The sequence below is a fragment of the Scardinius erythrophthalmus genome (assembly GCF_964197995.2).
Source record: "Scardinius erythrophthalmus genome assembly, chromosome: 5".
Taxonomy (NCBI): Eukaryota; Metazoa; Chordata; class Actinopteri; order Cypriniformes; family Leuciscidae; genus Scardinius; species Scardinius erythrophthalmus.
Window position 1 is genome coordinate 5004554 of NC_138225.1, and position 144179 is coordinate 5148732.

At 36.9% G+C, this 144179-nt stretch overlaps 3 protein-coding genes across 12 annotated transcripts in view; 1 reads left to right on the top strand and 2 right to left on the bottom strand.

Moving 5' to 3' along the window:
• Positions 1 to 13923: 13923 nt before the first annotated feature.
• mvb12ba (multivesicular body subunit 12Ba) lies at positions 13924 to 46901 on the bottom strand. 8 transcript variants are annotated; one of them, XM_081366644.1, is made up of 11 exons: positions 46381 to 46812; positions 45262 to 45299; positions 36489 to 36611; positions 30317 to 30424; positions 28508 to 28604; positions 25440 to 25569; positions 24045 to 24194; positions 19734 to 19825; positions 17294 to 17349; positions 17079 to 17138; positions 13924 to 16177 (listed from the first exon to the last, which is right to left on the bottom strand). In XM_081366644.1, the coding sequence occupies exons 2-11, from the start codon at positions 45280 to 45282 to the stop codon at positions 16091 to 16093; spliced, it is 924 nt and encodes a 307-aa protein (XP_081222770.1). In that variant the 5' UTR covers positions 45283 to 45299; positions 46381 to 46812; the 3' UTR covers positions 13924 to 16090. The 8 variants fall into 8 exon arrangements, with proteins under 8 accessions (XP_081222770.1, XP_081222769.1, XP_081222767.1 ...); XM_081366643.1 differs by having other exon boundaries at positions 46594 to 46733; XM_081366645.1 differs by having other exon boundaries at positions 15157 to 16177; positions 17079 to 17132.
• Positions 46902 to 79576: 32675 nt separating this feature from the next.
• Positions 79577 to 127679, bottom strand: pbx3a (pre-B-cell leukemia homeobox 3a; the record flags this gene model as incomplete). Of its 3 annotated transcripts, XM_081365681.1 has the most annotated exons (11): positions 79577 to 80016; positions 81918 to 82007; positions 83008 to 83117; positions 84097 to 84174; positions 84661 to 84826; positions 86039 to 86068; positions 90095 to 90230; positions 92375 to 92565; positions 93683 to 93924; positions 126583 to 126656; positions 127504 to 127679. In XM_081365681.1, 11 exons carry the CDS (start codon positions 127677 to 127679, stop codon positions 79924 to 79926), a joined length of 1386 nt encoding a protein of 461 aa, XP_081221807.1. In that variant the 3' UTR covers positions 79577 to 79923. The 3 variants fall into 3 exon arrangements, with proteins under 3 accessions (XP_081221807.1, XP_081221808.1, XP_081221809.1); XM_081365682.1 differs by lacking the exon at positions 86039 to 86068 and having other exon boundaries at positions 127504 to 127598; XM_081365683.1 differs by lacking the exons at positions 126583 to 126656; positions 127504 to 127679 and adding an exon at positions 94686 to 94961.
• A 6398-nt stretch (positions 127680 to 134077) lies between these two features.
• Positions 134078 to 144179, top strand: part of mapkap1 (MAPK associated protein 1) — a 34773-nt gene continuing 24671 nt past the window's right edge. The window contains exons 1-4 of the mRNA XM_081366892.1: positions 134078 to 134277; positions 135866 to 136304; positions 142498 to 142587; positions 142677 to 142825. Of these exons, the coding sequence (XP_081223018.1) occupies positions 136031 to 136304; positions 142498 to 142587; positions 142677 to 142825 (513 nt within the window). The 5' untranslated portion in view covers positions 134078 to 134277; positions 135866 to 136030. The remainder of the gene's footprint in view (positions 134278 to 135865; positions 136305 to 142497; positions 142588 to 142676; positions 142826 to 144179) is intronic.

Sequence of the window (144179 nt, forward strand, 5' to 3'; positions counted from 1 at the left end):
TTTATAGCCTCTTCGGGTTTGGGATTCAGCCATGTCAGACTTTATGGAAAACTTGCTCTTTTGAGCATTTCTAATAAAAACCAAATTGTGCAAGCAGAATATCCCAATCCCAATATCCATAAAACGTTTTACAGAAAACATGCAACAAACCCACAAAGAAATCAAACGTATAGAAATAATAATACTTTGTAATAAAGCATACTACTGTATCACCATCATGTCCTTTCAAAATCATATATATATATATATATATATATATATATATATATATATATATATATATATATATATATATATATATATGTATATATGATTATGTTATACATATTCTACATTATATTATATTTTTATGAATCAGGATATTTTAGATAGCCATGGGATAAACACACACACACACACACACACACACACACACACACACACACACACACATACATACATATACACATACACATACATTTTATATACACAAATATATATATATAGGCTATACATATAGACACACTAGTGTTGCACGGTGTACCGATACTTCAAAAGTATCGCGATACTCGGAAATTAAAAACGTCACGATACCTAAATTTATCAGTATCGATACTTAAAAAAAAAAAAAAAAAAAAAACGCCTCCCTATGGACGTCTGTGTTTTTTTCCTGATGCACGCAGCAAAGAACCTGCCGCTGTCAGTGTCATGTGACAAAACACTACAGCGAGATGACTGCATGTGCGAGCACAAGTGGTCCACGTCTCCACGACTCGTTGAAAAAGATGATGCGAGGAGTGACATATGGAAGTATGTTGCCTACCTTGCTCTGTTGCACGGTGCACTGATACTTCAAAAGTAAATCGGAAATTAAAAACGTCACGATTCCTTAATTTATTAGTATCCATACTTCTAAGAATGACCGCGTTCCAGATTTGTAAGGCCGGCGACACACTGGCTGCGTGTCGTGCCCGTTTTTATTTCGGCTCCCATGTTAACTGCCTGCGTGACGTACGTGTCTGGGCGCAGCTCGAGACGCGCGGAAAACGCGTGCATGCTATAAATAGAACCGACGCCTATTTTTCACGCGTCACGCAAGCATGTTGGAAGCGTTAATTCCCAGGCAAAATAGAATAGGAAAATATGTTTCTATGTCATTTTGACACGAATACATATTAATAAATGACATTTTGATGGTTGAAAGTTTTGACAATACAATATAAATGTAATTAAAAAAAATATGATCGATTTTCAAATATTGCACCTCTCAATACAGAACGAATTATTCTGTAGCCTATTTTGCCGTCAACACTGCCGACGTTGTCTTTGCTGCTATATTCCACAACTCTCTCCCCACATGTCAAATATATCACCAATGAGGCTTATCATATGTTACCAATATTAAACATTGTTTAATATAATCGCTGTTCATATTTTTATTCAAAGTTCAGAATCAAGATAAAGCTCTTATGTTTCTTATGATAAATGAGATAATGCTGCTAAATTTATAAAAAAAATTACCTTGAATGTCATTGCTCTAATTTATTTTTTATATTTTTATATTTCATATTTTGTTCAAATGTTTAATATATCTGCTGTTCATATGTTCATCTATTAGTGTGTTATATGATTAGAATGTTGTCCCGGTTTTAAAATAAAGCACAGCAATGATATTTGAGAGTGTTTCTCCCTTTTCAGGAAAAGTATCGAAAAAGTATCGAAATCGCAATACTTGACTTGGTATCGGTATCGAAACAATAATTTTGGTATCGTGACAACACTAAGACACACACACCAATATTTCAACATTTATATGTATGCAGTATAACAGCAACATGCCAAAAACCCACAAACAAAATCTAAAGTTAAATTTTGGGGAAAAATGGCATATTGTCTTTAAATTTACTGGATTTCAATGCTTTCCTAAAAAAGAAGCTCCTATGCTTTAAAACTATAAGTTTGAGCATGCCTTATCATGTCATGAGCCGAGTGTGAAATCAACACGAAACAGCACATTCCAGCTCACATTTGATAACACAGACATGTGAAATTCACAGAATAGCACAGATTCAAACAGAAATGGCAGTAAATAACATAACTAGAAAATGTTCCCTTTTACACCATACATGTGTAAAGTGATATTCAGAGGATACATCACTGTCTATACCCTCAAGCAAGAGGAATATATACAGTATAACACACACAAAACACTCACTTAAATGAAACACTTCACAATATGAACGTTCAACTAACAATTGACAACCACGAAGAGTCCAAATACTATTGTTTTATCACTTAAAAAACCTAACACGACAACATAAACAATGTAATGTAAGAATGCAGATTATTATTCACAGCTGACTGGATGAGACATCTCTATAAGTGAGCTTTACTGTTCGACTCATTACAAGCGTGTCTGTCAATTAGAGCGAGTTAAACATGGAGGTGTGTGAGTGTGTGTGAGTGTGTGAGTGTGTTCTGTGGCTTTGCTGGTTAATCTCTCTTAAAAGAGAGCCATAAAAAGCAGAGCCGGGTGTGAATTAAGAGCACTAAGTGCCTCATCACTGCTTTATAAATACTACTCTGAAAGAGACAAATAACATGCAATTAAAGCCACTTCACACATAGTCTGATACATAGTTTGTTGACTGGAGCGTAAGTCTAAAGTTTATGCTATACAATTCAAAGTGTGTAATTTAGCCTATATAATTATCCAATTGTGTTACAACTATGTGTAAACTTTGTCTAGAGTGAATCTATCTATCTATCTATAAAATGTATTTAACACTCAACACTAAAAAATTATTTAAAAGACACTAAACGTTATCATTATCATTCAAAAGCAATAATATATAGGCCTCAATGGTAAAAACTTTAATTATTAAACCACATTACGTAAACCCATGAAGACACAGAAATAGTTCTACTTGCTTATAAGACCTTATTAAAAAAAATAAAAAAAACTGCTCGCTGTCGAACTAAACGCGACGCGTGACGTCAGACTGGACGCGATAATGTCGCGAGGACTGAAGAAAAGGTCTTAAAAGAGCAGGCGATTACAATGACCATTCACTGCACAACTGGACGACAAGCTCTGTGATTTATGAGTGGACACATCAACGGCAATAAGAACAAGATTATTATGCATATTACTCATTTATTCGAGTTCATTTTCTTATAATTATCGTGGCCAAAATTCTCACGTTTAGTTTGATGTATTTATTTACTGTGCTTTAACGTTCAAATTAGCCTATGAATCTATACTTTATGATTTAAGTAGCCTATTTGCTTTTACAATATCCGCACAGATATAATAGGCCCTTATAATAATAATAAATAATAATAACAACAACAATTTGACAACAATAACAATCTTGTTCTTATTGCCGCTAAAACAATTAAATTGATAATATCGAAATATAAATAATTTATTATATAGCCTATGCTTAAAAACCATGTTTGATTAAAACAAAAATTCGAAATATTCCCTTTATGAACACACGCGCGCGCGCGCGCGCTCTAACTGATGTCGCGACGCTCCTTTAGAGAAAACGTCGGACACACACCACGAGATGAATGAACGAGCTCTTACTGTTGGTAGTCGTGTTTGCAGTAGAGTTTCTGGTCTCTGGAGTAGCAGCTCATGGTGAGAGGCTGCTGACACACCGAGCACTGCACACACTCCTCGTGCCACGAGCAGTCGTTCACGCGCAGGAGGAAGCGGTCAGAGATGGGTCTGTGACATCCTTCACACACACTCGGATGCGCGCAATCTGAACCTGCAACGCAAGAGCAATATACATCACACACACTCACAAATGCCACATTAGGAACTCGCTTTATGGAGTAGCCTACACTAAAAAAAAATTGTTTCCATAATAAAATCTAAATCGCGCAGTTGTTACGCAGTTAAAAATCGTAAAAAAAAAGTAGGCCTACTTTAGTTGGGGTAAACTAATGTAATCAGGTTGATTCAGACATTTCATTTAATAGCCTATACGGAATTGTAAGCTATTTTAAAAAAAATTGAACATCTTAAAATATATTAACCTATGCCAAATTGGCCGGTGTTTTAACAGCATATAAAATATGTAACAGAACCAGTTCATTTCGATGTTATCTGACAAAACACTTTTACTGTGGTAATTCTGACTGACTGTCGTTGCAACATTAACCTAAACATTTGTGTTATATTTTCTGCTCTATTACTATTTAATACAACTGTTTTGTTTTTTGTTTGTTTTTTACAAAAAAAAAAAAATAAGACATCAAAAAAAAATCCTTTATCCACAGAAGCATGATCCATGTTTCCGATTGATATGAAAGCAGTTGGTTTGCTGCAATATCAACAAGCTGATTAAAGCTTAAACATAAATATATTTGACATTAGTAGCATAGCCTACTTCTATGACGAACATGTAGCCTATTTAATTATTTTGAGAAGCTCTTTTTTTTATTACAGCTGGTTATTGTTATACCAACTATATAACTAGTTAATTATGCAAACATATCTAGTATGTCTATCGTTTTTAATTGTAGCCTATGGAAAAGCGCTGTAAAAACGCAAAAAAAAATTGCCTAATTGGTGCATGTCATATTTAATTGTATTTTGGTAACACTTTCAAATAAGGTTTAATTTCTTAACATATTAGTCAACACAATACTTCTACAGCATTTATTAATCTTACACTCTAAAATATTGTTTCAACGGTCAAATATGGACAAACCCGACCGTTGGGTTTACAAATGTAATTAAAAAAATTAAACCAAAAGTTGGGTTAAAAAAAAAGTTAATTAAAAAATTTTAACCAGCGGTTGGATTTTTTAATATTTGACATAAAACAACCCAAAAAAAATTTTAGAGTGTAGGCTAGTCAATGTTAATTTCAACATTTATTACATTTTTAAAATGCAAAGTATAGTGTTTGTTAACATTAGGTTATAATGCACTGTGAACTAACATGAACAATTAGCCTATAAAGTTAGCAAAGATGAATGTGCTAAAAATAAACTGGTCAGATAGTTAGTTCATGTTAGCTTAATGCTAATAAGACCCTAATGTAAAGTGTCACCGATATATTTACTTTAGTTTAGACGTGTCTCTGAAACGACAAGTAAAGTGTTCGTAGTGTTTTCTGTGAGAAACTCACTCACCGAGCATCAGTGCCAGAGACTCTGCTCCAGTCCTGAACTGATCTTCAATCTTGATTCCGTCCAGCATCTCGCCTCAGCTGATCTCGGACCTGTTGCGAAGTCCAGAAGAAGTGTAGGAGCAGATCCAGACTTCTGCTGCACACGGACCGTGACGAGAGAGAAACTAAAAGTAAACTGCCGTGTCTGTGTGTGCGTGTAGAGTAGGCCACAGCAGAGAAGCGACGCGCGTTTCTTCGGTTGTTCGGAGAGAAACAGAATGAAACCGTCAGATCCTCCGGTAATCCAGTGGCCGCGCGCGTGAGCTGTGACCGGCGCGAGCTCTTCTCTCACTGATCGCGTTCACGAGCCCGGCTCCTCTTGAGGAGTCCGCGCGCGTCATTCTCCTCAACTCCGTGTGATGCTATTGGTGCTGTTGGGTCACAGCGGAACCGCCTACAACACCACACACACACACACACAGAAACACACACACATCATGTGCTGCTGCTGAGGGCAATTACAAAGACATAATTAGCCTGTGCTTATAAATAAATATACAGATTAAACATCTGAATTATTCAAGTCAAAAATATAATTGAATATAGCCAACACTGTAAAAAACAAACCTATATAATCTACAAAAAAATATATAGGAACATGTTCACATGCCAATTAAAGTATTTTTAGAGGTCAAATTAGGGAAACAACGGCATATTTTCAGGTGTTACAGTTTGCGACCACAAAACATTCAGAGTGCAATGTGATGATTTCGACAAAGATGACAGCAAAAATAAAAAAGCTTTTTAATTATTTATGGTGATGGTTATTGACAATAGGCTGTTATAATGAATTATTGTTCCGTTAATAAGCTATAAACACTCTAAAAAAACATGTTGGTTGTTTCAACCCATGTTTGGGTCAAATATGGACAAACCCAACCGTTGGTTTACATTGTTAAATTAAATTTTACTGTTAAAACGGTTTTTAATTTAATTTAAAATGTAAACCAACGGTTGGGTTTGGCCATATTTGACCCAAACATGGGTTGAAACAACCCAACACTTTTTAAATGATAGCCTACGTTTTAGTATAAAAACGTAATATTTTAACAGTTTTCGTCTTCATGTTTTAAATAACTGATATAAAACAAACAGCATGTAATCGGGGCGTAAATTAAGACTCAAAACCATTAACTTTTTTATTTCTATTCTATTTTATTTCACGTTTATAATTATATATATATCAATTACGAAAATGGCTTTCTATATAAAATATGGCCTATAATAAAAAATAACTTTAATTGTTCATAGAGTAACCTACTTTAACTCGTTACATTTGATCTTCCGATTTTAACATATTGTATTTAATTGCTTTTGTCATAAACAATTTCTCACTCGACACATTCAGCGTCAAATCGAGCCTATATAGATGCCGAATCTCCGGTCATAATCATTTGATTTCTCGCGCAGCTGCTTTTATCTTCATGACATTATCTGCATGATTAATAAAGACCCAGATAAAAGCTGATTTAATCTCTCTCCGCATAATATCCATGTAAAATTCATAAGGAGAATCTTTTGTGTTTCAGATCTGCGCAAATTCATTTCACAGACAGACATCTCAGGGCAATAAACCTGCGAGGAGAGGAAAAGAAAGGGGGAGTTTGTATCTTTATTACTTTCCTCATTAGTATTCATCTCTCTTCTAATTATGACAGGCTGATTTACGCTCTCTCCGTCAAATAAATGCGACTTTCTCCTGAACATTTCCCATCTTTTTCCAGTTTTTATCTTTCCAAGTAAAAATCAGGATTTATTTTATTACTGCCTCACACCTAAATATAGCCTAAACACACCTGATGTATGTGTGTATAGGTTATTTTATTTTTATGTTGCGTTTTATAACAAATAAAGATTAGTAAAACATAAACTAACAAAATTAAAGATTTGAATATAAAATTATTTTGTATATTTTTTTCCGCGAAGGCTATTTTGTATTATAGCCTTTAATAATATTAATTTCCATTCATACGATATACAAATAACATTAGTATAATTAAAGGGCGAACAAACAAACTGCATTATTTTAATTCATTTTAATTAAGCTATCACTATTTTAACCTATTAATAATTAGCAGTAACCAAGCTTATATTTAACACTAGGCCTTTTGGTGCATGTCTGTATAGAACAGATACAGTCTAAAATTCAGACTTTTTAAAGCAGAATTTAATATAGTGGGGAAAAATATTCTGAACAAACATCAGGATGAGCTTTTCTTCTTCTTCTTCTTAGAATTCGAATTATTCAGCGACTTTCAAGCGGGAGATTTTTCCCTCTAGAATTTCTCAACGTTCTAAAAAGAATTCTGTCAGTTTTCATCTCGCGCATCCGATACTTTAGGCCTACTTGAGTATCTGTGTTCTACAAATATTGATCTTTTTTTTTTCTTTAGCTATAGCCTACTTTTAAATATGTTATACATTAGCCAACTGAAATCACCAACCCTTTTGTTTGAACTTCTATTACTGTATTTCAAGTCATGTATAAAAAAAAAAAAATCATGTCAATTCCTAATTCCTCTAATCATGTCATTTCCAATCCTTTGCCATATTATCCTTAAACATTTAGAAATAGCTATACGCTTAAAATTATTATAAACCCCCCACAATTATAAGCTACTGACATTTGCTTCTTCTACAGACAATCACACATGCTTTTAAACCAATTCAATTTAAACATTAAACTGCCAAAAATACAAAGGAAATAAAAGAATGCATAGTCATGTAATTGCATTATTAATATCCTAGACTCCTAGTTTTCAAAAGTAGGCTTTATATTATCATTAATATCGCTGAACGCTTGTGTTCATATTGGGTTCTTGCGCTCTCTAGCGTCACTCTTCCTGATCACAACCTCTCTGTCTCTATCATTCATTACTAGAGAGAGGGAAAAGATCGAATTACATTGCATTTTACAAAGAATGAAAGAAAAATCTCTTGGGATCTATTTGTGTGATTCAAGTCATTTAAACCAGGGCGGAATAACTTGAGGGAAGAAAATAGTGCCATAAAACAAATAGTGCCATTTGATATCAGCGACACTGATAAGAATGAAGTTAGTAATTATGAGCAAATCCTCTTTATAATAGCCGTTTATTAAACTCAGGCAATAGCACCATTTATCAGTCTGGCAGCACACTTGCACATTTTGGTATCACAAAAGTATAATTGTTTTAATTTTAAAGGTACACTATAAAAAACAATCCCCGTAAAAAAACGGTAATATTCCGCCAGCTGGGGTGCCAAAAAAAAAAACCACGTAAAATTACAGAAATTGATATGACATTTACATGTTTTCATGTAATTTTACACAGGAAATGTACATTTGCAGTCTATTTCTGTCATTTGACCACATTTCAAAAATACATGAAAAATCTGTAAAATAAAACAGTAAAATTCCGTACAACTACAGTTTTTTTTACAGTAAGAAACCTGTATTTTATGCAGGAAAAAAAATAACGGTACCATTCAAACTCCAAGGCCTGGTTTCACAAATAGGGCTTAGAATAAGAGGCCTTAGTTCAGTTAACATTTAAGTAGCTTTTATAAATGTTCCACTACTGGTGTTCATCTCGAGACAAAACAATGGCACTGACATATTTTAAGATATTAAAGTTAATAATAATACAAATTAATAAAGAAGTTGATTCAGTTAAGACAGCTCAAACATGCATTTAGTCTGACTAGGATTAAGACGTTGTCAGTGAAACTGGGGGTTAATCAATCAGAGCATTACTGTACATTCATTGCAATGCATGAGATTTCTGAAGGAAATGTTAGTGCTCGCCTGTGCAAAAGTCACAACTACAAACCTGGAGGTGCAAACAAATGCAGACAAACATGAAATCAAACAAGAATCTTTAAAAGAATCAAATCTTAATGAGTCAAGATTACAGCACGTGTGCAACATCTGCGGCTTGAACGCTTCTATCTGATCTGCCGACAGAGGAAACTGGTGGACACTGAATATTAAGTTGTGGATGTTTGGTATGAACGTTAATTCAGGAAAACCTCCCATGAGCTTCATTAAAATCCCTCCTGAAAGAGAAGCACGTCTCATCAAAGCCCTGATCAAATGACTTTTACAATATGAAAGCTAATTCATGTAATCTCCATTTATGTGACGCAGGTTTTCTTCCAAATGGAAAATATTGCATGTAAATAGATTTAACAAGCGGGGAAAACAAACCGAGCTCTTAAACTGTTTATTTGTGGCTGCGTTTAATAGGTTCCGTAAGGCAACAGGATCTGCGGCTAATTCAGATTAAACCTTCTTCAGCGACAACAAATTTGTGTTGGACATGTGTCAAAATGATGCAAAACAGAATGATAATTAAAAAAAAAACACACAGTAGCGGCCAAAAGTGATCCCCAGCCTCGGAAAATTGATCTTTACGCTTTATTTAAATATTAAATATGTTTGTATGCTAATCCACATGCAGATGCACTTTGACAGGACTACCAGATTTTTACACAAAATTAGATTAAACAATGATAACTGAACGGCACTTGCTGAATTAAACATGCAACATGATGCGGTTGACAACAGTGTTGAATATTACTGTTTTAGACATTTAATGCTCTTGGATAATGTTTACTGTTTCACATACTTTAGGAAATGTGTATACTGTGCAGTAAGCAGGACACTAGAACTGCATAGCCAGTGTTTTAACTTCAGTTACAATCAGAGTAAAGTTATAATATCATTGATTGTATTCTAAAATTGACATTGCATCACAGTATAGTCTTCCTTTCATCATTATTTTTAGGCAAGAAGTGCATATTGAATTAAATATTAAGGCCTGGTTTCACAGACACGGCTCAGATTAAGCCAGGATTAGGCCTTAGTTCAATAAGGACATTAAAGGGATGGTTCGGAGTAAAATCAACCTAGGGTCCTTTGCACCAGTCATGCTACCGCTAACCCAGGCGTCGACGTCACTTCCGTGATTTGGGAAAAGCCCGTAAAAGTCCCGGCAGAAAGCGATGCATAAGGATGTAGTGTAACGACGCCCAGTTCCAGGAATGCACTAATATTTTGTTGACAGTACCAGTTTGCAACAATTATTAGTTAACACTAAGTTGTCAATACTTCGGAATAAAAAAAAAAAAAAAAAAAAAAATGCTTTCTGCCAGGACTTTTCCCAAATCACGGAAGTGACCTCGACGTCCGGGTTAGCGGTAGCATTAGCCATCAGACAAGTGTTATTTAAATAAACTCCTGATGTACTTACAAACTTTCCAATGCCTCGTTTTATGAGTGCAGAACCTATGTGTACTACTGTAGAATTTTGGTACCATTCTGGGCATTATTAGTGGGGTATTTTACGAGATACAGCCTTGGATCCATTAGCGCCTGCACTAAACCATCCAGCTGATATCTCTAAATAAGCTCTAACTTTAATAATGTTCGACCAAGGGGAAAAAGGCTTCTGGGGGGTGTTTTGCTCGAGGTCATGGTGCAAAGGACCCTATGTTGATTTTACTCCGAATCACCCCTTTAAAGTACTGCTTATAAACATGCCTTAGGAAAAAAACATTACTGGTGTGAATCTTCAGACTTATATTAAGGTATATCAGTGCAAGTTGCATTCAGTTAAAACTGTTCAAACGAGCATTTTAGTCTGGGACTAGTTTAAGCCTTGTCTGTGAAACCGGGCATAAACACATCTTTCAAATCAATATAAGCTTTAAAAAAATGTATTTAATAAATGTAATTTTTGTCGCCCTGAAGTTATAAAGTCTAATAAAGTTCAGAGCACAGTTGATCAGATCTCTTTGCAGGGAGGTTTTGCTTTCATGACTTTTTTCATGGTTTGGCTTCATTATGTACTTGTTTTTATTGTCCTGTGGCAAAGGTTCCTCTGAAGCTAATGGAAAAACAACCTTCAAAAGACTCTATCAAAGTAGAAATGACACAAGCTTCAGAGGCTGATTTCGACTGGGAGGTCTTTGAGGTGCGCTGTAAACGTCTGGTAGGAAGCCCAACTTTCTTTCCATGACGGCAGAACTAGACATCAGAAGTGTTCAGAGGCAATACATTAGTTAATTCAGTCAAGAATGTTGAGATTATGACAAATGTCACAAGACAACGGTCTATTCTTTTCGCTCCTAAGCGGATAGGTCACCCAAAATAACAAAAACTCTGTCATTAATTACTCACCTTTAAGTCGTTCCAAACCCGTCAGACTTTTGTTCATCTTCGGAAATCAAAAATTAGATATTTTAGATGAAATCTGAGTTTTCTGTCCGTCCAGAGACAGTTGTGCAACTGTGAGGGACTGTCAATGGAGGGACAGAAAGCTCTCAGATTTCATCGAAAAGATGTTCATTTGTGTTCCTAAGATGAACAAAATTCTCTCCCTTTAGGCCTTGTGCATTATATTCCATAAAATATTTAAACAGACCCAAGTTTAAGTAATTTTTCACCGATAATCTTACCCCCCACTAAAGCTCTAAATTTTTATTCACACATATGTTCAGTTTTTAAAATAGTGCAGCAAAAAGCTTGATTCTCATGTGTTGCAGTTAAACACAACGCATTAGCTACAAGCTTTCCTGTAGTTCAGCGTTGGCATGTGCAATGCCAAGGTCATGGGTTCGATTCCCAGGGAAAGCAAGAACTGATAATAAAGTAAATGTGTACCTTGAAATGCAATGTAAGTTGCTTTGGATAAAAGCGTCTGCCAAATGCATAAATGTAAATTTGAATATGTTCAATGGAGAATTTGAGATTTGAGAACTGCAGCGAATGTGATGTAAAGTGTTTACTCGGCCTTGTTGTGGCTCTCAAAATAAAGGTCATTTACCTGGGTCTCACCTAAAAGTGTCTTACAAGATGGTGTTCAATTTCTGTACAAGTGATAAATTACCTTAACCAATGGTTGTTGGAGAATCTTCCAGAATCCCATGGCTCTGAATGAAGTTTCTAAAATGAATGCTGCAACAAATTTGGCATTAACTTTTCAGTAACTGACAGATCTTGATCTGGATCTGAATCCAGCTCTCACGGGTCCAGTCCTGGTCTTAGGATGTCTTGTAATTGTGCACTAGGGTTTATACTAGAATGTTAATCAGATCTTTGCAGGACACAGTACATGATATTTTCAAGTGGTAGAAACCCAAAAACGAACAAGCAGAGCCGTTTCTACGGAAGCGTATTGCATTCACTTGAGGAAAAAAATCTACTCTGTTTTTCTGAATTAATGAGTTAGCTCAGAATTATTAGATAATTTTTTCTTGAAATAAAAATATTTGCTGTTTTTCTGAATTAATGAGTTAATTATCTCAGAATTATGAGATCATTTTTCATAAAAAAATATTTTGTTCTGTTTTTCTGAATTAACGACTTAATTATCTTAGAATTATGAGATAATTTTCCTTTAAGAAAATTGCTGTTTTTCTGAATTAATGACTTAATTATCTCAGAATTATGAGATAATTAAGTCGTTAATTCAGAAAAACAGAACAAAATATTTTATTTCAAGAAAAAATTATCTCATAATTCTGAGATAATTAAGTCATTAATTCAGAAAAACAGAGTAGATTTTTTTCCTCAAGTGAATGCAATACGCTTCCGTACGTTTCTGAATTCAAAACCACAATTCATTAAAACCTGAAGAAATTAAGCTCATACTTTCGGTAAAAACTTATGCAAAAAGAGAGGCATGCATACTGAACTTACAGTAAAAGTGAAGTATTTACCAGAACCAAGATGTCACGATTAAGAGAGAAAATGAAATAACCTTTGTGTGGTTTCTTAAATGCTCAATCGCTGTCTATAAACGTGCTTTGCTGTTTCTTGTTTAGCTCTTCATTCTCTTAAAAACTCATTAAAAAGCCGCGCAAACAGCAGCACATCACCCGAAACCTTCTGCAGTGTTTTAATGCTTGTGTCTTGAAAGTTTCCCTGTGGTTTTGTGCGCATGTTGGATCTAAATAAAGTGACTTGTCAAACGGCCACAGGAAGCTCGGAGCGATTGTGAACCCAAAACAGAGGCGAAGTTCCAGTAAACAAGAATTACTCTGTGGCGAAACCATCTCATCTGCACAAATAGGGGTAAGATGTGCCACTATGCACACATATCTAAAAGTAACCATCACATACAGTCAAATCAAAATCAAACTCATTGCAGTGCTCACTAACCTAAAAGAGCTTTCAAACTTTCTTTGTTTCTGTGTTGATAAAAAATGTATGGAAGTTTGTTTCCGCCATTGAATAATAAATAAATAATAATAATTGCGACTTTTTATTTCACAATTCTGACTCTTTTTTTCTCAGAATTGCGAGATATGACGTCAGAATTCTGACTTTTTTTCTCAGAATTGCGATATGAAGCAATTCTGAGAAATAAAGTCGCAATTGCGAGATATAAAGTTGCAATTCTGAGAAATGAAGTCGCAATTGGGAGATATAAAGTCAGAATTGTGAGATATAAACTATTCTGAGGTTAAAAAAAATTTTTTTTCCCTTAGAATTGGACTTTATAGCTCACAATTCTGAGAAAAGATATAAACTCGCAATTATGTGTTATAAAGTCAGAATTGCGTGATATAAAGTCGCAATTGCGAGAAAAAAAAAGTCAGAATTCAAGCTTCCATAGAAATGCATGAAGATATGGTATTTTTTATAGAGTAATAAAGCACAAAATTCAACCAGCAGTCGATATATACAATAAAGACAATGCAAATGTCAAACACACACACCTGCTCATCTAGAGGCAAAACAATGATTTGATGATAAACATTGAATGGTTTATAAAATCGTGAACAGGAGTTTATTAACGCAGTGCAGTAACTCAACATCTTTTATTGTATTTGTTTGCATGACCAAACTTGCAAAACACACTCAACTATTCCCAAAAAAAAAAAAAAAAAAAAACATTAAAAAATACTGGGGCAACATACTAGCTACATTCCTAAACATTTAAATTAGTCTTCATATAAAATCATTAAATAATTAAATCAAAGAGAACTATGAAACAGCAAATTAAATCCTAATTTTAATGCTGAAAAAAATAGATAACGCTGCATGCATTCATATAGGGCCTTATTTTTCTGTTAAATAAACGTCTGAATTGACTGATCAACATCAGTATGTAATCCAGATGTGATGTTGTTAAACTATCATTTTGGTTCCGATTTTATTTAGATAAAAACTAAGTTTTCCAGACAGATTAGAGGCCTTGGATCTGAAAACAGGCTTGACGGACGCCTGGACGATCAGGCGTGAAGGTCTGAAGATATCGACTTCCACAGACATGAAACAATACAAAGAGGTGGTTAATTTCAGATTTGAAATCATACATAATAAAAGTCACAATAGTGGTTAGAACATGTAACAATATAGCTGCTTATTAAACATTATTACCCACAACGTGAGAAATAGAAACCCATCTGAGTGTTAGATTAAAGTCTCACAGTGAAGGTGTCAAACCATCTGAATGGACTCAGACACGTGAATGTTTCCAAGCTCAACACTTTCACCTGAGATTGCCGTTTTTAGAAATAATAACACTGTACTTTCACCCATAATCGTCACCATATCCAACAAAAGCAGCAGAGGCCGACTCGTAAACCGACTGAACGGTTTACTAAAATTAAAACGGCTAACAACTAAATTTGCTCTGAATAATCAGGTGAATCTCACAAACACGGTCAATAATTCTTCAGGTCACCCTGAAAATCGAAAAGAAAGAAATTAGAAATTGTATTTTGCATAAAGAAGCACGAGAGCTGCAAAGTCTCATTACCAATATTCAATAATAAAAAAAAAATGTATGTGAAAATAAATAGAATTTAAATTACAAAGTAAAATTGTCAGCCTACCTCGTGTACAATTTGTTTGACAGAATTTAAACTATTTAAAAATATTTTTCAGTAATGAAATTTGAGTAAAATTCGCATGAAAATGTCACACTTCAGGTCCTAAAAAAAGGTTTTATTTTCTTTATGCAAAATTTTATTTCTATTTTTTTTTTTCTTTAGATCTTGGGGTGAAATATGACTGAAGAAATATTCACTGGTTTATTAAATAAAAAAAATAAAAAAAGTCACAAAAATATCACCATAAACTTCAGACGCCACAAATGGACTGGCAGAAACAATATCCAAGTGCCTGAGCACCATCGAACACTATCACAGACTGAGAAAGAGTCGAATCTCAGTTAAAACTGGATCAGTGGAGACCGGAGTAGATCCGCTCAGGAAGGATGTTACACAGACGAAAAAGGGAAAACGAGTAACACACATTTCTAAAACAGCACATTCCTGATTCATCATCGGCTGTGTATGTACAAGGGCTCGCTCAGAGCTGGAGTGTTCCTATTCTCTAATCTCTCTTTCCACACAAACACACACATATTGAAATGCTGTAACAGTGCAGTGATCTGAGCTCCATTTCCAAACGGATCAAAAACACGAGTCATGCAGTTGCTGCGATCGAAATAAAACCGAGCAAGCGAATGAACGAAAAGAGGCGAGATACAAAAAAAATACTCTTCCGGATCCGTGCCGCACGAGCGCAGACTTTGGGGCTCAAATGTGATTCTCCACGTCCGACCCTTCATGAAGTCACAACAGTAACAGCTTCTCAGTCCAGCAGCCAGAAGAAGTCAATACGTAACGCATAATAAAAGCACGGGAGTTTCCACGGGCCTTTCCCACTCGCTTTACGACACTGTAGTGGTTTTGATCGATCGCTGTAGAGAAGGAGCATCCCAAGCTCTTTATGAAAAAGCAGCATCAACTTAAGAGACTGAACTTGACCACATGAAATGACATTTGTTAATTTTTTTTTTTTTTTTTTGTATGGAGAAAAGTGATTTTTCCCTCTGGTGGGTTTCTCAGAGAGGTGTGTGAGTCTCAGCTCAGGTCAGGTGTTCAGAAGTCCTCTCCGGCTTTCCTCCAGCGAGTGAGCTTTAGGCCTCGGAGCCCAGGGACGTTCTGGTGGGACTGGGCGGCAGACGGGCCGCGGCGCTGTGCTCCGTCCGGAAACTATATTCATACTGACACACACACAAGAGTTAATAAACACACCATCTGAGAGCTTTTCATAGCAAACACTGACCTCTAGTGGCTCACACATCGGTACTGCAACACACACCTCTCAACATTTCACAACTAATTACATGAAATTATATATTAGTGTGTTTGTCCTTCAGATATTACTCTAATTTTCTGCTCAAGAAACATTATCAATGTTGAAAACCGCTTAATATTTTTGTGGATTTCAGGATTCTTTATTCAATTTGTTGTTTTATTTGAACTAGAAATCTTATGCAACATTATAAATGAGTTTACTGTCACTTTTGAGCAATTTATTGCAACCTTAATGAATGACGAACTCAACTAGACTTATATAATAAATACTCCATTTTCAGAACATATATTTACTAAATGATTAGTCAAATCCTCCATTCATTGTAATCAATAACCACTAATCATTGTAATGCACAGCCTTTTAAATGTGTCCTGTTTAAAAAAGATATTGCTTTTATAAAAACAGTATCGACAGCAACAAGATAAAACACACCAATATTCTATAAACAAATGAACTACTTATTGATAATAACAACTACACTGAAAAAATATTATTCATTGAATTTAATAAAAAGAATTATGGTAAGTGGTTGCACACAATTGATTTTAGCTACATCTAAACAAATGCATTAAGTTGATCTAAAATTGATTAAGTTCAACTGTAAATGTAGTTAAAATCAATTGTGTGCAACCACTTACCATAAAAAATAAAAATAATTATTAAATTCAACAAATCATTTTTTTAGTGTATAAAAACTATAGTGCATTGAGGCCTTTTCATATATACATAATATTTTTTATTCATTTAATATACATTAAAGTGGAAACAAAAAAAGCACACATGGTTGAAACTCAACAGATCCTCACCTCTTTCTCAATCTCTGCCAGTGATTTGATTCTGATGCCCATTAGATCAACCTGCTGCAACTGAAACACACACACACACACACACACACACACACACACACACACACACACACACACACAATTCTCCTCAATGTCCAGATCAGCTCTTGTACTAGTTACCTATAACACACATTTAATCCTATGGAAGCTTTGAAGTATTGTGTTCTTTGACTCACGTCACTGGAGGCACACGCAAACTTCTCCGAGATCATGAAAGGCACTCCATCCATAGCTGAGAAGTCAAGAAATCAGAATTAAATAGTGCACACTAGAAAGAGTTAACTCTAATAAAGCAGTAAATCATTCTACGAAATAAAATTCGAATGGCTATGTAAAGTAGGGCCTGTCACGATCATGAATTTTGTGCTGATGATTCATTATTAAACAAATAAATTGTGATTAATGATTCAATTCTGTGTCACTTACAGTGTAAGCCTAAAATGTTATTCTGATACTTGGAATCATATGTAATATAATAATAAAAATGATAACAAAATACACCCTCATGATTTACTCTAACTGCTGTGAAAATGAATACTAATAATATAATATAGAGCTGCACGATTAGTCGTTTAAAGATCACGATCACAGCGAACACTGAGATCTGTGTTGGCACTGTCGTTGATCCAGAGAGAGCTGTTATCATGTATAAATACCACACAGTATCATTATTTCTGTTATAATAATTCAAATGATCACAAAAGTACTGGGATAAAAGATTATAGTTCGGATATAAACACTGATGTCTACGGTTGCGATCAAAATAGAGCAAATCACCGTTTGAAAGCAACTTTATGCTTCAAATAAAGATTGTAGAAATTACATCGTTACACCAGTAGGTGGCGGCAAGTGATACAAATTTATTTGTCATTAAAACACTGATTCATCCAGTAATGTAACAAATGTAAGTTTTTATGAGTCATAAAAAAAAAGTGTTTAATTCAAATTAATAAAATATTTTTAAATAGACTGCAGCAATTAACATTTTGTCAGAACCTCTAATTACATGTTATTTTGTGTAGTTGTCTATTCAGAATCGTGGGATAATATAATATAATATAATATAATATAATATAATATAATATAATATAATATAATATAATATAATATAATATAATATAATATAATATAATATAATATAATATAATATAATATAATATAATATAATATAACAAAGTCTGATTAAACCAACAAAGCTTCATTTCGTATGAAGGAAGACCTTTTGCTATCTTTATATGCTTTACAATGGTGGGGGTTTTTTTTCTTCAAAATTCTTTGGCAAAATGTGATTTATGAATGTGATGAATGAACTTTAAACTGCACAATTATCGCAGACATCTCAATTACGATTAGATTGATTAAGCACAATTAGATGATTAATCAATAATCGCGAAAGGCCTAATGACAAGTCAACCAAATTACTACAAATTGCCTAATTATTTGTAAGTTGTTTTGGATAAAAGCATCTGCTAAATGATAAATGTAAATAAAACTAAATCATTACGGAGACGTAATTTTTCTTCAGGGATGTGTGCGGTAATGAATGAGAGCTCAGAACAGAGAGAGATATTCTGACACCATCTGGTAGAGTTAAACAGATTCCACCTCGAGAAGGGTTCATTATCACATCCCTAATGACAGCAGTTATGAATCCACACGGACACTGAGAGGATTTCAGACAGAGGATTATTGCATGCAAATTTAACCGAGCCCTTTTTCACTGACCTTCATCTCAAATGTGAGATCTCAACTCAAGCAGATTCTACATTACATCTGATATATAATAATACTCTACCTTTCTTCTTACTACATAGTCCACATATATCATATAGCCGATACTTTTTTTTTAGTTAGAAAGAGTAAACTTACAGAGAAAACTCCATTACTGATATTTCTACTACTTTATAATGAATTAATTATTAATTTAAAGGGATACTTCACTGATTAGCATTAAACTTTGTATCAGTAGAAACCCGGTAGTATTCTCGAATGACCGTGCTTCCCTCCCTCGTGTCCCCCTGAGATGAGAGATTTCTGTATTGTGTGTCTGGAAAAAAAACTCTGATGACGCAAAAATCTTCATTTAGCTCATCAGAGGCTTTTTTGTCCAGAGGCGAGAGACTCCAGCCAGTAGGAGGAGCTCGTCCCGCATGTGTTCAACCCGCCCATAGGGGGATCTCACCATAAAACACCATCTTTTCAGTTTCGAGTCGACTAGTTGCCTAGTTGTATCATTTCTTCCGATACTGCCCTCTGTAACCGGTAGGCGTGGCTTGGGAGTGGCCTCGTAGGGCAGCGAAGCAAGTGCATTCTGGGAGTTGTTGTCTTTCATCCACATGAGCCAAAAATACATTTCTGGCTTTTCTCAGCCTAGAAGGCACCAACTTCTAAAATAATTTCACATTTCTACTACATAAATGACTTAATTTAAATACACATTCATCTCTCCAGCGGTGAAATATCCCTTTAATTTGTAAAAGCATGTGAATTTCTAGACTGGAGCTCTAGGAACATTTCTCTCTTTGGTGGTCACTGATGGGTTTGCACTGATGGGATATTGAAGATGTTGTGAAGGTGTTCAGTTTGGGTCAGGTGTGTTTTGTGCGGTTCTGGTACCAGAGATGGCATAGAGGTTGGAGTTCTGGTGTTCAAAGTCTGGTCTGGTTGTGCTTTTTCTGAAACATGCCGGCAGGGTCATGGATATGTGCCTATGGAGGAACAGAAATGGAAGAATTAATCACTTAAACAAGTATTCAACATATCTTCTTTCAACCTCAAAATTATCAGAGTTGTTTGAGTCTCATCAGCTGTAAAAAAAACAAAAACAAAAAAAAAACACGGCTGCTTTTTAAAATCATACTAAATGTCCATGCCAATCTTGCATCTGACTCACAACCTTGATGAAGACTGAAGGTTGCATCCGTAATACAGTCATGCAAATTATGATAATTCTGTCTCACATGAGGAGATCTACATCCTGTTTGCTGGATGATGCTAGACCCTTTCAGTACATTTTGTCTATATTTTTTTGTTTTTTTAAGGATATTTTCAGTAGTTATTTCAGTAGAATTTCTGTTTTAGTGGCAAATCTTTAAATAGCTTTAGCTGTTAGAAAACCCTCTCAGAGAAATGTCTTGTGCACATCTCGCCATGAGTGTTGTTTAAGGGCGTTTTCAGACCTGTAGATCATTTGATTTGTTCTGAAACGGGCTTTATTTGAGATACAATGTTGCATTTTCCTCATGGATTGTTTCGCTTTCACAAGGCAACACTTCAAAGCGTACTGACGTGTTTATGCAAGTCACATGTGAGTAAATCTGTCCTCTTATTGGTCAGACTTCACCTGTTTACGTTCCTCTGCGTCATTCAACAAGATTCACCTATAGCTGTTGTGACACGCAAACACTTACTTGATTCCCGCTCTGACTGATAAATTATATATATTTAATTACATTTAAAATAATGCAGTTAGTGGGAATCAAGGCTTCGTTGGGAAAGCATTCTTTCAATGCACTGAGAAAAGTAAATACACAGATAAAGAGGCGTAGATGTAGCAGATGTAGACACTGCTGCTTTTTATATAACACATTTCCCGTTATGAATTATGATAGCGCTTGGTTTGTTGGTCCGTTGGGTTGGATTGCTTTCTAACCTCAACCGAAATGGTTTGTTTCAATCTGACCGCGACCATCTCGTTCAGCCGATCTCGGCGCAATTGTGCGATTGCCGGTGTTCATATATGCCTAAACGAACCAGTTGAGGGAGAAAATGCACCGGTTTCCAAAACAAATGCGCCAGCTGTGGAAACGGCCAATGCCGTGACAAGTTAAAAATACTTCTGCTTTTTAATAAAACATTCTGTTGCGCTACATTTTGAACGCAGGAATCAGTTGTATTTTAGCAATGCATACTATTATAGTTAGTGGTTCAACAAATCACAAAACTCACGGTTCAGATCATATTATGGATTTTGAGTCATGGATTGCATAATCTTTCAGATCAGCAAGAAAACAAAACTCAGACCGAAAAAATAAACTTTAAGACCGAATGCACGGATCCAATATAATGATACACATCAGATTTCTTTCTCAACTGTTTACGTTCACTTAGACATAACTGACTATGTTAACATGAATACTTGCCAAGACGGTATTTTGACAATTTTGTGTGTATGTGTTCGTTCAAGCACAAGGAGATGTGAAAGAGGAATCAATTCAGTGTTCACACACCTTAGAAAGCCTTATAAGCCTTAGAAACCGGCATTCAGGTTGAAACATAAGCAATTGCTCCAGTAACATGATCCCTGCTGCTAGCCCACGTTCAGATAAAGCTGTGCATTCACTACAGATCCACTTAATAACAGGAGAATGCTGTAGGTCTAATTGGCAACACCCACCATTAAACACTCATGACATGACTAAACCACCGCACACATGACTTCTGCTCTGCTGATGCATTCAGCATGTAGGTGTTCTGCTGGCAGCTGTAAGGGAAACTCCACATTTAATACCAAATCATGACAAAACAAACAAATCTATCCACTTTTTTCCAAACAAGCCATCTGTGATTTAGATTATGGGAGGCACTTCCAATTTGGGGAAGTTCCACTCAAGACGACTGAAACAAAGCATAACGTTGCACTACAAATAATCCTCATCCGACGTTTCCCAACGTTTGGTATAACAAGAATATGGCAAGAGCTTTTTTCAGTCGCTGCATTATTTTCCTCCTGATTATATTCTTTCCTTCTTTTTCCTTTGTATTCTGCTGTAACAGTATGAAAAAGACAAACATATTCTCCGCATTTGTGATCTGCTCTCTTGAGTTAATTTACAATATATCCCATGAATAAATCACTGGAATGCACTAAGAATCTCTCGTTTATTCCCCAAATCCTCAAGTCTCTTTCCAGGTTTGTTTTCACATGTATGCAGTGTTTACTGCAATGTTTCTAAAACAAGTAAACACAATATTAATTATCTGTCAAATGATGGAAATCGCTTTGAAATAATATCACTCAGTGTTCCAGTTAATTAACACTTTTGATAAAGGCAACTAATGTTACATAATACAGACATATGTTACTGTAGTGATATTTAACACATCCTTTAAAGGAGTGGTATAATGCCCTTTTCAGAAGATGTAAAATAAGTCTCTGAAGTCCCCAGAGTGTGTATGTGAAGTTTTAGCTCAAAATATTTTTATATAGCATGTTAAAATTGTCAATTTTTCAGGGTGAGCAAAAACGCACCGTTTTTGTGTCTGTCCCTTTAAATGCCAATGAGCTACTGCTCCCGGCACAGGGGGCGGAGCTTCAAGAGCTTGTGTTTTTTTACCTCACACTGAAATGCACTGAAAATTTCAATGTTTTTGTTCAAACTGGAGTCAGACAATGATGGAGAGACTCAAGAAGAAGTGACAACATGTAGAAGCAAAAGGACGTTTCAGAATGGTTAGTTGATGAATTTATGTAGTTTATGTGTAGTATCTTCTAGTCATTGATTAGCATATTCTGTCTTGATAATCTATAAATTGTGTTCCTGGGGGCGGGTTTATGTAAATTCTAAGGTTGGTGATGTCACTAACCCGGGAGGAATGTCGTGTAGTCTCTACCAGCCGTTTGTTGTAGTCCTTAAAAAGCGATTTCTTTAAAAGCAAATATCTCCCTTTGCTTTGAACTTTGAGCGTTGTAACTTTGCAGATGTTGTTTATGCTCAAACAGCAACATTACACACTAACTAAAGTTAGAAAAGTCAAATCATAATCAACCACCCCTTTAATTTTGCTGCGGAAATAATCAAGCTTTTGGGGCTATTCATGGTCTGTTGTAGTAATTCTTTTATGCTTTTACACTTTTAAATGTCCTTTTAATGTTCAATAGTTGAAGGGCGAATAGAATAATGTCATCTTATTGATTGTACCCGGTTTTTGAAAATGCTAATTACTGCGTTAATAGAGCGAACCTTTCGCTGATTGTTTACAGTTTAATGAAAGTTACTCCCATAATTCATGCAAAATATTAAGGGTTGAAGGGAAAAGGTGGATATAAAAATAATTTAGTTGTGTTAAACCACTTTTACTCTCCGTTTGTAAAGTGGTAAAGATAACTGACTTGAATTAAAGTGACTGAATTTATAGCATTATAATCTTTCCCTTATAATGTCCAATTGTTATCTTACCCTATCCCATAAGTGTTCACTTATGTTAGTCAAGGGTTCATGCATCACATTTGGTTTTAGGCTACATGACCATTTCCACCTTTAAGATTTAGATATGTAAATTACATAGTTTCCCAGACATGCGTTCAGGGACCAGACAGAGATGGTCACTCCCTTATTGCGATGCATTTTTGGTTATGTGACTTCACTGCAGTTGTATCCTGTTATATATAATAGGATCACAGGCAGACTGTATCAAGAGAGCAGACAGACAGAGAGGAAATCATGAGAGGGAAACAGCTGGAACAGACACTTCCCCATTTGGGTCAGAAAAAGCTCCGGGGCGTACAAAACCCTGAGACACAAACAAGCCCGTAAACATACACGTTTTACACAAGAATAGCATGTGAAAGCACTCTTAAGCATTTCATTAGTCCAGTTATATCATGGAAAACCGCATGTTTTTTCTTAATTTGATTAATACTGTTTGATCAAAAGTGACAGTAAAGACATTTATAATGTAAAAAAGATTTCTATTTCGAATAAATGCTGATCTCTGAATATATGGGATATACTATAACTACTATGGAATTTCCTGAAAAACCACAACCTCGTTTATTCCAGAATCTAAAGAATGCTATGCTGCATCTGCTAATTAAAGTGTTTTTCCACTCCATGTTTCTCTTCCTCCTCTCAGTTTGTCTCAGTCTCTCTCTTTCTATTCTGCAGCTGTTGCTACGAACGCAGTTCACACTTCACAAACACGTACTTGGGCATGACTGGCGCTGGAGTGGAGTTGTTGGTGACGGTCTGGATGTTATTGGTAGTGTTGGTGGAGGAGTTGTTCTGTACTGGTGAAGAGTCCTGGGTCCGTGGCACCTTTCCCATACGGTACCAGATCCCCATATTGTTCAGCTCTCTAAGAGGAAACACAGAATTCACCAAACTGTAAATGATTTATTCAGGATAAATTAAATACTCAGAAACACAAAACACAGATGTATTTAATAAGAATATGCGACCACAAAACCAGTTACATGGGTAAATTTGTTTAAAAATTGAGATCACATGGAAGCTGAATAAATAAGCTTACCATTGATGTATGGTTTGTAAGGATAGGACAATATTTGGCCGAGATACAACTATTGTAAATCTGGAATCTGAGGGTGCAAAAAAATCGGAACATTGAGAAAATCTCCTTTAAAATTGTCCATTTATGTTGGCGATTGTGCTGCATTCACTCACAAAAATAAATGTTTTATATATTTACGGTAGGAAAATATCTTCATGGAACATGATCTTTACTTAATATCCTAATGACTTTTGGCATAAAAGAAAAATTTATAATTTTCACCCATACAATGTATTGTTGGCTATTGCCACAAATACACCCGTGCGACTTGTGACTGGTTTTATGATCCAGGGTCACATATATCAGAATATATGACAGTAATATAAGACAGAAAGCGCTTTGGAGATCTCAAAGTACAGCCAGAGATCTCCAGATACTCCAGGCTGAAAAATACTTAAAAACAATGGTGTCTTAATAGGTTTCAGCAATATTAAAGATGTTGAATATTGCTCTAATAATTATATATATTTTTCAGATAGTGGAATGATAACGGGACACCTGCATGTTTTAAGAAAAACATTTTTTCCACAGAGGAACCATAAATTACCAAAAAAAGTTAGGTTAGATCATAGATTTTTACTTTTCACCAGAAGATAAAAGATTTTTATTAATATAACACAATATTGTATTATATTAATTATATATTATATACATGTATTATTAAAAATTAAAATATATATGTTGAGTTCATTCATGGAAGAAAAATATTTAATCATGAAACTCATGACTCAAAGACATAAAAATACAGTTAATACATTATTATTCTAATATATTATCATTATTATTAAATAAAGTACATATAATGAATATAACAATATTTATCTACACACACTAAAACATTTCAATTCATCAAATGCCATGGTGTTTTCTGAAATCTTAAAGCTGTTATGTCACGCTTATGTTCTCTAATGCAGTTTAATTTCACATTGCCCACCCGCAGAATACTATTTGTTTTCTCACTAAATACTTCTGAACTGTCTTTTAAATATATCAGTCAGTCTAGGTCACAAGTTGCTGTGTAGAGTAACTGACCCTATGAACGTATACTGTGGCGGCGCCTGTTTGGAGCGTCCTAAGATACGGATATCACAGATGGCAGCTTCGGTGGAGTCTCTCGGGATGAACTTAATACATAACCTCCTCTTCCTGAACGCCGGCTCCTCTGGAGAGAGAGGAACAGGACATGTTAAAGAAAGTGAAAGGGAGATGGAGTTTACAACAGAAAGAGAAAATAGACAGAACGAGGTCAGCGCTGGAAATGAAAGAGGATCATTTCACACAATCGATTAATTATTTAACACGAGAAACTAAATCCACAATGGAGGTCCAGCTCTACTAGCAACTACAAACAAACATCTCTTTAACTCTGGTCTGGAGTGTCACTGCTTTATTTAAGCTATGATAACAGTTTCATATCTTGAGTGTCTGTGCAAACACGAGAGTATGAAATTATGACATTTAACCCTCCTGTTACCCTCAAATCTACCAACATCTTTTACCCACTGGGGTCAATTTGACCCCACCAATTTAAACCCCCACAATTTGATTTTTTCCCCAAAGGTTTAAGTCAGGTACTTTATGTTTCTTTGTTGACTACTTAAATAGCCCTTTAAATAAAACACCACCAACCCCCCACCCCCACCCCCACCCCTTATACATCCAGGATACCTATTGCACGACTATGGACAAATTAGCAAATCACTATAAAATGCCACTGATTTATCTAAAATTCAAAAAATATATATATTTTTGGTGTTTTAATAGCTATTTATTTATTATATTATACAATATATTTTATCAAAGATAGGTTTGGGGTCAATATGACACTCCCATTGATAGTCTCAGGATGCCTCACTGTTGGCACGACACAGGACTCATGGTAGCGTTCACCTTTTCTTCTCTGGACAGTCGATTTTCCAGATGTTCTAATCAGGTCTCACCAGGTCGTTGTCCAAAAGTCCTGGCCTCGCTGTGTGTGCAGATGCTCTCACAATTACCTGCTGCCAATATTGAGCAGTTCTGCACTGGTGGTGACACGATTCCCTAGCTGATTCCTCAGGAGGAGAAGTTCCTGTTACTTGCTGGACACTCTGGGACATCCTAAAGCCTTCTTCACTGCAGCCGAACCTCTATTCTTGAAGCTCTTGATGATCTGGTAAATGGAGGCCATTTTGATGCAAAGATGATCCTCCATCTTTCTTTGGAGGAAACCATTGCTAACAGAAGAACACAATGATTGGAAGCACTTCTTCCTTCCTTATAGCAATCATGTGCTGATGATATGATTAGTAAAATGATGTTAGCTGGTAATTTGGTGCCAAGGACAAAAACAGTGAAATTTGGGGTTTTGTGATAAAGTTTTTTGAAATTATGTAAAATGCCACTGATCACTCTGCACAATAATCTAGAAAAATGTGAATCAACATCATAACAACTGAAGCAGCACAAATTTCAAATTTGGCCACAGCTGTACCCTGTCATTCAAGTGGGAAGTGTCCGGTCAAACAAGGTGATGTTGGTGGCGCATCCGCTGTTCAGCTCCCGCAAAAGGTCCACGTACTCGTAGGAGATGCCCAGTTGTTGTAGGGCGAGCAGTACGGCATTGATCTCTATGCTGTCGAAGGCTTTCTCGTAGTCTATGAAGGCCAGTACCAAGGGCATCTTGTACTTCCGGCAGCGTTCGAGCAGTTGGTTCAGCACGTGGATGTGGTCCATTGTGCTGTAGCCAGACTGGAAGCCGGCCTGTTCGGGTGGCTGTTGTTCGTCCAACTGCCTGGCTAGTCGGTTGTACAGCACCTTGGTGAAGACCTTGTACACGGTCGGCAGGAGCCAGATTGGCCGATAATTCCTCAGCTGTTCGCGGTCACCCTTCTTGTACAACAGCACTGTCTTGGCCGTCTTCCATTGATCTGGTGTTCTTCTCTGCGCCATGTAGCGGCTGAAACGGCTGGCCAATGCTGCCCAAAGCATCGGTCCACCCTCTTTGAGCAGCTCGGCCTCGATTCCGTCCAGCCCTGGCGCCCGGTCTTTCTGGATGTTCTGGATCGCATGCCTGACCTCACTGGTCAACACTGACGGGATGGCTGGTATGGCGTCGTCCTGCATTGCGGGCGGGTCGACTGGTGTCTTGCTGGCGAACAGGTCCATATAGAACCCAAAAAAAAACCCAAAAAACTTTGCTAAGAGGTAATTTTCAATTGAGAAAGAGCATAAAGAGAGAGCTCACAAAGCACAAAGAGAAGTGGTTTATAAGGCTTCTGTGGAAGCTTTCATACATTTGCTCCTCCCCTATATTATGTTTTCCCCTCCCCCACGGAACAAAATATCAAAGTTCTTGCAAGAATTATGTTTTCCCTTCCCTGGAAATATATAATTGGCACTGGAAATATCTAATTTCTTGTGAGAATTATGATTCTCACACTCCACTATATCGTGTGAACTATCAGTGGTTCTCGCAATACTTCAAGTAGGCCTATATGGTAATGTCAGGTTAGGGCCCTAAAGCAGAGGGAAGGTTTTTGAAGATCATAAAATCTCAACTTATAATGACCTCAATATCATCCAGAATAAATGTGGGATTTGTGCCTAATCACCAATGTGTGAACAACAAAAAAAATGATATTTCTTATATGTTTTATACAGCAAAATGAGCCTGGGGTCAAATTGACCCCAAAGAACACCGATGCTACAAAAGTACGTACAGAACATTGAAAACCTATCATCATGTTAATGTTATGTTTACCCAGTTGTCCCCATTAAATTAGGAAAAGTCTTTAAATATGAAGCAAAAAAAAAAATTTAAAGTATGTATTTTGAGACGTTAAACACTGAATGGGGTCAAATTGACCCCAAAGGTAATAGGAGGGTTAAGCCTGAAATATACAAAACGCAAGTATGTGAACACAAACGCAGCTCGTTATGCAAGCGCGATTTCACATTTAGCATTCTGAAAAAGACTTCAAAAGTATTCATATTTCAACGGCAAATCCACCCTGGGATGCTGTGCATATCAATTAGAAAATATGGTTTTGAAGACGGATCAGTTGTGATGTGGCTGAAATAGCTGTTGTAAATGATCAAGAGGAGATGTGGGCTCTTACGTGTGTCCACGGTTTCCTGAATGGGAATGAATCCCACAGGCAGCGTGTCCTTGATGTCGATGAGCTTCATGTCTACGAGCACATTTCCTAAATGACTCTGTGGAGAGATACAGAAGAATGTCAATAGACCACATCTCTAGATTTATTATTATTTCTAACACATAAGCATACAATAGGGCTGCACGATATTGGAGAAAAATGCGATAATTCATTAAATAATGCGATATTCGATACGTTAATGCTTAAAGTGTGTAAAATAAACTTAAATTATCTTAAAAATATTTTATAATCTACATACGTGTTTCACATTCTTTTTGTGACAAGAAAACATCCCTACAACTTCTGAAAGTGAACATCAGTGTTCTACTGTAGCATAAGAAGTGTTATTTTAAAGGAACACGCCGACTTTTTGGGACTTTATCTTATTCACCGTATCCCCCAGAGTTAGATAAGTCCATACATACCCTTCTCATCTCCATGCGTGCCGTAACTCTGTCTGACGCACCCACCGCTAGCCTAGCTTAGCACAAAGACTGGAGGTAAATGGCTCCAGCTAGCATACTGCTCCCAATAAGTGACAAAATAACGCCAACATTTTCCTATTTACATGTTGTGATTAGTATAGTCACAGCGTGTATGAATAACAAGGTCACATGATACACAGCCATCTTCTAAACGTATACATAATGGGAACTATATTCTAAGAAGGCGAAGCACTGCTACTTGGGCGGAGTGATTAGCGCAACACCTGAGAAGCCCCGAGGTGAGGAGCAGAGAGTTCGCTCAGAGTTGGAGCAAAAGGGTTTCAGGTAGACCTACATTAGGGTTATTTAACAACAGAAACTGAATAATCAAACGTAAAAATAAAACACTGCTTAGTTCTCACTGTATGAATTAAATATATACTGATTCTTATTAAAGCTACGAAAGTTATTCAGCCAAGAGCAGTGAGTGATTTTCTCTGTCTTTTGTTCATGACCCCAGTTATAGCAAAGCCGTTGCGATATGCATATTGCGATATTTCGATAATTTCGATATATTGTGCAGCCCTAGCATACAATATTTGAAGCATCATCATCATCATCATCATCATCATCATAATAGTAATGTAATCAAGGTTTCTTGCACCAAAAACAGAAGTAATTTAAAAGCAGGGAAAAAAGTAAAACCACAAACATTATTTTAAAGCTCTTTCCGCTTTGGTTTGCCTGAGAAGAAAGAATTAGACTAAACCCCGCAGGGACAGAAGGAAGAGGAACGGCTTTGTTTTCATGAACAAAAACAAAAGGAAGAGATCCTGTGACATATTACAGAGATCATTTCAACTCTAACAAGATATAACATTATATAAACACTCCGTCATGATGAACATGTTCTGGATATTTAAAGGTTCATCCCCGTTTTTGGCCTTTAAACTGAAGTGGGTCAGTACTAAAGAACGTTTAAGCAATTGGGTTGTGCTATATTGTAAATAAGGTGTTGTTAGGCATGACGTATTTCTCTTCTCTAATAACGTGTTTACTGGCGCGAGGGCGGGACAACCTGTCACTCTCATAAGTTCGACCAATAATGATCCACAACAATCCAATTCAATTCCCCGGGACAAAATAAAGTCCCACCCAACAGTTTCTCTTGTTTGAGAAGCCGTTTCACTCAGATATACTTCACAATAGGGAAGAACAGTTGATTCCCACGTCCGTTTCATGCCGACTTTAACAAATCAGCATCTTGGACTAGAAATATTTCTATTTATAAATGTTACCATAATTAAAAGAAATGATCTGATAAAGAACTGAAGACATGACTCACGTTCTCTTTGGAGAATGCTCTGGTGAAGCACAGATAGCGGGTCACCTTGGATTTGAACAGGCCATCTTTCCACAAGTCTGCATCAATCCCATCTGTGGTTTGTGCAACCTAAAAGGAATGAAAAGAAACACTGATTTGATTATGCATTATAATAAAATTTGTTTTTCCATTTGCAGAAGGTTACTTGCTTGATTCTGTTCTTAAAAGGATAAACAAATAATTTATTCAGTACGACAGCCATGAGCCAATGTATGACAAAACATTTATTCACATTAATAATCCATCAGAAAAAAAAAAGCCTGATTTAGTTCAAACGAGTTCCTAATATATAACAGACTTTAATTAGCTTCTCAAGGGCTTCTGGGAAATTCCTACCCTCAATAATAAGCACAACAGATTAGAAAGAGTCAAAATGTTTTCTAAAAGTTGGCTAGATGTACAACAAACTAGTCGATTAGTAAGGTTGATTATGGAGTATCTAGATGTTCCTTTAGTGGTGATGATTTTAGGAGGATAGATATAAAAAGACACAACATCTCAGAATGGCTAAGTTCTTTTGAGAAGTTCTACCAATAAAAAAAAGCATTCAGCTTGTATGGACCACATGGAGATGGTTAGCGCAAACTGTACAGTCCATCTCAACAGCAGTCAACATGCATGCTTGCTCAATAAACAGCATGAGCTGCCCACACAAACAGCCACCCATCCGTCGCGGCTTCCCACAAGCCACTCGACAAACACGACTGAACAATGAGCGGGTAAAATGTCACACAAGTGTTAGGGAAAGACCACTGTTTGAAGTGATGCAGCATTTCACCACTGGAAAGATGAATGTGTATTTAATGCTTTACTTTGAAAGCACCATTAATTAGCTAAATCAATCGTTAGTGATGCAAAAGACAGGCATAAAACCCTCATAATATTCAGAACATCTGTACCAATGCACAGGTGAAACTCGAAAAATTAGAATATCGTGCAAAAGTTATAATTTTGATGATAATGGCTTACAGCTTATGAAAACCCCAAATTCAAAATCTCAGAAAATTAGAATATTACATGAAATTAAGGATTTTAAATACAGAAATGTCGACCCTCTGAAAAGTACAATCATGCATATGTATATAGTTATATATACTAAATATATTAGTTTCACCTTTTAAATTGAATTACTGAAATACACGAACTTTTGCACGATATTCTAATTTTTTGAGTTTCACCTGTATACTAAAATTGGATGAATATTGAAACCCTTTCTTTGCCCATCTTTAAAGGAAATTTGAAATTGATGAAGGCAGTTTCATATTAATAATTAAAATTAGATAGATATTGTCTGTAAACAACAGACTAATAACAATGCCTACATTCATTTGAACCAATTAAAAGACACCTCGGAAGGATATGTGACAAAGTAATGACTCAATGAAGTCATTGAAGAGCCCAGATTTTAGGGGTTGTCCAAGAGTCAAACCTCAGACTTCTGTAGTTTGATATTGAACAGACAGAAAGAGACAAGTAGCTCACTGTTAGTGTTGGAAACAACAGACTTATCTCTCACTCTCTCTCTCTAGTTCTGATGCGTTGCGTGTAGACTACAGTGATTCTGCCATTTGAGAAGACGTTTTGGGGGTGGAATGGGTGCTATCAACAGACCCTGCTTTCACACACTCTCGCAATCCACACAGGAAGCTTTGTTAAGCTCTGCGCTGGAGTGACGACAACGACCGGGACAGCTAAAGGAAACACAACAACCCCACTGCGTCTTCTGTTGCCAAAGTAGATCCAGATCATGTGCGAGTTCCTGCCCAAAAAAACACAAATGCAATGGTGCAACAAAAAAAAATAATGTACGGCACAAAACGTCAGAAACTGGGCCTGTGAGCAGAAATGTACTTTCTAAGGTGTTATGTGACGTTCATGTCAGGCTATTCATGAGGTGCAACATGTAAACATTAATCCTGACGACCTTACGCTATGTTGTGGCATTTTTCCAAAAGGTTTTGGGAAAGCAGTCTCTGGGAGATCTGACAAAATAAAATCGATGTTACAGAACGTTGACACTGTACGCAAACACATTCTTAAAGACGTCTCCTTGATAGTTCAGGTGGTGTGATTACGTAGATATCGCCTGCATAGCTGTGAGCCTTTAAACATCATTCCTTTAAACCACAGACAGATCGTATTTCTCCCAGCCTGTTGACTGTGAACACTATGACAAGGGATTTTCTGCAAATGAGATCAACATGGTTTGTGTGCATGTCTCCAGGGCTCTTTGTTGATATTAACTCTAAAGAGAAATACATCCAACATCATTCTAGTATTACATATCAACAATTACACAAGGCATGTCATATTACAGCAGTCTGTCTCACTCACATTTCTCACATTTACGTGCACTGTCCGAGTGCACACCTGAAACACGTGCACATAAATCACTGCTCATGTGTTCTTTTTGGCGACTTATTAAGCTTGAACGGTCATTAATACACACACTTATGTTTCCAAATGTCCCTCTTTGCAAGGATCCTTGTAAACAGTCATTTATGTCTTAAGCGAAACAGTTGAGAAAGAACGTGCATGTGTATCAGTATATTACTAGCCTGGAAATCCAGACCTAAATCTGAAAGATTAATGGTCTGGCATCGACTAATGAAACTCGGCCAGCTCGAGGGGCGGCACCAAGCATGCATTTGAAAATCTCACTGCACGCAATTGGATAACACTACGACCAATCACAACAAGCCCCATACGCTTAGCTACCAGTGGAGCTCACTGGTAGATTAGACTCTTGCCGTATCCGGTCGGCAAAACAGCAAAAACACCCTTCTTGCAAAGGAACGATTCGAGTGCCGTCTTCTGTTCCTCTTTTAGATAAAAAGCCAAGTCTAACTCGTTCACTGTAGCGGCCAAAGCCGTTTCAAACAACTGGTGTTCATCCATAGCCATCTTGCAATGTTTACTAATGACTTCGCCGTCACAGCGCTGTCGTCATCTCGCCTCTGGCCCGCCTATATCAGATAACCCAATATGATTGGTGCAGCTCGGATACAAGGGCATATTTAATGAGCATCATTACTCGACGCCAGAGTAAACTCGCTGAACAAATTTAACTTGTGCTCTCGCGAGAACTCTGGATTTCCAGGGTAGTGTTTTACAGTAGTCAATATTTGAAGTGGATCAAAACCTTTCATAAGTTATACATGAATTTTGAACAAGTCTTAGGACAACTTTTTTTTTACTTTTTTTATCCACTTCAAATGATAACTACTGTAGATCATTGCATTCGGTTTTAAAGTGACAGCAGCCTAATATACCTCCTGCCGTCTGTGTCATTCATGCTCATCAAACAAAAGAAAGACGAAGAAAATCACTCACTGCTCTTGACTCAATCACATCTGTAACTTTAATAAGAATAAATGTAGGCTATATTTAATTTGCACAGTGAAGACTATGCACTGGTTTTTGTACATTTAAATACTCAATTTATGTAGTTTATTTATGCAGTTCTTATTTCTAGAATATGAAGATTTTTCAGGAAGTACCATTTCATTTTTGTTTGTTTTCTATTGTAGTTTTGTCCTATTGCTTGTAATTAGTTTCTGACTGTTTACTTGTCTTCAGTAATCTTAAGAGTTATTTCTTTTCTTTTTTTTTTTACTTAAGATAGTATTAGTTTTTTGTGACATTGAAATTTTCTTTCAATTCAATTCAATTCAATTCAATTCAAATTTATTTGTATAGCGCTTTTCACAATACATATTGTTTCAAAGCAGCTTTACAGAAAGTGCATTTCAGAAATGTACATAGAAAAATACAGTTAGTTAATCAAGTATTAATTTAGGGCATAACATATCGACGGCGTCGAGTCGTCTCTTCACAGGCTCAAAAATTTTGAAACTTTATTTAAAGCAAAATTAACTACAGTTTATTCTATACCATTATCATACATCTATACCGACTTTGGTCATATCGCCCACAACTATCGGTGAGATGGTTATTTAGCTGGTATTTGACCATTATCAGATTATCGCACAATAACATAATCTGCGTGCCCAAATTAAATTAACATTTTGAATGTGAGAATGTGTGAATTTTGAGAAAATATTGTGTACAAAGAAAAATTATCCTTAATATAGTTCAAAAGTTTGGAGTAAGATGTTTTACATGTTTTTGAAAGAAGTCTCTCATGCTCAGTACAGCTGCAATTATATGATTAAAAATACAGTAAACTGTTTTCTGTTTGAATATATTGTAAAATATTATTCATTCCTATGATCAAACTTGAATTTTCAGCATCATTACTCCAGTCTTCTGTGTCACATGATCCTTCAGAAATCATTCTAATATGCAGATTTGCTGTTCAAGAAAGGCATCTTTTTATTATCATCAATGTTGATTTATATCAAATAAAATCAGCTCTTATAAAAATAAGCGTCTGCTAAATGAATTAATGTAAATGTGAAATGTAAATATTGGCATCATTGAGAAACCCGGATTAATCTAGGCCAGGGCTATTCAATTAGTTTCATTCGAGGGCCGCATTATCAAATCGAAAAGTTGACGTGGGCCGGTGGGTTGGTTTGGGGGTTTATCTTATTTATTGAAACATAACAGTTTCAATAAATAAGCTAAAGTAACCCTAAAGAAGTGTGGTATTTACTTGGAAATGTGGTACCCAACAGTATGCAAATATATAAAACCATAATAAATAAAAACTTGATAATTTACAGCTGTGTACAACTATTTTCCTTGGAACAAATAAATTATTTATACAAACTTATAGCTGTTGGTGAGAAATAATAATTATTTTATTAATAATAGTTATGCTTAAATGAAAATATTCTGACAGTGAGACTTGTTAACCACAGGCTCCCACTGTATAAAAAATGCCTAAACACAAGTTAAAAACTATACGCACCTTTACAAAGAAACTGACATAATTTCATAACAAGCATTAAATATATATTCCTCTACCCACCTAATAAAACTAATGCAATATAAATCACTATATTTACTATTAAACTATATAATATTATATATTATATATTATTATATATATAATATTATTATATATTATATGGGGATATTTAATTTAATTAATCAATCAACTATACTATTGATCAGCATTACCAAACGTAGACGTTCCACTAGAAACAAACATTGATGTATTGTTCTAATTTATTACTGTGAAGCTGCTTTGATACAACCTGTGTTGTGAAAAGCGCTATATAAATAAACTTGACTTGACTTGATTATAGTATATATTTACTATATTTATTTATTACTACATAGTATTCAATATAAATATTGCACATTTCTGCCCAACCATGGTAAATTACTACAGTAAATGTGGTAAATGTTTGTAAGGGTGATTAGGGGATTTAAAGTCTTCTACTTTCGTTCATGCCACAATGTTTCTCCTGCTTTCCTCATCAGTCTTGTTGGGAATGTTGAGGCTGTTTCATCCGATTTAATACTAATTAAATCATCGAGTGATTTGTGGTTTGTAACAGAAATGTTTCTGTCGAACTGAAACGCTTCCACTGGTTGTCGCAACGCTGTTTAATATTAGTGTGTCCGGGACCGGGAGTAGACGCAACTCCGCGCTGGGCCGTGTTGAAACAACTAGTGAAACAACTGAAAACATCGCTATTTGTTGTAACTGTACTGAACGAGAAACCGCTTCAGATGATTCAGTGACGGAGCGGTCCGAATGAATCCGAATAGTTTTAGACCGCTATGCAAGCGCGTTTAGAAAGAATAGAACCAAAAGAATGATTCTTTCACGAATGATTGGTAGCCCCACGCTGGTTCAGTCGACATAAATTCGGGACACGTATAATAACTGCTGAAATATTCACACGTAAAACGTTTCTCTGGTCAATCGGAGCGAAAAGAGGAGGAGGGAGGTTGGTGCCGTCGGGCCGCATGGAGATGATTGGCGGGCCGCATGTGGCCCGCGGGCCGCCAATTGAATAGCCCTGATCTAGGCTATGTCTCAGCAATAGTGTCTCGTGTAGAAACAGCATGCTAGGCACTACACCAAACCCCCCAAAAAACTAGAAGAACAGATGTCATTTATTGACAAATGCTTTGGAGGAACAAAGAGTTTTCCTTCCGTATGCACTTTCTACGCTATCTTCACCCTCTGCATAACTGTATAGGACACACTCACCACATCATAGCCGGTGGGAGCTCTGTTTCTCGAGGCCACGACTCCTACGCCCGTGATCGGGTCCATGGGCATCTCTGGCAGGGCGTCGGAAAGGTCCCGTACCTCAGGCATCATGGAGGAATTCTGAGAAGAAAGAACGCTGTTAAAAACATTTACACGCTAAACACAGAACCACTTGACAGAACATGTCGGATCAGCCTAAATAGTGTTTGTTTTGTCTACAAAAGCAAATTAACTTTTGTTAGACTCTACCCTTGGTTTCGGTTGCTACCTCACAACATCCCATAGGAATGAACTGGGGATTTCCGTGAACAGCATGACTTTCAGTAGGATGTGCTAATAAAATGGCATTTTTATGCTGTTGTTTTTGTTGTTGTTTTTTTAAGAAGTTAAATTATGCAGCAATGTGATTAAAAACTACAGAGACTGCAATGGAGGCAAACACATACTAAAAGGAGAAAGTTCTCGTTCAATACATAAATGTTATGAGATTAAGTTAATTTACCCTGGAACAAATGTAGTTGATTTTACTCGTATATTTATAGATGAGGGTGACAATCCACAACGTGAACTTCACAACATTTATTTATTTAAACTATCCACTCTGGGTTCTTTGAATCACTATTATATGTGACCAAACAACAACATTATAGCATATTGTTTTCCCAATGAATTGTGTTTAATACTATCCAAACACACAAATAATCTATAGACTTCTACAAAATCTTGCATGACACCTATTTTTCATGATTTAGTTAATTCCAGTTAATTTCCGTAAGGCTTCATTTAAAATTCCCTCTTAGTTCGAGTATAAACTGATGCCAAATATGGCTGATATTGTTTGTTACTGTTAGTAATAGAAAAGATCTTTGAAAGTCAACACACTTACTACAATGTTCACATGTACTCAAGCTGATACCCAAACATATCTCTGAGACAACGCAGAGCAGAATAAAAACACGACGGCACTGCCAAGACATGAAGACAAGCTGACAAATGAAACCAAGTCGCTGTGTAAAAGACATGTTTGAACAGAGAACAATATTCTGCAGAACAGAACAAGAGTCTAGATGGAAAGCACAAGAGGGAGGAGACCAAACATTGAGCCAGACGACAAGCAACACGTCCTCTTATAGCCTTTCCTTATCAACTGTTCCTCTAATCTCACACACTAACTACTTCAAGGGAAAAATATCTATATTCCAAGACTATTACAATTAGCGGGATTCTGATAATGAAGTCTGTTTATTTACTTTGAGATGAGTAAACACACTTCCAGAGCGTCTGAGAGCTTATAATGAACAAGAACTTACACGTTACTCTAAAATGTAAACAGTCTTGGGGGTAAAAGTGGAAAACTTGCATGTCTACCAGAGATCAACAGATTAAACAAAGAGTTGAGGAAAAACTGATAGGCATGAGTGTGTGCAGTGTAAAAAACACTTAATATTCAGTAATATTATTGATTTGTAGGGTACCATGACTTCGATACCGGCTCCTGAACAATACTTTTATCCGATACCAATTTTATGAACAGATCATGTTATAGCAGAGGCTGTAACATTAATGTGAAGAGGGGGGAAAAAAAAACAAGAAAGCTAAAATGTTAATGCAGCTAACCTTAAAGATAAGCACACTTTACAAGATGCCTAGTGTGAGTATGTGAGTTACGAGAGTAACTATGTACAAGACTAATATATTTCTGTCGCAGTTTCAAGTTAAACCAAACTTTTATTTTGATGGGTTAAACCACAAAATAAAACATTAAACCGCAAAGGGACTATTTAAATATGAATCCTGGATGTTCTGCGTCAATGATTGGCCGGATCCCTTTACTCCACAGCATGTGTGACGCACGTGGTGCTTGTCTGCGCCATTCATGTATCACGGTCATCGCACACTGTTGCCATCAAGCCTTGTTTTTCCTTGATGCCTCACCACAGCCAGCACTTGATTTGGGCACATCATACATGCTACATGCTTATTGTTTCACTGACGTTGACCAGATTAACCCCTCAGAAATCGAAATTTGGTGCCGAATGACGAGACATTTTTTTGATACTCGATGGTATCGAGGCAATTCGGTCAGTGCCTAAAAAGTATCGAACTCGATACCCAGCCCTATTGATTTGACTACACTGACACTGTTGGACGAAAACTTGAACTGACTTTTTACATGGATAGCACAAATAAACACAATAGAACAAAGTTAAAAATTAAATAAACAGTGCTTATTAGTTTTTTCAGGTAAATCTAACAGTAGTTAGATACATATAAGGTAGATTAGGTACAGAAATTGAACAAGCATATGTAAAATAACACTGCATATTCTTCACTGTACAAATTAAATATAGATGAATCCTACAGTACAAAAGTTATTCAGTCAAGAGCATTAAGTGAATTTTTTTTTTTTTTTTGCAGTGAGTCTTTTGTTGTGTGATTAACATTAATAACACAGACATCAGCAGGAATATTAGGCTGCTGTCACTTTAAGACATAATGCACAGATCCAGTTTACCGATACTGTTACACATGTATTTTCTTTCTCCACTGTTTCCGTTCACTTAAAGGGTTAGTTCACCCAAAAATGAAAATTCTGTCAGTAATTACTCACCCTCATGTTGTTCCAACCCTGTAAGACCTTCGTTCATCTTCGGAACACAAATTAAGATATTTTTGATGAAATCTGAGTGCTGGATCACTCCTCCTGCAGGCTTATGGACACTATAACTTGCTGGCCCAGAAAATGTATTAAAGACATCATTAATATAGTCCAAGTGACTCCAGTGGCTCAATCTTAAGTTTATAAAGTGACGAGAATACTTTTTGTGCGCAAAAACAAACAAAAATAATGACTTTATTCCACTTTTCATTTCCTTCTCTCTGGGCCTCGAGTTTTTGCACGTCACGTAGCACGTCACGTAGCACGTCTGTGCACGTCACCACGTAGGCTCACTATTGGCCGACTCTGGTCATGTGTGTGATAGACACACGTGCACAGACGCGCTACGCTTAAACACTATGTGAAAAGACTCGAGGCCCAGAGAGAAGGAAATGAAAAGTGGAATAAAGTCGTTATTTTTGTTTGTTTTTGCGCACAAAAAATATTCTCGTCGCTTTATAAACTTAAGATTGAGCCACTGGAGTCACTTGGACTATATTAACGATGTCTTTAATAACTTTTCTGGGCCATATAGTGTCTTAGAAGCCTATGGAGGAGTGAGCCAGCTCTCAGATTTAATCAAAAATATCTTAATTTGTGTTCCAAAGATGAGCAAAAGTATTACAGGGTTGGAACAACATGAGGGTGAGTAATTACTGACAGAATTTTCATTTTTGGGTGAACTAACCCTTCAACACATAATCGACTATGTTTACTAGGATATTCGCCAATATGGGCATTTGTCCGTTAGTGAAAGAGAGCTCAATTCACGATCTTTTGGGGCTTTTCAATAACTTTTTAAGTTTAAATTGGCAAGGATTAAAAACATGTGCAAAAGATCAACTTTCATGACGATGCAGCTCTGGCCCGATCATAGACAGTAATAGTTCTGTCAACTCTTGGCCATCGGGCAGTCCTTATTGTCGAGCCCTGCATTTAAATCTAGCGTGTCAATTCTCTTTACGTGGCATGTGTGAAAGTCTCTCTCTTTCTCTCACGTTGAGTGTGAAAGAAAGCAACAGAGGACGCTCTCAGCCAAGCGACAGTGCGCAAAGCTCAGCGGGCAATGAATTTATATTGCGCCAAACTTATTTTTTGCCTTTAACTCAATCACAGATGACTGAAATCCTACAATTTAATAGCATTGGCTAATTAAAGACGTTATTAGTTGCCTAACGTTCAATTCGGTCACACATGCGATTGATTTACTGGTTGTAAAGGCATTCTGGTCTCGTCTCCATCATGCACTTCACAAATCAACTGATTTTGGAGTCAGGGTTTGTTCTTCCTGCGCATCTGAAGAGTTATGTAGCTGAATACAAATGATTCACAGTCTTTGGATGAAGCTAAGCGCTTTGGAGGCAACCTTGGCAACCAGGACTGCCCTCCGCGCTCTGCAAACAAGCCACAAAGAAGCTGTGTCAAATCACTGGTGCACATGGAAGCAGCTTGCAGCCAAGCAAACAGCAGAGAGAGGAGAAGAAAGAGAGTGAGATCAAACCGAGAGCATGTGAGAACTCTATAGAGCCAAGAGAGAGTGTTAAAAAAGAAAAGGTGTGACACGATGATCTCAGGAGTCAACAGTGAGAAAAGCCAAGAGGAATAGACTGCATTCGTTAACAGGGAAGGAATGCAGTCAAGGAAGTCATTTATTGAATTTTAGTTTATTGTGAATCAAGACTGCAACATCCTAAATCATAGATAAGACTGAGATTTCATAAAATCCCTTTTCAACTCATTATATGCCCAACTTGGTCCAATTCAATTCTACCCAAGAAAAGGCTGTTCTGGGCAAGAAAACACTTAAACCTGCTGGTTTCGAACCAGAAAGCGGTAGCGTCAGTGCTTGAGTACGGGATTATATTCTCACAAAGTTTACTTTTCAAAAACTATAACACTGCAAAACACAAAACAAAACAAGAGCACTCACAATATAATCAACAATCAAAATGACAAACTGCAAAGCTGCTGTTTCAAACTATTTAATTTACAAATAGTTATGAGAAATTGTGAATATGAACTGTATTAGTCCTATATTTAAATAATTGACTGTATTATTAAAACCAGAATGTTTTGCAATGGCCTATACAATTCTGAATTAAAATATGCTCTACAAACTAGTCTGATCTTAGTTAGTTATAGTTAGAAGTTAGTAGAAACGTGTTTAAGATCTGAAAGAGGATTGCAGAACCCAGCTGAGAAAAGGGGTAAAGAGTGGAACCTCCCAATATCCTTTCATTATTATTATTGAGCCATTCATTCATTATTCATTGATATTCTGATTTATGGAGCCTCCGTGTCTGATGCATATGATTTATATAGCCAGCAATGTTCTGGATGCTGGGCTGTGCACATCGAGCCTCCAAAGTAGTTTAACCAGCAAGACCAGCACTATCACTAATTAAGATTAAACCAAGCTGAACCAGCACTAAAATACACAGCGGCTGCATATGTAATCAATTATGTGAATGTGATTGCAACATTTAGCCTAGGGTTCATATAAACAGAACTTTCAGAATCTGAAGTTGGACTGGATTAATTTCAATAGATGAACATTTGTCAGGACTCTGGAGGTATGCAAAACCAAAAACGAGCTGAAGTATGAAATATGAGCATCTTATGCATCCACGGTTGGGGAAAAACTCATGTACACTGGAGAAAACACATGTAAATTTCTTTAGAGAGAGAGAGAAGTTTTATTTTTCATTTTTTTTTTTACCAAAAATAGGATGAAGTGACCATTAGTGAGCGCTAAACACATGTCTGTTCATTCACACTGGAAGCCAGAGGACACCCTCGAGCAGAAACTCCACATTTGACTCAGAGAAGTAATATAATGATGTTTTCAGGAAATCCCTAAGGTGAAGCTGGCACTGTAGCTGAATAAAAAGAAGATAGAAACGATCTGACTGATTAAACATGAAGACAATAAACACATGACTGCGACAATATATGGTGTATTTGAGTTCTTCAAGCCTTCTCTGGTGTTTTCTTAATAATAACGTTTATTTATAATGCAATGCTAATCGACACAGCTAATCTGTGTCCAACAAAAGACATTTAATAACTTGTTTTTACTCACTTCATATTGTCAATCGAGTTCCTTTTCTGATCTATAGCCTACTTTTGTGAGAAGCACTGCCTATTTCTGTGATAAGAATCCACAAAAGGAACTCGATTGACGATATGAAGTGAGTAAAAACATGTTATTAAATGTCTTTTGTTGGACAACAGATTTTATTAATGCTTCGTATTACAAGTTTGGTAAGATGTCGCATGTTGCTTTTTCAAATGCACGTAAGCGACAAACTCGCAGTGCTTTTCAGAGATGGAGCAGCATTTACAGAGACACTCTTCACTAACACAGTACAGCACACTGTGCATGTATTTATTCAATTGAAAAGCGTAGCCTTTGCTATTTAAAGGTAGGGTAGGTAGGATTTTTGTAAAAAACGTTTTTTCAAATTTGTTTAAACTGTCTTTATATACCAATACATAATTAAAATGTAAGTGCTCTGAAAAAGAGAGAATAAAAATCGAGTGACTGTAGACCTTTTAATCTGCAATAAACACAGCTCATTATTTCCATTCAGGACGAAACAATTGATTGGTTTGGGCGACTGTCACTCACTCTCGCAACCATGGCTACCACCCCTGTTGCTAGATCTGCCCATATGTGCGCGCACCCGTTTGATTTGAGAAATGCAAGAGAGGCGCGGAACCTACGAAGAGTAAAATTATGGCAGAGAAAGAGCATTCAAAATTCAAAGCACCTGCATATGCAGTCAGCGAAGGCAAACAAGGCAAAGACTACTCTTGAACGACCTCCTCTGCTTCGCCCTCGACCCCGGACCTGTCCTCGAACCGACGATGCGGTACTTGTCACCGGAGTGTAACGTTAGTCCTCATCAGAGTCAACAATGTTTTCATCATGGAAACTCTTACATGCAAAACACCGTATATGTTATGAATCTTACACGAAATTCACCTTCATCACAGTGTAACTGATGGTAATGGAAAAACGTGTATCAATGCAACCTGTTTTTAGCTTTGCCTTATAAATATAGCTCGTTACCTATAGCCTAAATATAGCTCGTTACCGAATCAAACAAAATATATTTTAAACTTTACCAGTTTCGATATGCTAGCTTGATAGTGAGTACTAAAAGCCATCTTATTTGTTTATATTCATATTGATAAAGTTAGGTATTTTATTACATGTGATTCTGACATGATGTCACTGCATGCACTGCGCTCCTTCCTCTCCACTCGTCTCAGGTAAATAAATGCGTCTTCCAGCTGAGCCTGAGCGTTTGGCGTCACGCGTTCATGTGTTTTGGGGGCGTGGCTTTGGCAGGAGCCCAGAAGGGAGGGGGTGGAGTGAATGGAAATAATGAGCTGTGTTTACAACAGTCGTGAGAGGTCTACAGACACTCGATTTTTATACTCTCTTTTTCAGAGTACTTACATTTTAATTATGTATTGGTATATAAAGACAGTTTAAACAAAATTGGATTTTTTTTTTGAAGAAAAATCCTACCTACCCTGCCTTTAATAATCGCTCAACGTCAAATCGCAATTTCGGTTTGATTTTGATTAATCGCGCAGCGCTAATGTGAATGGGATTACTACGTTTAGGGTTCATATAAACAGAACTTTCAGAATCTTAAATTGGACTGGATTAATTTCAATAGATGAAAATTAGTGCATTTAAACATAGCTAATGAGTATTTGAAGTGGATTGGAAAGTTTAGGGTACATAATATAAACAGTACTTTTGGAATCTGCAGTCAGATTGGACTTAGAAAGATGAAAATGCATGTAAACGTGTGTGTAGCCAAGAAGGACATATTCTTGAATAAACATGGTCTTAGAATAGTCTTATTAAACAATCAAATGTTGGCAGAAGTGCACTGGCATTAGCAATAGGCTTTCCTATCCCTACCCCAAAAAGAGGAACGTTACTATCGTCAGTGATGTCATATTGGATAAATCACAATAAAGCAAAATTCATGCTGGTCTTTCAACTAGTATAGCCTATATATGATGAATCGTCATAAACAAATGCACACCAAAGCAATTATCATAAAGAACAGATGCATCCTTCCTGAAACATGAGCAGGAAAGGCTCTGCGATGCCTCTCGGACATTAGGGACAGATCTGCTTTCATATCACTCATCTGCCAGGAGGACAGAGAAGCCTCAGATGGCACAGACACTGCCAACCGCGGAGTCTGGGAGATATCTCAGGGCTCAACAATAAGGACGGCCCAGAGCCAGATTGAGAGAAGCTTCACCACTGCTGCATTTATGCTGTCAATTCAGTTCGCACATTGTTTTTTTTGAGTTATTCCTAATATAGTTGTTTAATAAACCTAGCATTGTATATTACGAATATTGTTTGCTCTTTGATGAATTGCTTTAGTTACTCTTTTGTAAAAGTGTCTGCTAAATGCATAAATAATTCGAATATGTTGATAAAGACACTTATTTCTGGGCTAGTGAAAAAGTTTACAGGACAAATCAAAATCAGATCTACTATCCCAACTACGCCAGTAGGAAAACAAATCTTTCTTTTTTTTTTTTTTAGCCCTGCATGTGTTGGTTTCATTGCTTGTTCAAGTTTACATCACCTCTCTAAGAAAGCATGCTTGTTTGAACAGGTGGATAAAGCAAACATCATCACGGGAAACTAATCAAATCCACGAGCACAGGTTCTAGCAGCCACGTCCAGTTGCATGCATGTATAGTTGGATGGTGAAAAGTATAACATGGAAGAACCCATAAACAGTATGAAAACAGCTATAAAAAAGAATATTTAAAAATTTTGAGACTTAAAATCAAAAGAGATCTGGTGCTAATCAAAATATGGAAATATGTCAACACCAGTGGCACAAATTTGTAATGAATCCAGGCCAGAGCATTGCATACAACATCAACATTTATCGTACAAATACGAAGCAGCTCTTGGTCTATAAATGAATCATACATTACGGCTCCAAATCTCACAAACAAGAGCAGCATTCAGAAGAGACTCTGGCCGTAACAACATGCTGATTAGTCTAACCCATGCTGGAGTATTTGACAACAAAATAGGTATGTCATACTTGCCTTATCAAATTCATTAGGCATCTTGGTGATAATCTGATCTGAAAATTCAATTTCAACATTTTCAAAGAGCCAATCATGAGAGCATTTATTTCTTACAGCATTACCTCTGTTTACACAGCCACTTGCTTTCTGTAAACTTAATAACAGCCGACACGACACTGTATAACAGGTCAGTCATCTGCAGGGTTTCTGTATAGCCTTTATGAAGGTACATTTAAGACCTTTTAAAGACCAAGTAATGAACATTTATGGAATAAATTGAAGAGAATACATTGCTATCTAAATTTAAATGTCTAAGGAGTATTAGCAACACTTCAAAGTTTGGAAATACAACTTACTGTATATAGACAACAGATATCTATTACTTTTTTTATTCATTTTTCAAAAAAAAGTTTAAGCATAAAACACTCACTTAATTTTGTTACGTTTTCTAGGCTTCATTTTACATTTGAATCTCAAGTAAATCCTTATTTAAATATGTTTATCCAATTATTGGAAACCAGGACAATTTTTTTAGGTCTCTTTAAGCCTTATTTTGTGTAAAGGCGAATTAAGACCCTCGGAAACCCTGATCTGAATCATGAACACAGAATTAAAAGACACTCTTAAATTTGATTTACAAAGCAAATTAAATACATTTTCCCAATAGACAAGCAATGCTCTGCATAATAAATGAATACATAGCACCTTATCCATATTTCTATTCCCTCATAACCATGAAACATCTCCGTTTTTGTTTAAATGACCAGATATATAAGATACAAAAGCAAACATGTAATAAATCATTATTCTTTACAGTAACATTACTACTAAATATGATTTACTATCCTGCTAAACAATTCACAACTCTTTAAAACATTTCATACACGTATCTAGGTGTTATTACAATATATTGAGTCCATAATATGAATAAATAATAGTCAGTTTCATCATTTGGCAGAAGCCCAATTTTAGCAGTTAGCATTAGCCGGCAGGTTGCTAGGAGACTCCTTAGAGATATTCTATACTTATCCTAGTCGAGCTAACAAGCTAACCCAATTTAATTTACCAAATATCCCTTATTCTTCTCAATATTTGTGCAAATAGCAATATACCCATTAAACTCCACATTGACTTAACTGTAAAATGCACTGCGTCCTTCCTTTTCGGACAAAAGCAGCTTTTCATGACCCGCAGCCCACAGCGGTAGCAGCGGCCGCAGGAGCCTCGGCAGCGCGTAAGAGCAGAGCGGGGCGGAGCGGCAGGGAATGCGGCGGGAACAGGGCGAAAGCTCGGGCGGGCGAAAGCAGAAGCGGAGCTAACAGTGCTAATGCTAATCGACGTCTCTCTTACCCCAATATACTTCACACAGATAGACAGACAGACGCTGCTGTTTGAAAAGATATACGCCACTGGTTCCTCTTCTGTCTGTCGTTACAGCTCACGACTGGACTGATGACATTCCCGTTAATCAGTTAATCCATTTCAAAGGATGCATTTCTCCTTAATTTTCCAGAGTCGTTTAGGGATCCTCAGAAGCTGCCATTTCTATTCTAACCAGTCACTGAAACTGAGAGAGGAGAGGAGAGGAGAGGAGAGGGTGGGAGGTAGGGGTGTGAGTGTGTGTGTGTTCTGTGTTTTGTTGCTGATGTAGTTGTTATGAAGTCTTTGCCTTTTAATATATGTTTTATATTCTGAATACCCAACAATTACACACAAAAACATCAGAAAGTACTATTGCTGTAATGCAAAACTAGATTTAATCTCGAGATTTTAAGATATAAAGGGTCTATGCATGTTGATTAATTAATAAGTTGTTTCGTTTAATAATTTAATGTTATCAGCCCTTAATTAAAGTAATGCGATATTATGGTACAGTGATGGTGTCAGATTATTAATATTATGGTAGGCTACTTTATACTTTCATACAGCAGGGCAGGGTTTTTTCAAAATTGGGGTCCAGGGGCCGCAAGAGAGTCCTATACTATACCACAATAGGAGGTCTGTGGATAAGTTTACAACAATATATATAAAAAAATGTAAAAATAGATATATAATTATTAAAAAAAGTTAAAGTAGATAATAACTAAATAATAAAATTAGATTTAAATAAATAAATAGGCCTAATAATTTAAATACATTTACATAAATAAATAAATGATACATCTAATATTTTCCAAATAATATTTTACACACAAGTCATTTCTCACAGTAAATGGATACCTTTTAAATTTTAGAATGGGGTTCCCTCACACCAGGATGATCATATTTGGGAGACCCCTGTACTCAATGATTACCATATTCATATGCTACATGTTCATCAAAAGGAACTTAAAGGAATACCATGGTACAAGTCCATAAAGCTGTGTAATTATGCTGGAACCATGTTTAAAGCTTTTTTTAACTAATGGCTGTAAATGGTAGTTTCACTGTGATTGTGCTATTGAATATGTTGATGGTTTTATATGGAAAAGGCCCAAAAGTTACATATTTTGATTAATACGGCAGTATTGCAGTAACCAAAACAGCTTTCATATCAGATCTTGAGGGTTAAAGTTTTTCAGGTTATATTTCAATGATGCTGTATATGCACAATGGTAAAATTGGTTAACCTCTGTAAATATTGCTTATGTTGCTTCATCAAACATTATCTGCAATGCACAGATTAAAACACTGTGATAAAATATCCAGGTGTGTTTGAGTGTGAAAGATAGAGATAGTGATATTTAGCAGCAACACCCCGATCATGGTTGTCAGATAAAATCTAATTGACCGAGTGTTTTGTTCACAGTATTGGACAAACGCTGAAAGCTCTTGATGCCCCAGATCAGAACGAATGAGATTGGTGATTCGGTGTAATGAAGCCCACAGTTCATTCTTAAGAAGGATTAAGGTAAACAGAGACCAACGCTTTACTAGCATGTTGTACAATAAGAGCAAACTGGGGTTTAATCGATGACATTAACATTTGAGGATTGTAGATGTATAATTTGCATGTATGCATGGCCAAAAAATGTGTGATCGTGAATGTTATGTGAAGGCTGATGAGTATATGCTACGCAACAGCTCATGTTGGATATGTGTTATCTGAATGTATATGTCCTGTCAGCAATGCTCACTGGTCTGCAACCGTTTAGAACGGTGCCATTCTGGAGTGCCATGCACACATGATAATCTCACTTTAATTACATTAGCAATGCCATCAGTTAGTGAGAATGGAGGGCTCCCCAAAATTATAAATGATTGTATTAAGTCACATGTCAGATGTGTGTCACGATGGCTGGTGTTAGATTAATGGAAATATGATTTCCAGAAATCAAAGTTATAAATTCAAATGATCAGGATCTTTCCTGTAAGTTATGCTTTCTTTAGACTGGATGTTTATGGGGCATTAAACCTGTGTGTGCGCGTGTGCATGTGTGTGCGTGTGTGTGTGTGTGCGTGCGTGCGTGTGTGTGTGTGTGTGTGTGTGGGTGAGGTAACCTACGTTATGGAGACAAAATGTCCCTACAAAGATGGCAATATCCGAAATCCTTGTTCTTGTGGGGATTATTATGTTAAATTATTATGGATATTATAGGATATTAAATTATTATGTCTATGGAAAATTCCCATTGAATATGGAAACCCAACGTGTGTGTGTGTGTGTTGCATTTTGCAACTTTCAGAACTTTGGAGTCTTCTCTGGATAACGACTAACATCCGGTGTTATTTTAGTATTAAATGCTGTATGTATTATTGTAGAATTTATTAATATTTTGAATTAGCTTTTATGTTTGTTTTCAGTTTTTAAGTTTAGTTTTAATACTTTTAAGTTTTAGTAGTTTTGTTGTGTTTTTGTCAGTTTTATTTTAATATTTCTATTTACCCACTTTCTTTATTATTTTTTATCTATCTACCTATTTTCTAATTAATTGTCAAGGCAACGTTTCTCATTTTCATTTAAGATTTTTAAGGATACGTTTTTCATCTAATAATTTATTTTATTCTATTTTATTTATTTTATTCTATTTTAATAACCAAAAACTATTTTAAATATTTTTTAGTTTAATTAACACTTCAGCGGTCGTTGTTTGAATAATGAGAAATGGTCATATCAATGTGAACTGTTATTGTATAAACAATTCTGTAAAAAAAATTATAAAAATCAACATTTCATCTTTTGTGTTCCTCATATAACTGCACATGGGTTTGGAACAACCTGAGGCTGAGTGAAACACTTGTATTTAACCTCTGCTCTACTTAGTGCTTCGGTTGCATTCGGTCATTTCTAGGTTTCAGTGCGAGCTCTAGCTACTTATGAAGATATGAAAGTAAGGACGGTTTAAACTAAACTTGACCTTAAATCTCATCTTTAGCTAAGACTCTTGTGATCTTGCTGTATGACCACAGGAGGGTGGCATTGCTACAGTGTGAGATGTGTGTTCAACATCAACTCGTGTGTCTGTGAATTCAGCTGTGTGTGTCAGAAAAGAGAAACATCCTAAATGTGTAATGACAGCCATATTGACAGTGGCTATTCACTGCTTATCTACTGTATTTTCTTCTCTTGTTTGAACAAAAGCATGATTAGTAAATAAAGTAGAGGATAAATAAAATGTGTACGTACTATGCGGTTGATACGGTGTTCTGAATGTTTTTTTAGCATAGCGTTATTCACTATAGCATTCTGGTTTCTACACATGACTTGGTTCCTTTCTTTAATTTACAGTAAATGGGTTATAAGCCAAAGTTTAATACTTAGGCTTATGAGTTTGTTCAAATCATTAACTTTAAGTTATGAGGAGTAGTGATGCTTGCATTCTGCAAACACCACTAATGATTCTATTATGCACATATTTCTACATTTGTTTAGCCTGAAATAGTGTTATTGTGATATACACTACCGTTTAAAGGTATGGAGTTGGTAAGGCTGCATTTATTTGATCAAAAATACATTAAAACGTAATATTGTGAAGTATTATTACAAATTAAAATAACTGTTGTCTATTTGAATGTAGTTTAAAATGTAATTTATGCCTGTGATGCAAAGCTGAATTTCCCATGATCCAGGAATAATTTTAATATGCTGATCTTATATCTTATTATTATTGTTGGATTTGGAATTGGGAATTAGAATTTATCTCTTAAGGACTGCAGGATAAGCAACACTCGCCCTGGATGGGCCTATCAGAACCCAGGAACTCAGTCAACCACAGTTATTTCCTTTGATGTCTTTACTGAAGCATATTGTGTGTGGTCTGTACAAAGATAAATAAAATTACAATAAGTAAATAATACAGATTTAAGATCCAATTATTTAACATTCTAATATAGTAAAATAAAATAGTACAATCTGTGTGGAGAATACAACAGCTTCTCTATTAGCCATATTAGCATCTGAATAGGCCATTTAACAATAATCTCTAACTGATTTAACTAAATCAACTCACATTTATAGGCTACTGGCAATTTACTAACGACATCTTAAACATGCAAAACAATCTCTCTCAACATAAAATATGAGAGCATTATAACAAACGATTGCATAATTTGACGGCAGATGTGAATATGACCATGCATGTAACGATCGTTATTCAGACACGATCAAAAACATCTGAATTTAGTTATAACTTCAATAATCAAGAATTATATGCAAGATCACAACATGAACTTTCTCCTAAGTCTATATTAACAAGAATTGACTCACTTTATAGGATGCACGCACACATATAACACTCCATCTCGGATCGGCTCGCATTTCTTCCTCACAGAAAACTTTGCGGCATCAATTAAAAGGGCAACACGTCTTAAAGGGGCCACACACGCAAAGCCGTTTGTACAGCCGCCCCCAAATTATGTTTAATTTGACTATTAAGATGGCTGCGTGTGAGTTACCGATGCTGCAGTGGGTATGTTGGGCTCTTCCGTGTCTTCTGGGATGGGGGGTAGAGCTATTAGTCGAGCCACAGGTCTAGTATAAACCTTCCCTTGAACTTGGACGTCCACTGATCTCACTTGTGAGTCTTGACTGGGGTGTACTTGAACAACTCTTCCAATAGGCCAATGTGCTCTGGACTGTTGGGGATCCACCATCATGACTATCGTGCCCGTAGTTATATTAGGGAAGTTGCGGTGCCATTTCTGTCTGACCTGCAGGTTCGGAAGATAATGGCGGATAAAGGAGGACCAGAAGTGGTCAGCTAGCACCTGGGAGTGTCTCCACCGGCGACGACTTAGGCCTTCTTCTTTAGGGTATATGACTGCAGGCAGGGAGTTATCTAGCCGCCCCATAAGAAGAAGGTTGGGCGTTACTGGATCAGGATCAGCCACATTAGAAGATACATACCCGAGTGGTTTTGAATTAAGGATGTTCTCTACTTCAACCAACACAGTCCTGAGTACTTCTTCTGATACTGTTTGTGCTCCAATAGTCGCAGATAGTGCCATTTTAACGGATCTTATCTCCCTTTCCCACACTCCCCCGAAGTGTGGTGCTGCGGGAGGATTAAAATGGAATGCGATCTTCTGTGGTGCGAGTCTTTGCTGAAGATCAGGTGACATACACTGGAATGCTTCCCTGAGTTCCTTTTCCCCACCTCGGAAATTTGTTCCTTGGTCTGACAGTAATTCTACAGGGGAGCCTCTACGTGCAATAAACCTCCGAAGTGACATCAGAAAAGAATCAGTGTCCAAGCTGTACAGAAGGTCTAAGTGTACAGCCCTGGTGGTAAGACACTTGTAGAGGATTCCCCACCTCTTTTCTACTCGTCGACCAATCTTCACAAGTAAGGGACCAAAACAATCCATCCCAGTTGAATGAAAGGCTGGCTTGTGGAGGCGCAAGCGTGCTAAAGGAAGGTCTGCCATTTTGGGAATGGTAGGTTTGGCTCTCAAACGTTTGCATTCTGTGCAGGCATGCTGTAAGCTCCGGATGGCTGCTCTTCCTCTTAGAACCCAGAACTGTCGTCTTATTTCTGCAAACACCCGATCAGGGCCTGGATGACAGAGTCTTTTATCGTAATCATGGAGGAGTAACTTCACAGCTGGATGCTTAGAATCTAGTACAATGGGATGTTTCAGGGCAGGATCTAAGGTTTCAGCACGTCTTAGCCTACCACCAACCCTGATTAGATTGGTAGCTGTATCATATTCTGGAGCTAGAGTGAGTAAGCGGCTATTATGTTGAAGAGCCTTGCCTGATTTCAGTTGTTGTAATTCCTCAGGAAAACTCTCATTTTGTACCTTCTGGAGTATGCATGTTTCTGCTGCTTGATACGTGTATGCAGTAGGTTCTCCTGACTGTCCAGCCGCCCCATGTAGCTCCTGTGCAGTGGCCTTTACTAATTCTGTCCATGTCCTGTACTTATTACCAGTTGGTTCATCTACAGCTACTACTCCACAGAATGCAGATTTCTTAAGCTCAGACTTGTCAATCTCAGGGCGCTCTGTAGGGTTTCTGGGCCAGCTTTCAGGTGGAAGGAGCAGGAATGAAGGCCCTTGACTCCATCTATTGGGCTCAGCAAGTTCTTTCAGAGTCTTTCCCCTTGTAAGGTCGTCTGCAGGATTTTGACCTGAATTCACATATCGCCAGGCAGTGAAGTTGGTAAGCTCGTGGATTTCAGCCACTCTTGTACCGACAAAGACTTTAAAATGGCAGGACTCTGATTGAATCCAGGACAGCACAGTGGTGGAGTCTGTCCAAAGAACTGTGTGGCGAAGTGACAAAGTTAACTCTTTCTTCAGCAGGTTTGCCAACTGAGCACCAATTACTGCAGCACAGAGCTCCGAACGGGGCATTGACAAGACTCTTTTTGGTGCTACTCTAGAACGTGCCAGTACGAATGATAGATGGATCTTACCAAGCTGATCTTCGGTGCGCAGGTAAGTGACTGCTCCATACGAACTCTCTGAGGCATCGCTGAACACATGAAGGTCTGTAACAGATCTGGTTTGATCTACTGAAGTTGGTACATATGACCTTGGGAAATTGATCTTGTGAAGAAACTGCAGTTCACCTTCCCATTCGTTCCAGCTCTGGATTAATGTTTGGGGAAGTTGGGCGTCATCCCAGCTGCGCTGCTTGCTCCAAAGTTGTTGGACCAGTACTTTAGCCCTGGTAGTGAATGGAAGGATATATCCCAAGGGGTCGTACTGGCTTGCTAAAACTTTATAAATAATCCTCATGGTGGGAGCTCCATGATTTATGGGCCGGTGACGGTACGTCAGGACATCTACAGGGCAATTCCAGCTAAGACCCAATGTGGACTCCTGGACATCTGTCTTTTCGTGGGCTAGCCAGAGTTCCAGACCATCCGATCTGGCTTCACGTGGAAGATGCTGAATGACAGATGGCACATTGCTGGCCCATTGTCTCAACTCGAAGCCTCCTTCAGCTAACAGCTTCTTCAGCTTGTCAACCAATTGCTTAGCCTCCTCTGGTGATGACAAGCTCTGCAAGCAATTGTCAACATAGAAGCACCGTTCGACTGAGAACCTCACATCTTCATTAGGTTGGCTATGTTCACTCACATGCCGTTGTAAGGCAAAGGTAGCACAGCAGGGGCTGGAGGTTGTGCCGAATGGCAGAACTTGCCATTCAAAGACATCAGGTGGACCCTTCTCCTTTGAGTCACGCCAGACAAACCGAAGAAGTGGTCTATCTTCTGGGAGAAGGCGGACCTGATGAAACATGCCCCGGATGTCTGCACTGATGGCCACTGCACGCTCACGGAATCTGAGCAAGACCCCAAGAAGTGATGAACCCAAGGTGGGGCCAGCGAGGAGTGAATCATTTAAACTGAGGCCTCTGAACTGAAAGGAGCAATCAAACACCACACGATTCTTTTCATTGTGACGCACCATATGGTGTGGAATGAACCAGGATTCACCATCTCTTTCCATATCTTCTGGAAGGAGCTTTCTGATAGCTCCGGACTGAACCAATTTCTGGATTTCTAAGGAATAAGCTTCAGCTAGTTGCGGGTCTCTTGCAAGTTTCCTCTCAGTACTTCGTAGGCGTGGCATGACAGCTTCCATAGTGGCATGAAGATAGGGCATGTCAGACTTGCGTAACAAGGGTGTTGCATAGCGACGTATTCCATCCACCTCTACACGAACCGTTTTGGTTTCAAGTAACTCAATGGCCCTTTGGTCCTGCTTGGATCTTGTGCACGCCTTTTCATTCTGAAATGGCAGAACATCCACTTGCCACAGCCTTTCCACATTCTTGAACAGTTCTGTGGTGCTGAGAGGAATAGATATGTGGAGACACTGGTTTGGCTCAAGTCTCTGCTCCAACAGGCTGGTAGGGCCCTGGAGTGTCCACCCTAATTTGGTTCTTATTGCAGCTGGACCCCCTGGTGGACCAAGTCTTACTGGCTCAATTGGTGAGATTATGTGAGTTTGATCTGCACCAACAAGGACAAGAGGTTTTGCCTTTTCAAAATACTGCAGTGGTAGTCCAACCAAGTGTTTGTATTGCTTCTGCAGCTTTGGAATTGGGTAAGAGTGATCAACGAGATCAAGCTGTGGGGCAGTAAAGGCTCTGGAAATGAGATATCGCTTCTTCGGATTGGAGTATGGAGAAATGGAGAATGAGACTGAAGCTCCATCAAGGGTTTGCACATCCTGACGGATTGTTCTCAGAGATAAGCTTTCTTGTGTCCCTCTCAAGCCAAGTTTCTGTGCTGCCTCTGGCAGGAGCATCGTACGCTCAGAGCCATCATCAAGGATTGCGAATGTGTCCAGAGTACAATTGCCATGGTGTAAAAGCACTCTGACAACTTTGAGTAAAACCTTACTGCTGACTGGTTTGTTCAGGTACAACGTTTGTGTCGCTGAGCTGACTAAGCAAGCCTCTGTTTTGGATGCCTTTATGACAGGCCTCTGATTTACCTCGTGGAGGATTCGTAGATGCTTTCTCTGACAAAGCGGACATGGTTTCTTCAGACCACAGTGGATAGCCTGATGAGCAAGGCCACAACGCCAGCATCTCCTATTGATGCGTATCCACTCTGAGAGCTGGTCTTTGGAGAGGGTTGGAATTTTGGGGCATTGACTGAATGCATGCTCAGAGTTCTGACAGTAAGAACAATATACTGAGGGCCTACTCTTAGCCTTTTCATCAACCTTGGCTGGTGAATATGTAGCGCTTGTTACCTCAGCACTGTTCCCAGACCCAGTCAGTACAGTGGCAGTGGTTCTGCGTGACCATGGAGCTGCCCGAGACTCTCGTTTGGACCGGCTTTCTCCTCTTGCTGACTGATCATCATAGCTTTGGCACCAAGATTCATACTTTAGCCAGTCGGCTAAATCCATCAATGAGTATGTCACCCCAGGCTGATATAACATGTGGCGGCGGAAATCAGCCCGTCTTTCAGGTGGCAGCTTGCTGAGGAGACGTGCAACATGCGACCCACACTGCAACTCAATGCTACCCGCCTGTCCTAATGTCTTAAGCAGACCAACTAGAGACTGCACTTGAAGGGAGAACTTCTCAAAGGCTGATGGGTCATTGCGGCTTATATCAGGAGAATCAAGAATAGTAGCAATCCTTTTTAATGCTACCTGGTGGGGCTGACCGAACCGTTCATTTAGGGCCATCATGGTGTCTCTGTAAGGTGTTGGGGAGTGCAAGAAGGAGTCTGCTATTAGACAAGCATCGTCCAATTTCAGATGGTCAACCAGGACCTGATATTTGAACATTTCAGTACTGTCAGGTGGCAAGAGGTTGTCTAAGGCCATTTTTAATCGGGCAAACTCACTCGGATCTTTGTTGCGGAAAAATGGAATGGTGGGGCATGGTCCTTTGTAATATTTCTCAGTCAGATCCATAGATGCCATGGGAGGTGCCATATTATAGGATGCCATTCTGTGATGTTCAGTATTAGGACGCTTGGATGATTCCCATGGGTGGTCATAAACATACTGAGGACTTATCGTTTGGGCAGGGTACTGACCATACCTCTGCTGCTCATCATATTGACTTGGACGGTGAAAATCCATAGTCTTCTCCACTGATGTGAGTCTGGGGGTGAAAGTTGGTGTAGCCCTTGTACTGCTGCAAAACCTTTGCTTGTCATGCCGATTCATAATTACTGGCTCATCAAATGCAATGGGTGGAGGAGGCTCTGGCCAGTCTTCGTCACTCACATGTTCTGCATGGTGGAATTTAACTGTTGGATAATTAGACTGGGTGTTAGGAGTAGATAAAGGCCTTTGCAGACTACAAGCTCTGTCTAAAAGCTGAATCAACTCGTCTTTGGCTGTCTCGATTCGTTTAAGGTCAGCTTTAATAGCCTGCTGTGTTTCACGGAGTCTGGCATTCTCCTCTGAGATCCTTTGCAACTTTATAGAGCTAGCATCAGACCGATCACTCTGGTATCCGTCACCAAGGGAAAGGGACTCTGCATTAGATTCAAACTGTAGTCGTCGATTCGAATATTGTGGTGGTGACTGGTGGGAAGAGTTGGAAATGCGATGCTGTAGAGGGTCTGTGAGGTCATGATGATCATCCCTGACAGTCAGCCTCGAAGGAGAAGAAAAAGCAGTTAAACTGTGTGCTCTTTGAGATTTTGCTGCAGATACTCTAATGTGTGTTGTAGAATAATCGTCATCAGATGACTCTACTGCTTGTTCTCTCGTGCTAACTGGTGACGCTGATTTATGAAGACTTGGGAAATCCACCTCATAATCTTGTAAATAGGCTGGACGGCGCTTTGGGCGAACCGAAGGGTTAACTGGTGTAGAACTGGCTGACATCTTAATCCAGGGAAGTGTATCCGGCTCGAAGGACCATTTGTTGGATTTGGAATTGGGAATTAGAATTTATCTCTTAAGGACTGCAGGATAAGCAACACTCGCCCTGGATGGGCCTATCAGAACCCAGGAACTCAGTCAACCACAGTTATTTCCTTTGATGTCTTTACTGAAGCATATTGTGTGTGGTCTGTACAAAGATAAATAAAATTACAATAAGTAAATAATACAGATTTAAGATCCAATTATTTAACATTCTAATATAGTAAAATAAAATAGTACAATCTGTGTGGAGAATACAACAGCTTCTCTATTAGCCATATTAGCATCTGAATAGGCCATTTAACAATAATCTCTAACTGATTTAACTAAATCAACTCACATTTATAGGCTACTGGCAATTTACTAACGACATCTTAAACATGCAAAACAATCTCTCTCAACATAAAATATGAGAGCATTATAACAAACGATTGCATAATTTGACGGCAGATGTGAATATGACCATGCATGTAACGATCGTTATTCAGACACGATCAAAAACATCTGAATTTAGTTATAACTTCAATTATCAAGAATTATATGCAAGATCACAACATGAACTTTCTCCTAAGTCTATATTAACAAGAATTGACTCACTTTATAGGATGCACGCACACATATAACACTCCATCTCGGATCGGCTCGCATTTCTTCCTCACAGAAAACTTTGCGGCATCAATTAAAAGGGCAACACGTCTTAAAGGGGCCACACACGCAAAGCCGTTTGTACAATTATCAATGTTAAAAATAGTCGTGCTGCTTAATATTTTTATGGAAACCGTGTTGATACATTATTTTCAAGATTATTTGTTCAAGAGAACAGCATTTATTTGAAATAGAAATGTTTTAAAAGTCTTTACTGTGACTTTTAATGCATCCTTGCTGAATAAAAGTTAAATAATTAAATGAAATCTTCCAGACTCAAACGTTTGAACAGTATAGTGTATATCTAATGTGTCTTTCTTCAGTTGAATATTGAAAAACAGCATTTGTACAGACGAGTCATATGAGCTTGGCACAGAAGCTGTGGTGTATATATAGTGTTTTCACTGTCCAGTTGGTGTGTAGGTTGTGTATGTGCACTTGTTGTTGTTTATCTGACACACACAGCACTGCTATAGGGCTTCAGTTCCAACAGCATATTTTTGTTTATGCTTGTTTTAAATGCTTCACTCTTTCCTAAGTTGCGTTATTATTTTTATATTTTATTTTTTGTTATGTACTATACTGTTATGTACTATATTTTCCATACATTGGATGAATCACTATTAATCATAAGATAATGAATCACTATATTGAAATTCACTCTTTTTCTTTTCAAACTTTTCAAAAAATCCACTCCTACCTCACTCTTAAAATGCATTTGTTTTCCATAAAACCAAAATTTTTGTGTAATCTGAGTGTTAGTCAGCAGCCAGTGGTGTAGCGGTTCAAGGTCAGGTCTTACTTTTGGGTGATTGTCCCTAAGCGTACTCTAAATTAAAGTGGACCTATTCCCTTTTTCAAAGTCTTGATGTTGATTTTGGGCTCTACTAGAACAGGTTTTCATCCTTGAATGTTCAAAAAAACACATTAATTTCCCCATATTTGTCATTGTTGCAGCTCCTCTCTTCCTAGTCTATCAGAAACACTCAGTTTAGTTCCTGTCTCTATGAAGCCCCTCCCTCTATAAAGCTCAATGTGCTCTGATTGGTCACCTGGACCAGTGTGTTGTGATTGGTCAGCTGCTTGCATGTTTAAGAAATGTCCCGCCTCTTACCATAACCAATAGTCTTAATAAACTACTAAAGCACAAAGTCTCTCCAAAGGGAGTTATTCTCCAGTCTATATCCTTCTAGAATCTACATAATCCCTTTATTATCAAGTGTTAAAAGTGTATTTCTTTGGTAATAGGGATCCACCCAAAAAATGACTCTTTCTTTGTAGAAGCCATTGGTTATTGCATGCTTCTAATGATCACACATGTACATTAGCTGAACGGAGAATGATTTTGGCAGAGGGGAATATTTTCAGCGAATAATGACTTGGCTATGGTATATATAACATTTAAGTTATTTGCACTGTACTTGTGTGTTGCTGTATTGTTAGTTTGCATGCATCATGATGAAGCACACTTTGTGTGAGATGTTTCTCTCTCTCTATAATGGGGTTATCAATCACACCTCCAGTGCCGGGCTCAGAGAGGTCAGAGGTCACCGCATCCCATTGCCAATGTCGACTGAACTCTGATTTGGCTTCTTTTTGTGAATGACAGTAAAGGTTTGTCTTATTGTCCACTCCCTAATGAAGCAGAGATATCAGTGGCCAATCAGGCATACAATCTGACAATATTATAAAAAAATGTATGCTACTTAAAATTACATAATGTGAAAATATATTAGGACAATGTATTTGCTAATGTATTTGTGTTTTTTTAGTGACTTTTGTTTGCTATTTTTTTCCATTAAAATATATTATTTACACACTCTCTCTCTCTCTCTCTAGATATTTATATACTGTATATATACACTGTAAATAATATTTTTTTATGAAAAATTTTAAAGAATCTGGAAAAATAAGTTACTAAAATATATTCAAAACACACACACACACACATATATATATATACATATATAAATGTAAAAATATATATATATATATTTGCTAAAAATATTTTTGAATTTATATATATAAATTCAAAAAAATAGATATATAGAGAGAGATGTTTTGAATATATTTAGTATATATATATTTAGTATATAACTATATATTTAGTATATTTCAGCAAGAAGAGACAATAAATTTAGATTTTTCTTGCTCATGTAGATTTTAAAGTCTTTACAAATTTACTATTTGGAAATGCGCAAAAAATCCCGGTATACTGTACATTCACTGTAGATACACACTCTTATTATACACAAGTGAGCATGGCTCTGTGTCCGAGGCCGATCTGTTGTTTAGCCGGAGGCTGAGAGGTATTGTACAGCTTCATTCACCCACACTTGACTTTTTCATGCAAGCATTTTTGAAAAGGTCAACAAATTACTTATGACAAGTAATGCTAGAACACTGTTGTGTAAGTACTATACATGTACAGTTATTGGTAACACTTTATTGTCCTTGTTACATATGTTACATGCACTTTACCGTAATAATAACAGTAAATTATGCATAATTACATGCAATTAACCCTCAACCAAAACCTAATCCTACCCTAACCCTATAGTAAGTACATGTAGTTGCTTAATATTACTAATATTATGTAACAATGACACCTTAAAATAAAGTGTCACCCAGTTATCTATCCGTATACAGTCTTTACAATCAAGAAAGAGAGACAGATAGTCCAGCTAGTTGTGAATATGTGATTCACCGCAGCTCATCTTTCAATGAGAATATATTCTGAATGCACAGGCATACACTTTTATGTTGCTTAATGCCATATACTGCATATAAAAAAGACAAAATATAAAGCAAACATACTGTGATATGTAAACATTTGCATGCAATGGATGTTTTATACAGAAATATTAACATTTGTCATTCCATCATGCACCACCTCTGAATGTACCACCACCATTTAAATGTGACTATTAGTCACGGAGTGATAAAATCTGACATCGCACATTCAATTGCAAGTGCTATTTCAACAACCTGCACCTGAGACTGAGCACGATGAGCCATCAACCAGACAAAATGACAGTCCAAACTGAAAATAAATGATAATCTGTGAGGAACGGGAGGGTTGGGCTGTGGCTGTCGAAGCAAATACTGTCTCACACTTCACTGGCACTAGCACAGAGCACACTAGGTACAATCCCTTTCATTCTTCCATAAAGATATTGATCTTTAGCAATCTGTCTGAATATACCTGTAGGCTGATTCTTATGAGGATTACGTGATCTCCAGGCTGAATCCTTTTTTTTCCCGAGTGCCAAGTAGTTTTCTCCAGCTGATCTGGTCTGGTGTATGGGTTCGGATGGTCTGTCTGTCTGTCAACATGCATATAAATGGTTTGAAGTGCTTGACCTTTCATCATGACCATTCTCTGTCTGTTCCAACCCGGCTCACCCCCGAGCGCAAATTCATATGCATTAGATATTGTGTGGGCCAGTGCATTTCAAAACGTCCAGGGCCTGTCAGATTACAGGGAAAATATGATCTGCACCATTTTTGTGGAAATGAACCTTAATAACTCTATATGGAAGCATTTTCCAGGAGTTTATGAGGACGCTTGCTCAAGGAACTTTTTAGCTATCAAAGCTATATTTTAAATGATAACTGTACAGCATCACTGTTGTTATTTTTATCTGAGTAATCGGTTTTATGCCTTGTGTTAGTAAATGTGATTTCTGCATGAACAACAATAACCCAATGTCTTCAAAAGATGTAGAAATGTGGTTCTAATTACTATTGAATTATTGAGTATTGAATTATATTAGAGTAGTGTTATTTTACAGGGTTCCCACGGGTCCTTGAAATCCTTGAAAGTTTGTGAATCTGAAAAAATAAATTCAAGGCCCTGGAAAGTTTTTGAAAATAAACATACATAGATACAGCTCCTTGAAAGTGCTTGAATTTGTGCGAGAAGTTTTCTGGAAAAAAATCCATATTATTCCATCAAGTCTGCTAATTTGTTATTTCGCCAACACTGCTTGATTACGCGCATTTTCGCGTTACGTTAAGTGTTTCCCTTAAGTGCTTTCGCACCAAACTACAACGATGGTACCTCAACATTTCATGCAAAAGTTAATATCAGATCATTTTAGAATACAGTATAGGATGTACCGAATATTCTTCAGTTTTATGCAAATCAGAAATACGACAAATAGAATATCTGATCTCTGTCATATGGCCAAAAAAAGTTTTTTTGCATAGTTGTGTTTGACACATAAAAAACTGTAACAGTGTATCTTACAAGGTAACACGATGTAACCTTGTTCTCACTTGAAATGTGTGAGCATTAAGTCCTTGAATTTGAGGATATTGGACCTGGGAAGTTCTTGAAAGGTCCTTGAATTTGAAGTTAACCAAGGTGTGGGAACCCTGGTTTTAGGATCATTGTGATACTATTATAGTTTTTTAATGTTTTGAATGACTTTTTATTTTCTGTTTTCAGTTTATGTCAGTTTGTTGCGTTTTTGTCATTATTAGTAGTATTTTTTTTTTATAGATGTGTGTGTATATATGTTTATTTCAGTATAGTTTATTTTAGTTCTGTACTAGAACATGTTTTCATGCTTGAATGTTGATTATTTTCCTCATATTCTCCACTGTTGCGGCTCCTCTCTTCCCAGTCTGTCAGAAACGCTCTGTTTAGTTCCTGTCTCTATGAAGCCCCTCCTTCAGTGTGTTCTGATTGGTCAGCTGGACCAGTGTGTTGTGATTGGTCAACCGCTTTGAACGTGTTTGGGAAATGTCCCTCCCCTTAACATAACCACGGCTGCATCCGAAATCACATTTTAAATAAGTAAAAAAAAAAAAAAAAAAGTAGGTTCTATATAGTATGAATGTAATCTGGATGTATCACACTGTCATTATCATGTGACCTACCAGTGTCAGTTGTGTTGCTTCACTGTCATTCATAAATCCTCTCCTATGGCCTCATGGGATAATAAAATGTCCATCATATGTACACTTCAGAATCTCACCGAAAGTAGTAGGTCATCCGGGGACTTTTTGCCTATTCTTTTATCAGTACTGTGAATTCGGACATACTACTTTTGACACACACTGTTTTTCATCTATTGTATAGTAGGGAACTGTGTGATTTCGGATGCAGCCCACAAGTTTCAACACACTACTAATTAACTCAACCAGGCCCCGCCCCTTTATTCTGAATATGAATTATTTAAATGAGGAATATTGTGACGTTTTCGTTCCCGGAAGAAAACTCAAGACTACAATGGAGGCTTTTCAGGGAGTTCAGAAACAGTGACACTGATATAGAGAATAACTCCCGCTGGAGTGATTTGTGCTTTGTGCTTTGCAGAGCTTTTTCATGCTCAAACAGCAACATTACACACTAAAGAATTTTAAAAATCAATAAAAAATAAAAAAGTATGGTTTTAGTTTAAGTTTTAGTTAGGCCTATCTATAGCCCTGCTTCAGTGTGCATCACATTTTCTCTCTCACACACTACACTAGGACAAAATCCAGACTTAGTGTCAAAATGTGTGTAAGTTATTCCACTGTAACCCATCTGACCTACATTAGCTGGTGTCTCTTGCATTCTGACAGCGTGCTAATGCAGTGTGGAGGACATGTGCGCTCAAAACCAGAGGATTAGTACGCTTCACAAAAGTCTTTTCGTTATGCTGATTACCACATCTTCATTTCCATTCGTTTGCAGATGTTTTATGTGGAAACTTCCTCGAAAATGAGAATTTATCTGCCCTTTTTTCCTTCATTCCATCAAACGCACAAGTAAATTGTTCAAGCGGATTTATAAAGGCTATATGTGAGATATCAAGTGCTGTTTAAATCCATGAACTGATTTAGTTACTCGATCTACATGTGGGTGTTTTGAGCAATGCAATACAATTCCAACCTTAATTATTCATATGCTTGAACATGGATTAATTTAGTGCATTTATGGATTAATCATGTAAGAAGAGTTGTGCTATTACTTTAGTGTTTGGATATTATTTTCCCTGATGGACAGTATAACAACAAAACACTTGTGGTAGGACTGACTTTTTTATTAATTTTTTTGAGTTTAGCCAATAAGCGACCATCTGGATCACTGTTTTTAATCACATGGGTGTTTTTGGTGATTTTAGCAGGCTAATCTTCCAAGTATCGTCCAAGTCTAAAAGTCTATAAAAAAAATAACTCTTTTTATGGTCCATATGGGATTTTTCAGGCATTTAAAATTGTATTATTTAGAAAAGCAATAGCACACCTCATCACGTCATCATAATATCTGTCCCGGGACAAAATATGTGCCAATGTTTAATTCTTATAAGGGATAAGTGGTTCGTTTTGATCTCTAAATCCAAATATGAGTGAAGTTGATGCTTGCTTTTATGCCTTAGATTAAAATCTATTGATTTAAACTTCATTGTGAGGGGTTATAAAAAGTATTTTTTGAGATTTTATTTAAGTTCACATTAATTTACACATACACTTTTATGCTAATGAAATATAAGCACTTAAATCAAAGCGAGCTTCTTTTTTTATTTTATCTCGAGGCTCAAACATTTCACACAACCAAATGTTTTCACTACTCATTCTCTCCTCGAGATGAAACACAGCAGCTCGTAACGATCCTCTTTCAGGAGAAACATGGGCAATGATTAAAAGATCCTCGTATAAAGCAGAAAGACAGGCGTATATGAACGCGCTCCTCGTGGATTCCAGCACTCTTTGTTAACGTCCGGATCCTTGGTTAATGTTTGACACATAATGAGGTCCAGAGCACAAGCCTATTAATGAGAATATTAGAAAAGTTTTTTTTTTTTTTTTTTTTTTGCGCTGGAAGGAGAGAGAGCAAAGATTAATTTGGCCCATGGTTGGTCTGCCTCACTCGTAAATTGCAAAGTTTCCAGTGAGCTGGGATAATGAGCTCTACACGCCTGTCAAGCTGCTTGTCATATGCAGTAATTAATGCTGAGGAGGACTTTCACCAAATGCAGGCAAATGCACACACATATATACAAAACAAACTCACTAAAAATCATATTTTGTGCTCTTTTAGCTCATTTAAAGAGACAGTGTTTTGGGGCACAGGCCTACATTTCTTAAAGAAAAAAAAAAAAAGGGAGAGATTTAAAGGAATAACTAAAAATGTTAAAAATAAAATTTTGGAGAATTTGTAAAAAAAAAAATATATATATACTTTTTTAGATAAAAAAAAGGTGATATCCTTCAAAACAACTGTTAAAAATAAAATTCTTATTCTCTCATGCTCTCAATGTTTCAAGCTCATATGACTTTCTTTCTGTCTGTAAATTTCAAAGAAAATTGAATTTAAACTATTTTTATACATTTTTTGGTATACACTTTATTTTAAGGTGTTGCTAATTATACATTTAAGTACTGAGTAATAATCATTAACTACTATAGGTTTGGGGTTTGGTTGAGGGTTAGTTGCATGTAATTATGCATAGTAATTACTACAGTAACAACATGTAACAAGAACACTGTAAAATAAAGTGTTACCCTTTTTTTTTTAATAAAAAGAAATATGATGTATTTTACCTTTTTAGACCTTCACCACAACAGGTCAGTATATGCTTTCACAGTATGCATGAATACAAACTGTAAACTATGCTGTATTTAGAACTAAATAAAGGACATATCATGTAAACACAGTGGTGTGTAGTGTATTTATCTGGAAATATTAACCCATTTATGAGGTAAAAGTAAGTTAGTATTCCTGAAAAAAAGATAGCATATTTCAAAACATTATTCTGGATTAAATAAACAACCCAACATGCTGGGTCAAAATAATAGTGCAGTGGGTTACAAAACAACCCAAATTGTATTGTAATAATAAATAAAAAGTTATTTTTTCAACCCAACAGTTTTTAGAGTGTATGAATATGCTTTAATGTGGTAAAAAATCTTTTTGTGCCCTGCAAAAGAACGAAAGTAATGCAACGAGCAAATGATGACAGAATTCTCATTTTTGTCTGAACTTTTCCTTTAACTGTTGTTCTGCACACTCTTGTATTCCAGAAATATTGCATTAGTTTCAGCATGCACTGGTGTAAACTAATGATAGTTGTGTGTCAGGCTTTAGGCACGGGTTGCTGGGATTTTCTATGATCATTTCCTCATCTACGCACATGATAAATCCCTCTCCTGATTTTATTCCTCATAATGCTGTTTTCCTGAGAATTTTTGCCATTATAATATACATGTCTAATAGGCACGCTCACCCCTCTCTACAGCCCATTATCACAGGCGCCATTTATCTCTCTAATGTTTCTTTTGTTTCACCCACAAGTGTTGCCAGGTCAGTCATTTGTTTAGCGAAATAAATGAAGTTTGTTTCTGTGCACATTTTTATTTATAGCTGGAGGAGATGAAAAGCAGTCTTTCTTGTTTCCCGCAACCGTAGCTCGTCGTTCTTCACGCAAGCCATGAATATTAAAATCATTTGCTTTCTGCAGGTTTGCTGAGTGGGGGGGAAATGTATTTTTCACCCCGCTACGATGTATTATTAATCGGCGTACGTAAATAATGCATGACTGGTTTCTCTGAGAAAATGAACCCTTCCCCTCTGAACCCGCATAGCAGCCTGGCTCTTGATAATTATGTCCTTCAATTAATGAGGTTATTAATACTGCAATTGGCTTAAACACTCGGTGTCTTGGGGAGCCATCGTTTAGTGTCTTAATTAAGGAGATTAAATATGAGTGTGTTTAGCATGTTTGCTGACAATATGTAAATATTATTGTTTTGTTAGTCACTGGATATATGTAATACATCACCAAGACAAGCACAAAAATGTGATTGATTCCATAGAAACGTATTGTTAAATTTACTGTAAAAATAAAAAAGAAGCACTTTAAAAGTACTGTAAAATATATTGAATAACATTTTAAGCACTATTAGAAGTTTTTTTTTTTTTGGTTATAAAGCATTGCATGCAACTCACAACATATAATAGCAAATCACATGACTAATCATAGTAATAAATAAAAATCTAAACATTAAAAATGCTACCAAATCTTGAAGGTAAATCATGCTATTTAGTTATAAACCAGTAGTTTTATCATTTATTTTGCCATTTAAATCACATGTTTTGTCTTTTTTCTCTTCAGGAAACTCAGAAGAGAGTATAGCGATACATTATCAGTCGAGCTCAAGATAGTGTGAAGAATGTTACCAGAGAACATGCAAGACATGGATCGTGCATTATCACATGCAAGCTGTGGTGTTATGCTAATGAAACACCTGTGTGTTCAGAGACGGTAAGGCATGTCTACTTGTACTTTGCATGGAAAGTTCTGTATCAGTTTTCTCGAGCCTGATTTGTATGACTCTCCTCCTCATCTCATGCATCATGCAAAATACATGATTTTAATAGATTTTGCAATGGGATACTCTAAAAAAACATAAAAATACATTATTACTGATTATTATTCGGTACTTAAATGTATAATTACACTGTAACAAGGAAACCTTAAAGTAATGCTTTAGAATTTGGCCAAAGGTATCGGTCACTTTAAGTAAATGCAGTATGTAAACTGTGCAAAGTTAGCAATATTTCTGTATGCATAGAAATACAGGCATGACATTTACAACATTTGCAGAAATAAATATTTTTCTTGACTCAATGAATGATTAGAATTTTGCAGATTTAAACATTCAACATAATGAGGCCATGGCATAACAATATTTTTTTAAATGCACAGTGCATACATAATGCATACAGTTTTAAAAATATAAAATAGCAGCCAGTGTTTACTAAAGTGTAGACTAGAGATTGCTAGACAAAGCTTTGCGAATCAGGTCATAAATAATAAAATTATTATTTTTTTTTATTATTTATTTATTTAATTTTTTGTTCTGTTCTGTTTTATTTTATTTTATTATTTTATTTAAGAAATAAAAGTTATTAATTCATGTCAGTGTACTGGCACTAAAATAAATAAAATAAATAAATTCATAAATGTAATCCCTGATCTGTCTATTTTGACCATTCCTCAAAACTACTAATTTCATAGGCAAAATTCATTTGTACTTGAAAAAAAACAAAAAAAAAAAACAGTGCATTAGTGATAAAAAACCACACTGGAATTCGCTATCTTAAACCTCGATACTGAAGCAGTCACGTGGTTCTCCAGCTAACAAAGTTTCGGACGTCATGATCACATGCTTTTGGAAAAACGGATCAAGCTCCAATACAGTGCTTTATGTGAAATGTGTTGTTGTTTTTCTCGAAACAATCCTCAGAGCTCGAACGATAGCTTTGCTAAGATAAACAGGGCTTGTAACATGATGACAATCAAAGGGTTAATGCATCGAGGTCCCAAAACCCACTGAACATAATGCATTCTGTGTAAATCAGTGCAGATACAGTCCCAGTGTTCAGCAACAGAAGGGGGACCGTCATCCCTAACTCAGTTTTTACTCTCTACATTCCCCATTCATCATAATAATCATAATCATTAGTTTTACTCACGCTGCCTGAGTATTACAAGCACATCTATCTCCTCTTACTACAGGGGTTTAAGACCTGGGGCTGTTAGATGAAACACTGAGAAAGAGCGTTAAAGAAAACAAGACAAAGAATAATTAAAAGAAAGGCGTGTGGGATCAGCCGCTATTATTGTAAACTGTAAGTGCCAACAGATGAAAGCATCACTTTTACTGTTTATCTGCAGCATTTGAACACATTTTGTCTGTATTAAACATACTGTACACCAAAAAAGAAAACATTTATTCATTTAGCAGACACTTTTATCCAAAGCGACTTACAAATGCAGAATAAGTAATCTGCCACTGAGTAATATGCTTATACTAATCTATGGCAGGTTTTTTAGAAAGATAGATTAGGAGACAAGTTAGAGCAGAGGTGAAATGTAGAAAAGAAGACTAAAAAGACTTCGACTGTTGTTTCATATGCAAAATTAATTTGTGCTTCAAAAACAAACAAAACCAATGTATTAGAGCAAGGAAATTTGCTCTTTTTAATGCAGATACTAAAGTGGTCTCATTCAAATGTCCCTCAGTTGTGCCATCCTTTCCACCACAGTTATAACCCTTACTGTTATTTCAGGGTTATAAACTTGAAGAGCGAGAGGAAGTGATGTGTGAAGAAAAGAAAGGTAAATCAAGGTAAATATCACTTTGATGTGGTGGAAATGGCTTTTTATGATGATTTGTAAAGAAAAAATGGCAGAATTCTCACATGAAGCATGTACAGGCCTTTAGACACCGTTAATAAACAAATGAAACTAGATGAGTAAAGTTTGATGACAAACTTTGATGTTGGCTTGACAAAGCCAGGTCTGAAGGTTTAAAGTTACTTTGAAAAGCTGGAAGTTTGAAGGTTTTATTCAGAGAAAGTCAAAAATTATACTAGCATGATTAACATGTTGCCAGCATTTTGTTAACATGATTAAAATGTTGTTAGCATGATTATCATATTGTTTCCATGTGGTTACCATGATTTAATAAATTTTTAGCATGCTGTTAACATGATTTAAAATGTTTTTGTCATAATTGGCACATTGCTAGCATTTTTTAACATTTTGCTAGCATGAATTAATATGTTTCTTGCATAAGTAGCATGTTGCTAACATAAATTAACATGTTGCTAGCATGTTTTAAAACATTGCTTGCATGATGTAGCATTTTGCCAGCATGACTTATGTTGCTTGCATATTTTACCACATTGCCAGCGTGAACTAACATGTTTTAACACATTGCTAACATGAATTAGCATTTTGCTAGCATGTCTTAGCACGTTGTTAGCATGAATTAGCATGGTGTTGACTTGAGTTAGCCTGATATGACATGCTTAAGCATGTTTATAGCCTGAATTATAATTTTGCTATAGCATGTCTTAGCATGTTGTAAGCATGAATTATCATGTTGCTAGCATGTTTTAGCACATTGTTAGCATGTTTAACACATTGCTAGCATGTTTTGTCAAGCCAACGTAATAAACTTAACTCTTAGAAGAAAAGGTTAGAAGGGTTCTGTCAGGCACTTTATACAGAACCTTTCAGGGGTTCCCATCATAGGATCATTTTATGGATTTAGTTTTAATTTAGTTATAATTAATTTGTAATTTTAATGAAATTGTATGCATTAAGCAGCTCGTAAACATAATTTATCACTAGAAATATTAAATTGACCCATTAAAATTAAAGTATAATGCAATCGTTTAAGACATTTCTCCTTAAATAGAACCTTTTTGGCATAATTAGTTTTTAAAATTAGTTACTTTTTAAAATTGAGTCAAGAATTCTACATAGAACCTCATTGAACCTTTTTGTTCTAAGAGTGTAGTTAGAGTAAGAGTGTTGCTGATTTGTATGATGCGTTGAATCAGGAAACCAAGGCGGGACATACTGAATGGCTCCTCCCCCTTTTCAAATAGCCAATAATTTACCTCACAGATTGCAAGCCGTACTCGACAGCACCATGGAAGTGAATCCGAGCGCTGATGATACGTTGGATTCAATAGTAGAGGTGTGAATAAATTCAAGCCATTTCATTCTTAACCAACGTTCAGTTGCGTTAGAACGTTTGAGCAACCGAACACACATCTCTAACCAATATTGCTCTGTGAAGTTCGCTTTGGCCAGGTGGTATTTAGCATATGTGGCGGAGCTTTAGATTCTAGAGAGCATTTGATTGGACAGAAGATGTGATGAGAGAAGCTTAAGTCTGCAGTGATGTCTTAAAAATCTATGATCTATTTTAGCGGAAGCGAGAGACTATAAGTTTTGAATGTTTTTATCTCCTAAATGCAAATTTTGTTATTGTTTTGGATCACACCAGCTTATTCTAAAAAACTTCCATTTTGATTTCAAGGGGCCTTTAAAGCTGCAGTCCGCAGTTTTTCCTCTTTGTCGCCATCTCTGTTCGAAATCTGCAATTGCAGTTATTCGCTGAATTTTCAACTTTACGTGCGTTGTGCCTCGGCACTGCACAGCTTGGATGAACACAATGTTTTGAGGAGAATGTACAGCTGTCAATCACCGCGCTGGTGTGATACTGGCATTCGCAATCACAGATTCTACTTTTTGGAGTATGACCAACATAAGATTTTTCACCGGAAAATGTCATCTGAACAAGTAACATCCACTTTTGTTCTGACCAACTAAGGGGAAAAAGCATAGTAGTAAATCACGCCGATTAAATCTAACGATCGCTTATCATATCACGTCAAACCGTGTAAAATTATACTTTGTTTTCAAATTGTTAATGTTAAAAACATCAGCATTGATTGACTACAATTAATGCCCTTCCGATATTTATCCTTGTTTTCGCACGGGCCGGTTGCAGTCTCTTTTTTTCTCCCAAGTCTTTCGCGTTTGTTCGGTTGAATCTCCAGTTGTCACTGGTGATTGTCGTTTGAACCTTTCTGGATCCGCCATCAAATTGATCAATTTAATTATATCAAGTGCTGCGAGAAAAGGCTATAAATCTCCACCTCCAACATCACGCAACGTAGCCTACTAGTCGAGACTCTTCTTTATGTGTACAGATGTGACGTAATGACGCAAAGACATGCTCGAATTTCCCGTGGAAATCCACCAAGGATTGCCTACCACTGGAATTAAAAACATTATCACAAGCTTACCATTTTGAATCGAGCTAAGGCAAGCAGAGAGTTTGAACACTGGCTGGTTAAGTTTGCTCAAAAAAATATTTTGGATTATTTTTAACCCAAAAAGCTACGGACTGCTGCTTCAAGGAAGATGTTTTTGTTTTTTTTTATCTTCCAGAAAGTCCAAAAAGTGGCTCAATGAAGAGACGCTGGTATTTAACGGATAGGAAGCACCTGTCCGGCTCCCGGTTGAGATCATCCGTGTTAATGCTCGTCTCCGCGGCTGATGAGCGCGTGAGCCTCCGTCTGTCTGGGAAGAGCAGATGGCGAGCCGTGAAATTTTATGAAACGGTTACGCTGGCAACAGTGATTGGTGAAGTAGCATCTGAAGGGAAGATGGCACATTAGCAGCACTCGCAGGTGCTACAGTCTGCCAGTAATAACATCATAGAAAAAAAATCAATTACAAGCAAACGATGAACACCATCCCAGCTGAAATGAATCAGTGTTTATGACCGACTTGTCCCTAGAAGGACTTTAAATTTCTCCGAGCACACATGAATGCTAATACCGCACTAATTAGCTGCCACTTACTGCAGACAAAACCACTACAGTGCCGTTCAAAAGTACCATTTTTTACATGTTTATTAGTGTCACATGATCCTTCACAAATCACATGCTGATTTGCTCCTCAAGAAACCTTTCTTATTTGCACTAAGTGAAAATAGCGATATATTCTATGCACTATGTAAAAATAGCACTAGGCCTATTTTCTTTGCACTAATAGATGCTGTTATAAATAGTGGCAGATACTTTTTGCACCTCAGTGTTGTTGTTGTAGTACATTAAACAGTATGCAATAATAACAGAGTGTAAATGATTATATTTATTAAAACTATATGGATGCTGCCTTATTGGGACAATAAATTCCTCCCTACACCCATAACCCTAAACACTTTCAAACAAACATTAAGCACTTCATTTCCACCTTTTGAATATTTTCTTCATTTTTATTGGAAATAAATGCCTTTCCGATCTGATGTGTGATGGGAAAAGGGAGTAGAGAGAGTTCGGCAAAAGGTGAATTTGAACTCGGGTCGATTTGGGTCCATATTGTTTGCTACTCGCCTTTCCTAGTGTAAATTTGCACTTACTGTAAACAGACACTCTGTTCTTCTTCTTATTATTATTATGGATTTTGTAACCAGTTGTGCTGCTTAATATTTCTGTGAAAGGAAACCATGATATTTTTTTATTAAGGATCATTTGATGAATATAAAGTTCAAAAGAACAACATTTATTTGAAATGGAGATCTTTTGTAACATTTTAAATGTCAGGCGATAAAAAAAAAAAAAACAATTCTAATTTGGTTCTAGTTGAGTTTGTGAACTTGCTATGAAAAGTCATGTCATAAAAAAAAAAAACCTTTTGCTGCCTACATTTTAGACATTCTGCAAAATCTATCCTTTTTGTCTATTTTAAAGGGATAAATCACCCAAAAATTCAGTCCACCCTCATGTCATTCCAAACCTGTTAGACTTTCGTTCTTCTTCAGAACACAAATGAAGATCTTTTTAATGAAATCTGAAAGCTTTCTGTCCCTCCATTGAGAGCTACACAACTATCACTTTCAAGGCCCAGTAGAGTGGTAAAGACATGATTAAAGTAATCCATGCGACTCCAGTGGTTTAACCTCAGTTTTATGAAGCGACATGATTCTTTATTTGGGCAAAAAAAACATAATTTTCCACAAAATATGAATCTATAAAGCGCGTTTACGAAGATGAATGAAAGTCATACAAGTTTGGAACAACGTGAGGGTCAGTAAATTATGACAGAATTTTAATTTTTGGGTGAACTATCCCTTTAGGAATTGAGTTAGCTATTCCTTTAAGTATGGCTTCCTTGGTCAAGCCTCTTCACCAGAAACACATGCTTTTTGTTTCATGACTATTAACTAATCAGCACCAAACCAGCTGTGTATTCATCCTTGTATAGACTTTATGTAGCCCCGCCCCTTTTCTTTACGTAGCCACGCCCCTTTCCTTTATATAGCCCCGCCCCTTTCCAGCGCTACACTCGTTGTGTTCTGTCGACCGGTTTGTATTTCCACTGCATGAAGTTAAGATCTTACGGATTTATGAATGAACCGCTCGTTTTCAAATCTTCCTGGTCTACTGACATTCATTCCGCTTCAAACAGTACAATGCTCATGATAACATTCATTAACTTTACAATGAGTAAATCCACTTCAACAGCGAATCAGGCTACTCTTCGACAGCGATGCCATAGAAATATACAGAGCTACCGCAAAAACGAAGCACAAAATTATAAAGATGGCTGCGCACTTGTTTCTCTGGCAAATAAGGGCTAGAAACTACCGTTTTTTTGCGGGATGGTAAAATTGCTAAAAATAAATTTCATCACTCACTAAATCTCATCTTTTGTCCGTACATATATCATATAAATCTTTTTTCCATCCCCACAAAGTCATTATTTTGGCAATCATCTTCATCTTCTCCTTCAGGATATTGAAGCTAAAAAATGGCCTTGAGCGCAGCCTTACCGACAGATGCTGATCGTATCATTTCTGGGGCCGTTTTTCTCAGAAGACGAGACCCCGTGGCCATCTTTATCCCTGATGAGTTTCACAGGGCGCTTCTGTCCAGCGGTGACTGATTGGATCTTCTTCCATGGGATCTGTTGGTCATTCATTGCTGGTCTTCTTCCATTCCCCAGAGGAAAGCAGCAGGACTGGAGGATCCAGTAGAAATGAGGGGTCAAGAGGAGGTCAGCCTAAAGCGCTAATCAAATGCCCTTTGCCTTTGTGTGTAGATGTGAGTAAGATCTGCACACTTCTCCAACACACAGCTAAACACTTCAGGTGCTCGCTGAGGTCAGTTCTTAGCACAGTTCCACTCATTTACAGTAACCCATTATGGGTATTATACATTTTGGAATAATTAAGCTTTTTAAATTTTTACTCTGTTACACTCTAATAAATGCTGGGTTGTTTCAACCCAGATTTGGGTCAAATATGTACAAACCCAGCCGTTGGGTTACATTTTTTATTACATTTTTAACCCATTGTTTGGGTTTGTTCATGTTTGACCCAAAATGTGAGTGTATATGCTTACCAAGACTGCATTTAATCAGAAGTACAGTAATATTATTAAAATTTTAAATAACTTTTTTCTATTTAAATGTATTTTAAAACATAATTTATTCCTGTGATCAAAGCTGAATTTTCTGCATCATTACTCCAGTCTTCAGAGTCACATGATCCTTCAGAAATCAGTCTAATATGATGATTTGATGCTCAAGAAACATTTCTGATTATTATCAATGTTGAAAACAGTTTTTGTGTAAACTGTGATACACTACCATTCAATTGTATAAGATTAAAAAAAGAAGAAATTAATACTTTTATTCTGCAAGGATGCATTCAATTGATCAAACGTGACAGTAAAGACATTAATGTCACAAAATATTTCTATTTGAAAAACACGCTGTTCTTTAGAACATTATTCATCAGAGAATCCTGAAAAAAAATGATTCATGGTTTTAAAAAAATATATATTTATATATTATGCAGCAAAAACATTGATGATAATGATAATAATAATCATTATTAATATTTGAGCAGCAGAACAGCAAATAATCATATTAGAATGATTTCTGAAGAATCATGTGACACTGAAGACTGGAGTAATGATGCTGAAAATTCAGCTTTCATCACAGGAATAACAATAGAAAAACTGTTACTTTAAATTGTAACTAAGCCTCTAAATTGTACAGTGTGTGGGCAGAAGAGACTTCTTTTAAAACATTTAAAAAACGTAATCATTCCAAACCTGTTAGTGTATATTGTTGTAGAAAATAGCAAAGTAGAACAAGAATTCTGCTGCACATGGCAATACAAATTAGTATTTTGATTAAGTAGGGCCTTTTCTTTAGGATCAAATAAAAAAAATGAAGCGTGTAGCGGCGTAACGCAGATTGAGTTGACAGGAGATAAAAAGCAAAGCCCATGGCACGAGTCGTCCCACACCTCGAGCAAATCCCCACACACTCCTCTCCTGGAACGCTCCTGATTAACATAATCAGACGCATTAATTATTCAGGAGGTGTGTGAGCCGCTCCAGGGGTCAGGCTTTTGCTCTGTCTAATAAGCCATGTTTAATATTAATGAGGCAGACAGGCGGTGTGATTTGCATACTCTTTATGATGCCTGCTGGCTGCAGAGATGCTTTCCCTTACTTTATATCAGCTCTCCTTTTTTATCGTCCACCTGACAAAGCCCAATCCTGAACGCCATTATACAAAAGTTGCATGCTTTTTAAAGCTATAAATCCTTTGGCTTCTTTAACCTCAGACACCTTTCACCTTAATTTCCTTAATGTACAATGCTGATTCGTATAGCTCACGGCTAGAGGGAAAAATGCCTGGTTTTTGTTTACTTTTAATGGTGTCACAAGCAGCATGGTGAACACTAATGAGCAGATCTCTCGAGTCTGTCCTCAGGCTGTGTGTGTGTGTGTGTGTGTGTGTGTGGCATCTCTATCCCACAGAGACTTTCTGTAGCCACAGGGCTGGTCAGATAATATGCTAATAATATAGTTATTTTGACTCTACCAAAGGTGATCAGACCATTAGTGACATGTAGTTAGAAACTAAAAGTAACAAAGAATTATGTATTTTATTATTTTTGTCACGTTGTCCAATAAATATATAAAACCTTAAAACAAGACACATTAACTTGAGAATGCTTTAACTTTAACCTGAAAATGCATTAACTTTATTCAATGGGGAAAACACATTTTTTGTTTCTTTAACTTTTTGTTAGTAGCTTATAGTGAAGGCTAGCTAGTTAGCTTATAGTTTAATGTTAGATTTGCGTTTGCAACCAATAAATGACTTGGTTTTTACATGCAGGGAATTGGTTCGAAGTGTCTCTATACGACAGGAGGTTGAAAAACAAGAGGGCTGGTTGTGCCAGAGACAGAGTAAGTTATGACTTTTGATGAAATGTTTTTGTTTTTTTTTCTTCAGAATAATGTGCAGTGCTGAGAATGACTCAATTGTGTTGTCATTTTCTTGCAAAGCCGTGGTTTCCAGCGCTCCTGTAGTAAATGTAGATCAAATCCTCCACCAGCAAAAGGTTATTTAGCATGCTTGTCAAACCTGACACACTATTTTGAGAGGGCAACAACTTGTGCTAAATTCACAGTGCAGAGAAACAAATCTTTCACCCTAAATAGGCTATTGAATTGCAATTAGGCTGCGCAAAGAATCATATGCTGTAGACGTTTCATCAATGGCCAGTCCCAGCCTCCTGTGCCGATTTGATCTTCACACGGAATTTTTCATCGAAACTTCTCATTAATGCATTGGACGCATGCTCGCGTTTCTGCCTGACCTCTCAGCCCTTTAACTGACAGTGGAGGGTAAATAAATAATTAAAGGGCATTTTGCCACTGTCAGTGAGATTGCATATTGCACCGTTGACATTTTGAAAACAAATCTCGGATTCATGAGCTATCACTGTGAGGGATCGGCAGAGGCTATTAGTTCGACTGACAGAAATAGACGTGAGATCGTGAAATATCGTCCTGTAATCTCACTGATTTATGAGGGTGTGTTGCCGTTTCATCGAGAACCACCACAGATTTATTGCCACTCAGGTGGAATTATTAATGAAGCTCAGTTTGCCAAAGCTGACGATGCCGTCTCCCTCTGTGTGTGTGTGTGTGTGTGTGTGTGTGTGTGTGTGTGTGTGTGTGTGGTTAACCAATCAAACAGATCAACTCAACACAAGCTTTTCAAATGCTTTAGTCTTTCTTTAACCCCTTTGCGCTTCATTTGTAGAGGTTTTGCAAGCATTATTAGGACAGTTTTATTGATTTTGTCACATTTGTTGAATTCTTAATGCTCATACTTTTTGCACAAACCCAATACAAACTTTGCAGCATAAATTCTATTTCTGAATTAAATCACATGACTAGTTGGGGAGATGTGTAGGCTGCTATTTTTTACTTTTCCTAGGCACTTCTGTCTGGCAGATGATAAAATTGGCAAAAAAAGAAAATATTGTGTCCCAAATGACGCACTATGCACTTATAGATATTTTAGTCTAATAGTCTGATAAAAACATGTTGAAAAGCAGAAATGTTTTTGGCTGTAGTGTCTCATTGAGTCTGAAGGTAATTGCTCACAGACTACAGCATGCAAAGCAAAATACATATGAACATTGAACACAGACAATATTATTTGTAATGCTTCAACAAGACAGAAAAGCTCACTGACAGTCAGAATACTGTATGCACTAACTTACCCATTTAACATGAATGGGAAAAACACTAAAAAAGTTGTCGTGCAGGAGTTTATATAATATCAGACTAAGAATCTCAATTCAAAATGTTTATTGAAACACTTGTTTGGCCAGAAATACAAGTATTTCCTTTATCAAAAACTAATAATATTACATGAATTTTTCTTCATAGAGAGTTGCTCAGTGTAAATTCTGTTAATACATTAGAACATATTTTTTTAAATATTACAACCTTTTTTTAAAAGACATTGCAAATTAAAAATACCCAAAGAGTAGTAAAAAGTAAAGCAAACTTAAAAAGAATCAGTATATTCTGTCATACGGAGCATGATTGTATGGAGTAAGGGGGAAAAAAAACATTCAAAAATTATTTTTTTATCATTTGATTATGTCTTGTTGCTTAGATGACATTATCAAATACAAATCTGGTTTGCATGATCCGTCAACAGTAGCTCTACACTCTTAGAAATAAAAGTTCTTCGATGGTTCCATTACTTTCGACACCTTCTTTATAGTGGAAAAAGTTATTTAGAATATTAAAGGGTAACTCTCGCCAAAATTGAACCTAGGCTCTTTTTGTTAATCTACCCGAGGCAAACTTTCGTTTAAAAGCATAATTAGAATGGAAACGCCACTTTTAAGATTGACCGTAATTTCGTTTTAGGTCAAATTGCCTTGTGAATGGGAGTGCTTGGGGCACTTCTATGATAGCATCAAAATCGCTATTTTTAAAACACTAAGAAGGCTCGACACAACATGAAACTGTGCTGGAAGTATCACCAGGGGCTCTACACATGAACTCCAGCATTGACAACATTGTTTGTGTACACAGAGTTTACTAAAAAAAAAGATTTTGTACGACTCACTTTATCAGTTAGTGTTTCCGGTGGCTGGAATTTTGTCAGTCAAAAGTAGTTGATCTCCGAATGCAACGCAATGAACTGACTCCATATGAGGAAATGTCATGATATTGTAATTTCAATGAAAAGCATGATAACTTAGATAAAAAATTATCCGTGAATTTATATGGAAACAAGTTTTAGGAGCATTCCATCTTTACTCTCCACGTTACATTGCATTCGGAGATTGACTACTTTTGACTGACAAAATTCCAGCCACCAGAAACACTTACAGATAAAGTGAGTCGTACAAAACCTTTCTTTTTTAGTAAACTCTGTGTACACAAACAATGTTCTCAATGCTGGAGTTCATGTGTAGAGCCCCTGGTGATACTTCCAGCACAGTTTCATGTTGTGTCGAGCCTTCTTAGTGTTTTAAAAATAGCGATTTTGATGCTATCATAGAAGTGCCCCATTCACTAAAACGAAAATACGGTCCAACTTAAAAGTGCCATTTCCATTCTAAATATGCTTTTACATGAAAGTTTGACTCGGGTAGATTAACAAAAAGAGCCTAGGTTCAATTTTGGCGAGAGTTACCCGTTAAAACGTTCTTCACGCTAAGAAAAACTTGGTTCTTGGTTCCAAAAATGGTTCTTCTATCTGGCATCACTGTAAAAAAAAGAACTTTTGGAAGCTTTATTTTTACAAGTGCAAGACTTTCTAATTTGAGAAATGTTTCAGATGCAAACTGTTACTGATAGCATTGCTGACCAGAAGATTTCAGAAGTAAATTTTTCATGCATTTTCTCCATAGACATTTCAAAACATCGTTCGTCGAGGAGTTGTGAGCCAACCTGGACCTGAAAGAAACCAATCAGCTCCACAGATACAGACACTTCATACAGTATACATCTTCTTTATGGACATTATCAAAGGTATTTTACTTCTGGAAGCCTACAGCTTTGCTCTTTTGATGTAGTGATGTTGGTACATTGTACCTGAATATAAATAGCTGAATCTGAATCTGCATGACTGCAGTGTTGATGTCAATTATTGTCAGAATTTGTTAAAACTAAGATGTCATTGACCTTTATTATTATGAATAACAGTAATGGTCAAGTTAAATCATTAAAAATACAGATTAAAAATATCAGTTTCGCAATCATGTTGGTGATCTGTAAGAGGAAAATATCACTTAAGGACGAACACACTGTACTGTGCAAGAAGACAGTGATACAAGTCAATTTAAATCATGATCTATTTTTAAACCTATTCAAAGATGTTCACAAAGATTATGACAAAAGAATCCCTTGTTTCCACAATCGCACATGTTGGCCATGTTTATTGAGGCATCACCAGTTTTGGAAAGAAAGCTGGTACCATCAATCAATGGTGTTCTTTTAGTCAAAGTACGGTACTGAGGAACCAGAGCGGTTTCACATCTGAGTTTCGTGTTCTCGCTGGAGATGCTGTTGAGTTGTGTAGGTTGTCCTGCGGGTTCTCAGCCTGGTCAGTTAGAGGTGTCCGAGTGAACGCTGTTCGCTCCCTCTATAGGAGACGTCACAGAAGATGGAGTGACCGCATCATGCCAGCCACCGTTACCCTGGAAAGAGACACGCAAGAGACTATTTGAGAGGCGTAATTAAAGTCAGAATGGAGACATTAGCCGATATTGATTTTTGAGAGTAAGATCAGATAAAATGCTCTGTTTGTATCCATTTTGTCTAAACTGTTGTTCGCCATGCTGAAACAAAATCCAGTTTAAACCAGCCTAACCATGTTCACGCTGGTCTATTCTTACGGAGCTTTTTTTAGAAGCTTTTTGGACACTTGTGAACAGTGTTATGTTACAAGTAACTTGTGCAATGTAATCAGATTACTTATTTCAAGTAATGCATTACTTAAACATTTTCAATCTAAGTTACTTTTTCAAATTGGTATCGCAAGTTACTTTGTTTCCCATGAATTTACTGACAGCTCTTCTGTTCCCATGTGGAGAGAAATCGTAAGTGCAGAGGCGTTGTGTGTGCCGTGTGAAAACATGATGGTTACTGATGGTTGAATATGATGGTTCAAAACAGTGAAATGCAAACTCAGAATATTACACAAACATGCAATATTTAAATGCATTTATTTTGAAAGGACCTTTGTTTTGTTTTTAACCCTAACACATTACTTTCCATTAAAAGTAACTAGTTACTTTCTAGAAAGTAATGGAATATTGTAACAGATTACTTTTAAAAGTAACTTTTTTCCAACACTGCTTAAACCATCTTAAACAAGGCGAGACCAGCAAACCATCAAGAGCTGGATTAAGCAGTTTTTGTTTAAAATAATAATAAGATACATATTGATTAATTTAATTAATTGATTGCTTTAATTTAATTATTAAGCCAAGTATAAACATTCTACATGGCAAAAGTCCTATTCTTGATTTTGATTTTGGGTAGATGGTTTGGTCTAATTTTAAGATGTTGTTATTTTTTATTATTATTACTGTTTATTTTCCACTTATTTGTTACTTGTTTATACAAAAAAAAAATGCAATTGGTATTAACAAGCCTTGTATTTGAAAAACAAGTCTTATTATCCTATGTGGTACTATGAAAATATCTCTAATTTCAAGGATTTTTTAGATATTTTAACCGTAAAACAAGACTTAAACCAATTTGGAAATAATTGTTTTTGTAATGTGAATGTCCATGACATCTGAAGCTATTCGTACTGTCCTTAATTTCTCTTTGTGATAAGGCTATGGATGATTCTTTTCCTCTCACATTAGTATTGTTTTTTTCCTCGACGTGGCCGCCTCAATAGATTAATGAACCTTTAACGCTGTGACTCCATTATAAAGCATGTCTTATCAAACCTCATCTGGGAAGATGCTATTCACATCTGTACAAAGCTGCAGGCAATTCCAGTTTCATATTTTATTATAGTGATAAGGAAATGGACCGCAAATTCGCTCAGAGAGAGAGAGAGAGAGAGAGTGTGTGGTTCAATAAGAAGGCAGATATACTGCCAAGAGCCGTGCATGTCGTTGCGTTATTAGATGCATTTTGGAAAATGGAAACAGAACGCATTTGCATCTATCCCAGCAAACAGCCCTGTGTGCGTGTGCGGATATTAATATGAATCCATACGTTTATCTTTGCCTTTTCACAGAGGCAGCATCACCTCTCCCAGTCTTAATCTCGGCTGTCGTCTTTGTCGGCTCATGGAGCGACAGTTTGATCATACAACGTCTTTCTGAATGACTCCAGGAGACCTGCTGTGAAGAGATTATTCCTTCGCCACCACATGAGACGGTGTGTGTGTGTGTGTGTGTGTGTGTGCGTGTGAGTGATATTCAGACCCTAAAACACTTTTACACTAGAGCTTTTGGTGCTGATTTAAGTCTGTTTGACTTTTTGTTAAGTTGAAAGTGTCCAAGCATTTGCATTTGCACACTTGCACGGAATATACCTCTGGCTTAAATGTTTTACTTTCAAATAACACACTTACGTTCAAGCCATGAGGGCTGTAAAGTGGGTTTCCCCGCAGACCATCGCTGTAACCCAACGACTGACCGATGGCGTGACGTATGGAGTCTCCCTGCGGAGAGAGAAACACAGGACAGGAGATCATAAACGGTGAGAAATAATGAAGGACTGGCTGTGATATTATTGGTATTCTAGACACATATTTCATATATGTGACCCTGGATCACAAAACCAGTCACAAGTCACACGGGTATATTTGTGGCAATAGCCAACAATACATTGTATGGGTCAAAATTATAGATTTTTCTTTTATGCCAAAAATCATTAGGATTTTAAGTAAAGATCATGTTCAATGAAGATATTTAGTAAATTTCCTACCGTAAATATATAAAACATTTATTTTTGTGAGTGAATGCAGCACAATCGCGAACATAAATGAACAACTTTAAAGGAGATTTTCTCAATGTTTAGATTTTTTTGCATCCTCAGATTCCAGATTTACAAATAGTTGTATCTCGGTCAAATATTGTCCTAATATCATAACAAACCATACATCAGTGGAAAGCTTACATATGATGTATAAATCTCAATTTCAAAAAACTGACCCATGTGACTGGTTTTGTGGTCCAGGGTCACATATATGTGTATATATATATATATAAACTACCATTCAAAAGTTTGGGGTTAGTTGATCTAAAGTGGATGTAAATATATTTATAATATTACAAAAAAAAAGTTATTTCGAACTTTCTATTCATTCTAAGAATCCTGATCAAATGTATCACGGTCTCTACAAACAAATGAAGCCTCTCAACTGTTTTCAACACTGATAACAATAAATGTTTCTTGAGCAGCAAATCAGCATATTAGAATGATTTCTAAAGGATCATGTGACACTGAAGACTGGAGTAATGATGCTGAAAATTCAGCTTTGATCACAGGAATAAATATATATTTTTTTTATCAAATATTCAAATAGAAAACAGTTGTTTTAAATTGTAATACCATTTACAATATTACTGTATTTCCGATCAAATAAATGCAGCCTTGGTGAGCATATTATGTTGTACGTTATAGTATATATTGTGCTCTTGCGCCGGTGTGTGTGATACCTGTGTCTGTCCTGGGACGGGGACCTGGGCCGGCTGGTATGAACCGTTCAGACTGGACATGCTCATAAACATGTCTCCCGAACCTGGCAAACTATACGAACCCGAAGACCCTGCAGAGAGATGGAGGAACAGTGAGTTTGTGAACATGTTCAGTGAAGTTTTTTCTTGTTTAATGTTTGCATGTATCATATTACTGTATCACATTTCTAAGGCCTGCTAATGATCAACATGGTCAAACCTGTTACACACAATGCACTACATGCCTTCTGTCATTTTTAGCAAGTAAAAGGCCTTTTAGTAGTAACTGTAAAAACACCCCCTTCAGGTCCTGGTTCACGTGTCTTTATGCTGAGAAATCTGCACTGATTTTTATACAATAAACATAAGAATATCTTTTTTAATGTTAGTAATATTTCTAGATGGACACTTACTGGACTGAAGCAACTTCACTTGATCATCCATATATTATTTGTTAGAAAAGATGATCAAATGTGAGTATCAAATATGATCCATCAGGATTTTGAGGAACTTTTATCTCTCAATCATCATTGTATGGCATTGCATTATATGTTTTAAAAATGCTTCACTTTGATAGTAAAACTAAGCATTTAAATATCAAATATTCACATTTTATTGTGAAATATAGAGTGACGACTATATGTATTTTTTAAGTAGTCTGCTGTACTGTTGATTTATATTACAAGCATAAATCAGAATTTCATCTTACTTTTTGGCCATATAAATATCACCATATGCACCAAATTGCACATTTATTAATGACATTGAGGTATATTTTATCCTCGAGTATGAGTTCCATATTCTCACTATATCATACTGCAGTATATGAGCCACAAAAGCCTGATGTATATCAAATATGATACTCTATGATACTAAACTTTTTTTTGTCTAAAGGTTTGATAAAGCGTTCCATTAAAAAAAAAAAAAAAGCTTGTCAGGCTTTACAGGGTTAAAATAATTATCCAAATGGATATTTTTTGGGGTCACTGTATATGCACATACACAACTGAACACAGATACGGGAAGTTCACAGTAATTCTCATCACAGGAAGTGTCTTCAAGTCGCCGTACCAGTGAAAATGTTGTTTAACAGATTGTTTTTATCTTCTGTTGCATCCAATTGAAAGTCTTCATCTTTCATCTGGAAACCTGAAGAGAGAATGACAGACGTTTGACGCAGAACTGAACCCATTTAAACTCTTAAATCACTCATTTCAAATAATTAGACTAGATCTGCTGTATAAGGAATATACAGTAGTGGAGAACGGGGCAAGTTGTCACAATTTTTCACAGGGGTTTATTTTCTGTGTAAACACAAACCTTAAAAGTTCTGGCTACAAAAAAAAGCTATTAAATATGTCCACTCTTACTGCCTAGGAAAAAAGATACAGTTCATTTAACACTTGTTGACCCCTATAGCAGGACATGTTGTCACAGTGGACTATTTAACTAATTTACCTGTTAATAATTGCCAATTAATTTAAGGATACCACTGATTTGGGCAACACATGTTTATATTTGAAACCAACATGCAAAACTACTACTAAAGAAAACAAGTATTTGTGCAAATGGACTCAAAACATTAGTGACAACTAGCCCGGTGGTCTCGTCCATAGAGTGTGTGTGTGTTTGTACCAGAGCTGGGCGTTGCGGGCGAGTTGGTCTGGCTGTTGTGTACAGCGGCCGCTACGGCCTGAGTCGCCGTCACTGCTGTCTTCGCTGCGTACAGATTCGCCTCTTCCTGGAATTTACCAATGTTCTTCTTATAGCGAATACGTTTATTACCAAACCAGTTCGACACCTGAGATAGAGAGCAAGAGAGAGGCAAATGTGGAGGAATCTCATGAGGAAATGCTATCAAAATATTATACATTATAAAATATTATAAAAGTATTATATTATACATAATAAAATATATTATCATTTTTTTATCCCAAAATCAACAACAACAAACAAAAATTATACACTACCATTCAAAAGTTTGAGGTTGCTATGATTGTTTTATGCTTTTGACAATGTTTTTCTGCTCACCAAGGCTGCATTTATTTGGTCAGAAATACAGTAAAAACAGTAAAATTGTGAAATATTATTACAATTTAAAATAACTGTTTTCTTTGTGAATATATTTTTAAATGTAATTTATTCCTGTGATCAAAGCTGAATTTTCAGCATCATTACTCCAGTCTTCAGTGTCACATGATCCTTCAGAAATCATTCTAATATGATGATTTTCTGCTCAGTTATTATTGGTGCTTATTAATAATAGTTGAAAGTTGAAAACAGTTTTGTATCTATAGTTTACATTTTAAAACCAGTTATTTTAAATTGTAATAACATTTCACAATGTTACTGTTAAATATTTTTTTTTGCATAAAGATAATGAAGCCTCTTTAAGGACCATTAAAATGTTTGTATTGTGACATTTATTTAAATTAAGTTTCTACCACAATGGAAAAAAAAGTCACCCAGACACATTCCTGACAGTTTTCATGACATTTACCTGTCGAATTTATAGAATGAATTAATTGCATAGTCCATTGAAATATATGCTGCAAACAAAACATTTACTGGTTCTCAGAAAACCATGTTTATATGTGTTTTACAGCGACTGTTACGGTTGCAAATGGACCAACCTTGTGCAAAAGAATATTAACGTTGCTACAAACCCAGACATATTAAAATCACATCCACCCCGAGCAATGGCTCCTTCATAAAATATCTCCAAACAGGCTTTAAACTGCCAATGGGAGGCGGAACAGTTGAAGATGCGCAATATAAAAAAGCCTCGCTGATGTCATAATCTCGGGAGCCAATAAAAGACAGCCAGAGGACATGATCCAAGTGCAAAAAGGCATGTTCCAGTGGCAAGTAAATGTATGCATTGTCTTATGGCCGCTCAAACGCTATCATTTCCAGCGCGGTCTGTAAAGAATGACTGGTGTTCAGTACACAGAACCAACCAACATCGACAGACAACACAGAGGACAGACGGACGCGTGTTTTAGTGACATACCTGTGACACAGTGATGGTGCTTCCCTTCCCCTAAGGGCACAAAAAGAAGGGGCTTTTTTTTACAGTAACGACTTCCTGTACACCCCACACACCCACCCATTACACAAACAACACCCGCTCCCATTAAACAGGCTGAAGAAAGGATAGACGTTCATCATTAACTTCATTTGAGAGCAACAGTCGGCCTCTGGAAGTAAGAATGCCATTCAGAGAGATGTATAAACTGAGGGTGTTATAGGATTCTACACTGAAAATAAATTTGGTGTAGGATTTCAGATGCAATTACAAAGAGACTGCAAGTAACACATTGATTTAAACATGAAATTTAGAAGTAGAAAGACTGAAAACACTGAGTTCTTCTGTGTCAGTGTGATTCCTACTTAACAATATTGTTTCTAATTGCGGAATTTCCTGTAAAGAACTACATTACCCACAATCCTGAAGTAACAACTTAGCCTAAAACTATTCAAAAGTAAAAAAAAAATATAAGATAAAAACTTAAGTTAAGCTAGATGAAAATTAAATGCAGTTAAGTTTAAGTACTAAAATTACAAACTGAAATAAACTAAAAATGAAAAATGAATGAAAACTATTTAGAGATATTTTTTTAAATAAAAACGAATGAAAATACAAAATTACTAAGAATTTAACTAAAATTTAAAACTGAAAATATAAAAATTCAAAATATTTTTAAATATGAATGGATATGTAGGCTTGTTTCCGCCACTGAGTAAAAAATAAAAGGTAATTGCGACTTTTTATCTCACAATTTTGACTTTTTTTCTCGCAATTGAGTTTGCATCTTTTTTTCTCAGAATTGCAAGATAAAAAACTCACAATTGTGAGGAAAAAAGTCAGAATTGTTATCTAATAAATTGTATTATTCTTACGTTGGAAACAAGCTTCCATAAACTGGAAACTGTAATAGTACATAAATAATAAAAAAATAACATGGCCTATCATTCTCATGCAACTAAAGTTCAGTTCATTTATGTGTCTTTTTAGTTGTGGATTTATCTGAAAAATTAGCGTAAATAGATTTTATGATTTGGATTCTGTGTCCGAAAGTAATGATTATTGACTAGTTCAGTAAACAGAATGGAATATACAATTCTGCACATAGATATCTATATAGTTTACTTGAAGCTAAGGTTTATGTGCTGTGGCTGAGGCTACCTACTTAACATTAGTTAAAATGGGAAATTGGAGCATAAAAGTCAGTAGTTGTCTTTTCTGATAAGATTAGACACAACAACCAATTGAATAGATTAAATTGTTGGTCCCACTTTATATTAAGTGTCTTTTATCTACTAGTATGTACTAACATTTTAAGTAAAGATACGTTCACGCCATGATGTCGCAATTAAAAATCGCAATTACGAGATTTCAACTTGTAAAAAGTTGTAAAAAAACTCGTCCTCCCAGAGTTCGTAATTACAATTTGTAATCTGGAAATTTTCGGAGAGCTCCTACTTGTACCATGTGACCACTTTCGTCGTCGGTTAGGAACCTGGGTGTCTCTTTGATACCAATCTTTCATATGAAAGCCACATTTCTAGCATCTGTAAAAAACGCATTTTTCCATCTTAAAATCAAAACTAAATTACAATGACAAATGCGTAACAGTTAGTTCATGCGTTCATGACCTCAAGGCTAGATTATTGTAATGCTCTTATGGGTGGCTGCCCTGCACGCTTAATAAACAAACTACAGCTGGTCCAAAACGTTCTTACCAGAACCAGGAAGTATGACCATATTAGCCCAGTTCTGTCAACACTGCATTGGTTCCCTATTAAACATCGCATACATTTCAAAATATTGCTGATTACTTACAAAGCACTAAATGGTTTAGCTCCGCAGTACTTGAGCGAGCTCTTAACACATTATAGTCCTTCACGTCTACTGCGATCTCAAAATTCTGGCTAGTTGATAATACCTAGAATATCAAAATCGACTACTGGCGGTAGATCCTTCTCCTATTTAGCACCAAAACTCTGGAACAGTCTTCCTTACATTGTCCGGGAAGCAGACACACTCTGTCAGATTAAATCTAGACTAAAAACACATCTCTCTCACCTACAGTAGCATACACATAACACATTATCACATTTCTATAATTCACTTCCATTAAAGGATTGTTCGGCTGCATAAGTAGGTCAGCCGGAACCGGGAACACTTCCTATAACACCTGATGTACTCGTTACATCATAAGAGGAATGGCTTCTACGCTAATATTAGCCTGTCTGTCTCATCCTTATCCCGAGGTCACCATAGTCAGCCGGATCTGGGCCGGATCCAGATCAGATGGAGGACTAGGACTAGACGCGCCACAGCTCAGCCCTGAATGTCAGCAGAGATCCTGTCAACTAGACTCTCCCCTGTGAAGACCTTATTGACACGACAGACATCGGCACTGATCCTCAGCAGAGACCACAAGAACCAGACAAGTCCTCAGCACAGACCCTAAGACCAGCTTGGTCTCAATACTGGCGTGATAAATGCGATCTTCAAGCAAAGGAAACTGGATGGAATATTTGACCGATTCCAATCTGAATTCTGACTCGTGATCCTGCCTGAATCATAATCACGCTAAGATCAGAGGAGAACTGGCCTCCCGACTGATCCTGGTTTCTACCAAGTTTTTTTCTCCATTTCTGTCACGGAGACACTTAATATTCAACAGTATTATTGATCTGACTGCACTGACACTATTGGATGAGAACTGAACTGAGCTGGACGACGACATCACTGTTTTTCTGCAGAACTGCTTTATGGATGAAATTAACTATTAAAGGTGCTCTAAGCGATGTCACATGTTTTTTAGGCTGAAATATTTTTTGTCACATACAGCAAGCATCTCCTCACTATCCGCTAGCTGCCTGTCCCCTGAACACACTGTAAAGAAACATGGTCTCTGTAGACAGCCCAGGCTCCACAAACGGCAAGAAAAACAAACTGGCCCAGCCTGGACCACGAAACATAACAAACAGTGTTCCAGCCAATAACGGACTAGAATGATTTGGGGGTGGGGGGGTTAGTGCGAGTGCACATGAAGGGGGGTGTGGGGGGTGGAGGAGAGAGAAGCATGAAGAGGGAAGTTAGCTAGAGGAGAGATGTCCTCGACGACGACAACGACTAACGTTAGAATTATATTCTCTTGAATTTTGATATGGCCGACACACAACCAAAGAGACGACATTCCGATGAACAAATAGCAAAGAAGAGGGAAAAGGAGAAGGAACGCGTGAAGTCCCGAATTTACATCGGAAAAGCCTGTTTCAGGAAGCACGGAAGGGAGGGGGAGGGGAGGGGACGGGATGAGGAGGAGGGAGAAGGAGGAGGGAGGAGGAGGAGGAGGAGGAGGAGGATGAGGAGGAGGGAGGGTCGAGCTAGCCTCTGTTTTGTTTGACAATACTTTGAACGTCAACAAGAAGTGACGTCACCCAACATCACTTAGAGCACCTTTAATAATTGCTGATCTTTCCAACGGAACTGAATCAACACTGAACTGACTTCAGCCGAAGAATAACACTAATTTCTTTTAGAGCTGCTGTACAGCCGAAATGAACGGTTTGCATCGTTGAATCATTATTTTCCTGTTATCACTGTAAAGCTGCTTTGAAACAATCTCTATTGTATGAAGCGCTATAGAAATAAAGTTGACTTGACTTGACTAGAATTTAAAGACACCTAATATAAACTTGGACCAAGTCGTTTGCAATTCTTTATGGTCTTTATAACGTAGAACAGTACATTTTCAAAAACAGACCTTCTCTTTAAACTCTACTAAACTCTATTTAAACTTTATTTAGATGTTTTTTTATGAAGAAAAGCAATGGGAAAAATACTTCCAGGATCCATGCCATCACGCCCATTTGTTTCGAGACGTCACTGCTTCTTCACTTGTATTTTGAGCCAAATTCTCTGCACCTTCACAGTGTCACAGACCACCGCTAACAAATTTGTTAGTGATTTTGCTCAGATTGTGAATAAAATCTCCTCTTGTTTCTCAGCTGAAGGCTGGTGTGCGCAGTATCGTCCGAGAACTGGACTCACCTGCGACACTGTGATGGCACACTTCTTCGCCAGCTCCTCTTTGGCCTCCTCGCTGGGATACGGGTTACTGAGGTGAGAGTAGAAATACTCGTTCAAAATCTCTGTCGCCTGCTTGCTAAAGTTGCGCCTTTTCCTCCTGGAGAAGCATAAAATGGAAACAATAAATCATTGGTATTGTTAGATCCTGAACCATTTCTATATCTTTATATACTAAAGGTTATTAAAGTGTGATATTCACTAGCAACACCAGAGAATTTCACAAATAATCATTGTTTTCAAAGGTTTAGCCGGTTATCATGCTCTAATGACCCCCTGCTGGTCGATGCTGTAACTACACCATAATGCATAAAGTGTGTATTATTGAATGTAGTATATATTAAAGGGGTCATGAACTGGCTTTTTTTTTTTTTATATTGTTGTCTGAGGTCAACTTATGACGTTCGCTTGGTTTTTACATTCAAAAACATCAAAATGAATAAGTAATAGGCTATTTTCTACCCTGGTTTTGAGCCTAGCTCCTGAAACGCTCGGTTTTTATGGGCGTGCTGCATTGAAGACTTGGAAGTAAACGCACACTGCTGTGATTGGATAACAGTTTTGCATATTATAATGAGTTTCATGTAAAGCGCAAATCGGTGGGCGGGGCTAAACAAGCAGTGTTGAAGTAGGCGTTGATCTTCTTCTACGGAGGCGGTGTTTGATACCCTTTGACGTCATAGATCCCCACTTTGAAAAACCTGTCGTTCGCTGTGCCTGGTGTCAATAAAAGCTTTTATTGGACTAACAAGGAAGTTTTCAGATCTGAAACTTACAGGATATTCTTATAGTATGATGACCTCTTATATGTCAAAAGCTCAAGGAAAATTTGATTTCTCAGTTCATCAGCCCTTTAACGGGACTAAAGTTATAAGTCCCTGATGTGGCTATAAACAATTGATTTTGCTTAACCCTGTAAAGCCTGACATCTGAAATACATCAGGCTTTTATGGCTCAGATGAAATAGTGAGAACATGGATCTCATAGTTGAGGAGCAAAAATACCTACATTTTATTCAGAGGTCCAAACTGAGCAAAATATGCAATTTGGTGCAGATGCTGATATTTATATGGCCAAAAAGTAAGATGAAATTCTGATGCTTGTATTGTAAATCAATGAGATCTTTATAAAAGTATAGCAGATATTTACACAAAATGCATATAAATATCAGTCGTCACTCTATATCTACCTATAATATGTCTTATAAGATGATATTTAAATGCTTAGTTGTACTTTTAAAATATATAAAACATAAATGCAATGCAATGTCATTAATGAGACTAGATTAAATCTGACCTTGGCAGCCAGTCTCTTTATGATGTCATCAATGAGCCCACCAATCAACGTCTGCTTCATTTGCATGCATTTGAATAATTCCAAAGAGTCATTTGAATAATTCTCTGATGAGCAAATTTATGCATAATTTACTCTTAGCTTTAAGTAACTGGACCAACCAACTGGAACTAATTGGCAAATTTCCTGTGCCCACCCAACTTATCCGTCTGCCAGTTTAAGCAAAATACTCCAGAGGATTCACAAGACCTTAAAACATTACCACATCACCCACTCGTTCACACATGCCTCGCTTTCAGCACATCCAATACAATGAGCAACAAACCCACACTAGCAAAAACACCTACATGTGTAAAAACAGACACACGACCAATAATCGTGTTTCTTTATTAAGCAAATGCTTATTATTTACAGTGCATTATAAGTAGGACAGTCTCTCAGGGGCAAAATGATGTTTGAATTTACTAACCAGTTTTGTGCTTTGTGTTTTAGAGCAAAAACCTGGGGCTTATTCACTAACCACCAGCAATCCAAGCATTATCTACACTGACGTGCCCGAAGCCGAATATTGTGCTTGGAAAGGAAATGACGCATTCTAGGGATGGTGATGGAAAAAATATGTTTCAATTAGTTTCATCTAACATAAAAGTTTGAATTTATATAATATGTGTGTGTATATATAGTATACATATTTATATATATGAATGTGTGTGTGTGTGTGTGTGTGTGTACACTGCATATACATATACACACACATATGCATATATCTGTTACGCACCAAATCCTCCATCATCGTCCTGTCAATCATCTCTCCTTATCAGCCTAACCATTCCCTTTTGTGGCTCCGTATAATGCGTTATTATTTTTTCCTACCATGTTATGCAAGTTGTTTTGGATACAACTAAAAGCATCTGCCAAATGCATGACAGTGCATGTGCTTGAGTTTCTGACCTGGCGTCGAGGAAGCGTGACCTGAGGATCATCACCGCCTCACAGGTGCTCTGCTTCAGCTGCATCTGGATGGAGCTGAACTTGCGGTGGATGATGTTCACCATGCGCTCGATCTCTTTGGGTGAGATGGGTCGCGTGCGAGACTGTTCCCTCAACAGGTTCATCACATGGGTAGTGAACTCGTTGCACGCCTGTGAACCAATCAAATTACTCATAACTGATAGTGAATGCAAATTAATTTCTGTTTATTGAAATAAAGCTGAAATAAAAATAAATTATAAATATTAGATGAAAAGCACTGAGCTGAAGCACTAAAATTAGTATCTGTAAATAAATAAATAAATAAAAAAGTAATAATAATACATATAAAATAAAGTATAAAAAATATATATATTTAAGGCTGAAATATTTTTATTTTAAATAAATATTAGATGCATTTTTTTTAAATGACACCATGGCAACTAACTATTTTAAGCACTAAAATTAAATTAAAAATTAAAATCAAAACTAATTATTTAAATTAAAATAAAAAACTTAACAATAAAATAAAATAAATAAATATATTTAAAACATATCTGAAGAAAATGACAAAAAATTTAAGTAAACATAAAATGAAAACATGTTGCACCCCAGTGAACCAATCAAATTACTCATAACCAAAAAATTAACCAAACTGGTAACACTTTACAATAAGGTTTCATTGTTAACATTAGTTAACTATATTACTTGACATGAACTATAATGAGCAATACTTCTACAGCATTTATTAATCTTTGTTAAGGTCAGTCTCAACATTTACTAATACATTATTCAAATCTGTCAACATTAGTTAGTGGACTGTGAACTAACATGAATGATTATTTCTATTAACAAACATTAACAAAGGTAAATAAATAATGTAAAATATATTTCTCATAGTTAGTTCATGTTAACTAACGATGAGACCTTATTGTAAAGATTTACCATAAAACTAATAATACAAATTAAAATACATCAAACACTTAACTAAAACTAAATCTGGCATAAAAATGTAATTAATTTATAAATTAATATATAAAAAAAAATAACTATAAATTGAACTAAAATAAAAAGCTAACAAAAAAGCATGCAAACTATAACATAAAATAAGTACATAGTACATAAAATAACACTGCTCATTATGTGTATGATCGTGTGAATGTGTTTATTGCATGAGATAAGTGACTATGTTGTTCCCTAGAATGCTGGTAGTTTCTCTTTTTCCAGTAACGCTAGGATGTGTGGTCACTCATGTCTCTGCAGACTCCTGTATAAGCACTGGTTGCAGACCTGCTCGTATTTCTCCAGCTCGGTGTGGTAGATCTGCCGGATCTGAGTGAGTTTCGCTCTGTAGTCCGAGTGCTCGATGGAGTTGTCGGCTCCGACTCCCACCGCCGCTGTTGCCGCAGCAACCGCCGATGCCCCGCCCCCTTTCTCTGGCCCAGACACGCCCTCTGCCAGAAGCATGTTATCCAGACGCATGAGCTGAGGGTCAGGAGGGTCTTCATCAGGACTGCCACGGATACTGAGACCTGCCACAAAACACACACTTTAAAGATTCATATGCAGGAAGCAGATCTTCATATGTTTCACACATTGCTCAGAGTAGCATAAGCTAGGTTACGGAGGGATTTAAGGAAAGTGAAAGTATATAATTTCAGATAGACAGACAAACAGACAGACAGACAGACAGATAGATAGATAGATAGATAGATAGATAGATAGATAGATAGATAGATAGATAGATAGATAGATAGATAGATAGATAGATAGATAGATAGATAGATAGATAGACAGACAGACAGACAGACAGACAGACAGACAGACAGACAGACAGACAGACAGACAGACAGACAGACAGATAGAATAGATAGATAGATAGATAGATAGATAGATAGATAGACAGACAGACAGACAGACAGACAGACAGACAGACAGACAGATAGAATAGATAGATAGATAGATAGATAGATAGATAGATTAATCTATCATATATCTGTCTGTCTATCTATATATCTATCTATACAGAATACAAAATAGATAGATAAAAAATCTTTAGAATCTGTATATAGATGAAGATTCTAAATTTCTTCTTTTGTGTTCCACAGCATTCTTGTTTACAACAACAACATGAGTGTGTGTAAATGATGCTGAAATCTTATTTTTACAACAACAACAACAAAAAAAATCTGTTTAACCACAAAAATAGAGATGAGATGAGCAATGTAACTTTAACCGTAGAACAAAACAAACAAAAAAACATTCAGACATGTAAAGACAATGTCTTGAACACCTGGACCGCCCACAGAAGGTTTCAGAGGCAGTTCTCTCCTCTTGAATAAGACGGGCCCAGCACTCACGTCCTCAGCCATTACTGCACAGCGCAGGATTAGTCTGCTATGACACGCTGTTTATCAGAGGTCACGTCAGCGTGCGAGGTGTGTGTGTGCCAGAGAATGATTGACAGTGGCAGGTCTCTTCTCTGAGGTGGGTGGAGGAGAAGCGCTGTGAGCCGTTCAGATGCGCTCCAGCGACGGCCTCCTTTAATTCCACACCAAAGACTTTTTTGGCACCTCACGTTTGATTTTGAGTTCGCAAGCAATGGAGTGGATGCTCACGTGAGCGTGGGAGAAAAAATGCTCTCCTGATACATACATTTTACATGCAAGTTTTTCTTATTCTGCTTCCTCTGCTGAGTTAGAAAGAATATATGTGACCCTGGACCACAAAACCAGTCACATGGGTCAATTTTTTTTAAAATGAGATTTATACATCATCCGAAAGCTGAATAAATTCGTTTTCAATTGAAAGCGTATGGTTTGTTAGGATAGGACAATATTTGGCCGAGATACAACTATTTGTAAATCTGGAATCTAAGGGTGCAAAAAATCGAAACACTGAGAAAATCACCTTTAAAGTTGTCCATTTATGTTGGCGATTGTGCTGCATTCACTCACAAAAATAAATGTTTTATATATTTACAGTAGGAAATTTACTAAATATCTTCATGGAGCATGATCTTTACTTAATATCCTAATGATTTAATTCACAAATTACATTTAAATTTAATTCACAAATATACCCGTGCGACTCGTGACATTAACACTCGCCAAATGCGTATGTATTTCAGCAGTGGCGTGTGACTGTAACGATCACCAGTGAGAGTATAACCGGGACTATTACCACACCTTCACAGACTCCATTCCCATAATCCTTTGCCCAGACCAATCAACCATGATAACATCCACCTGTGTCTCATTACCTTGTTTAACTCACCCCATATAAGCCTGGTTTTCACATTCATTCCATTCTTTGGCAGATCAAATTTATAGCAGCCATGTTTATGAGTAATTGAGTGTGCAGCGCCGTTGTTTTATCCATTAAGCACAAATAAAAGCCTGACAACACTGTTCAGTTTTCTGATAATTACCCGTCTGGGTTCAAACATACCGACACGCAAGGTGAAGCATTCACGTGACTGGAAAAAATGTGAGGCTTCGTTTTTCGTTGATCACGTGTTTCTCTGAAAACAATACGCGCTTGGACACAGAGCTTCATGAGAAATTGTGCTTTTACTCTATACGCGCTTTGAAGCTTCAGGGCCCTATCTTGCACCCAGCGCAATTGAATTTGTACACCGACGCATGTTTCATTCCTATTTTGCAACCGCGCAAAGCGCGCTTTTCCCTCCACAGAAGCACGTCGCTAAACTAGGGAATGAACTTGCGCACCGTGGGCGGTTCAGCGCAAAAAAGGAGCTGTGTTCCGGCGCAAACGTTCCCTGGTGCTATTTTACTGTTCCATAAAACAATTGCGCCACTGGCCAGAAAAAACCTAGTCTAAAGTCAGTGGCGCCTTGCGCGTTGTTCATTATGCTATTTTAAGGGCGCATGCTTGACCATAATGTATAGCGTGCACAACACGCATACACTTTGATTCTCTAATATACACAGAAGCAGCAGTTTTCATTTTTGCAAATCATATTATTACAAACGATAGATCTATCATCTAGCTTACACATTTACCCACATTATTATATGCCTGTTTAACCGAAGCTAATTTGGGTGTTTCTCCATTCCCAATGTCACTTCTCTCTCTTTTACGGCCGTGATGAGAGCGTTGCTCTCCTCGGCTGGGAACCGCTCCTGGCGCGCGCCTGGCAAATCCGCCGTTAATATAGCAATAAGCCAAGGAAAAAGCGCGCCTGCCCTTAAAGGGAATGTGAGATGACGCTCTGATTGGTTTATTTCACGTTACGCCCAAACCACACCTATGAATAATGAAGCTGCTTCAGACCAACCCATTTTAGATTTGCGCCTGGCGCAAGAGTCATTTATCCCGCCGGGAAAATAGCAACAGTGCCAAGACCCGCCAACAAAGTTACTTGCGCTTTGCGCTTTGACACTTGCTTTCAGATCGTTAAAATAGAGCCCTCAGTGTCAAATGTAACTTCACTACCTTTCTGTGTTTGACCTTGCCTGTAGGCCTACTTTGGATTACGTCTTTGGATCACCCTGTTCAATAAATACTGCATTTGCATCCTCAACCCTTGTGTCTCGGAGCAGTTCGTGACAGTTTCGCACTCACTCCTACTAGCCACTTTGGTGGGTTGAATTTTATATATACATTTTTCAATTGTAGTCTTTAAAAAAGGCACCTGAAATAAAATTCTAAGTGCAATGTATTGTTGTCAAAAATATTGATATTTCGATACATATTGATGCTGAAATATCTGAAACGCTTCCAATACTCATTTTCCACAGAATACAATACAAGTCGCTCTCTTTCATCTCTCCGACACACAAACCCGCCTCTCCTCACTCACTCGTTTCATTTGCTCCAGATGAATACTGTTGATGTTACAGGGCTAGAATTTTTGCATGGGATTGCACGTATTGCGCATAATTTTAGCAGATTTTGTGCTCACATAGTGCGGCACATAAAGTTGCCTCTCAGTACTAAATTGAGTTTCAAAGCGTGTTTTTGAGACTGTCTTTGGTTCACTGCAGTTTAAAGGAGAAAATACTCAGCAATGGTGTTGACTTATGAATTTACACATGAATTATAAGCAACACTAAAAGATTGATTTTCACCACAGAGGGACTTTAAGAAAATGCATGTGTGACAGTATAATGGATCATGTATCAGGTCTTAAAGTGACCGCAGCCTAATATCTCTGCTGCCAAATTAGAGATAATGTAAAAAATATCTAAACATAATTTGAGGAATCATTCATGTCATGAATTTTAATACTGAATTTCAAGTTTAATACTTTACAGATACTGTAAAAGATACACTTAATATATATATATTTAGGCCTAAATTTAAAATTGATGTATTTGAATTTGCTTATACAGTTTCCATCCGTTTGGATCACAAAGTTTTACCATAAACAAACTAATAAACTTAATGTGATGCATATTTATCAGTCATACATGATATGGGTAACATTTCTGTAATAGTCCTAATAAACTGAAAGTGTTTAAAATTCACAGTAACTAATTAGGTTTATATATTTATCATCAATAAATATAATTTGTTTCAATCTTATATATTTAACTAATTGAATATTGCCTTTATCATTTTTAACTGAATAAATTCAGTTGATTTCACAATGAACAGATTTATGCAATTTGAATAAATGCATTTTGAAAATATGACCATTTAAATAAAATCGAATAGATGTTATTTCTGGATGTTAACTATTGACTCATTTCTGTCTTTTCAAAAGCTTTTTTTAGACTAAGTTGATACTTAAAGAAGCATTAGTGAGCATTAGATGAGCTTTGAAATAGAAATGAATCTCTCTTCTGAGAAACATTCAGTGCGATGCCATTGTTCTGCAGTTTTAGGTGATTTTGAAGATGCTCTTTCAAAAATCCCGAGGACAAGATTGTAAACACGCCACAGCTGCTAACAATGACTAGAATAAGATACAGCATCCACACACACACACACACACACACACTGCCCTCCAGACACACACACACACACACAGTATTCATGAGGTCAATGCAAGATGACATTTAAAGCACAGCAGACAAAGGCAAACAAACAGAAGATGGTAGGACTGAATATGAGGGAATGAATCAGAAGCAATCCTGAAGGACTGCATGTTTCCTCCACAGAATATGAACATTTGCTCTGCTCTTAATCTCATTTCAGTTTCATCTTTGTCCTTTCCCTTGGTGTCGCTTTCATTTTTAATGGCAACAAAATGGTAAAGGTGGCACTATTCCCTATTCAGACCTCAGGCGAAGAAATGCTAATTCAGCACAGAGCACATCGCATCAAACGCATCTCTCAGACAGCGGCTCTGTTTAAGCACACGTCCAATTAGCTAACGGTGACTGAAAGAAAACAGGATCGACAGAGAGGTGCATATATACATAGACAAATGTATTTATAACTATAGTGATGTCTGAAGTATTCCAAATATGTCCATAATGAATTAACGACACACGCACACACACACACACACACACATTCTTGTACATCTATCTTTATGAGGACATTCATTGACACAATGCAATCTCTAGCCGCTTACCCTAACCTTACCCATAACAACTAAGTGCCTAACCCGACCCCTGACCCTAAACCGACCCTTAACCTCATTATAACCTTATCCCTAAAACCAAGTCTTGACCCTCAAACAGGCCTTTAAAGGCTCTCAGAGAGTGAGGACCGGCCAAAATGTCCTCACTTTACTCTCTTTGACCTCACTCCAATGGTCTAAAACTCAAACTGGTCCTCACAAAGATAGTTGTACAAGTACACACACACACATACACAGAGAGAGAGAGAGAGAATCATTGTCAAAAGTTTACATACACCTTGCAGAATCTGCAAAATGTTTATAATTTTAACAAAATAAAATGCATGTGTGTGTATGTATATATTCAAAGGAAATTTAAATGCAATCTTAGTTATATTTTAAAGGCACAACCCTTCTTTAAATACTGGGTTACCAAATGTTTACTGTTTAAAAAGATTTTTTTTTTTTATTTTTTTTTTTTTATTAATTTTTCCCGGTCCTCACAGACAATCACTCATAAAAAATAAAGTTATACATAATAACCGAAAAAGGTGTAGGCTGAAGCCTCTGCTTATTAAGCCCACCCTTTATACATAATTATCAATCAAATGAGCGGCACTTTTTCACTGGTAGTGATTAATACAAGACACACATACATCAAAATATATATACATATGTATATAAAGAAAAAAGAAAAGAATTTTTTTAATATATAATTATAATTATTTACCACCTTGTTTTTAAACATTTTCTTGAATTTACAAAGTGAATTACACAATTTTAATTCCGTATGCAAATTATTCCATAGATTAACCCCTTTGACAGATATGCATCTATTTTTTAGTATTAGTTCTTGCCCTTATTTTTTTAAACTTATGCATTCCTCTTAGTTTATACTGACTTTCTCTTATTTCAAACAGCCTCTGGATACAGTTTGGAAGCAAATTATTATAGACTTTATACATTGTCTGTACAGTACAGAAATTAACTAAATCAAAAAATTTTAAAGCATTTAAATTACTAAACACTTGATTAGTTGGTTCGTGATAGTCAACGTGTTTTATAATCCTTATTGCTCTTTTTTGTAACATATTAACATACATATATTGGTTTTATATGCATGTCCCCAAACCTCCACACAATAGGTCATGTATGGAACTATGAGCGCACAATACAAAATATATAATGAATTTTCGTTCAGAATATGTTTAGTTTTATGTAATATTGCAATGGATTGTGACATTTTTCTTTTTGCATGATTAATATGTGGTTTCCAGCATAATTTGTGATCTATTATAACGCCTAGAAATTTATTTTCATATAATCTATTTCCTCATTGTTAATCCCAATTGTTTAACTTTATTAATACTTAACAAGATTACCAAATATTATGAACTTTGTTTTACTTAAATTCAATGACAATCTATTATCAACAAACCATTTTTTTAAGGTCATCAATTCAATTTCCACTGTTTTCAGAAGCTGTTCCAAATTTTTCCCTGAACAATATAAATTAGTGTCATCAGCAAACAAAACCATTTTTAATATTTTTGACACTTTACAAATATCATTTATATACAGTACAAACATTAAGGGGCCTAACACCGAGCCCTGTGCAACTCCACGAGTAACTTTCTTTAAATCTGATCTAACATCATTTATTTGTACAAATTGCTATCTGTCATCAAGGTAACTTTTTAACCAAAAATAGGCTTTGCCTCTTATACCATATCTTTCCAGTTTCCTCATTAGTAGACCATGATCAATAGTGTCAAAAGCTTTTTTTAAATCCAGGAACACCCCCACAATATATTCATTATTATCCATTGAAGTGGAAATCTCTTCTACCATTTCCATCACTGCCATTGAGGTTGACCTATTTGCTCTAAAGCCATACTGATGTTCACTCAATAGTTTATGTTTGTCTATGAAGTTATCAAGCCTACGCACAGGCGAAAAAGATGAAGGTCTTTCTATTGGTCCCGTCCTCATGGTGTGTTTGCCAGTGAAACTGGATGCTGATGACAGACTGAAGCCTGATAGTGTGTGAACAGCTGTGTGTTGAAGCGTCTGCAGTTTAACTTCTCCACCTGACACCTCACATGAAGCTCTCCACACTCACACATCTGTGCTGATATCCGCTTGTTTGGGATGAAGCATGGTGTATTTTTGTGCATTTACAGTGAGAAATGATGCATGTGTATTTTAAAAGTTTACTTTATTCTGGTGTCTTTATTTTAGGGGCATTTGACTTGTCAAATTTGAATCTCATGGCAATTTTCCACCTGACAGGAGGGTTTGATGAACATAAGTTGAACATCTCTCATGGCCTGCACGCTCACCAGATCGAAATATCTTTGAGCCAGTTTGGGGTGTTTTGAAGGAGCAAGTCAGAAAACCTTTTTCTCCACCAGCATCACACAGTTCTGGAAGAGGAACGGTTCAAAATCCCTCTGACCACTGTGAAGGACTTGCATCTGTCATTCCCATGATGAATTGGCTGCAAAAGGAAGACCTACACCATATGTGACCCTGGATGACAAAACCAGTCACACGGGTCAATTTTTTGAAATTGAGATTTATACATCATCTGAAAGCTGGATAAATAAGCGTTACATTGATGTTTGGTTTGTTAGGATATGACAATATTTGGATACAACTATTGAAAATCTGGAATATGAGGGTGCAAAAAAATCTAAACATTGAGAAAATCGCCATTTTATGTTCACGATTGTGCTGCATTCACTCACAAAAATAAATGTTTTATATATTTACGGTAGGAAATTTACAATATATGATCTTCATGGAACATGATCTTTACTTAATATCCTAATGATTTTTGGCATAAAAGAAAAATGGATAATTTTGACCCATACAATCAATGTATTGTTGGCTATTGCCACAAATATACCCGTGCGACTCGTGACTGGTTTTGTGATCCAGGGTCACATATTAATAAATACTGTACATTTGTGCAAATCAATATTTTAAGTCCATGTATTAATAAGTGTTTATTAATAAGCGCACGTTTTACGTCAGGGTTCAGATCAGCCTATTGGCTTATTTTGTAAAAAAAGAAAACTGTCTGACTGTAGATTATCCCTCAGACTAAGAACACCAGCAGCTTTGTGACATGTAGACATCTAGCCTTTATTTTGGACTGTAAAAAAATGTATAAAAAGCTTTTACTTGAATGACATTAAAATGCTCTATACGAGAAGATAAATGGCAGGTTTGGGCCTGTAGAGTGTTTTTATCTGCTTAGGTCTGGTCTGGTTGAACACTCGGGTACCCTGAGAGAGATCTCACAGAGTAAATCCATGACCTCCATTCCCTCGCTCAACCTTTGCAATGTTTATGTGCTTTTCCACACAGGATCCCACTGACTGCTGGAAGCCAGGTCACATGAGTTCAAGCACAAGTGCATTAATCCTGCAATGCCATTAATCCGGATTAGTCAAACAAAGACTTCCGATAATCATCTTTAATCACTGGAGGAAGTTGCCTGGGCATGTTAGGAATACATCAGCGTCTGGGATTTGATGTTGTGGTTCATATGGATACAAGGTATTTCTCTGAGCTGTTGTTCAGTCAGCTCACGTCAAGAGAGTTTTAAATGTTAGTTTATTAAATGTAAACCCCATCACAAAACCAGTCTCAAGTTGCACGGGTATATTTGTGGCAATAGCCAACAATACATATGGGTCAAAATTATCCATTTTTCTTTTATGCCAAAAATCATTAGGATATTAAGTAAAGATCATGTTCCATGAAGATATTTAGTAAATTTCCTACCGTAAATATATAAAAATATGTATTTTTGTGAGTGAATGCAGCACAATCGTGAACATAAATGAACAACTTTAAAGGAGATTTTCTCTATGTTTAGATTTTTTTGCACCCTCAGATTCCAGATTTTCAATAGTTGTATCTCAGCCAAATATTGTCCTATTCTAACAAACCATACATCAGTGGAAAGCTTATTTATTCAGCTTTCATGTGATATATACATTTCAGTTTAAAAAAAATGGTCACATATTTTAATTAGCTTTTATGTTTATATTTTAGGTTCATGAGCTTTTGTCATTTTTTATTTAATAAAATATATTATATATTTCCAGAGTCGGCTCTCAGAAAGGAGGGGTTTAGAGAGGCAGAATCTTCGAACAAACCATTTCAGACACTGTGAGAAAAGATCATCTTAAAACTTTTACCTTTAGTTTTCAAATCTCGTTCACTTCAAACATGGCTTTTCTGACTTTCAGTTTAAGGTAATTTATTCAAAATTTCTGTCTGCTCTCCATACAAAGTATGACTTTAGAAGACTTGGGAATATAGTGTGAGTCACACTGACTATTGTTATGGAGTTTTTTGTCATTTTTGGACTTTGTTTCTTATTCACTTTCTCTGTATAGGGAAAATAAGCCACGAGTCAGGACGTCCTGCTAAACATCTCCTTTTGTGTTCCACAGAAGAAAGAAAGTTATGAGGATTGGTACAACATGAGGGTTTTAATTTTTAGGTGAATTGTTCCTTTAACAGACCCTCGAAATAAATCATAAGAGAACTAACTCCTGTCCTGTCCTCTATAAGCCTTCACGAGTGAGGTCTTGCTCCAAAATAAATATAATCCAGAGCTCTCAAATCTTCACAACCTCACATTTACAAGTCTAATTTAATCTGCTCAGCGAAACGCTCAAAGCCGGTTTCATCGCTGAGCAATGACAGTTTTAAAACCCGAGTTACTGTACAGCTGGAAGGAGCTGTGGGTGGTTTTGGATTTCTTCACAGAGCAAAACCAATTGCTGAAATGCATATTTGATGCATGAAGACTCTAATAGACGCCATTCTCTCTCCCACGACGCTCTGCTTCGCACTCAGAAAATCTTCTCAAAGCCACAGCCTGCTCTTAATTAGCACTGGGATCGAATGTAAGTTGGCTTGGTAAGTTGTAGCAACGGCTACAGAAATAAAATGACTTTTTTTTTCACGTTAAACCTTCTTATGTCAGAAAATAGATGCCCGCTGGGTAGTTTCAGGCGTTTAATGCGGTTGTCTAAGCGGTATGGATGCCTTGTCTTAATTTATTCACACTTTGTTACTAAAACATATTTGTGTGGGTTTAAGCTTCATAATTTGCTAATTAGAGTTTGTATTCTAATTAGTCTTTCAGTCATATTGGTTAATTTGGATGAATATAGCTCAGATTAAAGCTTAATTGCTGCTGCAAAACACCAACTATATTAACAAACCCTGCGGCAAACTGAGGGCGAGAAGTCCACGAACTCACAGGCTCTGCCAGGAAACACATTTGTGTTCACAAGGTTGATCCTAGGAGCTTTTCTGAGAAAACTACTTGACACTGAACGTTTGCCAAGATGGTGGATTCAAATCTTTAAAAAAAATATTTCGTTTTTTTTTTTTTTTGAGGCACTTAGTAAACTAAATATCCATTACCGTAACCGTATATTTGGATGTATTTTGTGATTTATGTCACATATATTTAGAGTGAGTGTCTGGCACTCTTCTTTATTTATTTATTTATTTATTTAGAAAAATACTATTTGCTAATTGGGTAAGAAAAATGTATTCATTACATTGCATTTGAGCAGATTTCTTTCTTTCTTTCTCTCACTAAAACTATTGTATTTCTTAAATTTATTCCTTATAACTTTCCTAATTGTGCTTTGAACGTTTTAATGATGTTTAAATATTTTTAAAGGATAAAAAGACAAAAATACTGATTGTGAATTATTATTATTTTTTTTACTTTTTAGTTTTCATCCAGGCTAAAATTCGATTGATTGATTAATTGATAGATTGATTGATTGGTTTGTTGATTATTTGATTAATTGGCTGATTAATTCATTGGTTAATTGATTACTTTATTGACTAATTGATTCATTCATTGATTTAAACAATTTTTACAAATTTTTCCCATTTCTTCCCCATTTTCTTACCAAATGGGTAAGAAAAATAAATTTACTCAGTGAAAACAAGTCAGTAGATTACATATAATTTAGCTTTGAATGCTTTAAATAAGTTTTAAAAAATGTAAAAGATAAAAAGATAAAAAAACAAAAATACTGATTGATTGATTGATTGATTGATTGATTGATTGATTGATTGATTGATTGATTGATTGATTGACTGATTCATTCATTCATTCATTCATTCATTTAAACCATTTTTTTACCCTTTTTTACCAAATGGGTAAGAAAAATACATTTTTATTGAAGATTTATTCTGTGAAAATTATATTTGATATAATTTTGCTTTGGATATTTTAAGGATGTTTTGATATTTTTACAGGATAAGACAAATATTATTATCATTCATTTCTGTATTTATTATACATTATTTTAACAATTCAGCTTTGGTGCCACTCGGAGCGTTGCAATGACACACTTGATATTTAATGTAAATTAAATTAAACAAACAGTTTATGATGTCATTGTCTTCATTTATTAGGCTGAATGTCCATGTGATTTAATAATCTATATTTCTCATTCCACTGGTATTTCCCACATTTATGTCAGTTTACTCACAAACACACACACAAACACACACACACATGCGCGCACACACACACACACACACACACACACACACACACACACACACACACACACACACACACACACACTTTAACCATTTAAAGCGCATCAGTTTCTGTCTTCACGACAGGATGAGGATCCTACAGCTGCAGCTCTAATCACTGTAATTAAGAGATAATTGGCATTAATTATTCTCACATAAGCTCATCACAAATCAACGGGAAAACGGCTGCTGCTGGCTTCTAAACGCAACACACCGTGGTTAAGCTCTCAGAGACTCTTCGAAGCATGTGAATTTACATCACAATGAATGTCTTCTTCTACTGAAGTGTAAAGCATCTGTCAATCAAACACAAGTGTGCTACTGCTATATATTCAGTATGCATTGGTGAGTGAAATTTGAGCTTTACCAATCAATCGTTCGTTTCTGTGAATTTATTTTGTGTGCAGTAAAATTTGCAATAGACAATTATAATATGTAATATATATAAATTATAATATATATAATTTCAAAATGAAGCATAAACTTAATCATTGCCATTAAAGTTATAATACTATTGTTCACAGTGTTTGAGGTTTGTTCAAATCACTATCACTACTGGACGTAAATGTGCTATAAACATGAATGAATCATGCAACTTGTTGAGATGAGGCATGCTACTGTAGGACTTTTTGAGAGTGTAGGACTCTTTTCAAGTAAGACAGTAAGTAAATCACCCAGAACACCCTAGCAATCACTCAGCAACACCCTAGAAACAACTGAGAACATCCTAGCAATCACACAGCAACACCCTAGAAACAACTGAGAACATCCTAGCAATCACTCAGCAACACCCTAGAAACAACTGAGAACATCCTAGCAATCACACAGCAACACCCTAGAAACAACCCAAATCACACAGCAACACCCTAGAAACAACCCAAATCACACAGCAACACACTAGAAACAACCAAAAACACCCTTGCAATCACACTGCAACACCCTAGAAACAACCCAAAACACCCTTGCAATCACACTGCAACACCCTAGAAACAACCCAAATCACACAGCAACACCCTAGAAACAACCCAAATCACACAGCAACACCCTAGAAACAACCAAAAACACCCTTGCAATCACACTGCAACACCCTAGAAACAACCCAAATCACACTGCAACACCCTAGAAACAACCAAAAACACCATTGCAATCACACAGCAACACCCCAGAAACAACTCAGAACACCCTAGCAATAACACAGCAACACTGTAGAAACAACCCAAATCACACAGCAACACCCTAGAAACAACCCAAATCACACAGCAACACTGTTGAAACAACACAAATCACACAGCAACACCCTAGAAACAACCCAAATCACACAGAAACACCCTAGAAACAACCGAAAACACCCTTGCAATCACACAGCAACACCCTAGAAACAACCCAAAACACCCTTGCAATCGCACAGCAACACCCTAGAAACAACCCAAAACACCCTTGCAATCGCACAGCAACACCCCAGAAACAACCCAAAACACCCTTGCAATCGCACAGCAACACCCTAGAAACAACTCAGAACACCCTAGCAATCACACAGCAACACCCTAGAAACAACCGAAAACACCCTTGCAATCACACTGCAACACCCTAGAAACAACCCAAAACACCCTTGCAATCACACTGCAACACCCTAGAAACAACCCAAATCACACAGCAACACCCTAGAAACAACCCAAATCACACAGCAACACCCTAGAAACAACTCAAAACACCCTTGCAATCACACTGCAACACCCTAGAAACAACCCAAATCACACAGCAACACCCTAGAAACAACCCAAATCACACAGCAACACCCTAGAAACAACCAAAAACACCCTTGCAATCACACTGCAACACCCTAGAAACAACCCAAATCACACTGCAACACCCTAGAAACAACCCAAAACACCCTTGCAATCGCACAGCAACACCCTAGAAACAACCCAAATCACACTGCAACACCCTAGAAACAACCCAAAACACCCTAGCAATCACACAGCAACACCCTAGAAACAACCGAAAACACCATAGCAATCACACAGCAACACCGTAGAAACAACCCAAATCACACAGCAACACCCTAGAAACAACCGAAAACACCCTTGCAATTGCACAGCAACACCCTAGAAACAACTCAGAACACCCTAGCAATCACACAGCAACACCGTAGAAACAACCCAAATCACACAGCAACACCCTAGAAACAACCGAAAACACCCTTGCAATCACACAGCAACACCCTAGAAACAACCCAAAACACCCTTGCAATCACACAGCAACACCCTAGAAACAACCCAAATCACACAGCAACACCCTAGAAACAACCCAAATCACACAGCAACACCCTAGAAACAACCGAAAACACCATAGCAATCACACAACAACACCGTAGAAACAACCCAAATCACACAGCAACACCCTAGAAACAACCGAAAACACCCTTGCAATCACACAGCAACACCCTAGAAACAACCGAAAACACCCTTGCAATCACACAGCAACACCCTAGAAACAACCCAAAACACCCTTGCAATCACACAGCAACACCCTAGAAACAACTCAGAACACCCTAGCAATCACACAGCAACACGAAACAACCGACAACACCATAGCAATCACACAGCAACACCACAGCAACACCCTAGAAACAACCGAAAACACCCTTGCAATCACACAGCAACACCCTAGAAACAACCCAAAACACCCTTGCAATCACACAGCAACACCTTAGAAACAACCCAAATCACACAGCAACACCCTAGAAACAACCCAAATCACACAGCAACACCCTAGAAACAACCGAAAACACCATAGCAATCACACAACAACACCGTAGAAACAACCCAAATCACACAGCAACACCCTAGAAACAACCGAAAACACCCTTGCAATCGCACAGCAACACCCTAGAAACAACTCAGAACACCCTAGCAATCACACAGCAACACGAAACAACTGAAAACACCATAGCAATCACACAGCAACACCGTAGAAACAACCCAAATCACACAGCAACACCCTAGAAACAACCGAAAACACCCTTGCAATCACACAGCAACACCCTAGAAACAACCCAAAACACCCTTGCAATCGCACAGCAACACCCTAGAAACAACTCAGAACACCCTAGCAATCACACAGCAACACGAAACAACCGAAAACACCATAGCAATCACACAGCAACACCCTAGAAACAACCCAAATCACACAGCAACACCCTAGAAACAACCGAAAACACCCTTGCAATCACACAGCAACACCCTAGAAACAACCGAAAACACCCTTGCAATCACACAGCAACACCCTAGAAACAACTCAGAACACCCTAGCAATCACACAGCAACACGAAACAACCGAAAACACCATAGCAATCACACAGCAACACCCTAGAAACAACCCAAATCACACAGCAACACCCTAGAAACAACCGAAAACACCCTTGCAATCACACAGCAACACCCTAGAAACAACCCAAAACACCCTTGCAATCACACAGCAACACCCTAGAAACAACCCAAATCACACAGCAACACCCTAGAAACAACCCAAATCACACAGCAACACCCTAGAAACAACCGAAAACACCCTTGCAATCACACAGCAACACCCTAGAAACAACCCAAAACACCCTTGCAATCACACAGCAACACCCTAGAAACAACCCAAATCGCACAGCAACACCCTAGAAACAACCGAAAACACCCTTGCAATCACACAGCAACACCCTAGAAACAACCCAAAACACCCTTGCAATCGCACAGCAACACCCTAGAAACAACCCAAAACACCATAGCAATCACACAGCAACACCCCAGAAACAACTCAGAACACCCTAGAAACCACTTAGCAACACCTAGAAACGACATAGAAACACCCTAGAAACAACAAGAACACCCTTGAAACCACATAAAGATACCACATAGCAACACCCTAGAAACAACATAGAAATACTATATTTGCTCACCTCAACCTTGCACCCTCATCCCAGCGTCCCTGTCAATAGCCGCGTTTCCATTACCCTTAAAATTACGCAAATTGAAATTACGCCTAATGGAAACATGTCAATTTCGGAAAACCTCCCATTTATCACAAAAAAGTTTTTATGCTCGCATGAGGTGGTACATACATAGACCTACCAACGTCCGTTGCCATGATTTTTGGAATGACTTTTCGAGGAAAAATTAAGTATAACAAACGCATAACATCGGTTAATGGAAACGGCATCATTTCGCAGTAGTTTTTTGTCAACATTTAGAAAAAATCGCAAGAGTTTTGCACAAATCTGTAATGGAAACGTGCCGACTTGTCAGCCTCACACGACAGCCAAACTCAACATTGCATTCAATGCATCAGCAGTGCCACACGCACACACACTTGGGCACTCTCAGCCCTGATAATAGGGGTAATTGAGGCTTATGTGTTAATTGGAATGCATGGAGAGACTGTAGAGCAGTCAGTGTGACAAGGCTGATGAACGGGCAGCTCTGGGATGCAATAACAGCATCATAAGAAACACATGTTTTTAACAGCAGGGTTGGTGGTTCATATTGGATACACACAAGATAAGGTGCCACACGGTGTTTACAATTTGCACAATAGTGCAATACTTGTTCTTCATTGTACATCTGTTTATTATATTGTTTAGTATGTTTTTTAAACCCTAAGACTTTGTTTCTTTCCAGGTTTTAAATGAGAAAATCCCAGCTTCTCAATGGTGTCTCAGACATCTGGACCCCGCTGTGGGAAACAACCTGAATAATGACCGGCTCAGTGGCGGTGGGGCATGTTGTCGATAGCGACAGATCAATTCCAAAGTCATTTTCGCCTCGAAAATCATTTTGTCTTTGAGGAGTCATTTCATGGCTAAACCGTGTGACCGCTTGTTATCACTGCAGGCAAACAACCAACAGAAACCTTTACAAAAGGGCTTTGCAGAGATATTATATGTTGTCAAAACTCAACCTGACGAGAAAAGCAGCAGGTTTAGCATTGCAACGATTTTGTGTAACAAAATGCACGCTTCACTGGAACAGGACAATCCAAACACTGGTATCACAAATCATATATTGCATGCAATGATTCAGACACATGCCATGATAAAACTCTCTCCCTGTTTTTATAACAAGTGAGAACTATTCACAAATATATGCTCCTAATATACCTCAATAAACTTATATAACATTAGCAAACATACCAAATAACAATAAAAGTATTGTCCAACACTGAGACAACTCTACAGTAATCCTGATCAGGCTTCACATTAAAACCCACCAACCCGTCAAATGGACGGGTGGATATCAGCAGTGGCGTGTAACACAGTCACTCCTGAATTTTATACATAATATATATTTTTCAATTGAAGTCTTTAAAAAAGGGATCTGAAATAATGAACTAAGTGCAAAATATAGATATTTCGATACATATCGATACTGAAATGGACTCTTCCAATACTCATTTTTCTGCAGAATACGATACCAGCTGCTCTTTCTCTCTCTCTCATCTCTCTGACAGCGAGTTACACACAAACCCGCCTCCACTCACTCACTCATTTCATTTGCTCCGGATGAATATTGTTACTATTTCAGGGCTTGAAATTCGGCATGGGATTGCGTGTATTGCACATAATGTCTTGGTCAGAATTCACCTAAACACAGTCAATTATGTTTTAAGTGAACGTAAACAGTTGAGAAAGACAGTATAATGGATCTGTGCATCAGGTCTTAAAGTGACAGCAGCCTAATATACCCGCTGTCAAATTATGAGATAATATTAAAAATATCTACATGGCAGATTTCCCCATGGTATCGATGTCAAAATTGTGGCCAGTGAAAATGCTGAGTGGGACAACAACTGCGAGTAAACACCTTCGTTTTCATAGTCCACATTCCAATGTGTTTTCAAATGTATCCACTTGGGAATGCGTCTTCAAAAAGCTCAGTGTTCGCAGTGGCCAAAACGTAGAGAAAAATATGCATTTTGCAAATGGGTTAGTGTAGAAGTATCCTGAATTGTGTTAACATTAGAATGGGTGGGAAAAATAAGGAAGCCCCCAAAGATGGGACACCGTGCACACAGACCAGCCAATCAGATCCATGACACAACCTTACTTGGGCTCATTACCCAGCTATACCTCGTTAACGCTGGCACTCTCATTGGAGTGCACGTTAATTATGCTAATCAGGAGACCGCTGCTCAGAGGATTGTGTTAATGTCCTGTTTAGGAAGCATAAATTCAAGAAACACAGTCTCCAATGTCAGGCTAATGAGGAGCGATGTGTCCGTTCAGTGTTACGAGGCGTTCATACACGACATATTATTGCATTTAAAAACTGCTAGGAAAAGGGAAAATATAACAGATGCAGAGATCTGTTTCATTTTTAACTAGAAGAAGCATTAAAGTGTTAAATTAATCTTTAATAGTTTGTTAAATACGTTTTTAACCATTTAAAAAGCCTTGAAACTTCTTTAATTCTGAATTTTTTCTGAAAACTAAAATGCTTGACAGCCAGTATATAAAGGTAAATAGGCAACAAGATATGTCTCAATCCAATGTTTGTGTAAAAGGCCTTCATTATTTTTATAAGGGTTTTCACATTTAAAATTTACTCAATCCTAAGTAGAAGAAAAGTCGATGTGGAAACACATATGGTGGAAGTCAATGTGAACTGTAATTTACCTCTGACGCTCATGCTTAGTCATGTAGATTTATTGATTGGAAACTGTAAATGAAGGCCACTGAGAACATCCATCGCCCTTTAGTGTGCACAGCAATCTTTCTTGAACAGGAACTATCGATCGATATGATTTCCCAAGACTCCATTGAGTCGGGTGTAGGAGGAGGACTAACTGTTTTTTCAATGTTTTCTCTAGGACTGTCTGAATCAACAGTTTACTGAGCTTCTACCGCGTAACTCTGTCTGTTGCTAGAAATTTTAACCAAAGATTCAAAAATAAAGGCACATTTGTTGATCCTCATGTCATTCCAAGCCTGTATGACTTTCTTCCATATACTATGAATCAATGTCTGAGCTGCTCTTTTCCATACAATGAAAGCATGTGGTGACCAGGAGCCGACAAAGTCAAAACATTAGTCTATGACTCATGCACTATTGCAAGTCTTTTCAAGTTATACCGTACGATAGATTTGTGTGAGGAATAGAGACTGACATTTAAGTTCCACTCTGTCATAACTGCTAGATCTCACCATTCTTGTGCATATTTTATATTACTATTTATAATTTTTTACGATGCACTACTGTTCAAAAGTTTGGGATCGGTAAGATTTGTAATGGTTTTGAAAGAAACTGCTCATCAAGGCTGTTTTCTATTTGGATCTATTTAAAAATGTAAAAAATAGTGTCACATGATCCTTCAGAAATCATTCTAATATGCTGATTTGCAGCTCTTCCAGATTTTAGAGAATAATGTGTTTAGTCAATGGAGGGAATTCTCAAACTTGGCACGCCATGTTTTGTTATAAAATGCAAAAACGGCATTGCAAATGTGTTTTCACGGCATGTTTGATTGGTTGATTTCGAATTGGTTAAACTATCCCTTTAATAACAAAAGGACAAGATATTAGTGCCATGCTTTTGTGGTCTATTAAACAATCCAAACACTTCCCACTCAATGGGAAGATCCAGTCATGCACCCAGTTTTCTGTCTCAGGTGCAAATGCAACATTTCACGAGGACATTTTAAGAGCACATTGTTATTCAGTCTGTCAAACTCGCACAGTTCATACATTTCAGATGAGGGCAGAGGAGTCAGGTGTGGTTCGAGCGCACACATACCCATTATATGGTGTGTTTGGGCTTTTCAAGCTCTTGTGTGCCAAAAGCTTAGTGTACGTCTGATCAAAGCTGTACGCTCCACTGGAGACAAGGCACGCAATACTTCACCTTGGCTCTGGTGCTTTTCTTGGCATCACCTAAAAGCAGTCTTTGTTCCCTTGTTCTAGATGAAAGAATCAATTCCTGACAGCTACCATACAGGTGAGACAACACGCTAAGAGAAACCAAGACTGTTCACTTCAGGGACGAAGGTGTTTATATTTGTGTTTGCTGCAGAAGGGAATGCAGAGAGAGTTTTTGCTGCTGAATGTTGCCGACAACAGACGCCTCACAATTTTCAAGGAACTGAAGCTTAATATGGTTGCTTACAAGACATATCAAAAAGTCTCAATGAAAATGTTTTCTTTACGACCTGCTGATTGAAAAATGTTAAAAAGACTACAAACATTCCCATCTATTCCCTTCATTGGGTTGTTTAGTGCCCCTATTATGCGTTTATGAGTATTATCTTTCATGTAGTGTGTAATATAGCTGTTTGTGACTGTAAAAAATCTGCAAAGTTTCAAAGATCAAAGTGCACAACAAATAAAGTTATTGTCTCCTAAAAGAAAGAATCGATTCTCAACTGCTGAAACGAGTCGACAATTCCATCTCAATTCCTGTTAAGGCCCGTTCACACCAAGCACGATAACTATAAAGATAACGATAAAGATATAATTCTAAAAATCGTTCTCCATATTAAAGAATAACAGAGTTCACACCACAACTTTAACGATAAAGATAAGAGGAACGATATCGTTGGGATCACTTTCAGAACGATTTTTTTCCAGCTGTCAAACGATAAAACACTGACAGCCAATCAGAATCCATTCTAGCAGGTCATCCATTTTCGCTACTTTGAAACCACAGCGCGGGCGCGCGCGTGCTTAGAATAAAAAGACCGTTATCGGTCGTTGGTGTGGACGCATGTATAGTTATCTTTATCGTTATCTTTATAGTTATCGTGCTTGGTGTGAACGGGCCTTTACAATCCTACGTAACAATGTAACAAATTTACATAATGCCAGTCTTTGATCATCATTGGCTGCTCGCGAACGTCTACTTTGCCCCACCCCTCAAACACTGAGTTGTAGCTGAGACTGGAAGTCAGGAAGACATGTCGAGAAGACGTATTCAAAAGGATGAAGAATTGGAGAAACCGACGCCATCGTTACTGTTCATGTCACTGTGTATAAAGTGCTGAGGAAGCAGAAGCAGCTTAAATTCAAATATTATAATGGGTGTTTTGCTTAATCGGTAGACCAATCACGACAGACTGGGCCATCTGACCAATCAGAGCAGAGTAGACTTTAAGAAAGGAGGGGTTTAGAGAGGCTGTATGTTCGAATGAACCGTTTTCAGGCTCTTTAGAGAAAAGAGCTGATGTGCAATGTATATGATGAGAAAATTAAAGTGTTTTTGACCTCGGATGCCTGTAAACCTGTTGTAGAAGACTCCAAAACTAAATTAGGAAGCTTTAATATAGCATAATGGGGTCACTTTAAAGTTAAGTCTACAAAGTATGATAGTATAACATTTGGATGTATTGTTTGTTTAGATTTATTTTTTATGTTGTTTTAAATACATAGCATCAGATCTGTACATTTTACAAGAAAATTCTTTTTCAGTATTTCTACTTCAAAATTGAGTTTAATTCATTGCGTTTCTTTGAAATTATTTGGGAAACTTACAAGCAGTTTCTGAGTGAAAATAAGTGTAAAACTTATCTATTGTGTAAAAGGACTTAGATTTACTCGCTTTGTTTAATGTTTCACTGCAGATATATATATATATATATATATATATATATATATATATATATATATATATATATATATATATATATATATATATATATAGTTTCTTGGATGGGTTAGCAATAGCATGGGAGCATGTTTTGAATATTTCAACGCTGCCAAGCCAAGCTGTTCCCAGCTGAACTGTAGATGTAAAGTCAACATTAAATGGTGTTTGCAACCCATTTAACATCTCTGTAATGATGCAATTTAATGATATTATTGATTGAATTGTGCATAAAGTCATTAAGTACCAGTTTTATAGAAGGGCTTTTATTAGGGACATATGTTTCTTCAGATGCCTACAATGTAGATGTAATGCATTCATTTTAATGAAGCAAGAAGCCTTCAAGTGCCTGATGAAAGACACTGATGTTCAATAAAAAGCTAAATTAATTAATTAAAATAATCTGATTAAATAATAATTCCAATAATAAAAGTTTGCCAAATGAGCAACTTGGTGCATTAATAGGGATTGTGTGTTCACCAGTTCTTCAGCCAGCATTTAACACATACATCTGGCAGGAGTTTTAAAAAGTCTAAAGTCTAAAACAATGTTTCAATCTGACTTCAGGTTAACATTTATTTTCCCTGCGTACATACATCATCTTCCTCTGGTCTTTCTCACCTCGTCTCCGTGAGATATCATAAATTAAGACAGGTCGTTTCTCCAGAGCGTTATCTATCATACAGAAATATGCGGTGTGTGAAGTGGACCAATTCATTATGACTGTGTGTGATATATACCAGCCACTCAAGAGAGTCAAGAATACAGGAGAGCAATTAAACCATGAGCAGACATCAGCATCTTAAAGCAAACACTATATGAACCAAAGATTTACTGCTACTATTCATCATTACCCAAATCAAAACTGTTGTAAGTCATGCATGTGACTCTTTCATGAGCATGGGAACAATCCTAATATATATTCTCATGAGCATCATAGGGAGTCTCAACTGTAAGCGCATCAGTGAATCATCCACCGTCGATCACTGTTTACATTAAATCTGTATCATTTCACATGAACTGGGCCCTTTTTTCTGAGTGAGTGATCTATCTATCTATCTATCTATCTATCTATCTATCTATCTATCTATCTATCTATCTATCTATCTATCTATCTATCTATCTATCTATCTATCTATCTATCTATCTATCTATCTCTCTGTCTGTCTGTCTGTCTGTCTGTCTGTCTGTCTGTCTGTCTGTCTCTGTCTGTCTGTCTGTCTGTCTGTCTCTGTCTGTCTGTCTCTGTCTGTCTGTCTGTCTGTCTGTCTGTCTCTGTCTGTCTGTCTCTGTCTGTCTCTGTCTGTCTGTCTGTCTGTCTCTGTCTGTCTGTCTCTGTCTGTCTCTGTCTGTCTGTCTGTCTGTCTGTCTGTCTGTCTGTCTCTGTCTGTCTGTCTGTCTGTCTGTCTGTCTGTCTCTGTCTGTCTGTCTCTGTCTGTCTGTCTGTCTGTCTGTCTGTCTGTCTGTCTGTCTGTCTGTCTGTCTGTCTGTCTGTCTGTCTCTGTCTGTCTGTCTGTCTGTCTGTCTGTCTGTCTGTCTGAATGTCTGTCGTCTGTCTCTGTCTGTCTGTCTGTCTGTCTGTCTGTCTGTCTCTGTCTGTCTGTCTGTCTGTCTGTCTGTCTGTCTGTCTGAATGTCTGTCTGTCTGTCTCTGTCTGTCTGTCTGTCTGTCTGTCTGTCTGTCTGTCTCTGTCTGTCTGTCTGTCTGTCTGTCTGTCTGTCTGTCTCTGTCTGTCTGTCTCTGTCTGTCTGTCTGTCTGTCTGTCTGTCTGTCTGTCTGTCTGTCTGTCTGTCTCTGTCTGTCTGTCTGTCTGTCTGTCTGTCTGTCTGTCTGAATGTCTGTCGTCTGTCTGTCATCTAACCTCCAATGACCTCCAAAATATCTTACAAAGCCAGTCATGTCTAGTAGTCTATGTTGAGTAAAATATTAAGTACCACATGACATCAGCTCCTACTTGAAGACTGGACAATAATTTGTAACACCTGAATAATGACATTAAAATGTTAATAGCCTTTGAACTATTGCTTTTATCGGTTGTTCTGGGAGGTGGCTGGGTTTTATCCTAATTTCATCTGAGACAGTTGTTTGTGCATTTAAACAACCAAAATGAGAAACCAAATGTTTACCCTTTACATTATTGTGCGATCCAAATGTCCTCCGACCATATTTTACAATATTTACAGTACAATACAATACAATCGCCCTTTGAATGGGTGGCCGAGAGTGAATATACATTGATCACTGTAATCTATCATATCACAGTCCAACTAAAGGACATATTAGAGCAAGAATACATTCACATCTTGTTGGTCTGATGACAGCGTTGGCGACGGCACACACTTCATCATGTTAAGATGTGTAAGCGTGAGTGTGAGCAGACGGGATGTTTCAGTGGGAGCAGCTGCGGCGTCCGGCCACTGCGAGTCGGTCACTCCGAGTTGTCAGGTCTGATAAACGAGAGCCGAGCTGTTCAATTTCACATTTCGTCCTCGTCATATCCAGAGCTCGGTGATCATGCGCCACTGACCCGCGGAGGGCGGGCAGGAGGATATTGATAAAACAATTATCTGCCCGCCGCTCATTTGATTTTCTATTTCAATTACCGCCAGCGAGGACGGGAACGGGGAGGATTGCACTATTGATTTCTTTCCCCCTCCCGTGACAGGAGAGCGCGAGACTCCTTCACGGGCTTTGATGACACCGCAGACGTGTAATAACATGCTGTCCGGTGTCCTTGTGTTGTTTTTAACTCTCACTTGTTGCAATTAAGTGTTTGGAGGAGAAAAGAAAAGAAATGAATGTGTTAAGGCAAGACACTTCAGGCAAAACCACTGGTCAGTTTTGAGATTTTGGGCTATTTTGCTTCCATAACATTAGACTAGTGGAAAGAAAACATCCAGAATAAATTAATTATTACACTTTATGCATTTGAGTCTGTAGATTTCAATTACGATACATTGTCGAAATATATGAAGAGTTCAGATGCAAAAGCCTCTAAGTGCCATCTGAAATTTTCTTCTAAAATGAGCATTTTTATCAAGCTAACAATTAATAGGTCATTTTCATTGCCATTAAAGTGAAATAACTGAACATAAACATACAAGCTAGATAAAAATGATCATTCTAGTAGAAATATCAGATGGTAAATATCAGATGGCACAGTCTTCACATATATACAGTCAATACATGCCACTTCAACAGCTTAACATACGCCAAACTATAGTTTTATTCCAATCTACCTGTATATTGTCTAGATTTTTTACATTGGGGTTTGTTAATATGTGTGACCCGATCCGTAGTGTGATGTGACCCCAGACAGTCGTGTAGTGTGAGAAGAACAGCGATCCCACGACTGTGAAAATCGTACAGTGTGTATCCGACATTAGTTGTATTTCATCATGTTATAGCAGCACATCTCAGTTAAAAGTCCCTTGAACATTCATCTACTGTATCTGAGCACGTCCACCATGAGATTCCCAGGAGGCTCATATTGACACGACTGATAGACAGTCATAAACCAAACCTGCTAAACAGAGATAGGCTATAAAAGAGATCTGATGATAAAAGACCAGGGAAAGGAGAAGTGCACTGTGGGAAAATCAAGTCCAGTGCAAAGAATTGATGAGCTCTTCCTTTTAACAAAACCTGCTGCTAATCATCAATCATATCCATATACACAATATCGACATACTGACAGCATGTATATAGCGTAAAGTCTTTTATGCATGTACGGCTTTAAATGTCTACAAATGTTTACAAATCCATTGAAGTGAACTGGAATTGAAGGAAAGCAATTCATGCAGAACTCGAACACAATCCCACATCAAGACTCTAAGTTATCAGTAAATGAAGAAACTTTAAAAGAGAAATACTTTTTTTAAAATCGCAAATTAATTTATAAATCAAATCCAAATTGTGCATTATTTGTAATTAGCATAAAACTCAACAATCACAAAGATGTCTTTAAAGTTGTCTATACGTAAATGGGTTTACATGCTGTCAATTTGTTGATGTTTTATGATGTTGTGTCTATCCAAACGTATGCAAATGTACATGTGCTATAGAATGAATGTGAATGCCTATGAATGCTAATGAGATTACATGAACAAACACATATTGCATTACAGAATATATGAAGTTTTAGGCCGTTGTGCTTTGCAGCAAGTTTTAAGCTTTCATTTGTTGTCTTATTTTCACCTCACCTCAGAAAAATGAACTATAGTCTACCAACTTCCAAAACGGTTATGAATAAAATATCAGTTTCTTCTCCTCTATAGCAAATGAGGGTTTCTTGCCTTGTTAAGGCAGAGAAAATGCTGATTAAATTTTCATTTCGCTGCAGTCTTTTTGCACCACACTTTCTGCAGTGAAATATCTGATGAATGATGGACGAGGGTCATGTGTATCCGTCCTACAGAGAGGAAACTACATGTCTGTGACTTCTAGACTGATTATATTTCTGATCATATACTGATCATACACACTGAAACTTTATTTTAACAGACTTAATTGGCAGAGTTTATTTACACTAACTCCACCCACTGATGTTTGGTTGGGCCAGACACAATAACAAGACACAGGATTGTCAGTAGTGTAGGGGAAAGGCGAGTAACAAACAATTCTGACGCAAATCGACCCGAGTTCGAATCCGCCTTTTGCCGAACTCGCTCTACTCTCTTTTCCCATCACATATCAGATCGGAAAGGCATTCATTTTCAATAAAAATGAAGAAAATAGTGTAAATAAAGTGTCAAATGTGTGTATAATAATAAAGTGTTTAGGGTTAGGGGTGTAGGGGGGGCTTTATTGTCCCAATAAGGCAGCATCCATTTAACAATTTTAATAATAATCATTTACACTCTGTTATTATTACATGCTGTTTAATATACAACAACACTGAGGTGCAAACAGTATATGCCACTATTTATAAGTATAAATAGCATCTAACTAGCTACTATTTAGTGCCAAATCTGTTTGTTTTTTTTTTTCTTATTGGAAGAGCACAAATAAATATCTCTAATAAATAACTGATATCATTGAAAAAGGTATTGCGGAAATTACCTCTTTATATGTGACATCACCAGATTCTAAACAAACAAACAAAAAAGGCAGGGGAGTGGCCAGTGATTTTTTTTTTTTTAGCCAATCAGAAAGCATCTCTGCCTGTCAATCATTGCTGAAGTGTCTTTGGAGGGGGCGTCACCCAGCTGGCTGCACATAAGCTGTATAAAATTATTGTATATATAGATTCACTTTGCACTTTTCCTGCAAACTTCAATCTATCTCTTATACTGCTGTCATCACATCAAGCATTTTGGAGAACAATTGTTTTTTTTTGCAATTGTAACAAATGTATTCAGTAACAGAAACCGTCAATTCTGTAATATTGTACAAATCTGAACTATTTTTTTTAAATAAAGTGACTGCATGCTAGCTAATTTGTTATTGTTAGAAAATGCCAGGCTTATCCTATTTTCTTCAAAAAATGTTAAAAAGAAAAGTGACACCAAAACAAATCCACATTGTCACTTTATACTAATTTACATGTGATCAAGGCCACTTATTCATGGATATAAGATAAAAGTTTAATTTTGCTAGATTCAAAGTTGTCAAAAGTGTCCCTAATTTAAAAATCACCAATATCGAACTTTAACAATATTAACATTTCCTTCAAGAATGGCAGAGTATAGTCAAACATAATAGCACTTCTTTTTTCAATAAGTTTTAAATCACAAAGAATGGCCCATTAAGATTTAATATGAAGGATTTTCTTTAAAGTTTGAATATTATTTCTATCATGCACCTGGAATAAAATGGAGAACACACCTGCGTTGCCATGAATGAAAAATGCACGTACGCAACTTCCCGATGCATGATAAAAAGAGGAAACGGCCTTGTGTGAAAGTCACAGACATGAAGGCTTGATCAGCCCGACTCGTGTTATATTTCTATTTTCTCTCTATGGAATATACGACCCTTCCCTCCCAGGCTTGTGGAAAAATTATGGATGACTGCAGATCAAAAATGGCACTCATATCGCATGCATGTCACAGGGGAAATGTAAAATATTAAAATAGACGAGGTGGGGGATGGGGGGGGCAGCATTTTACTTTGGGGAAATGAAAAATTAATGCAGTGATACTTTAGCTCAGTTAAGTTAAACTGTCGAGAGTGCAAGTGCTGACACACTGAAATCAGTGTCACATCTGTCAGGTGGTCTCGACAACAGACTGTCAAACATTCCCTTTACTTCATACATTTTGCTTGATGTCTTTTAATATTGGTGTTTAGATGATGTTTAGTGGATGTATAAAGACAGTTCTCATTGCAAAACAGGATTTTCTTCCTCAGTATTCAGTTCAAATATCTAAACATTATCAAGATACATTTACCATACTTGAGACACAAAATAACTGAAGATATAAAGTCTTGTTTTCTGAAAAATGTATAAAAATTAAGAGATTTTATGCTTAAAACAAGATAATATGTCTGCCAATTAAACTTAATTTAAAGGGAAAACATGACTATCTTTCTCACCCCATTGGCAGATTTTTGTCACTTAATTTAGATTTTTTTTTTGTAACAGTTTCATTAGTTACCTTAGTTAACATGAACTAAGAATGAACAATACATCTACAGAGTTTATTAATCTTAGTTAATATTAATTTCAACATTTATTAATACTTATTAAAATCAAAGGTTGTATTTGTTAACATTAGTTCATGCACTGTGAACTAACATGAACAAACAATGAACAGCTGTATTTTTATTAACTAACATTAATAAAGATGAATAAATACTGTAACAAATGTATTGCTCATTGTTAGTTCATGTTAGATAATACATTAACTAATCAATGAACCTGATTGTAAAGTGGTACAGATTTGTTTAGGCTTAATATCTAAAAGGGGTGGTATAATGCCCTTTTCACAATATGTAAAATAAGTCTCTGATGTCCCTAGAGTGTGTATGTGAAGTTTTACTCAAAATACCCCACAGATATTTATATATAGCATGTTCAAATTTTCAATTTTTGAGGGTTAGCAAAAATGCAGTTTTGTGTCTGTTCCTTTAAATGCAAATGAGCTGCTGCTCCCGGCACAGAGGCCGGAGCTTCAAGAGCTTGTGTCATTTTACCTTACACACACATGCACTGAAAATTTCAAAAACTTTTAGCCTTTTATGTTCAAACCGGAGTCAGACAATGATGGAGTCAAGAAGTGACAACATGTAGAAGCAACATGATGTTTCTGAATGGTTAGTGGATGAATTTATGTAGCTTATGTGTAGTTATCTTCTAGTCATTGATTAGCATATTCTGTCTTGATCATCTATAAATGGTGTTCAGTGGGCGGGGTTTATGTAAATTCTAGGGTTGGTGATGTCACTAACCCGGGAGGAATGTCATGTAGTCTCTACCAGCCGTTTGTTGTAGTCCTTAAAAAGCGATTTCTTTAAAAGCAAATATCACCCTTTGCTCTGAACTTTGAGTGTTGTAACTTTGCAGATGTTGTTTATGCTCACACAGCAACATTACACACTAACTAAAGTTAAAAAAGTGAAATTATAATCAACCACCGCTTTAATTTTGCTTCTCAAGTAAATGCATCTTGATTTAAGATTTTTGCACTGGAAGACAAAAATACAGAGGAAGAAAGTTCACACACAGAAAAGCACTGTCACTGGAGTGGTATCTTTCCAAAAGGTACCTTATTTACCCCGAAAAGGTATTAGTATATCAGTATAATACTTAAATTGTACACATTATACCATTTGAAAGGGTATCACCCTAATGACAGCTTTTGTGCCTTCACTCTGAGTGCAGGTAAAGTAAAAGTTCATCATATTATTAACTATTCCCCTAATGCTTCACAAACAGCGTTTTTTTATTTGTTCGTTGCTATTTTTCTTCATAAAAGACAATGCTCTGGCTGAAGGCTTTTGGCTTCGCAATCGCTACACTCACAGAGCACATTTGCTCAAGAAATGTACATTATGCTTTTAGTTCTATACGCCGACATAGAGGTACATAAGCAGGGAAGAAACGCCAGGGATTTAAATCAATTATGCTCAATTCTCGTGTCCATTTTCCAGGCCACTGATCCGTGCCGCCCGTCTCTGACAGTCCTCCGCTGCCTACAGGGTAAGCAAGCTGAACACAACCCGCCTGGGCCGAGAGAGTGTAATGATCCACCCACCACAGTCAAGCACATCTTAACCAGCGAAGCCCAGTTAATTGCACTCTATAGTGACGGCGAACAGGAACAGCTGCGAATGCATGGGGAATGTGTGTGCATAAACACAGGTATGACTGACAGATTCAGGTGCACATATTCATAATCATATTTAGGTAACTTTTTAGTCATGTTAATGGTTTTCTGATTTCTTAGAATGACAGAGCACTTCATAATGCCAGTATACTAGAAATATTGAAATGGTGATTGAACGGTGTTACATGATACCTCAAAATGAAGTGTTGTACTGAAAAGAGGTTCCCAGCTAAAAGAAAACATTCACAGATCTGGCAAGGTTTTCTCAAATTTATGAACAAACGTTCTGGTAACACTTTATTTCACAGTGTCCTTGTTATGTTACATGTACTTACTACAGTAATAATTATAATTACATAATTACATGAACCAACCCTCAACCAAATCCTAATCCTACCCTAACCCTATAGTAATATTACTCAGTACTTAAATATATAATTACTCTGTAACAATGACCTCTTAAAATAAAGTGTAACCAACGTTCTTCGGCTAATAGAACGTTAGTTATCTAGTCTTTAAATTTTTTTTTTTCATACTGTCCATTGTTCATGGAATATTTTTTTCTGAAATGTTTTAATTGGACGTACATCTAACAATTTCTAAATGTAACAAACTTGTTCAGAGAACATTCAAAAGTAACGTTCCCAATACTGTAATGTTTGAACTGAACAATGATATAAAACAGAATGTTTCCTTATCATTCACATAACAAGAAAAAGCTTCTACATGAACAAACAGTTACATTAGAAGGAAAACTTTAAGCATCCCTTTAAAAAATGAGTTTAAACTGAATGTGGGACCTGATCCACATCTAGAAATCAGAATATCATAGATATCCGGCCAGCAACCACCCAGATCACCTTGCAACCTATTAGCAATGCGCTAACAACCATATAAAATCACCCTGGAAAGCTAAGCTAAGAAAATGCTCAAATCTACTGCTTTATCATTCATAAACCTCTATCACACCACTTTCTGCATGACTATTATCTCTATCGCTAACACAACAGCCAGAATGAGATGTATTTAACTTTCGTTATATTTTTTTATTGCCCAAATAGAGAAATAATATTCAGCCTGATTTATTTCCCTCATTAGCTCTGTCGGATTGCGTCAATACTAAAATGCCCCCAGTAGACTTCAGAAGTGCTTACTTAATATAAAGCACGCCTGTAAATCAACCTTATGAATCAAATGCAATTGCTTTGCTTTACTTAAAGCTGACAATTGATTTTGCAGATTGAGAGATGCATATTTATACAAATATGCATGCACTGCAAAACTTGCGTTTGAGAAAATATTCAGTGTTGAAAGGGGAGTTGCTCACTACTATGGCATTGTAAGAGTGTTTACTGCGCTGACACTGAACCGCTGTCATGACTAAGGAATGTTTTGTGCTACTTTTACACAACCAATTTCCCCACACAGTTTACCAAAGAATTTCCATGACTTCCAAGGTATTTGTGATTACTGGATATGGATTTTTAATTATTTCATACATTACACTTACAAAGAAACACCAAGCCAATTAAATATTGTAAAGCTGAGCATAGAAAATATCACTATTTGATGGTTTCATGACTGATTTTACTCATTTCCATAACTGAGCCACGCCGCAGAACCTGATTTCACCAAGTACAACATGTTCCTGGAGCGACATCTTTGTTGATCCTGGAACAACATTCCATTCAACCAATCAGATCCTGGAACAACATTCCATTCAACCAATCAGATTTGAGGGACAAGTTTAGGGTTTATGTCAAGTTTAGGCTTGTTATGTTATGTTATGTTAATATGAAGAAAAAAAATTCCCCTTAGAATTAAGATCATGATTATGAACAAAAAAAAATGTATTATTTCAGATTTACAAAACGTGAACATTAGTCCACTAAACAAAATAACATGTAATTTAGCTAGATGGTCTGACAAAATTAGTTTTCGTTCAGCCTAAAAAAATCAATATAAAAGTAGGACACATGTAAAGCAAAATATAGAAATATGTAAATCAAATTGTAAAAATGCAAATAAAAGTTTACATAAAATATCATAAAACCATTTATAGGTAGTATGACAGACCTAAAGAAAAACAGTATAGTGATGACTAAACATCATTTGTGAGGAAAAAAAAATATTTTTACGCATTTAAGTTTTTACATCAGCCTACAAATAGTATTATTATTAAATAGTATTATAAATAGTACCTATTTAATGAATGATTAAATTACTCAAGCATAAATGTTTCTGAATAAATTAGTCTGAACTAATCGGTTGAATGAATAATTCAATGCCCACTTATTGTATAGTCACTTGTTTCGTTCCCGATTAAATCAATGTTTTTAAACAAGTCGGTTGAATGAATGATTCAGTGATTGCAATGATCCGAATGTAAAGACTGCCGTTACCATAACACAAATAAAACCCCAGATCAGAAATTTAAATACCATACAAAAAATTATCAAAAATAAACAATCGTTTAAGGACTATGAAAATTTCAAAATAATTGTAAAACAAAATCATTGACACAATGATTGGGCGGACATTTTTTGGTCCTGGGACTTCCACAAAAGATACTTAAAAAAAAAAAGACCACTTCTATCATCGATTGCTATCAGGATGTGAGGAGATTTTCAACCAGCATTACAAAAAGCGTTTATGAAAAACTTTGCCTACCCTCCCTTTAAAATATAAACATATCTTAGCATAATCTGAACCTCTCATAATAACATGTTGGGCTAAAAATAGGGAAAAAATTCATTGCACATTCAAAGCTAATTATCAAAGCCTCTACTGAGATGCACATGTTTAAATATCTGTGTTTCTGCATGCTTACATCAATGAGTAACATTAAAAACATCTCCAGACCTCTTCTTGCATGCAGTGCTCTGTTTACACGCAATCAAACAGTCTTTTTCCTGAAGAATAGCCTACTGAAGATATCAACCACACCATTACAAAATACACCGTCAGAAAACGTCACGGACGCAGCTCATTTCCACTCTGGTAAGGAAGCATCTGTCAGTGTAAAAAGCACTATTGTCCGTAATAAACGTGAGCTTCCGTAGGACTGGTGCTGGCTATTGTGAGTTGAACAGCGGTGTGTATTGAAGAGCACCATGCGTGCAGGTGTATTATGGCAGCATATTGTGTGGACATAAAGGAGCGCTTTACCTGTTTTCTCTTTGATTTCACAGAGCACGCTGAATAGAGCCGGTTTCATTCTGTGACAGTTCAGCCCATGCTTTCTATCAAAGAAAAACACAAGTTATTTAGAAGATCTTATCATCCGCACATGCAGGTAACATTGTACTTGGCATTAAAAATCATCTAATGTGCTTCTAAATATGTTTGCACCTCACAGCTTCATGCGAGTTCCAGCAATGTTTCTCATTGGGAAAACAACATAAAATATTATTATGTTTCATGCGGCATGTGCATTTATAAAGAGTACTTTTAATTTATTGATTTAAGGGCAGAGGTTTATATAAAACCAGACTGTTGTGGTTAAAACACCTGTGATGTAAATGTATTATGGTGCACTGATCTCTACAAAAGTGGTAGTCTGCAACAAATGAAACTGTATTTTCATATCCTACATTGTTAATATGATTAAACACCAAACAATTTGGTACAGAAGACACATAACTGATTTAATGCTTTGTCCTTTAGTTTGTTCTTAAAACTGATTATTTTTCATAAATGTCAGGTCGGGGTAAGTTGTCACGTAAGTTTTATCATTTTAATTTTCTGTCGGCTATATATATATATATATATATATATATATATATATATATATATATATATAGGCTGTTTAATGACAGATTGTGACAACTTCCCCCATCGTGTGACAACATGCCCCGCAATAGGATGTGTGGCGGACGTGTTAAATTAATTGTATCTTTTTTTTTTCTCAAGCCAACAACAATGAATATTTTAGTGCCCAATAGATTTTTGTATTCAGGACTGTGGAAATTGACACGCTGAAGAAAGTGTGACATGCGAAGCTGGTTGCAAGTAGGCTACACATTATTGTTGTTATTATTAAAGTGTATTAACATGCCCAGCAATGTAAAGTGTCCTTGTAAAACTAACTTTGCTTGAGCCTCGTCCAGGCTCTGGTCGGTGATGGTCATGATCTGATGTAGAATGTCTCCGATGTCCTGCTTGTTTCTCGCGTCTGCTCCATCATGAGGCACCGGCAGAGCCACCGGGAGTCCGGTGAGGGTCACGCCGCCCAGGGTGTGCATCAGATGACTCTGCTCCTCCATCCTCAGGCTCAAATGCCTTTAGTTATTTTTTTTTTTTTTTTTTTTATTCCACACGATAGAGATTTGGTGCTGTCCTGGATAAATCAGCTACATTAAAATGATGGATGCGTAAAAGTCCCGAGTTCGCGAAAACAAAAAGTGCTTTAATAAAATGCTCCTCTGATTTCCAGTATGAGAAACAGTCTGTGCACTTTGATGCTTTGCTTGTTCATCGTTTGCCTCGCTCTATAGTTACACACTGTTATTCCATCCAGTACAGAGGCAGCTTCTGCAAAACTTCAGAAAAATCCACCTCTTATTTGATTTCCGTCCTCGAGTGCATCAAAAGAAAATAAATGAGAATATGAAATAAAAATGTGATAAATATAAGTTGCAATAAACCCTTGGCGTCCCGATGTTCTTTCTTCCTCCTGCTGAGCTGTTGAATAACACAGACAGGTTGTTAAATGCACATTCTCTTGTGGATGATCTACAGCAGATGTAATGGGTTGTGAGAATATCCGTGTGGATTGCTGTGTGTGTCTCGTGCACAGCAGCTCCTCCTGATGATGATGATGATGATGAAGATGAAGATGATGTAGCCAGTGTTGCACAACAGCGTGCGGACTGTCTGCTCCGCCCACCCGGGGCTCGCGCTCACAACTGCACAATTAAATAAATCATACATATATATATATATATATATATATATATATATATATATATATATATATATATATATATATATATATATATATATATATATATATATATATAGGCTATATATAATAAACAGCTAAGAAAAACAACAACAACAACAACATCAGATAAATTCATTAAAAATTGTGAAAAATCTAATTATCTCAAATTATGCTTCAATAAATTATCTTAATCAATACTGTATCAATTAGCTAAGGTTAAACCAATATGTTTTTATAGGTCTGTTCAGATCTGATCAGTAACTATTGCACATTTTAATTTTTTATAATGTTTGTCTGTGAATCAAATAATTTGATTTCTTCATTATCCTCCTCAACATCAATATGCAATATATATGAAAAAACAATATCTTTATAAACAACTCCAAAATAAATGAGTAATACATTTTATCTAAATTTACAAACTCAACAAAATAGGACAAACAAAAAAAAAACAAATAAATAGTTTAAATACTTTTTTAAAAGCATGCTTCATGCGGAAACATCCGATTTTATTCAAGTTAAATATAATTTACTGATTGAATCAAGCTGATTACAACAGGCTATGGCAGCAGAAGTATACATTACACAGTATACATAATCAGTTAGCACAACAACATAGAATATGTATATCTATATATGTGTGTGTGTGTGTGTGTGTGTGTGTGTGTGTGTGTGTGTGTGTGTGTGTGTGTGTGTGTGTATATATGTATATACATACACACACACACACACACACACACACATACAGTACACTTAAGATACAAATGAACAGAATATATATATAGAATTTAACCCCCCCTCCATAAACTTTCACTCATATATACAAGCACATACACACGACTCTCACAACAAGTACACAAGTGATTATGAACAGTAGGTTGGATCATGTGCTGAGTGAGTCTATGGTGTGAGTTTGAGTCAGCTGAATGAAGCCAGTGAATATGGATAACTATAAGGTGCGTGCAGTATATAAGGGTCCGGTGTGAGACTGAAAAGGTGCAGTGCTGAAGAATAGCTGAATGTGGGAGATCAAGAGCTCTCTGAGAGGAAGAAGCTGTCAGATGGTCGTCTGATGCTCCGCATGCCTGATGGCAGCAGTGAGAATGGCTCGAGTGGATGATGATTCTCTGAGCTTTCCTCACACACCGCCTGCATGGTGTATGTGTCCGGGACGGAGGGAAGCTCATCTCCAATGGTGTCTCAGGCTGTCTGCAACACCCTCTGCAGGGCTTGAAGCTGCTGACCCTCTCCACTGGTGTTCTGTGTTCTCATCACAATCTCTTTGGTCTGGCTGATGTTGAGGGAGAGGTTATGCTCTTGGCATCAGCGTGTGAGAGACTGATCCTGGTTTCTCCAAAAGTTTTTTTCTCCTTTCCTTCCCCTGATGGAGTTTGGGTTCCTTGCCTCATGGCTTGCTTAGTTGGGAACACAATTTTTAGCAATATTATTAGTCAGGTCCCAAAATAGATAAATAGCCCTGGATAAGATGCAGTAGGCATTTTTGAGGAAAAGTACTTCAAGTGTTGTTTCTATATGATTTTTAGGTGCTGAATCCATTTCTGCCGTATAACAAGTTGTAAACATCACTGTTTTGGCATAAACAATAAAAACAAAATGGCTGCCAAAAAAAAAAAGTTTTAATGCATTTGTTGCAGTTTAAACATTAAACATTAGAACTAAAACTATGCATTCTCAGAATATTTAAACATGTAAACAATGAAAAAACAACATTAACATGAAAGGGATAGTTTTTAATGGCTGCTGGAATTATGCCAAGGTACACTGGGAAGCATATATCAGTGGAAATATGCAATTATGCCCAGCCCGAAGGGGGGGACTTGGAATACACATGACCCCAGGGGGCTGCATATTGAGAATCACTGGGGTGTCCAGCTGCAGGTGGAATATTTCAAACCCAGGGGTGGCAAGGTAGCTTGCCGAGGGAAAGACACATGCTCAGAGAGGCTTACAGTGGACTACACACGTGGGGGTTGCCCAGAGGCCGTGTTAGGTGTCGCCCAGCCTGCAGATCTACATATGTCTGTTGGCGAGGCGCCATGCGCTAGAGCCCAAGAGGATGCCACACTCCGGCCGTCACATCAAGGGGGCATGGTCGACCTTGCTGCTGGTAAGCCAAAGCAATGGTGTCCACTATCCAGTGAGACAACCTTTGCTTGGAGAGAGCCTTTCCCTTCAGCTTCCCACCATGACAGACAAAGAGCTGGTCTGAAGTCCTGAAACAATGCATCCTGTCTATGTAAGTATGGAGGGTGCGTACTGGACAGAGCTGTGCCAAGGCTGGGTCTGCGTCCTCCAAGGGCAGCGCTTGCAGGTTCACCACCTGGTCTCGAAAGGGTGTGGTGGGAACCTTGGGCACATATCCAGGCCGGGGTCTCAGGATCACGTAAGAGTTAGCCGGTCCAAATTCCAGGCACGCTTCGTCACCCGAAAATGCCTGCAGGTCCCCTACCCTCTTGATGGAGGCCAATGCAACCAGGAGCACTGTTTTCATTGACAGGAACTTAAGCTCCACTGATTGCAGAGGCTCAAAGGGAGCACTCTGCAGGGCAGTTAAAACCACAGAGAGGTCCAAAGAGGGAACGAGAGGAGGGCGAGGAGGATTCAGTCTCCTCGCTCCTCTCAGGAAACTGATGATCAGGTCGTGCTTTCCAATGCACTTACCATCAACTGCATCATGATGTGTGGCAATGGCGGCACCATACACTTTCAGGGTGGAGGGAGACAACCTTCGCTCCAACCCTTCTTGCAAGAAGGAAAGCACGACACTGATCGGGCCTTTCGTGGGTTCTTTAAGTTTAGAAGAACACCAGTTGACAAAGAGGTTCCACTTCAACGCATAGGCATGTCTCGTGGACGATGCTCTAGTCTAGCGGAAGTGATGGTAGCCACCACCGCTGGTGGTAGGGTACTCAAACCTGCCTCGTCCCATCCAGGAACCACACATGGAGGTTTCAAAGATCGGGACGAGGGTGCCATAGGGTGCCCCGTCCCTGAGAAAGCAGGTTCTTTCTCAGAGGAATTGGCCAGGGAGGTGCTGTCGCGAAGAGTACTAGTTCTTGGAACCAGGTGCGGTTGAGCCAATACGGGGCAACCAAAATTACCTGCTCCTCGTCCTCCCTGATCTTGCGCAAAGTCTACGTAAGAAGGCTCACTGGGGGAAAACGCATACTTGCAGAGGCCCCGCGGCCAGCTGTGCGCCAGTGCATCCGTGCCGAGCGTGCCCTCGGTCAGGGAATAAAACAGGTCGCAGTGGCAAGAGTCGTGGGAGGCAAACAGATCTACCTGTGCGTCCCCGAACTGATCCCAAATCAGATGAACCGACTGGGGATGGAGTCCCCATTCTCCAGCGAGAGGCCGAAACCGAGACATATCAGCTGCACGGTTCAGGTCTCCCGGGATATAAATGGCTCGAAGCGACCTCAGATGCTTCTGACTCAATATGAGGAGGTGGCAGGCGAGTTGCGACATACGGCGGGAGCGCAGACCACCTTGTCGGTTGATGTACGCTACTGTGGCGGTATTGTCTGATCGGACTAATACGTGCTGACCCCTGAGCAACGCACAGAAGCAGTGCAGGGTGAGACGTACAGCCAGCAACTCGAGGCAATTGACATGCCAAAGGCGCTGGGGTCTTGTCCAGGAGCCTGCGGCAGCATGTCCATTGCACATGGCGCCCTAGCCCATTATGGAGGCATCTGTTGATACAACAACATGCCAGGAAACTCGTTCTATGGGCACTCCAGCCCATAGAAAACTGAGGTTCGTCCACGGGGTGAAGGTCTGAAGGCAGTCACTGGGACTCGGAGCGTGCCTTGTTGCCATGCCCACCTCGGGACTTGATCGCGAAGCCAAAGCTGAAGCGGTCTCATATGAAGCAAGACGAGCGACGTTACTGCGGCTGCGGATGCCATATGCCCCAGGAGCCTCTGAAATAGTTTCAGTGGAAACGCACTCTTGCCCTCGAACTGACGAAGGCAAATTAGCAGTGACTGCGCGCGCACGCACATGGCGACCGAGTCGATTTCCATACCGAGAAAAGAGATCCTCTGCACGGAGCAGAGTTTGCTCTTCTCCCAGTTGACTCGAAGGCCCAGACAAGCTAGGTGCCGCAGCACTAGGTCCCTGTGTTCGCAAACCTTGTCTCGAGAGTGAGCTAGGATCAGCCAGTCGTCGAGAGGAACAAGGGCTGCCTCGACAACCTTTGTGAAGACGCGAAGAGACAGGGCTAGCCCGAAAGGGGGAACCGCGCACTGGTATGCCTGCCCCTCGAATTATATATATATATATATATATATATACTGGTATGCCTCATTTGCATATGTAAACATGACATTTCAGAAAACTTGTAATACAAAAAATGTCTGTCTCTATGTAAGTGAAAAACTGGAAAGGTTTTATGGTGATATCTATAACTTAAAATTTTTACCCTATCCACCTGTAGTGTTTTGGCTTTGAATAATGCACCTATTGTTTCAATGACAATTACAAGAAAATGGGACCCTTATTTCAATGTTATACGATGGATCCTTATTCAGGAGACATTGAACTTTCTAAAAATGTGGTATAACAACTTTTCCTCAAAAATGCCTACAGGGTTACACAATCTTGAAGATTCGGACCTGACTATATTGATCTGACTGCACTGACACTATGATGAGAACTGAACTGAGCTGGACGACGACATCACTGAAATCATGACATCATTTTGTGCAGATAGACTCATTAATAGATGAAATGAACTAATTTAATAATTGGCGATCATTACGACGGATCTGAATCAACACTGAACTGACTAAAGCCAAACCCCAGCTGAAATGCATAATTTTCCTGTTATCACTGTAAAGCTGCTTTGAAACACTCTGTATTGTATAAAGCGCTATAGAAATGAAGTTGACTTGATTAGGCTGTGAATTGATAATGCTGTTTATGAAGACTTTTGATAAAATAAGATGTACTATTTACACTATTCCTTGCAAAATCACATTGTACTGAGTTAATATGGAGGATAGTGCCCTTATGTAATTAATGAAAAAATACAGACTACTATCATTTAGCATCAGATCATAAAATACAGTTCAGTCTAGCAAAAAAATAGAAATAAAATCTCTTTCTGTTTATTTAACAGACTATGGAAATGTTTTGCATCATAATATTTAATATCTATCTATCTATCTATCTATCTATCTATCTATCTATCTATCTATCTATCTATCTATCTATCTATCTATCTATCTATCTATCTATCTATCTATCTATCTATCTATCTATCTATCTATCTATCATTTACATTTATCTTTTATCTATCATTATCATTAGCTCTATCTATCTATCTATCTATCTATCTATCTATCTATCTATCTATCTATCTATCTATCTATCTATCTATCTATCTATCTATCTATCTATCTATCTATCTATCTATCATTTACATTTATCTTTTATCTATCATTATCATTAGCTCTATCTATCTATCTATCTATCTATCTATCTATCTATCTATCTATCTATCTATCTATCTATCTATCTATCTATCTATCTATCTATCTATCTATCTATCTATCTATCTATCTATCTATCTATCTATCTATCTATCTATCTATCTATCTATCTATCTATCTACTTTCTCTTAGCCTCGATTGGCCGCATGTCTTGTCGATCTTTGGCTCTAGAGGGTGTTTCCCCCAGAGTGATGTACTTCCGGTATGAGGGGTAAACCCGCAGGAAGTAGCTTACAGGACCACCAACACAGGAACAACAGAGTAAACAACAGACACGTTTATTCTGTTTTTGGGACGATATCTCCACAAGTATGAAATGAGACAGCACAGTCAGTCCCTCGCTCAGTCGGTGTGGCGTGTCGGTGATGTTTCCAGCCGCTGTTATAGGCATGAATGAAGGTAATGATGAGGTGATGTTTGAGGCTTATCGAGCAGATTAGCACGAGCATTAGCAGGGCCTGACTAGCGCGTTCAGTCAGCTGTTACTTACATCTGTTTTATCAACAGTATTGTTCTAATATAATCTTATTCTGATCAGACAGCAACGTGAGTACAATTGTGATCGGTTCCCTTTATAACGAACACAATCAATGCGGTTAGAAATAAGAATGTGTTAGCTTTCTGGCTAGTTAGCATTTTAGCTCCATCAGTTCTCATTTTGTTTACAATGAATGTTTTAAAAAATACATTTTAACATGTAGTGTAGTTATTTGGTACGGTTGTCCCTGCCTGTGTCATAGTCTGGTTCAGAGGTTTGTTGTTTGGGTTTCTGGTGACATGAGAGATCATGACAGCTTGTGTCTACAATCTGCATGTATGTACTTTACTGTGTGTTTATATCATAAACATCCCCATAAGATCAAGACTAGATCCTGGAAGACCGGTTTATCCCTTATACCTGTGTATATTCCTCGAGATTTTTGTCCCAATTAGTCTTTTTATCCTTTTTAACATGCAATTTGGTGCTGATGTTGTTATTTATATGGCCAAAAAGTAGGATCCAGTTCTGATACCTTGTAATGTAAATCAATAATGTTGTTATAACCATATATATATATATATATATATATATATATATATACACTACTTGCGTAAAATGCAATATCAGTTGTCACTCCATATCTCCCAGTCTTATTAAGATGATATTTAAATGCTGAGTTTTATGATCAAAGGTCTGTAGTTTTTACTGTGGGGGTCAAAACATATAAAGCAATGCAATACAATGATGACTGAGAGATAAACGTCTGATGGATCATATTTGATACTCATATTCTAATGTGATTTTTCAAAAAAAAAAAAAAAAGATGTTTGGATAATCAAATAAAGTAACTTCAGCCCAGCAAGTTTTTATCTTTAAATATTACTAACAAAACAAAAGTTATTATTAAATTTACCTTATTATAACAATCAGATTTCACAGCATAACGAGCTGACATGTTTTTGCAAGTAAAGGTACAATTATTAATAACTAAAAAGTATGAACTATCATCGGAAGTCTTGTAGATCGTGTACAACAGGAATTTCAGGAAAGTTTTGATCATTTTGGTAATTTAGAGTCCTTAGTAATTCATGTATATCAAATATGATACAGTAAGCTTTATACGTTTGATTTTACTTAAAGTGATAGTTCACCCAAAATTTACAGTTACAGTTCAGTCATCATTTACTCACCCTCAACTTGTTCCAAACCTATATGAATTTCTTTCTTCTGCTGAACACAAAAGAAGATATTTAAGAATGATTATTGATGGACCCCATTGACTTATACTATTGCTAATGTTAATGTTAATGCTAATCAACCTTATTGTAAAGTGTTACTGTGATTTCTTTTGTTTTCAGCAGAAGAAAGATATTATACAGGTTTGGAACAACTTGAGGGTTAGTAAATGATAGCAGAATTTTCATTTTTGGGTGAACTATCCCTTTAGGTGATTGTATGATACGTGGGGGTGTTGTGGCTTTAACATCTGGGTGTGTTACCCTGCAGGCAGGCATCCATGTCCCACCATGGAGAGGAGAAAATAACCCCAAAAAGAAGGAAAAGAAGACGCTGCATCGCTGAGGAATCTTCAGCCTCTATCTCCGACTGAGGGTCGGCACATCTGGACAGAGACCCGGAGAGCGACAGAGGGGCGAGAGGCTGGTGCTCAGAATGGCTTTCCTCGACAACCCCGCCATCATCCTGGCCCACATCCGGCAGTCCCACGTGACCAGCGATGACACCGGGATGTGCGAGATGGTCCTGATCGATCACGACGTGGATCTGGATAAGTGCCATTCGTCGGTGGCGTCCGCTGGCGGAGGCTCATCCGGGGGTTCATATGGGGACGCCAGCAGTGGAGGAGAAGGCCAGACCTGTGATCTCTCTCAGTCTGTCGACATCACTTCCAGCTGGGACTTTGGCATCCGACGGCGCTCCAACACAGGCAAGTAGCTGTCTGACTCTCACTTTTCTGCTTCCGGGGCCTTGAATCTCCTGCTTACTGATGTGGTTGGTACAGGTAAAGACAAAGTATCGCACAAAACCTTCTCACGCTTAGTTTTAAAGGAACACGCCGACTTTTTGGGACTTAAGCTTATTCACCGTATCCCCTAGAGTTAGATAAGTCCATACATACCCTTCTCATCTCCATGCGTGCCGTAACTCTGTCCGTTTGGAGCGCATGGAGATTAAAAGGCTATGTACGGACTTATCTAACTCTGGGGGATATGATGAATAAGCTAAAGTCCCAAAAAGTCGACGTGTTCCTTTAAGAAAAGCGTATATTGGCCAGCTTCACTTTATTTTCCACCTACGCCTAATTTCCAACTTTTTTTTGCGGACAGATTATTACAGAATTTCACTAGTTTTGTGATGTGAGCCATTTGTAAACCTGTTTTCACAGAAACTTAAAAGGCTTCCATACAGTTTTCTTCCCCCAAAGTAAAAATTCAAGGGTTTAACTCTTTCAAGTTAAGATATTAAGACATAGGCTAAGTATTAAAATTTTTGTATTGCAGTCTCAATGCAAGATGCAGTTTTAATAACTCTGTTTATCATCATGCACGTCCTGCCGTTTATCAACAGTAGACTGTATTTTACGTTAACTTTGGGCTTTTAGGGAGGAAAGAAAACGATGCACTGAAATCGCACGGCTCTAGTTTCTTGCTGTCATTGCTGTAGGGTTGCTACCAGTTGCTAGCGCCCGATCAGTCGGAGCACCCTTAATTTTGGCCGAAACCAAAAATGTTTGTTAAAATTGTCAGTAGCCGAAATTTCAGTGCATCACTAGTTTTTACTTTATTTTTCGTCAAATAAATTTAGCTTTAGTGAGTATAAGAGACTTTCAACAACTTTTAAAAAATCTTAATTTTTACAAACTGGTACTTAAAATATCGATTTCTCGATTTTAATCGATTCTCATTTTTACAAACTGATATCGATTCTTAAATCCCATTCCCAAGAATCGATTAGTCATCCTGTTTTCAGTTGATGAATCAATGGGACATTGTAGCGCGCATCCCATCCAATAAATCGCAACAATCTTTGTGCTTTGTTACTATTGATATGAAACAAAGTCTCAGATTTCAAATTACGTCCATTTTCTTACGAAATTCAAAAACATAAATACCGTTTTGGCGCTGTGGCGTGAGATCGCTCTGGCGTCTTAATAATACCAGTTACAGCGTGAAATAAACATGAATGAGAATCTGAAAGTGTGTTAAAAGATAGAGTACAACTTATCGGAATCCGCATCATGTCACATGGAATCTCCCAATCAGTGTTTCAACTGTGGAAAGACGTCAGTAAAACAGCTTGTAAACAATGTCATGTAACGTCACATTTACCTCAGAAAAACCATATCCTGTGACCATAAATTCTGTCAACTTGAAAAATTAACTCTAGAGAGGAGCATTTTGCTAAATATATGCACCATATTACATATTCATTATAATTTGTAATGTTCTTCAATATTTAATGCATGTTTGAATAAATCTGGCAAGTTTTTATGACAGCCACCATTTAATGTTTATATTTCATATAACTTTATTATTATAAAAATAAATAAGTGTATTTTAAGTGTTTGCAAACAAATCATTTAATGTTTACCTTCAATATTAGGCTATAGTAGGCTAATGAAGCCTATAGGCTACAACTGACTCCCATAGTTTACAGCATTAGTTAAGAGATTTGTTTTCCTTGAGAAAATTTGTCATGTATTGTATCTGATATCCAAAATAATCAATTCTGGATCAATTGATCATAATCAATTTTCCTGTGGTATCAGAAATAGTATCAAATGTCAATATTTTTCAAGGTATTGAAAGAAATTCCAGTTTCGCTCAGACCATTGTGTTCATGCTTAACTTGCTCTATCAGCATTTTCAATATGTGGCTTTGCAATTTGCTGTGGGATCATATATGAGCATGACATCTTGAAGCTCATTGGCTACCAAGGCCACAAGAGTTTGGTAACTGATAATATCAAACATGCTGAATGTTGAAAATCTGCTGATGGGATGCCGGCCTAAACTGAACCTTGCACGCTTCTGCTCCAGTTTGCTCTGTATTGCTCTGCTTTAAGCGGTCAGGTTGATGATGCTGATAAATGCAACATTTGAAGCATTCAAGAAGAATAGCCTTAGCTTGCTTTTAAAGAAGTTAAACAACAACAACAGAGTCTTAAGTTAAATAAGTGTGATGTGTTATCTAGTATCAAGACTAGTATTTATTTGGTCATCAACTAAACTGCTCCATGGCTTGCAGATGGACAGACATCACAGCTTATTAGGGTTGGGAATCAAGAACTGGCTCATTTTCCAATAGCAGGCCTCCAGAAAGTTATCATTGATCTAAAACATTAATTCATTTAGCAAAATATGGCTTCAGAGGAAGTTCTTTGGTTTTCTGTATTTTCATTTTTATAGAATATCTGAAATCATTTGATACCAGGCCTTAAATGCAATGGATCAAAAGAATTGCTTTCTAAATAGTGTTCATTCTGAAAAGCGGAGAGAATTGTTAATGCAAACCCTGAGGAACCAGACTCTTTAAGTTTCCTTACTATTCCCATCGCTTCTGATTATCAATAGGCTGAAACCTTGGAGCAAAACAAAGCAGAACATCAGTTTTGAATTAGGCTAGACGTAAACACGATATTCTGTTGCTGCTTCATCTTTCACTCACAGCTGTCCTGTTAGTGCAGCGCTACATTTATCATGTGCTTTACTGTACCAGCCACAGAGAATTGAGCAGGAATAGTAATCTGGGGCTCGATAAATGTTTACATAAATGAAAAGGAAATTTCACAAAGCATTGTGATCTCAGTAGGTGCCATTTGAAATCAAATGAACTGTTTGTTTGGGGGAATTCATTTTATTATCTGATTTATTTATTTATTTATTTGTAATCATGATCAAGGGATAATCTGATTGTGCTTGTTGGCTGGGAATGGCAACTGACTGAAATTGATTTGTACTCTTAGACGATCTTGCCTTTGCAAACCTGCTTCCAGTGCTAAAATTATTTCTGGTGAAATTGGATCTTTTGGAATCAGTTATCTGATGATTTTCTAAAAACACATTACACATTAAATATGGTCGTTCTTGTTTATTTATTAATCTTATTCCAAATAATCAGTATGAACACACATTTTAGTGTTTGGATTTCAGAGAATAGCCTATCTCTGGTGTTCAACATATGTGTCTCTTGCATGTTTTTCAATAGATACCAGCAAACACACAATGTTTTATACTAAAAGTTTTTTATTTATTTTTTAGTTAAATTAAATGAGTAATTCCTCAAACACATTTTCAGTCAGTCAGTTTTTCACATTACAGGTGAGTTATGCCTTGTCTGTCACTTTTTGCTTGGGAAATAATACTGCAATTATAATTGCAGATTTAGACACAAGTATGCGAGGCTCTAATTACGTTATGCTTGTTTGAACACAAACATTTTTTTCCAGTCTGTGTAAAAAGGATTGAAATACTGATGCCTGTTTATGTTGAGGTTTGTTCTTGGAGTCGTTCAGTTTCAGTCAGTACCTCTTGTCATGGCAAATGTTGGAATATGAATTAATCCTGGGCTAGGGATTGATAATCACCGGCACATCGGCTTTCAAACTTTGATGAAATGGATGTAGCTTAGCTCTGGTTTTGCGATGCTTTTGTTGGAGAGGGGATCTTTGACATATTCCTCTATTATCAACCATCTGAACAACTTGTCTCCAGGACGACAAGACAGTTTCGTGAGACCTGAGCCTGCTGGTAAGCAAGTGTTCAGGACAGGAAACAATGCTGAAAATATGAACCTGATCAATCTTATCTATGAATCATTTTCAGTTTGAATTTCAGCAATTCATTTTGTGATCTCAAAATAATAATCTTTAATTTGACAGAATACATTTTCTAATTATTTCATGACTTCAATTGATCTACATAGGTTTTTTTTTTAAGAGTTGAATTGCCCTTGAGAAACACTGATTGTATCAACTTGATTCAGTTCTTTGGATAGCTATGGGCATTATGGTATTTAGTTATTTTATATATATTGAGATGTTGTATCACTGCCACGGCTGTTCGGTTGTAATTCATTTATAAATTTAGTCTACTACAAAATCATTTTGTTGTGCCTAGAAACTACTAATGATGGTCAATATTGTAACTAAATACCTATTTTCTTAAAGGGGTGGTTGATTATGATTTGACTTTTCTAACTTTAGTTAGTGTGTAATGTTGCTGTTTGAGCATAAACAACATCTGCAAAGTTACAACGCTCAAAGTTCAAAGCAAAGGGAGATATTTGCTTTTAAAGAAATAGCTTTTTAAGGACTACAACAAACGGCTGGTAGAGACTACACCACATTCCTTCAGGGTTAGTGACATCACCAACCTTAGAATTTACATAAACCCCGCCCCCGGGAATGCGATTTATAGATTATCTTGACAGAATATGCTAATCAATGACTAGAAGATAAACAAAAAAGTTTTTTTTGACACAGGCTGTTGGAGCTCCGCCCCCTGTGCCGGGAGCAGCAGCTCATTTGCATTTAAAGGCACAGACACAAAACTGCTTTTTTGCTCACCCTTAAAAAGTGACAATTTTAACATGCTAGGCTATATAAAAATGATCTGTGGGGTATTTTGAGCTAAAACTTGACATTAACACTCTGGGGACATCAGAGACTTATTTTACATCTTGTAAAAAGAGCATTATACCACCCCTTTAAGTAAGTCAGGCAAGGTAAAGTCAAAGACACATTGTGAAATAGAAAACATACTTAATGTGCATTGTTGAAGCAACAGTTCCCAGTGATGTTTGGGAATTGGGATTCACATATTTGTGAAGAGCATATTTCATGCTTTACTTATATATTTGAATATATATTTTCACTTGTATATCTTGAGTGTAAGAGATGTTACAGAGCAAAAAAAAAAAACGTTAAAAAACTGTTGCCATTAAAGTCAAAGAGGATTACATTTGCAAACATACTTCAAGTTCGAGTGCTGCATATTTGTACTCGCTCTCAAAATGGCAGCCAAGTGCTCTATGACCGAATCTTTTAGTTTTAAGGGTACAAAGTGTACAAAAACTACTCTGAATATAAACTTCCAAACACATACAAATGTATTTTAAACAATAAGCATTTATGCAGCTTGTAGACAATCTTATATTTTCTATGAGCTGCATAAATTTATACATATTTAGTATGTGTTTGTAAAATAAAAAATTATGTCGATCAGTTGTAGACCTCATGAAATAAATGGAAAATGTCCAGAATATTCTTGTCCTAATATAAACTAATGGCATGAATGAAACACTAATTGAGAGTTTTTTATTTTTTCTCAGACAGTGATTGTCTGGCTAACAATGAATGTCATGTTGTGTTTTTCTAAGTTTGCTTCAGATGGTATTTCTATGCAAAACAGCTTAATTTTACAATAGGGCTTTGAATAATAGCGCTTATGCATTTTAAGGCAATTAAAATGTTTTCCCTTTGTGACATTCCTTTCATGATGTTACTTAATAAAAATGATTCTTATTACTGTAATGAGAAGAAATAATTATATAGTATTAGATTTGTAAAGTAAAAATGTTTAAGTATACATCATTGTAGTATTTGCTGTAAGAAATGCAATCATGCTGATTAAAAATAACAACAACAATTATGTCCAGACAAGATTAGCAGCGATGTAATGAGATTTTGTTTAATTGTCTTGATCACCATCCAAAAAATAATCATCTTTTTCTGAATGCAAAATATACTGTATATTATTTTTATTTCTTTTGATTTGAATCTCAAACAAATGTACAGGTCATATTTCAGTGAAAAGGAAAAACAAGACTAATGGCATAGTGGGTCAAGTTAGACAATGATCAGCACTTTAATATTTAAATCATCCGTCTCATAGTAACCTGTATGTCTTCAGAATTTTAATCAAAGATGTATCATAGCTTGAAAGGTGTCATAACCCTCTTTATATATATTTTTTTCACCAGGTACATTCAGCCCTTGTATATGTCAATCACAGTTGTAACAGAATCTGCTTTTCATTTAACAGAAGTTGACCATTTTGAGCTCTAATGGGGTCACACCACTGACACTGTTAATGAGATGAAAGTCTTTTCATTTAAAGCTCAAAGACTGGAGCGACTGAGGAAAGAACGACAGAACCAGATCAAGTGCAAAAATATCCAGTGGAAAGAGAGAAACTCGTCTCAATCAGGTACAGTAGCGGTAGCCGTACTCAAAAGAGAAGTTCACACTCATTATCTCCTCTTCATTTCTTGTCCTGTGAATGTTTGATTTTTGTAGTAGACGACTTGAGCTCGCTTTTTGAGAAGAAGGACTTTAAGGACAGGCCCCAGAGCACAGGCAGTAAATCCACACTCTCGCTGAGGCTCGAACAGTGTCCCCAGCAGCTCAACAACCCCTTCAACGAATACTCCAAATTTGATGGCAAGGTGAGCACTTCTGTGTCTAGACCGAGTCTTTTCCTCTAAAGTGACATGCCGGATTATCTTTGAATACAGATGTTTTTCAAGGTCAACATGAGATCAAAATTCACTTTCTTAATAAATTTCCCTTTTATAGTTAGACAAAATAATGCATCATTATCAGTGTTATTTTAGAATTATTTAGATACTATTATAGTATTTTTATTAGTGTTTATTATTTATTGTTTTGTGTTTTTGTAATTTTTAATAGTTTAAGTAACACTTTACAATAAGGTCTCATTTGTTAACTAACATTAAAGTTTTTATTATTCGTTGTTTTTTATTTTAGTTAATGTTTTTGTGATTTTGTTGTGTTTTTGTCATTTTTAATAGTTTTTTAGGTAACACTTTACAATAAGGTCTCATTTGTTAACTAACATTAACTAACAATGAACAATACATTTCTTACAGTTATTATTAATCTTTGTTAACATTAGTTAATAAATATTACTGTTCATTGTTTGTTCATGTTAGTTCACAGTGCATTCTTTCAACTTTTTATTTTAAAAATGTATTAGTAAATGCTGAAATTAAAATGAACTAAGATTAATAAAATGCTGTAGAAGTGTTGTTCATTGTTTGTCCATGTTAACTTTAACAAATGAAACCTTATTGAAAAGTGTTAAGGTTTTTTTATATAGTTTTATTAACTTTTTTTTCCAGTTTTAGTTATTTTAGCACATCAAGTTTACTAAATGAAAATGCAAAATGTTGCTTTGGCGACTATCTGAAATAAAATGTTTTAAATGTTTTTTATATTGTATTTTATCAGTAAATGTTAATGTCTAGTTAATGTTTATTTTATTTCAAGTAATGAATTTTTTTTAATGGTTTTATTTTCAGTTTTAGATAACTATAATAACTAGGACTGTAAAGAGATTACAATTTTTTATTTAATTATTTACACGATGTGTCGCTAAATTAATCGCACATTGAATTTGGCTGAGAAATTACCCCCAAAGATAATTAAAGTCATTGTGTTAAATGAGAAAAGCATCAAATAGTCATTACAAAAAGTAGTTTTAGAAAAAAAAAAATGTTTTTGATTCAACATAGAATTTATTACACAAACTTTTAAGCTTTGGCCGGTAAATGCCTTAATTTTAACGCATTACTTTTTCCCATAACTAATTAATTCAAATAACATGTTCAATCGACAGCCCTAACATTAACTGTTCATGAATGGTGCAGGGCTGAACCCTTCCTCTCTTGCATGATTAAAAACAATAAACATGCTTATGAAATCACCAGTAACACCCATTGTTGAAAAATATGTAATGAGGCTTTAAATGAATGGCAGAGTTAATTTAATCAAAACAAT

What these genes read in the sequence shown, in the direction of transcription:
- mvb12ba (XM_081366641.1), bottom strand. Translation starts at nt 46,428, where the DNA reads ATGAAAAGCTGCTTTTGTCCGAAAAGGAAGGACGCAGTGCATTTTACA. An exon ending in TCAGGAAACCGTGGACACAC is followed by an intron (nt 25,570 to 28,507) that starts GTAAGAGCCCAC and finishes CTCTCTCTCCAG; the next exon opens with AGGAGCCGGCGTTCAGGAAG. An exon ending in CCAGCGCCAGTCATGCCCAA is followed by an intron (nt 19,826 to 24,044) that starts GTACGTGTTTGT and finishes GTTCCTCCATAG; the next exon opens with GCACATATCCATGACCCTGC.